The 110000-nt window shown below is 38.2% G+C and overlaps 3 protein-coding genes across 3 annotated transcripts; 2 read left to right on the top strand and 1 right to left on the bottom strand.

Moving 5' to 3' along the window:
* Positions 1–25515: 25515 nt before the first annotated feature.
* On the top strand, positions 25516–27623 carry LOC139729139 (actin CyI, cytoplasmic-like). Its single transcript, XM_071640069.1, has 3 exons — positions 25516–25881; positions 26209–26455; positions 27106–27623. The coding sequence occupies exons 1-3, from the start codon at positions 25516–25518 to the stop codon at positions 27621–27623; spliced, it is 1131 nt and encodes a 376-aa protein (XP_071496170.1).
* A 3654-nt stretch (positions 27624–31277) lies between these two features.
* Positions 31278–89217, top strand: LOC139729146 (endophilin-B1-like). The gene is made up of 9 exons (XM_071640075.1): positions 31278–31534; positions 40816–40957; positions 42140–42268; positions 43021–43154; positions 43919–44011; positions 69959–70048; positions 71093–71193; positions 76927–77140; positions 89113–89217. The coding sequence occupies exons 1-9, from the start codon at positions 31475–31477 to the stop codon at positions 89215–89217; spliced, it is 1068 nt and encodes a 355-aa protein (XP_071496176.1). The 5' UTR covers positions 31278–31474.
* Positions 89218–101961: 12744 nt separating this feature from the next.
* Positions 101962–108202, bottom strand: LOC139729140 (ubiquitin-like protein 5). The gene is made up of 4 exons (XM_071640071.1): positions 108111–108202; positions 104046–104128; positions 103139–103260; positions 101962–102276 (listed from the first exon to the last, which is right to left on the bottom strand). The coding sequence occupies exons 2-4, from the start codon at positions 104102–104104 to the stop codon at positions 102233–102235; spliced, it is 225 nt and encodes a 74-aa protein (XP_071496172.1). The 5' UTR covers positions 104105–104128; positions 108111–108202; the 3' UTR covers positions 101962–102232.
* Between the last annotated feature and the right edge of the window lie 1798 nt (positions 108203–110000).

Raw genomic sequence — 110000 nt, forward strand, 5'->3', positions numbered from 1 at the left:
GCAATTCGTCTGATGTTACTGCCAGTAATTGTCAGCAGTTGCGCCCGGTGCGCCCCCCCCCCCCCCTTAATTTCCAAAGCGAAAAAATATAGCTACAAACGGCACTTTTTTTTTTACTGTAAATGTCAAAATTTTCAAGCTCGCTCGCTCCGCTCGCTTGCATCTAATTGTTATGCAATTCTCCTGATGTTGCTGCCAGAAATTGCCGGCAGTTGCGTCATTTGCGCCCCCCCCCCCCCTTTATTTCCAAAGCGAAAAAATATGGCTCCAAATGGCAGTTTTTGGACTTAAAAATGTCACAATTTCAAGCTCGCTCTCTTCGCTCGCTCGCATTTAATTGTTATGCCATTCACCTGATGTTGCTGCGAGTAATTGCCAGCAGTTGCGCCCGGTGCGCCCCCCCCCCCCCCCCGAATTTCAAAGCAAAAAATATGGCTACAAACGGCAGTTTTTGGACTGTAAAATGTTAACATTGTCAAGCTCGCTCGCATGTAGTCGTTATGCCATTCTCCTGATATTGCTGCAGGAATTTGTCGTTCACAATTTGTTCTTTCACATCGTCATTCCATAATCCATTATAGGGGGACAACCCCCTCCCACAACCTCCCCCCCCCCCCCTTGCTCGTTCCGCTTGCTCGGGCTCAGTCGCGTTCATGACATCAGTGTAAGAATTATTACTAGAAGTTTATTTAAATTATACCATTTATAGGCAAATTGTTCAATAACAATTTACTTCAAAATGTACTGATACCTTAAACAAGTGGGACTGTTTCAAGTCGATAAAACACGCAAAAACTTGCATCAAATTGCACTATTTACGACATCAAATGCAAAAAGTGCTCACCGTGGAGGAGGACACTCCCTCCCACATCCTCCCCCTCGCTCACTCCTCTCGCTCTTGCTTGGCCACGTTCATGATATTCAGTGTAAATATTAAAATAGGAAGTTTATTTGGATGATACTATTTTATAGGCAAATTGTTCAATAATAATCTACATCAAAATATACTGCTAGCAAGTGGGACTGTTTCAAGTCGATAAAACAAGCAAAACATGCATCAAATTGCACCATTTACAACATCAAAATGCAATTTCAATTCTAATCGTGGGAGGGGGTTGGCCCCCTCCCACACCCTCCCCCCTCGCTCGCTCCGCTTGCTCGGGCTCGGTCGCGTTCATGACATCAGTGTAAGAATCAATACAAGAAGTTTATTGAAATGATATAGTTTATAGGCACATTGTTCAACAACAATTTCCATCAAAATGTACTGCTACCTTAAACAAGTGGGACTGTTTCAAGTCGATAAAAACACGCAAAAAGCATGCATCGAACTGCACCATTTACAACTGATCAAAATGCAAAAAGTTCTCACCGTGGGAGGAGGGGGGGGGGGGACAACATGCACTTCCACACCTTCCCCCCCCCCACCCCCCTTGCTCGCTCCCTCGCATACTAACACATCCCCCCCCCCCCCCCCTCTCAAGATGAAATCCTAGCTACGCCGGTGCCCTTTCCCCGCTTGGTTTCCCTCAAGAAAAAAAAACAGTAAAAGTCTAGGGATTGAGAGCTTCCTATATTCCAAAATAATGTCTGTCCAAAAAATCTCGTTACATTTAGTGTCAAAACGCACCCCCCTTGAAAAAAAGCTGGTGACGCCCCTGTAATCCTATCCTATAATAATCCTATTTATCCGTACTATACTATGTGTGTGGGTGTGAGATTGAGTGTAATGTGCGCGTGCTATACAGGCCTACCTATTTCATACATTTGCGGCAGTTTTCTGTTGCTCGCACTGAGTCCAACATGCACATCGTGGTTGGCGCTGACTTCGAAGTCCAGTGTCGTCATATTATCCGTTACATTCCATCCAGGAAAAGTGTACTGTCGTGTTCTGCCAACATTTGGCGTATGGAGGACACCACAGGCTAAAAAAAGCAGCAGCAATAACAACAACAACATCAAGTTTAATAGGCTGTTTTGATAATAAATTACAGATCTCAGAAAACTTACTAGACATGGGCGATTATCTGAGAGATCACCTATACTGCTCCAATTCATCATTTTGTTCGCTATGAAAGTGTGGCCAGTCCCGCATAATACTGTTTGTTTGTTTTTCAATATTAAAAAGGCCATCTGTTTATTTTTACGTCTGTTGAGAATGAGAAGGGCGTTAAGTTGTCTTGAAGACTTTTCAATTTTCGAAAGACGTCATCAAACATTACAGGGGCGTCACCAGCTTTTTTTCAAGGGGGGTGCGTTTTGACACTAAATGTAACGAGATTTTTTGGACAGACATTATTTTGGAATATAGGAAGCTCTCAATCCCTAGACTTTTACTGTTTTTTTTTTCTTGAGGGAAACCAAGCGGGGAAAGGGCACCGGCGTAGCTAGGATTTCATCTTGAGAGGGGGGGGGGGATGTGTTAGTATGCGAGGGAGCGAGCAAGGGGGGTGGGGGGGGGGAAGGTGTGGAAGTGCATGTTGTCCCCCCCCCCCTCCTCCACGGTGAGAACTTTTGCATTTTGATCAGTTGTAAATGGTGCAGTTCGATGCATGCTTTTTGCGTGTTTTTATCGACTTGAAACAGTCCCACTTGTTTAAGGTAGCAGTACATTTTGATGGAAATTGTTGTTGAACAATGTGCCTATAAACTATATCATTTCAATAAACTTCTTGTATTGATTCTTACACTGATGTCATGAACGCGACCGAGCCCGAGCAAGCGGAGCGAGCGAGGGGGGAGGGTGTGGGAGGGGGCCAACCCCCTCCCACGATTAGAATTGAAATTGCATTTTGATGTTGTAAATGGTGCAATTTGATGCATGTTTTGCTTGTTTTATCGACTTGAAACAGTCCCACTTGCTAGCAGTATATTTTGATGTAGATTATTATTGAACAATTTGCCTATAAAATAGTATCATCCAAATAAACTTCCTATTTTAATATTTACACTGAATATCATGAACGTGGCCAAGCAAGAGCGAGAGGAGTGAGCGAGGGGGAGGATGTGGGAGGGAGTGTCCTCCTCCCACGGTGAGCACTTTTTGCATTTTGATGTCGTAAATAGTGCAATTTGATGCAAGTTTTTTGCGTGTTTTATCGACTTGAAACAGTCCCACTTGTTTAAGGTATCAGTACATTTTGAAGTAAATTGTTATTGAACAATTTGCCTATAAATGGTATAATTTAAATAAACTTCTAGTAATAATTCTTACACTGATGTCATGAACGCGACTGAGCCCGAGCAAGCGGAACGAGCAAGGGGGGGGGGGGAGGTTGTGGGAGGGGGTTGTCCCCCTATAAATGGATTATGGAATGACGATGTGAAAGAACAAATTGTGAACGACAAATTCCTGGCAGCAATATCAGGAGATGGCATAACGACTACATGCGAGCGAGCTTGACAATGTTAACATTTTACAGTCCAAAAACTGCCGTTTGTAGCCATATTTTTTGCTTTGGAAATTCGGGGGGGGGGCGCACCGGGCGCAACTGCTGGCAATTACTCGCAGCAACATCAGGTGAATGGCATAACAATTAAATGCGAGCGAGCGAAGAGAGCGAGCTTGAAAATTGTGACATTTTTAAGTCCAAAACTGCCATTTGGAGCCATATTTTTTCGCTTTGGAAATAAAGGGGGGGCGCAAATGACGCAACTGCCGGCAATTTCTGGCAGCAACATCAGGAGAATTGCATAACAATTAGATGCAAGCGAGCGGAGCGAGCGAGCTTGAAAATTTTGACATTTTACAGTAAAAAAAAAAGTGCCGTTTGTAGCTATATTTTTTCGCTTTGGAAATTAAGGGGGGGGGGGGGGCGCACCGGGCGCAACTGCTGACAATTACTGGCAGTAACATCAGACGAATTGCATAATGATTAAATGCGAGAGCGCTTGACAATTTTGACATTACAGTCCAAAAACTGCCGTTTGAAGCTATATCTTTTTACTTTCGAAATTAAGGGGGAATTCAAGGGGGGGGGGGCGCATCGGGCGCAACTGCTGGCAATTACTGGCAGCAATATCAGGAGAGCATAACGATTATTTTTAGATTTTACAGTCCAAAAACTGCCGTTATTAGCCATATTTTTTCGCTTTGGAAATAAGGGGGAGGGGGGCGCACCGGCGCATCTGCTGACAATTACTGGCAGTAACATCAGAAGAATTGCATAAAGATTAAATGCGAACGAGCTTGAAAATTTTGACATTTTACAGTCCCAAAACTGCCGTTTGAAGCTATATCTTTTTGCTTTCGAAATTAAGGGGGGCGCACTGGGCGCAACTGCTGGCAATTACTGGCAGCAATATCAGGGGAATTTAAATGCGAGCGAGTGGAGCGAGCGAGCTTGAAAATTGTGACATTTTACAGTCCCCAAACTTCCGTTTGTAGCTATATTTTTTCGCTTTGGAAATTAAGGGGGGGGGGGAAGCACCGGGTGCAACTGCCAAAAATTACTAGCAGCAACTTCTGGAGAATGGCATTACGACTAAATGCGAGCGAGCGGAGCGAGCGAGCTTGATAATTTCGACATTTTACAGTCGAAAAAATGCCGTTCGAAGCTATATTTTTTCGCTTTGGAAATTAAGAGGGCGGTGGGGGGGGGGGGGGGGGACGCCCGGTGCGCCCCCCCCCTGGATCCGCCACTGGTAGTCATGGGTGTCGGTTTATGTTCATGACTGGGGAAGGTATGACCAGCGAGGTGGCGTCGAAGTGACCAAGCGGGGGAAAGGATGTCCAAAATCTGCACTTTAGAGCATCCCCTTATTGTGCGTGTTTGTTTGTGTGTGGTGTATTATATACATGGAAAAGTTAGGAATTAGCCCAGGTTAAGTCTTTTTATTGGCAATGCAAGACATTTTTATATAGACTAGTATGTAAAGCAGCACTGCAAAATCAATGATCTAGCTTTGATATAACGAAGCGTAAGGTACAAAGGTGTACATTCTGCATCACATTGCGCAACATTGTAGCGACTCTTTTTGCCGTTCGGATGTTCTGAGTACACTGCGCACATCCTGCTTATACTTAATGCAGAATGCCATCCAGGAATCACGCTGAATCACAATCTTTTGTCGGGTCCGCGCTTTTTGAACAATGTTTCACACTATATACCTATTTGATTATGGTTAAAGGAAATCATAGAAAAATATCTTATTTTATATTTCATTTAGCAGTTTACTAACCCTTGAATTACTATTTTGGTAAGTCTTTTTTTTTTACCAATGGATGCGTTTGGGTGAAATAATTGGACAGATTTCTAACAAAAAAGCAAGAAAATCTTTTCATCGCGGGAATTATGATTATGTGCGGTGGTGCAAATGGTGCACTTACCTTACAATATTCTTATGGGGGCAACATTTTTGTTTTCTTTCAAAAGCAAGAAAATCTTCTCATGTCGGGAATTATTAATTATGTATGGGGGGGGGCAAACCAAAATATGCTTGCCCCTCCAATATTTATATGGGGGTAACTTTTTGTTTTTCTGTCAAAAAAAAATGGTAAGAAAATCTTCTCGTCTCTGGAATTATGGAGGGGGTGGGGTGGGCAAAATGATATGCTTGCCCCTCCATTTTTTTTTTTTAATGAGGCTAAGGCTCGCTCTTGGGCTGGCAATATGGATTGGTCAGAAGTAACGTACGTAGACCCTACATACTTGTAAGTAGCACACGTACATGCAAACGTGTACGTGCTCCGTATCGTACGGATGTACCGTACGGTCGATAAATAGTAAACACTGTATAGAATACTAGTAGATATGTATAAAATTAGTGCTGCCAGAACCAGGGGTGCGGATTTGTTTTTTGCCCACGATTCTTTGTTTTTTTTTCTGTCCCTGGTGCAAAAATATTAAAAAAAAAATAGAAAAGAATAATTATCTAGCGTCCGGCGTTGAGGTCGCTCGCAGACCGTTTTTTTTACTTTTTTTATTTTTTTTTAAAGGATCTGAAGGGGGGTGCGTTCGCACCCAACGCACCCCCCCTGGTGACGCCCATGCATTATAGTTTTAGCAATATAATAACAAATATTCAAGACAAAAACACAAGGTCAAAATACATGTGAAAGATCATGAAGGATATGTTAAGACATATGAATAGTATAACTTTGAGGGATTTCGCTTTAATGTCATAGACATATGCGACAACTGGGGCGTTTAACCCCCCCCCCCCATACACACACACACACACACACACACACACACACACACTCATATCTACATTCACAAATGATTTTTCTTTGAGGGGGACGTCAGCCTCTTTTTTTTTTGATAGTCTTATTTTCTATTTTGTAAACAATTCTGATTGTTTTGAAACAATTTTGAAACTGCTAACCTGTGCAAAAGATATTTGAACTGTGGGATTTACACACAAGAACGTGAACACCAGATTGTTGAATTTTCAGCTTTAAAAATAAAACAACTCCCTTGACTAGGAGCCAAACAGCCCCTCCCACACGTCTCCCTTTGGTCCACTTCAATAAAAGGGAACCAAAACCTTCATGTGAAAGTTATTCTTAATCAAATGCTTGAAATGTTCGAATTAATCACTGCCAGTTTGAGCCAAATCGCGCAAGGAATAAGGTAGTGCCAGCCTTGCAGAAGTTCAACAGTCGTTAGAGGGCAGCAGACAGCAGCTTGTGACAGTGACATGTATCCACAGGTTCAATTCATAAAATTTCCCATTTATCAACTTTTCTCAACAATGAGCGCAACTCCTTGTCTGAAATCCATATATGAGACGAAGAGATGCATTTGCGAGCGCATATTCTGAAGTTTAACCATGTTTACATGTGAATCAAAGGAAACTTTAAAATAGTGAAATTTTGTGAGAAAATGAATAGAAAAATTGTCCACAAATTCCATCCTGAGCTAATTTGTCACCCTCTACGGTTAATTTATTCAAACAGCTCAGCTTCCTTATTCCTTACCTAATTTAGCTCAAATTTTCAATGAATAAACCAAATATGTCAAACATTTGAATAAGATAAATTTCATAAAGAAATATAGGTTCCCTTTACTTCAAAACACAATGAAGGCACACACGCGGGTCTAGAGGTGACAAACACCACGATTTAAGTACTCACATTGTCACTGACTATTCATTTTTGTTACTTTTTTTGGATTTAACATTTTGCAAATATTCCGTCACAGGATGCACAAGTTCGTTGAATTTCGATTCTAATAGTGACAAAGGTCCCTCTTGTGATCATTGAGGAAGGGTGATGCATGCCACTCCAATATAGCCCCCCCCCCCCCCCCCCCCCCCCCTCCCTTCGGTCCACCTCCATAAACTCAGCAAACAGTTCACGAAAGACTCACACGCGGATCAGGACCTGACTGATACCATGATTTAAGCATTCACATTTGTCCCTGAATATCCAACTTTCTATAATCTCTAGACTGCAAATGTGCAAATATTCCTTTCAACATGCACTAGATAATATTTGATTATACATAGTACTGTACGGTCGCTATCTATTTATTTATTTATTTATTTATTTATTTATTTATTTATTTATTTATTCATTCATTCATTTATTTATTCTTTTTTATTCAAAGAGACCACAGAGTAGTCACGTTCAGGGCCCAATGGCCTGCTTTTCAAGGAGCTCTGTTACAAATGGCACAATACTGCGAGTAAAAATCACATAATGCAACAGTAACAAAAGAGAGAGTAAATGAACATGTAGAAACAATAAGATGTGATATCTACATAAGTAAAGATGATATAAAATTAAAAGATAAAAGCGGTAAGAAATTATCATATGCAAGGTCGAATAAATTACGTAACCAGTGTGCAAAACAATGAGCAAGAAGTGATATGGTACCGATTAGAAAGTACGGTGCACTTATACACTTTGTTAAGAATATTGAAATATTGCAAGTAGGTTTACACATGCATCACCATCAAAGAGAAAAAAACAAAGAAGACGAAACAAGCATATTATAGGCCTGAAAGGTAAAAGAAAAAAATACACTCTATACATCAGAGGCCGCAGAACGTTTTCCATTCCCCTCCCCCCATTCTCGTGAAGCATCCAACGAATAAGGACAAAACTGCAAATATTGAAATTACAAGGAACAAAATCAGAACACGAAAATGCAATACTCACTACATGTGGGTCCAAAATAATCCCTGCTGCAGTTACATCTGAATCCCTTGGACGTATCCCTGCATACACCTCCGTTTTTGCACGTTGAGGGAGTACAGACTTCAAGGGGTAACAATGGGATGCGATAATTGATTGAATTTGATTTTGATTTAATTTGATTTTTATTTATTTCTGCAATTTCATGACACACGTAATATAAAAAACAATTAATTTTTCTTTTGTCCAAATCATAGGATTTTGAAGAAGAATTGATAAACTTGATGAATACAAAATACTGACAATAGTTCAATACAAATTACACGGTACATCTTAATCATGTTAATGATAAAGAAAAATAATTCAAAAGTACAATGTAAGGGAAGTAATTGCCCCCCCCCCCCAAAAAAAAAAAAAAAAGAAGCTATATCCTATAAGCTTACGCTTGAGAGCTGAAACAGGCCAGTTGACAAATATAGCTAATGTTTATCCAGGGTGAGTACTAGGATAGCACATTGCAAAATTTCCCCATACAACAAAGATGCAGATCTTGGTGATAGTAAAAAAAAGAGACTTCCCAAAGACTATTAGACTTTAGCATCTGCACATCTGGTTTATCGGGTGCAGAGTTTCAGAATCTATCGTGGTTGGGATGGGAAATAAAAATGTTTACAAATCAAAATGACAAATCAAAATGAATGTGGACGGTGACATGGCAGCTTGATTAGGTGTTCATGGAAGTAGGAGGGAAGAAGAAAGCGTGTAAAAAATTTACACAGGTGAACTTGTTGAGCAAGTGGTATCGTCATGGTTGATATTGCTACACTGCACTGGGGTATATGTGACCCTAATATGACATCATCCTTGTTCAGTGTATCATTTTGGAGCGGTTATTCAGGTAATTGGTTTTCTACTCAAGAACCTCAATGATTCCGCAAACAATAGCATGCATGGCACTATCGCTTCATGTACTGTGCCTACATGATTTGAAACTGTATTAAAAAAAATAGTCTTGAAAATTAAACTCACGCACCATTCGCATTTGACGTTGGGCATGGACTTGACTCAAAAGTGACCTCTTTCTGTGACGAGCCATTGTCTATACAAAATATTGATGTGGTTGTCATATAAGGGGGAAAAAACGACATGAGTATTAGAAAGACAAGACATAAAATATTCGAAACCCATTTTGCATAGGAATTTTGAAAGTTAATGCAGACGACTCTTTAAGTGCTCCTGACATTTCTCTGAGGATTGCCTGACGTATATAGCCAAAAGTACTGTCTGCGAAATGGATTCCAAGTGTTCGAATGCGTAGATTATAATATTATGTGCTCAGTAGGAGGATGGTTTAGCCAAAGCTAGAGTGTAAACCTACAAAGAAAAAAAAAAGAATCAACAAAACCCAAATAGCAATGATATGGAACCAGCCTGTTAGTTCAGTAAAATACAATTATTGTTTGGATACTTCCATGTCGGTTGTTTTTATTGTTATTTATTTTTCAATTTTCTATTTACTCCCGGTTTACTTCAGGCTTACTCCTCCTTGTTATATCCGTGACATTCTGCCAAAAGATTCTAATCAGAGAAACAACACATAAAATATTCGAAATCCATGCTGAATAGGGATCTTGAAATTCACAAACGACTGTATACAGTTGCCATAAGTGAATCATGAACGTGCTACAAGTATTTGGTCAAAAACCTTAAATATGCAGGTATTATACACGTAAAATCCAACTTCAAATGGTAATGATATAGGCAATTTTGTCTCCATCGAAAAAGAACAAAATTAATTATGTATATAGTATTACGACATACATTTACATGAGTTCTTGAATAAATCGTGAAATTTGTGTGTTTCCGCGAGGGAGTAATGACATCAGTAATAATTTTAGAAAAAAAGAGCTAGCCCACTGATTTGCTCATAATTGCAATTTACCTTCTCTCTCTCTCTCTCTCTCTCGCAGTCTCTCTCTCTCTTTTATTTTCTTTTGGCCAATAATTTAAAAAAAAATGTAACTACCCTCTTGTGTGCACCGTCTTCCTATACTAAATCACACAATATTATGCTCATAAACAGGATGACTTCCCTCCTTTTTTTCTTTTTTATTTGCAAAGATGTTCATTCTTCTTCGAAATTTCTTTAGACTAATTACCACTTAAGATGTGTGGTAGATGCGTTTTACTTTACCTGTCACTCCTGTTACGAGAGGGCGGTGGCAGCGGTAGCCGGTCATGGTCTCCTCACACCAGCCTCCATCGCAAGGGTTGCTATGGCAATCTGTAAGTTACCAGCATTCATTGGTATCACAGTTTTGTGCATCTGCAGTTATGCTGGAAATTAGCAATATCCTTTGTTTTTGCGGTCTCGTGGTTTTTAGATGGTGTTTTTGTTTTTATGCCTCCGCCAACGAAGTGGCCGGAGGCATTATGTTTTCGGGTCGTCCGTCCGTCCGTCCGTCCGTACGTCCGTCCCGTTTTGTTTTTGTCGATATCTCAAGAACCGTGTGGTGGTTTTACATCAAACTTGGTATGAGGGTATATCCTGGGGGGATAATACTTTGTTTGGATTTTAGGGTCACGGGGTCAAAGGTCAAAGGTCACAGATTATTTTGTGAAAAAAAAGGTTGAAAATTCATGTTTTTCTCCATATCTCGCAAATGGTTCAAGGTGTCTTCATGGAACTGAGTATATATGCTTGTTTCAATGGACAGTGATTATCTAGGGAAGTTGGGGTCATGGTTCAAAGGTCAGGGGGTCAAAGTTCAAGGTCAACTCCTCAAAATATCACTACTTTCCTTATATTTATGCAATGCCTGAAGGTTTTTGGTTGTTTTTTTTTAACTTGATGTATGCATGTATTACCCAATATATATTCTGTGGGAAGTTTCTTGCCAAAAGGTCAAAGGTCAAAAGGTCAAAGGTCAAGTGAAAGTGCGGAATTGCACTTTTTCCTCCATATCTCAAAAGTAACTCAAGGTATCATCATGAAACTTACATATTTATGCATGTTCAACCTAACAGTGATTCTCTTTGGAACTGTGAGGTCAAAGGTCAAAGGCAAGGTTTAGATAATGCTATTTTCCCATTTGATACTGAAATCATACTTTTTCTCAATACCTTGAAAATTACTCAATGCATAAACTTATAAAAGGGTCAAAAGTCAAGTAAAAATCATCAATTCCCCAAATACCTGCACTCTGACATTTTAATTATTCATCCAATTGAACCTAGTTCTAGGAAAGTGAACATTCAGCACATTTGTGGCAAACCTGTCATTTTAATATTTTGCCAATTGTGTGAAACTGTCATCACACATTGTCAAGACATTGTACTATAGACCTATTAGGAGAACCATGCATTATGGCGGAGGCATATCAGTCGCCGTAGCGATATATCTAGTTGATTTTGTATTTGTTTTCGTTTTTGTTATTATTTTCGTTTTGCTTTGTTTTGCTTTTTGAGGGGATGAGAGGAGTAGTTTAGCATGTGTCCTTGATGGATACGCCATTGGATACGCTTACTAGTGTTACTCCAATGCAAAATTAAAAGGTCGTTCACGCACTTATATCCGGCGAGCGGGATGGATATCATTTTTTAATGCGACCACTCTCACTGATCTTTGTATTCATGCTTTATTAGACAATCTCTTTAGAGTTCCTACATACATTATCTAAGGAGTATTAAGGTCGATGTGGCAGTCAAAAATGGGACATTGAACAAAAAAAAATACTGTAGCGTGCTTGCTGATATAATTGTTTAGGCAAACATAAAGGATACATTTGTACGTTCATGTGAAATCAGTAGATCACTTTTTTCCATCGCTATGTTTACTTTCTATCACCTTTGCAAATTATGCTTTGTCTCTGTTATCACGTACTAATTTTTTCATAAATATATTTAGCTACATATATAGAACAAACAAAACATTCGTATCTCTATTTCTAGAAGAATAAATACGCCGTTCTGCAAAGAGGAGACATAACTGGTATAATAGAAATACATACTATACGAAAGTACAAGGGAAAAAATAAATGTTTTTCCGTGTATCATATTCTGTTGGCTTAAAAAGAAAATAAAAAGAAAACTTCGCTGAAGCAGATTACCCTCGTCTATATATACATTTACCGTGTATTCTCTAATCCAACTGCTCTTCGAATACGTAACAGTGCCTCAATCTAATCACCAAGTAAAGGATTTATATGATTATGTAAGCATCATTTTATACGAAAACGAATGAACGAACAAACAATCATGAGAACAATCATGATGTATTCATGTACCTGGAATTCGACAGAGTCTCCAACTTGGTGATATTTTGCCGATCCTACTGCGCCTTTTGCATTGGCGAGAAATTTGAGCGTTCTCAGACGGCGACCATGGAATCAACTTTGGGATGGTATTACCCTTGCAATGCCGACTCATCGGTAGGGTGTAGTTAAGACCGTAGCCGTCACGGCACGAGGAACTGAACACGTCTCTTGTGAGGCTACATTCTGAATTTTTGTCTGATAGGAACCGAAATGAATTGGGATGTCCGTCACGAGTTCGACATCCACGAGTCATACAGCCCACGAGCTATACAGACATTAGGTTTACACTGTTAAAGTAAATTTAATAGGCCCACGAGCTATACGGTCCATGAGCTATAGACACGGTGACCCAAATAGAAAATGACAAAACGCCAAAACATATCGATCAAACCTGACAGAGTTTTGTTATCTATTTGATTTGATTTGATTTGATTTGATTTGATTTGATTTGATTTGATTTGATTTATTGGTTTATCAGGAATTACAGGAAAATTACGATCATTACAGTGCCAGTTTCAGCAAGAGGTTTGAAATGTGAAAGATATCCTATCACTGAGGCTGATTTGAAAAATGATTTTGACAATATCTTCTTGCGGTAGCATTATTTGGAGAGAAAGAAAAAGAGCGTTTGTGCTAGCTTTGCATTCATCCTGAAATCGGCGAATATTGATACCAAAAAGTTCACACTCAAAGTTAGACTCAAATATGACAATGTGATGTTTATCATTACAACTACATTTGCTTTCATTAAACACAAAAAACAAATGAGTTGTGGACAAACAAACAAGCATATGCAATGAAAAGAATGTAATAACATAATGCAATAACGAAATTAGTATTACTCACATCACACACTTAATATTGACCAATTCAAAGATAAGATCTCACTCAGTTGTCATAATCCGCCATCTTACCAAGTAAAATAATCAAGAAACCTGTAATCACTGCACTCAAGTTCTTCCGGACAAAAGTCTTCTCGGGAAACTGTCGCAGCAAGGGAAACAACCAGGAAAATGTAAAGGAGAAAGATAGTCACACAAAACAAAAATTTTGTTTACTACGTGTTGATAGGGAAAAGTAGTGTAAAACGAACCCCTGGATATTCTAGACGGACCAGTCCATTTTTTTCATTTAATAACCTCATGCACTGTACTCAATAACATTCATAATTGCGATCCTCTACACTCTAAAAAAAAAGAAAAAAATCGGGTCAGAACTGACCCGCAACTGGGTCCGTTGGCGTCACACACCGTTCCGGGTTAAAAATGATTGGAATTTGGTCATGAAGACCCGGAATGGGGTCACCCTGACCCAATTCATGACTCTGTATGGGGTCATATCTGACCCCATTCCTTGTCATTTCTGACCTGGAACGATGTGTGACCCCAACGGACCCAGTTCCGGGGCAGTTCTGACCCGGATTATTTTAGAGTGTATTATATCCCCACCCCCATCTGATTTTCAGAGGAAGTGTTATGGAGAAAACGCCATACATGACTAAAATCTAAACGTAGCTTGTGTTGAAGATTATATTTAGTTTCCAGGTTTTCAACAACTTATCGGAGAAATTAACGACAGTAAAGTTTGTATACCACACAACGAAATTCAGAGCAAGAAGTTATCACATATCAGAGCATTTGTGTTAACAAAATGCTGAACCACACAGCTTGTTGTGCTGCTGCTGTTTTAGTTCATCATCTTATAGGCCTTAATCACTGTCAATACAGCATCGCTTGAAATAAACGTCGTCTTACATAATACTGATGTTCTTGTACTTGGGTTCTTGGACATACTATATCACGTAAGATGAAATAAATCACAGATAGTGCTGGATGACATTGCTTATAGCCAGCGTCCACTGGTACTCCAGACTTACCATAACTTTAATCAATTGCATCAAGAAACAGCTGCAGAGTTCCCGGATGATGGAGCTGCAATTAGGCCTCTGTTCCAAAGTCAATATCGTGTCTTAAAACCCTTCACTTTGAATAGCATTCGTTCTTTTCAGAGACGTACGACACACGATTAACAGTCAACTAATCACCACTATGGACATGATTGATTCTAGCTACTTGCTCACAGGCAGGTGTGAAGTTCAGTAATGCAATTTTATTCCAACAACTCAGCAGATTTTATCGGTTTGGCAGAACTGACACGCTTTTCACTTCGGCCTTGTTGCTTGGGAACAATACCTCATACAATATCATTTATTCAACTTAACCATGCATAATATGCATCAACTTAGTCCTTGATGCCCTCACAGACAGAATGTGTTTGCAGTGAACATAAAAGAGAAAAAGTATGGTGCCCCCGCATCACAGAAATTCATAATTTTGTCATGACGCCCTTCACAACTACCTTGCTCGGGAACAAGTCCTCGATTGTCAATGTTACTTAATCGTGCGAATGCATCACCTTAGTCCACGATGTCCTCATAAAAAAGTTAGAGTTAAGTGCACGTAAAAGGAAATTTGATCATATAACTCCCATTCTTCGTAGTCTTCATTGGTTGCCCATAAGAGCTCGTATCAGGTTTAAGATTTTGACCCTTGTATTCGAATGTTTTCATGGAAATGCCCCTGCATATCTCAGTGAACTCATCAAGCCATATCATCCTGGTCGTAATCTGCGCTCAAAATCAAAAAATCTCCTCTCTGAAATAAGTGTGAAATCTAAGACATATGGTGATAGGGCTTCTGGAAAAATGGCACCCTCATTATAGAATAATCTCCCTCTCAGTGTTAGATGCATTACAGATTTTGATAAATTCAAATCTGTGTTAAAAACTCATCTTTTTGACAATTATTGATTACATGTTTGAATAGAGAAATATGTGATAGAATTTGTTTCATTATTTTGTACACGCATAGAGATCTATGCGTTTCTAAGAACTGACTATTATTATTATTATTATTAAGTGTTTTCAGTGAAAATGAGATAAAAGACAAACTGTCTGATGCGCCCGCACGGCAGAAATTTACGATTATATTCTGTCATGTAGCTAAATACCGGTTAGTGATTGGCTAAACATAATCACGTGATGGAGGCACATTGGTTATGTTCGCTCATGGGCAGAACATTTTTGTAATGCTCTCCCATTGGAAAACATTTTCATGTAACAAATGATAAACGATACCAAACGATTGAACGATCACATTTTCCACGCAATCGATAGGATAAATTTGCCTTTTTCCATACAATGTGAAAAAGCAAATGACCGATTATTGTAATGCGTACGAAAGCGTGATACTAGTAATTTGACTAACCCATATAACATAACAGATGATGACTTTTGTTGTCGGGAACATGTACCAAACGTTCCACCCTCAGGGTTTGAAATGCTATTTCGGGAGGCTATAAGTCCCTCGACTTCGTCTCGGGACTTATAACCTTCCTCAATAGCATTTCAAACCCTTCGGGTGGAACATTCGGCATGTTCCCTCCCACGCCAGTCATCATCTATATAATGTAGCATGACTAAACACACATGTTCGAATACTGGTCTCCATGAATAATCATGAATACTCATATTCATATATCTTATATGTACACATTTGTGGAAGAAATCAAGCTTGAGGCGGACGTTATTCTCTATTTTTCTCTTCAATCAAACTTATCGGCCTGTTTCGTTTTCGTTTTTTTTTTTATTGATTTATTTAAGCACGGCGACAAGATTCAGCGAAAGGCTGTTTTTTATCATGTCTGTCGTCTGCGCATGGATGAAACATACTGAAATATACAGCTGTACATTACTCGTACTACACTACAATATGATACAATGCCTGGCATGGCCTTCGTAAGGCTCTGGAGCGTAAAGTGGTCAGGTGGTGGGACACCTTGCATCACATGACTATGTGATTATTATACAACGCATAGACTCAGGATCTGCATTCCGCGATCTCCTGTTCATAGTCAAGGGTTTGCGTGTGTGTTTCTCTAGTCTTTGGCAGATCATGAGTCTGTATGTTGTACCATGGACCTAGTACAGTAGTTGGTCCACGGATGTATGTATAGGAAATGATACTGCACATAAATCAAATTGTACATTAAATCAATTATGTGTAGTGGACAACTAAAAAGTTTCATTTTCTGCACTATTATGCAAATCTATTCCACTTTTGCTTTGTCTTGCAACGCAAAGAGACGCTTCGAGATAATCTTTGCCAAGAATTGCTTTAAACACACGCACACATACACACACACACTGATAATCAGAATTGCGACAGTGGTGATCGATACAGGTGATTAGTGACTATAGTTAGCATCATTGTAGTACTGCTGAATTATTGCTTGTACGTTGTATAGATTGTAACGTTTTTAAACGGCACAAGCGATATTGGTATGTCGTTTATTTTCGACGAAGATTCCTTGCTCTAGCAGTTCTGTAGGAAGGAAATTAAAAGGGGATTTTCCTTGTTTACAACATAGAATAAATGTCAAAATATTGTCTTACTTCTTGGATTAAAAATTCCCAATGATCCACCAAAAGTGTGCAACAGATCGCTGAATTTCAATTCTAAAAATATAAAAGCTCCCTCGTGCGAAAGGGGGTATTTTCAGTGAACGTTCGACAATCTTCAAGGTCCCTCTGAGATTTCTGAAAAAATTGCTGGAAAATTACTTTTTTGTTAATCTTTTAACGATTTTCAAGGTCTTTTTTCACATAGACACTATTTTTGTTTGTGGTCTTGAAGACTGCTGAGAGATCTTTCAAATTTGGGGTCTCTCAGTGGTCTCTCGCGGGTCTCGGTTATGTGGAACGAGGGTCTATGTATACCGTGACACGTGGCCCAGTGTTTCGTCTCCGGAGAATGCCCCGGGTAGACTGTAGGTATCTCATTGGGTAGAGCCTCGCTGGTCGCGGAGTGGTCACGGAGACATCACCACGACATCTCCGCGACGTCTTCTGGAGACTAATCCGGTCTACGGAGAGTCGTGAGAGACTCAAACATGTTCGCTTTTTTCGGATACTTTTTCCAGTCTCCAACTGGTCTCGGAGACGTCTTCGCGACGTGTTTGTGGTTGCGGCCCGGTCACATAGAACAGTTTTGTCCCCGGGATCTCTGAGACGTCTCTGCGGTCTTGAGGACAAACGTTTGCGACTGAGAAGAGGTCTCGACATGTCTCCACTATACTTCCAGACTAACAAGTTGTCACCTTGTTTGGCGACGTCTCGGAAGTTACCCTGGAGTGGCCTTCGTAGTTCGCGGCATTCGCGGCGAAGTATCCTCCCGGCAACTACCCGGTGATAGCTAGGTCCTACTAAAAGGGTATTAGTTTTCTCCCGGATGAGCACTGACATTTCATTTCATTTCATTTCAATTTATTTTCATATTTCTCACATATATCACAATATAAAGTAAATTGATACGAAATCTATACAGAACATAATTCAAAATAGAACTTCACCGGAATGTTCAAAAGTTTGTCTTGATATACACAAGGTCTGTATACATGCGGGTTAAACTGAGATCATAATGCGAAAAATATGATGGGGCCTGCGTAAAAGCAAGCTTGTATAGAGCCGCAGGTCCCGTGGTAAAATCAGATTAGGGGAAGCATAAGTACAGATATTTTTAGACCATACTATAATTGGGGGATCCGATTAAAACGAACAAGATCAAATCAAATGTTGCTATATAAAATACAGAATAAAACACTGAAAGGTCACATGTTGCAACTATAACCTACTACAAGTAAGGACATTGAGAGAACAACGACATATGACGGATCAAGTCACCTCCCTGGACGGATAGGTCTGGATCTGGATCTGGATGAATACGCTGAAAAACTCTGGATAGAGTATCACTCAGCACTGTGGTGTGATGTGCAGCTAATCACAACGGAGGTGACGCTGGAGCGCTTCTTTGAATGTGTCAAATCTATGAATCTGCTTTATATTACTCGGCAGATTATTCCAATCCTTCGCTGTTCTATGGAAGAAGGAGTTGGCGAGAGCAGTTGAAGAACCGTATGAAGTAGAATAATTATCAGGATGATAACTTCGGGTTGTCATACCTCACGGTGCTTGAGCGGGGCTGATATAATCCTCGAGCTTTAAATCAATGTTACCGTGCTTTATTTTATGAAATGTTGATAACCTTAAAAGCTTGCGTCATTCTGGGAGTGGATGAAGTTTGAGATCCTTTATCATTCCGGAGACAGAATATTGCCACTTATAATCATTACAGATGAATCTGGCTGCTCTATTTTGTACTGCTTGAATCTTAGAGATGTTACGTTGAGTGAAGGGGTCCCATACTGTACAGCAATACTCCAAGTGGGGACGCACTAGGCTCTTATATGCTTGTAATTTAACATTTCTCGGTGCATTATGTAGATTACGACGAAGAAAGCCAATCATGCTGCTTGCTCTGGCTGTAGTTATATCAATATGTCTATTCCATTTTAAGTTGTCTGATAAGACAACTCCTTGGTATTTGTGACTGGACACTGTTTCTAACTGGTGACCGAATAAGGTGTACGTGTGATGAATGGGTCGAGACTTCCTTGTGAAGCGCATAACGTTGCATTTGTCCAGCTTGTATTTCATTTGCCATCTTTTTCCCCAAATCTCTAAGGTACGTAGATCTTGCTGAAGTATGACGCAATCTTTATGTGTCTTAATGGGACGGTAAACTACACAATCGTCTGCGAATAAGCAGACATTGGATGAAACTTGATCAGGGAGATTATTAATATATGATAAGAAAAGCAATGGGCCCAGAACAGTGCCTTGGGGGACTCCTGAAGAAACATGAACGGATCTTGAGGATGACCCTTGGACTACAACTGTTTGTTCCCTTTCTGTGAGAAAGTGTGAAATCCATGAAAGTAGTGAGCCCTGGATTCCAAGATACTTGAGGCGATGAAGGAGCCTTTGAGTGGTACAGTATCAAACGCTTTCGCAAAGTCTAACACAACAGCGTCAACTTGCTTAATGGTTTCGACAGAGGAGAAAATATGATGAATTGTTGTGATCAGTTGGGACTCACACGACCGTCTGGATCTGAATCCATGTTGTGTGTTACTGAGGATATTGTTATCCTCCAGATGGCTCATAATGTGGCGATGAATAATATGTTCTAAGACTTTGCAGCAGATGGATGTGAGGGATACCGGCCTGTAGTTGGCTGGGTCGGATCTGCTACTCTTCTTGTACAAAGCATTTATGTTAGCTTGTCTCCAATCTCGGGTAGCGTGCCAGTCCGAAGACTTTGCGTAAATATGACTTGCAATAATTTAGGAGAAATGCCGTCTGGGCCTGGGGCTTTATTCACATCTAAGTTCTTAAGAAGTTTCATAATACCTTCTGCAGAAATAATCAAATCTGATATTGTTGGAATTTGTCTCTGTCCCATATGAGGAATATTGGTCAAATCTTCTTTAGTGAAAACTGATTGATATTGATCACTAAGGCTTCAGCTTTTTCACGAGCTGTGTCGTCTAATTTTCCCTTGGAATATAGAGCAGATATACCATTTGTGTAACGCCTCTTTTGCTTCATAAAAGACCAAAATTTCTTGGGGATGGAAGTGAGTGAGTCAAAAACTGTTGTTCCTAAATAGTTTTGTTCAGCTTTTCGAAGTTCTTTTTGGACTTGCTTACGAAGCTGCCTATAACGGCACCAGTTCCGATGAGATCCATCTGTTTTGGCACTGTAAAATGCCCTGTTTTTCTTTCTAATTAATCGCTTGAGGGTTCTGTTTATCCAAGGAAGATTAAATCGAGTACTCTTACACCTTGAAGGAACATTTGAATCAACACTGCTATGAATAGCTTCCTTAAATACGTTCCAATTCTCCCCTACTGTCTTATGTGCATAATTGGCCTGGAAGACTTGAAAAAAAAATTCCCATAATTATCCTTTCGGAGGTTAAATGTATCTGCTTTATCCCATAAATAAATCTTTCTACGTTTTGCTTTATGGAGAACTGGGCGTAAAAAAAAAGAATCTGCTATCATATTAAAATGATCAGATATTCCTGCTTTTGTTACAATTGGTGCAAAACAGCCAGGGTTTGTTGCGAGAAGTAGGTCCAGGATATTTCTGACATTGCCTGATCTCGTCTTCTGGTTGTGATTGGGTTCGAAAGCCAATTGAGTGAATGAAAAATCGTGGATTAAATCGAGAAGCTCTGCGGTGAGTTCCTGGGAGTACACGCAGTGGTGTTCAGGCTTTCTACACAGATTGGACCAATCAATGTCTGGGACATTAAAGTCACCTCCTACCCATACTATAGGGTCTCTACTGAAATCAATCCTAGACAAGGATTCCGTGAGTTTCTTGATAGGATCTGAACACTTACTCGGTGGGCGATAAAAACACCCAATGTGGATTTGTTTGGAGTTCACCATCTGCAGTGAAATCCATATCAGTTCACAATCTACATCCAAAGAAATTAAATAAGTGGAGATGAGAACAACAGCTTTTGAGTGGGTAACTCCACTTTTTTTTTTCACAGAGTGTATAAATAGAGTGTATGTTTCTTTTTGTACTAAACATAAAGACATGAACATGTTGTTATCCCTGTCTGACTATGTATATTATCAAAGACTCGCATGCCAAATGTATCATATTGTTTTTTGTACATTCTGTTGGAAAAAGAGTGAAAATAAAGTTTGAATTAAATTCCTTACTTCTATAAATACTCCTCCTGCTTTTCCCCTCTCTCTGTCTTTCCTATACACTGTGTAATTCACCGGAAAACACTCACTATTCTTTATGCTTGGGTTTAACCAAGACTCGGGTCTATTGATCCCTTGTACTTTGATTATACTTGTACACTTAATTCATCAATGTTTTAACGGTCGGCGGATCAAAACAGTTTCAAAAGGTACGTGTCAGAATGTTAAAAACCTAACAAAAAAGTGATGGGTTTAGTGTGTTCTCCTGTTTTCATGAAAAGATACCAACAAAGTTGGCAGTTCAGAACACAGTCACTGACAGTTAGAACACAGTTAGAACAGCGAAACGGGCTACATCAATAACTGAGCTCACCCCATCCCCCCCCCCCCCCCCATGTCTCTCAGCAGCTCTCTGCTCAGGGCAGGGCTCGTCTCCAGACGAATGGAGACTCTTCAAATAAAGGATACGTTACTTTTTCCCCTTCGCTCAATGCTCTATTGTTCACCTCCCTGGTAAGACTGGATCCCAGAGTGCAGCTGAATAATGTTGGCTATCCAGCCATCTTGTACGGATAGAAGATGAAAACAAACAAGCAAGCCCTGTAGACTTTGATGCTTGTAGAACGCTCTTAAACTGATTTTCAATTGTATTTTAAGCAACAACGGGAAATACAAAGACCAAAAAAGGATGGCTACAATATGATTAATTTTGCAGCAAGTTTAGTTTCTTTCTTTCTTTCTTTCTTTTTCGCTTTGAAAGATTTGTAAAAATACTGTGTATGGACCAAGATCGTCTGCAGTATGTGACTCTATGAAACGAGATGCACTTTGGTATTCATGGGGAATTCTGTAAGATCTACCAGCGCTAGGATCAGCCTTATAATTATAATTACCCTATAGAAATCGTTACAACCTTCAAGAACTCCTTTCAAGAATCTAGGGAGGGAATTTTATTGAGCTGAACAAAAATATTACACAATAGAAAGCTCTGCTCAATAGTATGCATAGCTGAAGTTTTTCGAGGCGTATCATACCGAAAACAACTCCTTATATGGTCATAAGAGATGGTCATTTCATCGGATTACCATACAGGATTAAAAATGCTACGTCTCTAACCAGAGTTGACCACTCTACTTTTACAGCCACTGACCGAAAGACGGACTCTCTCTAGACGTTCCTGTCCTGTGCAATACCAAGGTACGTACCTCGATCGGCAGTGGGAAGGGTGACCACACCCAAGTGTGCATTCAGCCACCGTCTAGGACCACGCTTTAAACTACGTAGTAAGAATTACAGCTGTGCGTAAACCAGTCGGGCGGGGTTCTGTGACTAACTTGAGATTTTAATGTGGTCATAATTCAGCATTTAAGGCAGGACTACATGCTTATTCATCCAATACATGTGTGATCATACTCTCACCATTCCGATGTTGTACAGTCAGCAATAATGTACAACTGCTAAACCTAATAATTGGGGGATAGGCCTAAGTTCGAATGTGACCATATTCTTCCTTCCTCTCCTGCATGTTTCGTAAGAAAATAGAATTTAAGGTCCTTCAATATCCCCACCTGCCATATTCTTTCGGGAAAAGAAGGCATTAACCAAGAAAACCATGAATTGTTCATTATGCTCCCCATGTGATAAACAATAATTGCGACCTCTCTTTGAGAAGAGAAGCCTAAAACACACTTACTGGTAATGCACGTTGTTGGGTATTTCTTTGAGAAAAACAGGACATTGGAACGACGTTTCAATCCAACAGACTCACTTAGACTCATTGACCATAATTACGAAGTTTAGTTCATAGTGATTACAAATGTGTTGATGTGTAGGCCTATAGAGCTTGCAATGCTTGGCCATAAATGGGTTGTAGATCCTTTGCGCCTGTGGTCCCATATCATATCCAAAAATGCAGAACCTAATTCTTGCCTCTTATCTATTCTGTGGCGTGTGTTTTTAAAGTTGAGAGCATAAATTTACAGGGAAATAAAGCCAGAGTAATGCATTATGCCCCCCCCCCCAGTGAGGGATAAAGGTGAAAGAAAAAACGTTGCTAGAAAACGAAAATCTTGTCAAGGTAACATATCGATGTTGTAAACATTCAAAAGATATCTTTCTGCAAAGCAGGTTTACATTATACACTTTTGATTGTCCATCTGAGATAATATGAAAGAAATTCTGTCTTGTTTGTACTTGGAATGTTGTTTTTCACCACCCATAACTCGTCTCAAATTGTCTGGAACATGCGTTACGCATGTTTTGAGGTAGTACAATGTGAGCACGAATGGTCAGATATTTTGATTGATTAAACATTTTCTATTTTGCAGTGGCTATTATATAAGATTACAACCGATTACATCAATACTGACAAAACTAACATTATATAGAACAGTATTCACAACGTACTAACATTACCTGGTTATAAAATCGTATTCTAAGCTGTGTTACATACGTTGCCGGTAATTGTTCGTGGTTCATCAAGAAAGCATCTGCAATGGACCTTACGTTATTTTTAGGTGCTGAATTATAGAAGGAAACCAATAGCAAAGCAAGAAAAATACCAGCTCTATACTTAGATATATGATATTGAATAGATATTTTGTAACAAATTGGTACCAACTGGTAACATACGTTACCGATTGTACATCCTTTCCAAGGGTTAATGCCGTGCATGTAGAGTTATGATCTTAAACTGCTCAGGCTGCAACTACACGCGTATGGCTGTAACCTGTGTTTTTGCAGTTTTTAGTTATCTTGAACGTTCATATTAAATTGACAATAAGTTTTTCTTCTTTTTTTTGTAGCGACAGCGGGTTTTCACTTATACCCCTCACTGAGAGGACATAATGCATTATTTTCCTGTAGATCTATTTCAACTTTGATATCACATGCCACTGACCAGATGAGAAATGCAAGTATCATGTTCTGCAAATTTCTAAAAATGTTGACAGAATTTTCAGAATTGCAGAAATGTCAGAATTGTGCAGAGATAGTGGGTTTGACTCCACTTCGGCTGCGAAGTGTTGATAATCAAGACGTGATTGGGCGAGTAGTCTTCCAGTAAGGTAGAAAGGTTCAGGCCTGGAACTGAGACTATGTCTATAGTAAATCTCGGGGTCCCAAGCGCATCTCATTGGACGTGATGAATGGAACAATCGAGAGAATGCAGTCAAGTACAATGTGAACTGTTACATAATAAAAAATCAAACGGTTGAAAGGAAATTGTGGATCGGAATGGGTGGGGCAACTTGCAGAATCCTTCAGCCCTTATGGAGAGAGAGAGAGAGAGAGAGAGAGAGAGAGAGAGAGAGAGAGAGTTGAGAGAGAGAACAAAAGAAAAAATATGGTGATTGATTATATACTTTTGTTTATTTTTTACAAAGGGATGCCTTTACTACAGTTATCACTATATTCTTCATGGAAACTATGCCATAATCATTACTCAGGCATTACCATTAAATATCTTTACTTTGGGTTAACTATAGCAGGGAGGTGAGACTGATCGTCTCACCTCCTTGACTATAGGTGCCTAGGAATATACCTCATTATGCACGTCGCGAGTCACGCCCCAACAGGCGACTTTCGAATAGCAACAATCGCCCTTCTTGCCAATAAAATGACAACAATGGACGGATTTTAAGAAGCGCCTCACTGACTCGAAATTATAGTTTTTACCCTGTTATCTCTCAAAGAATGATGGTCAATTCACCAATTCAGTGATATTTTTTGGTAAGGTTACGCGTGAATGGCGACTCAAGGGGAGCACATTCTTAAAGTTTGAAAGGCTTGAAGAGAGAACTGCACTATGTTGAGTGGTTCCACTGTCACCCGCATTGACTATAATCAGTACAGGCGCCTATGTAATCCGTTAGAGAGAAACTTTCTCTATCTTTCTCCCTAGCTGTCTTGCTCTCCTTCCTCCCCCACCCACTCCATCTCTCCCCCCCCCCCCCCCACCCCGGTACAAATTTCATTTTCTCTTTTTTTTTTCTTGTCGTTTCATGTTGACAGTGCGTTGCGCATGTTGATTTCGTCTCTTACATAGGCAGATTCCATTGCATATCGACAAATAATTGCTAAAAACAGAGCAGAATATATATATTCCAGTCTGAGATAAAAAAAAAAAAAAAAAAAACTATACAGCAATCCGCTGTATTGAAAGGATGTATGAATACAGCGTAAGGGATCTGATACGCCATTTGGTTTCCGGTGTGGCAAGGTATATGCCAGCGTGAGAATCATAGCTTTTACGTTAGAACTATATGATGCGGCTGTTGTATTTCCTTTTTAAAGTCACGATAGTGGGTACAGCCGTATCATCGGTTTTCTCCTCTGTAACTTTATGTTTGTTTTGATTTGTTTCGTTTTAGTTTGTTTGTTTGTTTGTTTGTTTGTTTTGTTTGGGTGGGTTTTTGAGAAGTAAGAAAGAGAGATTTAATTTGTCTCCCCCCCCCCCCTCCCCTATAACCAGAAGACTCGTACAGCATCATGTGTGACGACGACGTTGCCGCCCTTGTTTGTGACAATGGATCCGGTATGGTGAAGGCCGGATTCGCCGGAGACGATGCCCCAAGGGCTGTCTTCCCATCCATCGTCGGCAGGCCCCGCCATCAGGGTGTCATGGTCGGCATGGGACAGAAGGACAGCTACGTCGGAGACGAGGCCCAGAGCAAGAGGGGTATCCTCACCCTCAAGTACCCCATCGAGCACGGTATCGTCACCAACTGGGACGACATGGAGAAGATCTGGCATCACACCTTCTACAACGAGCTCCGAGTCGCCCCCGAGGAGCACCCGGTCCTTCTCACTGAGGCTCCCCTCAACCCCAAGGCCAACAGGGAAAAGATGACCCAGGTGAATAATGATGATGATAATGATGATAATGATGATGATGATGATGATGATAGTAATAATAATAATGATAATGGTAATAATAATAACAATAATAATGATAATGATAACCATAATAATATTAATAATTAATAATGGTAATAATAATGATAAGAATAATAATAATAATGATAATAACAATAGTAATAATAATGATAATAGTCTTCTTCATCCAGGGTAGTCTCTTTAGTGTTGCCACTTCTCTATCGGAGAACCCTGCCATTACTATTACATGTTGTCCTTTGTTAATTGTATAGTTCGCCAATTTCAAAATCTGTTTCTCGATCTCAGATCATGTTCGAGACCTTCAACTCACCCGCCATGTACGTAGCCATCCAGGCCGTGCTGTCCCTGTACGCCTCCGGACGTACCACTGGTATCGTGTTCGACTCTGGCGATGGTGTTTCCCACACCGTGCCCATCTACGAGGGTTACGCCCTTCCCCACGCCATCATCCGTCTGGACTTGGCTGGTCGTGATCTCACCGACTACCTGATGAAGATCCTCACCGAGCGTGGCTACTCCTTCACCACCACCGGTAGGATTTCTCTTGGGAAACCCCCGCCCCTTTCCACACACAGACACACATCACATTGTAGTAGGTTAAAACATGGTTGATGCAACATTATATCGCAGCTTTTTGCAAGACACAAAGACAAACATCCTTTGAATATTCTTCACAAGTTGATCCGTCATACACTACAATACATTGACAAATGAAATGCAAGACATGTGCAACTTACAAGTTTTAATTTCAATCTCCATGTTTCCCGGTTTTCAATCATTATTTACCAATGAAGCTTACCACAGCGGAGCATCGCGTTGTATCAATCCAAAGAGTGTAAGTAAGAGCAACTCTATACCCTGAATAAAGAAGAATAATGTTTAGCTCCTGAGTAGTTCTCATGTTAGCAAATGCATCAGTACTTTGTTCGTAATAGCACATGATTATTTAAAAGATTAATGGAACATACGTTGCTGAGTTTAGCAACGGTATGTTGGATTTTTTTATTGAACTTAACCAGATTATTGCCGGATTATTGATTACCAAAGTCAAGAAACTACTGACTGAGATCTAACAGCTATAATCATCTATATCGGAAATAATTCAATGATTAAGTCTTCACTGAATGAAATTGTCTTCAAATCCATAATAAAATATATCTTCTTTCTTATCGTACTTATCAGCCGAACGTGAAATCGTTCGCGACATCAAGGAGAAGCTCTGCTATGTCGCTCTCGACTTCGAGCAGGAGATGCAGACGGCTTCTTCCTCTTCCTCCTTGGAGAAGAGCTACGAGCTTCCCGACGGTCAGGTCATCACCATCGGCAACGAGCGATTCCGATGCCCGGAAACTCTCTGTCAGCCATCCTTTATTGGAATGGAGACTGCTGGTATCCACGAGACCACCTACAACAGCATCATGAAGTGCGACGTCGACATCCGTAAGGATCTGTACGCCAACACCGTCTTGTCCGGAGGTTCCACCATGTTCCCAGGCATCGCCGACCGCATGCAAAAGGAGATCTCCGCGCTGGCGCCACCAACGATGAAGATCAAGATCATCGCTCCTCCCGAGAGGAAATACTCTGTATGGATCGGAGGCTCCATCCTGGCTTCCCTCTCCACCTTCCAGCAGATGTGGATCAGCAAGATGGAGTACGACGAGTCTGGCCCATCCATCGTCCACAGGAAGTGCTTCTAAGGAGCGACCATCAAACTCTCAAAAAATAAATACATACCTCTCTCGCTCTTTGTTTTCTTCACAGATTTTTCTCCCTCTTTTCACCTCTTTTTGTCATCTCTCTCTTTTTCTCTCTATTATATCTTTTCTTCTTTTGCTATTACATCTCCTTCTTTCTTGTCTTTCCTTCTCTTCCATCAACTAACATGTATACGGTTTGCTCTTGACTTGTGAAAGAATTGTTCATATATATACCTATTCTTCACCAGCATGGGGTGGGATGTAAGAACTCTAAAATATTTACGTCAGAAGGCGTGCATCACAGCCGGGTCTATCCCAATAACATCGTCACTTCACGACTTGGTATACGGTGGCACATAGAAAGCTGCACCGCGTTTATTATACACGGCGCCAACACACTACTATGAAAAACGGCCCGATGTATATTTTCTTTAATTTTCTGTTCTGTTAATGGCTTTTGATAGCAAAATTATATCATCAACTTTTGTGCACAGCTGTGTATTTATGAAACATTTGATATGATTAACTTACACAACACTATATCGTTGTCTTTCGTTTACTGAGCTGCATGCTTGACGCTAGCTCAAGACAGTCGATTCTTCATGTTTATGGTTTGCTATGCTATTTCGGATTTTTGTTCATGTATTAATGAGACTGTTTTTTTTTCTGCAATAAACACGTCAAAGCCATGAATCATTGAATGGAGTGTCGCTTCCTGTCAAACATTCGTCATTATTGTCAAAAATAACTATTTACCAAAGAGTATATCGCACGCAGTGCATAGCGTGCGCTACTATACATAACATAACATAACACAACATAACATAACATAACATAACATAACATAACATAACATAACATAACATAACATAACATAACATAACATAATGTCTGAATGCTTTGATTGTCTCAAAAGCTTAAACAAAACAACAGCGACTTAAAAATCTGATTTCGGTAGTGACTCAAGCGTGATTACGTGAATATGGTAATCACCTCTGGCCTGCATAAAATCATCGTCTCAACAATGTGGCAAGTTTGCGAAGTATGCTAGTATGCATGTTATATGATTTAAACTTTTACACAATTCTATTGTTATGTATCAGACCTATTCACGCATTGCATATTATATGGAATAAACAATAAACTTCATAAATGGCACCACTAAGTTACAAAGAGCAAGTCTGGAAAGATGAATGCATTGCTTGGAAAATGTGTTGTCATTAGTCCACAGGGATTCTTCTTTTTTACTATACCATAATATAATATGTCCCAAAAAAATTACAACGGTGCCCTCCGCAACGGTAGCTTTAAAGATTGTGAATCAATCCAAATGCAATTCATTGCCAACATCTTACAGAAAACCCCATTCGATTTGCTTCAGTGATCAAAGAGAAATGAGGAATTTTGTAGAGCATGTCAGAAGTCTCTTCCCTCCAAGTTCTGTCTATTGTGTTCACACATTAATTTGCATTTCCAAGAGCATCCAAGTGCTAAACTTAGAAGAATCAGACTCATGACATGCTATACAACAATCTCTGTGATCGCTTAACCAAATTGAATGGGGTTTTCTGCCAAATAGAGCTAAAAGATGTTATATTTTAAGACTCTAAAGTAGCATTTAGACGGTTTAGTCATATTAGGTGTTGTCAGTGGGTTGTATTTTTTTTTTGCGGGGGGGGGGGACATACTGTACATCTCGCATCTTCTCTTTTATGGCCCATATAAATTCAGTTTAATTCAATTCAAATGAGATTTATTTCCAGTAGCGCACTTTTCTTGGTACAAATAAAAGAAGAAAAAAAATAGTGCGATATGTTGCAACAATATTGTCAGGACTATCGCAAAACTGGAAGAGATAAAGTTATTTTACACACAGTTATGTGAATATGTATGTTATGATTTTGTCAAGTCAAAGGTAGCAAGTTCAATAACACGAAACTGTCAACTTTATGGGATTATAGCAAATGCCCATATAGATGCTTCAGTGTGGCCCGCCCTCACCGACTCAGTGTCCATTGCCCACATGCATTTTGATGAGAGGTCGCGGAAGGATCATGAAGGCTTAAAGAAGAAATCCACCCCAAGAATAAATAAACTTCAAAAGAAAGAGAAAAATATTTCTAACAGAATGATACAAAACTGACTAAAATCAGATAAGAAATAAGGAAGATATGACATTTTTGAGAAGCATTTCTTGACCATACCCTCACAAATTTTTATGTATGTTGTATATGAAATTCAGATTTTTTTTTTAGCTAATACACGTAAAAGCATGTTCCCATACCAAGATATATCAGAGTTGACATTTTGTTCCTTTTTTATTTTGGATGGTTGTAAGACAAGTTTTATATTTATAGAGCTGGAATATGAGACTCTTGTCATTTAATGTATATGAAATGAATAAAAAATTGTGAGGGTATGATATCGTCAACTAGCTGATTTGAATATTCATAAGGTCTGGTCAAGAAATGTTTTCCGAAAAAAAATGTGAAATTTCAAAATGTCATATCTTCCTTATTTCTTATCCAATTTAAGTCATTTACGTATCATTCTGTATAGGGAATATTTTTCTCTCTTTAAGTTTATTTATTTTTTGGGTGGATTTCCTCTTTAATGGTGTTAACCATTTGCGTTTTTAATACAACTGAATGATTCCTATTAATGTTATTGTATAATGATGTGTGCCAACTTTGATTATGACCATTATTTCAATGCAATCCTGTTTTCACCATTGAAAGGTCCAGCATGCCCCCCCCCCCAAAAAAAAAAAAACAACAACAACAACAACAACAACAACAACAAAACTCGATTATCGCGTGGTCATACAGTAAGTTGTTTAAAGAGCAGAATTTTAGTTCCGGACAGTATTTCCAGGGTAGCAAAAAACACTAACTCAGCCAGTGACCGGTTTGAGCTACAGTCTTTGATTACACAATGATATGTCTTATGTATAGTTTGAACAGATACTGCGGCTGCAGATCAATAATCAAGAATTGATATGTTTGCCAGGTTGTCGGAATTTATCTTACCTTCTATTAATTGTATTGTCGGCAGCTGGATGTTATGCATCACAATACAACAACGTTTTTAACAAAGGTGCACGAAGCCACATGCGCGTTCAAACACACACGTCGATGAAGACTGAAATATCATTGATTTTTATTATCAAACAGGCGAAAAAATCAAACAAACCAATCACCATATACCACAAGAGCGAACCGATTCCCTAAAAGCATTGTTTCAACGTATAGGCGCAAGTGGACATGAAAGGAATGCACGATATAACAGATATATACCGAGAGAGGGCGAGTATACTTTTCATGTAGTCAGCCTGCAATATCCAGCTAATTCCAGCCTGTCCCATGCGGCTAAAATAACTGGTCGACGGAAACGATGATATGGTGCTATAGTTCGACGGAATGTAAGCCCCAAACAAACAGGATCTCACATAATGGGTGAAAAAAATAATTTTCATACTGCGATCTACGATACGTCAATACGAGCGTTCAGTCTGTGTAACAGATGTTGAACAACTCGCAAATAAAAACGCACAAAATCGATTCGCACGGTGTTCAGTACACGGCGAGACAAACATCACACTGTACGAACGTGCAGGAAATGGGGCTCGTATACGTGTATGCGGTGATTATTATGCACAAGCGGAACTAAAATGTTCCTTCACCTCCTACACATTATATACCAGTGGTGAAAATTTCCTTTACTTGTCGTTACGCAGACTGGAAGAGCACGTCGCTGATTCAATTAGCGTTTCAGCTCACGGGACAAACCGCTTGTTTCGCTTGTTTTGTATATTAAAGTATGTGAGAGCTCTTTTCATCCTCTTGATCATCATGGATAAGTTGAAGTCGATGGCAACTGACGCGGGAACTTTCCTCACTAGAACTGTCCAGGTAAGAGATGGTGTAGCCACTTATTTAAGTTTGAAAAATAATGTGAATTCGCGAATTATGCGAATTTTAGAGCCCTCATATTATAGCGCCCTACGTAATATGCTATTAATAAGTAATGATCGAGGTACGTCATGATATCGGGATATGTATTACTTTATATGCATGTTTCCATAATATGCTATATGCACACGTACACACGTACACACACACACACACACACACACACACATACACACACACACACACATTGTGTGTGTATATATATATATATATATATTATATAGACATATATATATACGTGTACATATATATACATATATTATATAGACAGAGAGAGATATTCTTATACTAGTATGCGCGTGTGTGTAAGTGTAATAGAGAAGTAAATTACAGGCTAACTTGGATAACGGAGAAAGGATTACTAGGCACATGTTTTCTTTGCATAGCACTGGAAGATAATTATACAGGGTGCAGATAATGGTAACTGCATGGGGGAGAAGGAGAGAGAGAGAGATCAAGAGACAAAAATATAAAGAGCCATCTGTTATACCTTTCCCGTTAATTATATTTGGTTTATTCCAATATTGTCAACATGTCGCGATTATTTCTTACTTATTCCTTCACCTGCTACAAATCTAAATATAGCGCATTTTCCACTGAAGTAGAAGTTGTTTTTTCCTAACGTGTCTGCTGCGGGCATTTCAAAAATAACCTCTGCAGTCACAGGACGATGACGTCACCTGTTCGGCATTCCTCTCATGTTTTGTATACAATATCTGGTGAGTTTTCTTAAGAGGATGTATTTCGATCGAACTCTCTCTTTTCTCTCTCTCCCTCTCACCCCCCCCCCCCCCCTCCCTCTCTTTCTTTCTTTTGGGGGCGATTCTATTATAAAGAAGCAAGATTCCTCCATGCACGTTCACGTGATGTTGTAAAATCAAAGAAATTATTTACTATTTGCAGGTGAAATAAACCCCAGCTTTTGTGCTTCAAAATAGTTCTAAAATGTAGGTTATAGGGATAGAAACAACTAATGTAAAAACTTTAATCAGTATAATCAATATTGTATTGTTAAATATGCAAAATGTGAACAATAGTTATAATTAAAAAAAAAATTTCTAGAATAAACCGTCTACAGTTATGATTTATTGAGAAAAATAGTGATATCGCCTTATATTCTAGGCTTTATTGTTATTTCTTTATATGGTAGGATGTTGTGTGATACAACTATAACCTACACATACGCATCAAATGTGATAACTTGAATTTTTACGGCACTGCTCCTATAACAGTAAACAGTAGCTTTAATTTAAAAGACACTGACTTAATAGGTCGAGTTCAAGTTCAAGTCTATTCTATTTCTTCCATCTCAATATAACCAATAACATATAAATACGCACAATGAAATGAAAGTAACGAAATATCAACGTAAGTAACCAATAAAAAAAAGGGTTACATTATATTTTTGATGGGGATTGCAGAAATAGGCATTTTTTTAATGAAAAATAAATTGGAGAATGGGGATAGGGGGACCTACTAAATATGATCAATAGTAGTCGAGACAGTATTCATATTCTTTAAAGTCCATATCATACACTCAGCAAAAAAAAATTAAACACATTTTCAATTTCATCTTTCTCACAGATTGTTTGGCAAATGTTTATGTTTTATATACCATGTTAAAGGTAATTTAATTTGCTATCAACCTTGTAGATCACTCGAAAGGCAAACTTTACACATGAGTAAACATATTCGTTTTTCTCTTCCAAGGCACAAAAGTAAAAATTGCATAAATGGACAAGTTGTTATTCATGCGTATGTGCTCTTCCGTATAACAACACTGAACAATGAGAGCAAAAGACAAATTCAGCACGATATGAAATGCAAATTAATTTGCAAAAATCAACCTGTGATCTCTATAATGTCTCTGTAACCCTCCAAAGAAAGGCAAAAAAAAATGATGGCGAAAAATGAAGAATCTTCTGTCAAATCCATATTCAAAAGACCATAAGAGAAGAAGCAATAGTAACAAAGATGGTAGAAATTTGACGTAATATTTGGTTCTTGGTTAAAAAATGAAATAAAGAAATGTCAATTTTACTACCTTTGCAGTTCACACCCTATTATTAAAGTTTGAGTTGACAGAAAATTCTGATGTTCCCCTTCAGTTTCCTCGTTGTGTTTTTGTTTGAGAATATAAAGAGAAACAGCCGAGGGAACGAAGATTCATTTCTCTTATTTAATTCATGTCTCTTATTGCGTTGAATTAGTCGTTAGTTATCATTGCTATCTTAAAAGGCATTTGCAAGTGAACGTCAAAACGCCAAATTCTGCAATTTTTACTTTTGTGCCTGGAGGACAAAGACGAATGTGTTCATCATGCGTTAAGTTTACCTTTGTAGACCAGGTTGATAGCCATTTAAATAACCTTTAAAGGCATAATTTACCATTTGCATAGGAAACAAAAACCCAGCATTAGTGCTTCAAAATAGTTCTAAAATATGGGTTAGGGGTAGAAACAACCAATACAAAAAATTGAATCAGTATAATCGATGTTAAGCATTGTCAAATGTACAAAATGTGAACAATAGTTGTAATAAAAGTGTTTCCAGACTATACCGTCTACAGTTATGGTTTAATGAGAAAAATAGTGATATATCCTTACATCTTGGGATTTATTGCACAAATTTTATATGGTAGGATGTTTTGTGATACAACTGACCTACACATATGCATCAAAAGTGACATCTTGAACATTTTTTTAATCACTGCTCCCAAAGGTAAACAGGACCTTTGATATGGTATATGATACAATGATTTTTATCAAAATCTTGTATGAAAAATATGAACTGGAAAAAGTGTTTACTTTCTCTTCTTTTTCTTTTTTTTGAAGAGTGTATATGAATATACATGCATATCATATTCAATATAGCGAAATGATAATGCATGTGTTTGTGTGTCTGTGTTTGCACAATATGTATTGTTATGTTACAGTGCCAGAAGTTGTACGTTTGTTAAGTCAACCGTGATTATTAGAAATCAGTAGAATTATTAAATATAAAAGTGATTTGCAACATACCATGCTGTTACGATCATTAGTGCAGATGTACATAATTATGCACCAGGGAAGTGTAAGACAAGAAGTGGAATCTCTATCCAATTTTGCAAATTTATACGTAGGTTCTAGATGTTCCATGCATGCTCCAAGCCCCTCTTCCATAGAGTTTTTGATTTTTTTTTTAATTTTATTGTTCCACATTTCAAAACATCAAACATGATACGATCGATTGAACATAAGATTGAACATAGCGTCGTAAATTACAAAAAATACAAGAGAAGACAATTTAACAAACATGAAATGTGGGGACCTACTAAAAAGCAAAGCTTGTAATGTATAGGTCCCTGTATATATGAAAGTGTTGGTCTTCTTAAACAACCTAGAAACGAAAACTATGAAAGGAAGGAAAGGGACGTAAAAGAAAAGAGAGCAAAAAGAGCAAAAGCAAGGAATAAACTATACGAAAGCATAGCGAAATACAAAGTAGCCACCTGTAACGCGTTTACAAGACTCCTTGTCACCCGAGCAACACAGTTACGTAACTGTAAGAATGCGCAAAAACGCACATGATACATAATGATTCGTTAATTCAGGAATAGCCTTGACATAAATGACTCAGTAAAAAAAAACAAAAGGCAAACATGGAATACATATGATAAACAACGAATCTGATAAAGAAGAGGGAGTTCAAATAAAATTGCATGTTGTATTATTAAATAATAAGCCTGATTTTTTTAGTTTACGTTTAAAACAATTCAATGACAACGATTCAGTAATGTCAGAGTCAAGGCTATTCCAGAATGTCGGACCTGTATGTACTATTGTTTTAAGAGCAAATGCAGTTCTCACGGGAGAAAAGTGAAATGAATTTTCCTGTCTTGTAGGGTAGGAATGTATAACTTTATTTTTTACAAACATGGGAGTGAAAGCATAAGGTAATTCGTCTTTAGTTAACTGGTACATAAATATCCCAAGGGAGTAAGAATATATATCAAAAATCTTTAAGAGGTTATTACTTTTGAACTGAGGGCTTGTCGGTGCTAAATAATTGGTACAATTGATAATCCTTACAGCTCGCTTTTGTATTCTAAAGATAGACTCCAGGCGTATTTTGGAACAATTCCCCCAGGCCAGTATGCTATAATGAAGATACGGCAATAACAAAGTCGAATATAAGGTACGTAATATATATGTGGGGAAAACATGCTTAAGCTTCTGTATAACACCCAAATTTCTTGATAATAACTTACATAAATGATTTGTTTGTTCCTGCCAAGATAATTTACAATCAATTAAAAGACCAAGAAATTTAACTGAATTTGTCTGTTGTAAGTTTACTTCTGTGATTAAAATTGAGCCAGGTAAACAAGTGATTGTATTACTAAACACCATAAAATTAGTTTTGTTTAGATTTAGGGATAATTTGTTACTTTGAATCCAATCATTGACGTGATTCAACTCAGAGTTAAGCATATCAAGTAACTCAGTAGGATTTTTGTGCGTCAAAAAAGACTTGAATCGTCCGCAAACAAGAGGAAAGAAAGGAGTGCTGACGACCTGGGCAAATCATTTATGTACACAATAAAAAGAAGTGGTCCCAAAAGGGAGCCTTGTGGAACACCACACGTTATATTTGCTGTGCTTGAATCGGAATCATTAATGTGTACAAATTATGATCGATTTGTGAGGTAATCTCTGAACCACTCCAAGGCGCTGCCACGAATCCCGTAATGAGACAGTTTGTACAGTAATATTTCATGATCAATTGTGTCGAACGCCTTGGAGTGGTCCAGAAAAACTCCAACAGTGTGAGATTTAGCTTCGATAGCTTGAACAACTTTATCTATTAACAACAAAACAGCGTGAGTAGTCGAATGTTTTTTGCGAAAACCAAATTGAGTGTCTACTAAGATATCATGGTCATTTAAAAACTTGATAGTTCGGGAGTAGACAACTTTTTCAAGTACTTTGGAGAATGATGATAAAAGAGATATAGGTCTATAATTGCCCAGGTCGTCCTGTCTGCCTTTCTTAAAAACAGGAATAATCTTGGCAACTTTCATTTTACTAGGAAAAACACCAGTCATTAAAGACAGATTGAATACATGGGTCAAAGGTGCGGCTACTTCATAAATGATTTGTTTAAGAAGAAACATTGAAATACCATCATAGCCTGAGCTTTGTTTAGCTTTAAAATTATTTACAATATCAATGACATCCAATGCATCTACGGGCGTGAAAAATATAGAACTAGGATTGGGATTCACAAGAAATGAATGAAATGTTTTTTCCGTTAAAGGAATATTTCTGGCCAAATTTGACCCAATGTGGAGAACAAATAAAAATGTTAATGATTGTAACAATTTTAAGCTGTATTTCAGAGATAATGTTGAAATCCTATGTGGAGCTTTTTGATTATATGCTTGGGAACAAATCCTTTCAGTTTTTCTTCAAATAATTTTTGTTATGAATACCCCAGGATCGAGTGGCCTGGACTGAAAAAAAGAAAGAAAGAATATAGGCCTAAGAGTTAGCATTCAACCATTTTGCGCACATTTTGGTTGCCAGGTTTAGTACCTGCATGGGTGTGAAATGTTCTAGGAATTTTTTAATATTATGTACAGTTTATGAAGTTCACTCTTTTTTTAATAATTTCTGTTCACGTGTCCTGTTCTCCACATACTACTAATTGCTGCCGAAAATATTGAAAGGGAGGCGAACCGTTGCTCTTGTTGTGAATAAAGAATGGTGCATACTTAAATAGAAATACTGTCTTTTGTCGAGGCAATTCATTAACATCTGTGGTAGAGCGCATAACTTCGTATGGGTACAGATCGAGGAGAGAATCTTGTTTCTTCTCGCTGTCTATAAAAACATCTCCCTGCAAACACATTTTAGATAGGGAATATAGATCTGTAATGTGTTTTATTTCTTCGCTCGTTCGTTTGAGTGTTATTCGCTTGATGTTGTCCTGGCAAAACAAATATATCGCGCATCTAGTAGGCCTAATGATTGCATTGATGATAATGATGATCATAATAATAGTGAAAGATATGTAATTTTAAAGTAAGGGAGAGTGGGAAAGACATGTAGGCCCAGTAGTTATATTCGCCTTGTAAACGTTGTCTGTGCGTCATGTGGTATTCCCCAACTTGTAATACGATAGTGTGCGAATCATGGGATACAGAGGCGGGGTCAGACGAGGTCATATTTCACGTAAACCAAATGTATAAAATGGCGATGGACAACGTAAAGAAATTTGCGGGCCAGGCTGGCACGTTTTTATCAAGAGCCAAGCAGGTAAAATACTTCACTAAGATATTATTATGTCGGAGAATAGATGGGGGATCACATCGAAAGTCTTTTTTACTTCATCCTATCAGAGATTTGCTATGCAATTAACGCAGCTGGTTTGATTCATCAGAGGTACAGTCGTGTAGTCCCACTAGTTATATATTATGTATGTGATCTCTGCATCGAATGAAGCTTTGTATATGCGTAGACTAGACGTGTATCCATTTAAGAACAAGTCTCGCCTTTGTTTTTGATACCCCAGGAATGCAAAGTGTAGTGATGCTTAGCTTTTATGTCAACGTTGTGAGCAATGCCAATTTAATCAACTCTAGTGTTGATCTATGTGCAAATTGATTATTTCAAATTTGTAAATTTATCTAACTTTACTGTCAATACTTTTTGATTACTGAATTGTGGTGTTACTATTCGCTGTTACTGTTAAATTTACTGAATAAATTTACTGTTTTTGTTTTTGTTTTTGTTTTGTTTTGTTTTTTCACCGTGCTTGAGTTCTTTACTCCTTTGGAGTATTTGACCTTGCACTTGGCTTAGCTGAACTAGGACTAGAATCTAGTAGGAGCACAAAATCAAATTGCTCTGCAATTCTGTTATTACTTAATACTGAGACAATAGTTTTAGTAATAATGCAATCTTTTCCCCTGTAATTGATACAATGTTGTGCCCATGTCAAACTCGCCATTAGGCATTACTTGTGCTCTTGTAGATCTACAGTGTATGTGACAAAATCAGGACTTTATTAGTAGAAAAATGAGCAAAGAAAATGGGATACCAATGGGATTCGAACCTGAGAGAGACCTCCGGATTGACTTGGTAAAATTGTGAACTTTGTAGTTGTACAGGTGTACATTGTAAAAATGATAATGAGGATTTTTTTTGTTGTTGTTGTTGTAAAGAGCCTCTTTATGTGAATGAACTAGCTTTAATCATGAAAATCTCCATGGCTGCAAAATTGCTGAATAAAATTATCATGTTGTGGCATGCTCATACCTAACTATACACAGCCCAGTCGCTGTATAAATAGCGACAGGGCGCGGGCTGTACCGGCACGACCCACAACACAAAGAGAGCTCAGCGATCGCTTTGTGATCGTTTTGAGTTTTGATGCTTGAGATCATTTTTTGTCACCTCAAACTCATCTAATGTAAATCTTCATTACTAGGTAATGAGATTTCATATCTATGCTATCAATATTGTCATACACATTTCACAACTTACTGAAAATGAAGATTATATGCAGCATATGCGAACGGTACATCTGATAATCGGGAGTTCACGCGATCTGAATGCACTTTTAAAGTTCACGCTGTCGACTATGCTGCTACCAAAGAGCGCACGCACACAGTAGATCGCTGCACTTCCAGCCATGCACGCGCACGCATAATTTGCATTTGCTTAGTGGTCAACGTGCCATTTTGAATTCTGCAACGATGAACCCCGATGGTCGGGAATTGCGCTAGAAAGTGCCATTTTTTTGTTCAATGGACTTATCGTGAGGGCTCTCTATGGACTTATGTACCTTCAATAATATAAGCATGCACTTTACAAGAGTAACGTACAAATGTCTGTAAGTATAATGTACAAATTGTTAAGTTTTGAAGTTGTGTTGTGGTTCCCTGCTTTGATGGCGAGGCCCGGTCTGTCTGACGCTGTGCTTTGCATAGCGTCTGGTTTTGCTAGCTCATACCAGCCCTCAAATTAACCGACGGCCACCGACGGCCATGGCCGTCGGTGCCCCTCTCGTTGGCCGCAATGCCTTTTTTTCCTTGATCAAAGTTACGGCCAAAAAAAAATGTGCCCTTTTTCTTGTGGCTGTGGTGCCCTTTTAGAATGAAAGTTATTATTTATGACGTATAATATGCCCTTTCTCAAAGTCTACACTTTAATAAGCTTGAACAACTTTCCTGATCTCAAATATCATACCTTCAGTTCACTCGCGTCCCAATATATCCGATTCAAACTCAAAGTATCTTTCCGAGATACGAGACGACGTGTACGTACATGTACGCCCGACCGGCTTTTACCGTCCCAACTGCCTCCGCAGCGCAGCGGCCATAGAGTTACTAGCTAGGCAGCGGCGGGCCGGAGCAAGTGGTCGCAAGCCATGCTAAAAAGTGCCAGGCCTGTCGGACGGCTGCGAGCATTGCCATCTCTCTCGCTCTGCATTCGATCATGCCCGCATGCTCAAAGCAAAATGGCGCCGGAAGTGCTCCAAAGCGAGCGCGGCGTATGCGTTGAGAACGTACTATATTACAGAACCTACATCGTATTGCGTATGGCCTACTGCCTAACGTCGTCTGCTACGGAGAGATCTTATGCATGCGTGCGCTGCTGGAGTGTAGCAGCACGGTCGATAGCATACAGCTCTATGGGGCATTCACATCACGTATAAACACCCAACATGCCCTTTCCAATGTGGCCTTGGTGCCCCTCTGACTGATCTAAGTGCCCTTTAATGGCTGGCCTCTTGGAAAAAGTGCCCTTTTCTAAATGGCCTTGCCCCTCCAAAATCCTATTTCAAGGCCTGTCATACCATAAAAATCTATTCTTTCTTTTGTGATCCTTTGGAGATTTATATGCTTTCTACCACGTGACCATATGAGAACATTTTTGTTTTGGTTATTTGTTTTGATTAGAACAGTGTTGGTATATTCATGACCTTTGTTCAGTTGAAAAAGCCAGTGGTCTGTCCCCTGACAAAAGTCCTTTTACACTCATCTTTTAGTCAGTATACCAAAAAGAAAAAAAAAAACACAAAAAAGAAAAAACTTGGTAATGCTGACGAATGGGGCTGTAGGCTTACTATTCACGTGTCTTTAGCAGCTGCAGAATGTGCAGTATGAATGTTTCTAGCCATGCGTGTGCCCTCCTACTAAAAAAAAATCCCATTTGTCCTCATCCATTGGGTTAGTACACTGAGGAAAAGCTCGGCAATGCAGAGAAGACAGAACTGGACGCTCGCTATGATAACCTCCAGCAGAGAGCTGATAGGACCAGGCAGTGGACTGAGTCGATCCTGGCAAAAACCACATCAGTCTTGGAACCCAACCCTAGTAAGCCACCCAATATCTTTGCCTCTCGTATCCTCTCTTTCTCTTGAGAGCTCTACCTGTCTTTAAAACCAGTGGCCAAATTTACTAAATTTTTGCATTTTGAAACTATTTTATGAGATAGATTAAGTATGAAGACTTTTGCATCTCTCAGCAGTTTAATTTTTGCAACATCTTTCGTGTGATATTTCAAGTTATGTGTAATCATTTGCATGTAATACTCACATAATTGTGAGCATTCAAGTCTATTTTAGATTAGATTCTTACCCAGTCCTGTATGAGGGGTTTCACATTCCTCTTCAAATTCTTGTATGCTAGCAGACATTAAAGTATACTGTGCAAAGTGTTGTCATTTCTGCAGGAGTTTTATGCTTACAGCTGTATGTTGCCATATCCTCACTGTCAGTAGGTCCATGCTTTAAAGTGTGTTTCTCAACATTTTTCAACCTGAGGCTCACTTTGACTCCAACAAAAATTCTTGAGGCATAATTAGATCACATATTCATATTTTTTGATTTCATATGGTTAACATCATGGCTTATAACAACACTGTGCAACTTGCCAGAGTGCTTTGCAAGTGAGGGGTAACTTGTAACACCTATCACAATTGCTTCTGCATGACTAGGACCGAATAGTCTGTGTAGGATGTGTGAACCCAAATTACTCACAAAGCGTTTTCACATCAGCCCAATAAAAATTCAAGCTCGAGATATTTTTTTGCGATTGCGAATTAGCGCGCTATTTCATTTCTTATTCACATCAGCCTGAAGAGAATCAGCCCGAATTTTTGTCAAGCTAATTCGACAGCTGAGTATGTGCAAACAGCATAAGTAATGTGTGTGCCCTTTCGAAAATTCCTCATGATTTGTGTGCAGTTTGCCTCGATCAATCGGGTCACACACGCTATAGGCATGGTGGGATGCATCGCACTAATTTCTCGAGTCGTTTTCACATTATCAAATAGCGCGCTACTATCCCGCTATTTCAGAAAATTCCCGAGTTGGAGTCGAGAAATTTTCTCGATCACAGCTATACAACTGGCGCGCTAATTTGTGTTCACATTATCAAATAGCGCACTATTTCGCTATCGGGAAAATTTCCCAAGTCAGAAAATAGCGCGCTATTTCGAAACATCGGGCTGATGTGAAAACGCCTAATGAGTCATGTAATTACCCATCTCCCTAGACTCCAGACTGGAAGATTACGTGAACACCAAGCTGGATCGGCGGACCAGAGACCGAGAGAGCAACCTGGAGCAGCAGGGAAGTGCAATGATTGATGCAGGCAATGAGCTTGGACCCGGCACACAATATGGTGAGAATTTACTTTGCACACAGTATGGTGAGAATTTACTTTGCACATATTTTTGTCATTGTGCCGCTGAGAGAGAGGGAGACCAAATCATACTGCTTTTACCTGGTACTGCAATGTATAACATTGTCAATACCAGGCTTTGATTTCTCTTGACCACATAGTCTGGTAGGATTACGAAAATAATTATTGGACACTTATCAAGCAGACCGATATTCCAGTTAGGTAATAATCCTACCAGCAACACACATTTATTCACCCACATTCATATCTGTTGTTTCACATGACAATTCACATAATGCATAAATGTAGTAACATTCTGGGGGAGAAGAACTTCAACAGAAGTATAGATTTGGTGATATACAGTATTTTATACTTCGGTCTTAAAGTCCAATGGCGTATTCTCTGTGATTAATCTGAATAAACTTGGTGAAAACGGTGATTTAACAGATGCCAGCAGTTGTATGGGACTGCCAAAGTAGCAAACATGTATAATGAAGTAATGAATTTGTTGATATCCTTCCAGTTGTCAGTTATGCTCACTGGGTCAAAACAAAGAAACAGTACGTGCACAGAAGATGCATATAAGTCATGGTTATTGGTATTTCTCCATCCATATAGATCATAGCATGTTTCTTCATTAGTTCTGTTTTATCTATCACAATGTGTCATGTGTAGATGTGTTATGAGTAGAGAGAAATGAAGCCTGATGTGTTTTTTTTTTGTGTGTGTGTGTCTTTGATTCATGGCACCAGGAGCAACTCTTATCCAGGTGGGTCAGACACAGCGCAAGCTGGGTCAACTACAGAGGGAGTTTGTCCACCTCTCGCTCTCCAATTACATCGTTCCACTTCGCAGCTTTCTAGACGGTGACATGAAGACCATCACAGTAAGGGACTCTGAAATTCTTCTATTCTCATGAACTATGTGTTTACTATTCTCCTTCAATTTGCCTTTGCCTTCTTTTTCATATTCCACATTTCTTCATGATTTACTTTCCTCTCTAGATCAGTTTTATTTCCTTCTCCTCCTCATAACTTGCCTCCTTCCTCATTTCCTTGATTGCTTGTCGAAAAAACTTCAAGCTTAGAACATGAACATGTACCTCAGAGATTCAGTAACTACCTAAGATGATAATAATGATAGTGATAATAAATATCATTTATAAAACTTGTATAGCCTTTAATGGACAATTCTGAGCACATTAATGCCAAATTGACAAGTTTACTGACAAGTTGGATTTACATAAAAAGTATGACTGAAAAGTTTGATTACAATACAGAATGTAATTACTAACATTGTGAGCAAAGGAAAGAAAAATTGCAATTGATTGAATAAGTGAGTACTGATCACTGATTTAAAAATGTCAACGCATTGAGCATTTTGAAACTTCTTTTCAGTGTGATGAGATATCAAATAAAGTAAATCAAGGGCAGAGCAACTATTGTTGTTTGTTTTCTCAGGGTAAGAGAGTGAAAACTTAAAAGTCAGATCGTGTTAATACTTTTTTGGCCTGTTTAATCAGCTAAAGTTGAAGTTATTTTCAACCCCTTGAAACCATGCTGGTAGTCACAATAGTTCAGTATTTTTCTTTTTTCATAATTTTTTTGTTCTTCTTATTTACATTTGGCCCACGTCTTCTCACCCATGTAGAAAGAGCGCAAGATACTTGAGAATGTGCGGCTGGATCTGGACGCAGCCAAGGGAAAGCTGCGGCGTGCACGGTCAGCTGAGGCCACCAGGGCTGTGAGTATTTCCATTCTGGCATGTGGTATTTTGTGTTTAACCCTCTGCCTACCAGGATCTGTACAGAAAAATTCACTCAACCACCCAAAGAAACCCAAAGAAGGACAGTGCTACTCAGAGTTGATGCAAGTCTGCGTAAGAATATTTTGCCACGTATGCCTAAACATCGCCAAAACGTGTTGACATAAAAATGCCAGCCTCACAAAACATGTAGAATGACATGAAAAAAAAAAAAAACAACAACATGTGTGTGCATTAGTGACTTACAAATTATGCTAAAGATGTGACACCTAAGAGATGAAACAGTGTGAATGTTTTTACTCTAATTTCACACACTTTAAGGTCCAAAAGAGAAGGAAGTTTAAGTGCGAAATTTTCCGTGCCATGTTTCCCTTTTGAGTGCCTGGGTTATGGAAAAGTCTCAGAATTAGCTTGAGCTATTGCTTGAAATTTTCTGACGTATTTATTGGAAGTAACAGGGATGTCTGACATGTAAATGGAATGGTTACTTATTTCCCCATCTCCTTTTATATTTTCAACAATTCGTTTCCAGTGCATTTGATTGGTGGACAGGCTATAAATTGGAGTTATACCATGTATATACATTTTGTAGGCGAGTTGATTTTCAATTCTGTACTTTACTAAAGATATTGAGACATATTCTGTATAATGGTATAAGCAGACATTTGTCCATCCAGTCCATTGTCCTGTGATGCCATTTCCGGCCATCAAAATTGATGAAGCATGAAGCATCATTAAGATAGTGTGTGAACAGTGACTGTTTGGAATAAACTTTGACCCCTGACCCCTGACCACTGACCACTGTTATGCTCTGAATAAATCTAGCCTTTCCAGGGGCTGATTATGTAATGTGTTTTAGGGTTCTAGCAACAAGCTCGTCAACTCTCTATTGCTATTGAATGCACTCCATTATATTGCTTTGGCCTTTTAGTTTCAAGTCATCAGTCATTGTATGTGTCATGTGTCTCAGGGAAGATCTCTGAATGTCTAGACCAGCATTTCTTGGAATTTAGGACTATAAAGGAATGGAGGAATGTGTAGTGTTTACATAAACTAAATGACCGCTCTGTTGACATGTCCCTGTGTATGAGATGAATGCATAGGAATAGGAATAGCTAGAGAGGAGTAGGAGAGTCACTGATTATTTCTTGTGTGACTCGAGTATCGGGCCACAACATGGGTGTCTCTTACAACATTTAGACACCCTTGAGATATTTGGTTTAACGTCTGCACTGCAAGCACTGTGTTTTTGATGCCGTCTGTAGATTACTTTGAGAGAGGTAATAGTGTGAGTGGTTTCATGTCTGAATTAGTGAGAGAGAAGTGGTTAATGATGAAAGCATTGTCGAAGGAGCAGGATGAGCAATATGCATTTTGTATGTAGTTGTATGAGGATGTGTGACTGGTAGAGTCTAGGCAAAAGTGGTGGCAATCACATAAAATCACTGGTTACCATTGGGAGCAGTGATTTTTTTTTTTAAGTTTGAATTATCACATTTTATGCATATAGATCAGATATACATCACAAAACATCCTCCCATATAAACTTTGGCGGTAAAGCTGCAAATATAAGAAGATATCACTATTTTTTTTAATCAATAAATCATTGATAACTGTAGATGGTTTATCCTAGAAATGATGTCAATAAAAACTATTGTTCCCATGTTGTATATTTAACAATACTTAATGCTTGTACTGATTAACATTTTTACGTTAGTTGTTTCTATCTCTAATTCACATTTTAGAGCTGTTCCGGAGCACTAAAGCTGGGTTGGGGTTTTTTTTTATATGCAAATGACAAATAGTGGCATTAATATGCCATTCTATGCATAAACACAGAACTGAGAAGTGAAATTTGGACATAGAATACAGTGCACTCCCGTTATAACGAAATGCTCGGGACCGGCAGTTTTCTTTCGTTAAAACGAAATTTCGTTATAACCGAACAAATACAATGTACAACGAAAACAAGGAAACCACGTATATTTGTATATCATATTCTGTTTACTGAATACTCATCATACACTGGAAAGCTATGTGAAATGTGATGGGATCACTGTATCACAATAATAAACGCAAGTTCCCCTCAGACACTGTGCGTGACACAAAGAGCGAACACACAGTGTTGTGAAGCTTTCACCCATGCTGAGACGCTATAAATGCTTGTTCCGCTAGGTATTTTCGAAAGCAATTCGCATTTTGTTATAACGGAGCACATTTCTTTTGTTTTTCTTTGTCTGTGGCGCTCGGAAAAGACTTCATTATAACGGAAATTTCGCTATAACCGTGTTCATTATAAGCAAATTTTTTACCACAGACTTTAATGCTGATAATTTTGAGACCAGAAGATTTACTTCGTTATAACGAAAATTCGTTATAACCATGTTCGTTATAACGGGAGTGCACTGTATAATTACATTTACAAACATTCTGATATGTATGTATACAGCAAAGGGGAAAAGGGGGGGGGGAACAATGCTCAAGTGATTCACAAAAGGTAATGGGAAGATTAAAATGATGTATTGCTGAGGGAAATATTCTTGATTTAGCATCGACAAAGATGCTCACTGTGGAAAATGGTGAATCAGACACAGTATGGCAACAGACTCTCAAGGAGTACAGACATCTGTCGGGCAATTAGACAAACAGAGAAAACCAATACATCCAGAATCCTGGATGTACTGGCATGAAGGAAAGATTAGACAATCTTATCACTGACACAAATACTTGCCTGGTGTCAGAAGGTGTGTGCTTCCAGTTTGTCTGCTTACCACCTTACTCAAATGTGACCCGCTACAACAAAAGGATCCAAAAGTCGAGCGAGGTCGATTTTCTGAAAATGACATGACGTTATTCCTGTACTCTTCCGCTTTGATTTCATATATAACACGACTCATAAAAGTACTCTGTTGTGGAGATATTGATGATTTTATGAGACCATGTCGAGTGGTCTAGGAAATCAGCGTTTTGAGAAAACCGCCTTCAAAGTTTTCTTTCGTTCCGTTGAAAAATCGGAAAATCATGGCATAAAAATAGGCTAATTTTGTGCCTTTCCTTTGATCATTAAGCTTCAAAATTTTGACAGATGATAGATGAAACATTAGAATACAACATTATGCCAAAAACAGAAATTTGGTGGTTTTAATGGATTTTGATGATCTGACTTCAAACTCGATTTTCCTGGCTCAGCTGTCAGTTACTTTCAGATCCTTTTGTCGTGGTGGGTCACAAATGATTGTTGTTGTTGTTGTTGTTGTTGGTCCTTCCTTGAAGGTGCAGGTTGGAGTCTATTCAATTCACTTGACTGTGTTTCATATATGCTTTAACAGTGGAAATCTAGTTTGTATGCATCATAAGTAGTTGGGATCCAGTTTGCATGCATCATGTAAAGTAGTTGCCATATTGAGCAAAGTTTGAGCAATTGCTTTGGTCATTAATAATAAACATATCTTGATATGTTTGTGTAATATTTTAATACATGATCAATGTGGACTATTCCTTTTTTATTTTCTTTCTGAAGGAGGGAACTCTTTGAATCCAATTGGCCTGTGTGCTAAGATATATCTGAATTTATGACTCTTTTTCCCACGACACATAGAGTGGCAGAAAATTGATGTATGTTGAGTTGTGATACAGTTACTGCAATTTTCTGTTGTCTATTAATAGTGAATCAAGCTTCGAGTGGTTTACTTATAGCTTGTGTTCAAATTTCAAATTTTTCCTTTGTTCCAGGTCATACAATCAGTAAGTAACCATATCTAATAATTTTATTCTTTATCTTATCACTGGATATGCCCACTAAATTACACACAATGGGGCACAGACTCTGCCACAAGTTCATGTTCACTCTTTTGATGCAATGCAAAACTCACAGATATTACGATTCAGCTAACTCATTGTTCATCTTTTTTTGTGCCTGAAGTCTCGCAGTAATGAGCATTCATTGTTTTTGTTTTTTCTTTATATCTCCATTTCATTTACCTTTTTTTGTTTGTGGTCATATTTGCCGCATTAGCCAAACCATGAAGAAGTATTGAAAGTTGTAAGTTTGCTTGTGCAATACAATGTCCCTGTATGTCATCAAGTGTATCATATATGTACTGCCCTTACCCTCTCCCATACCAGCATGCCTTCAATGTTGATACCCCCCCCTCCCCCCCCCCCCCCCCCCCCAATGTAAAAGACGGTTCAAAATGGTAACCGGTCAGCAGTATTATGGACTGGTCAGGGAGGAGGTAGAACAGTGAGAATAGGGATCATGGTTCTTAAATTAGGACAAAGGGTGGTAGGAGTGTTAGGTTTCCAAGCGACGTACGCTGCCAGAGTCATGATTCTCAAAAGCCCACAGTCGATGATAAATATGTACCTGTTAAACTTGAACCTAACATTCATGAAACCTACTGCTCTGTATTTAGACCCTGATTCATGTGTGCTTTAATTATGACTGTAGTATGCCTGCCTTCTTGTGCCTAGTGTCCTATGCCTGATAGCATTCATTTTGATATTCAAGTCGAAGTGTGGCAATTGTTGATAATGGTATTTTGTGAATATGGCTTCTTCCTTCCCATTGATCTGTGCTATATATCTCAACCTGAATACCCCCCCCCCCCCCCCCCCCCCCCCGTGTTGCTTAGAGAAATTATCCTTTTTCCATTGGAAAAAGAAAATCTTGTTGGTCATCTGTGTTGTGATATTATAAAAGTATATCTCTCCTATCAATACTACTTTGTTGTTTTATGATACATTAACTCTGTTGTATATTCCTGATTGGTGATTTAATGACTATCTAGTGCAGGATGTGTTTTAAGGTGTTTTTTTTTTCATTATTCAAGATTATTAATATGATTTATGGGTCTATACATGTGTTCCAACAAAACAAACAAACAAAATCTTCATACTTTGTTCTGTATTTATGTATGTATCTATGCATCATGCCAGCTGCATGAACATGATAGCCATCCTTTATTTTTCTTGTCACATGTCATATGCTCTGTAATTGAAGCTGTACCTTTTCTTCTAGAAGGAGCTGGTACTCTGGGGATACCAGGTTGTTCATCAAATCTTTGTTTACACTAGTGAAAGTACCATGATTTAAAGCTGTATTGAACCCATAGGCAGGAAAGAGAAAATGAAATACATATGTAAATGAGACAGTGTTTGCACAGGTGAGGTTTTGAAAGCAACTGCCCCCAGACTCAAATTCAGACGCCATTCACTGGCATTCATACAACACGTACATCAGGGCTCGACATTACCTTTTTTTTTTTCTCTAGTATCCTGTTTGGGCCACTAAAATCTTAGAATCTGAGATTTCGGTGGCCCGAAATGACGTGAGGTGGCTGGAAATGAAAACAAACGTAAAAATTAACTATAAATCTTAGTTGCCCAATCGTACCACCAAAAGATAAGCCCAGCCCATCCCTAATGTCAAACCCTTCATACATACACACTTGACTTGTGCACACATTCTTATTCCTGCTGTTGGTCCAAGAAACCAGTTTAAAAATTGAGAGTATCGATTCTACAAAATGTAAATGTGCTGCACTGCCAAGTAAATGCATTATATCCATTGAATACACACAAAGAAAGAATCATGAGTGCATACATTCATATTTTGCACATGTGGAGATATGTGTACATGTACATGTATTTAACACACTCACAAACATACAAACAACATGCATGCAATATATATCTGTAAAATTGTATACGATATGAACATGCATATAAATACTTGTAGGTACATTGCAGTTGTGTAGACATACAATGTAACTGTACTGTTTAAAGCAACTGCCTACTTCCAAATATGATACCAGTATTCAAAGCATGTAATTATCATTGCAGCCACTGCACCTGTTTCAATATATTCCCTTACTGGAAAAGATTTACATTGGACTTATCACATTGTGGGGGAAAGTTATGTACAATCACGCAAGTGTCTACATGCTGTTATACAAACTGCAGCAGTGCTAGTTGAATGGATAGAGTATCATTTATAACAACAACAGAAAAAAAGAAAATGGAAAGTTGCTGGTAGAATCTCTATTACGATAACTTTGAAACTTGATATGAAATCGCCTGGTGCTGAGTGGTGCACTGTGTTTGCGCATGAACTACCAGTTCATATTACAGTGCAAAAATTATAAATGCAAAAGATAAGAGTCTTTTAAGATCTTCATTGTTTTCCTCTCCACATTTTTATAATCAATCTTCCAGTTTTATTTGACAGACCTGGTTGAACATGATATGCAAGAGTTGGAGCATCCATATAATGTAAAACCAGAAATATTTGCAGCATGACACTTTTGTGAATTGGAACCAATGGCCCTATTGGTAGCATGTAACTTGGGAAATGCAAATTGCCACTGGCTTTCAATGCATTGTGTAGACAAGAATGTTCACTTATCTTGGCATCGGGTTTTATGGTACATTTTCATTTTGATGCTCAAAATCATGATGATGTTTCCTTCAACTCAGACCTCAAAGGGTGCCACAAAGTTTTCCATTCTGATGCTCTAGAGAGTATGAAAGGGTGTTCATAGTCGCGTACCAAAATGTTAACACTTAAGTTCAGCACCTTTCATACATATACATGTGTATCGCTTTCAATTCAATTCAATTCAATTCAATTCAATTCAGTTCAATTCAATTCAATTCAATTCAACTCAATTCAATTCAATAGAACATTTATTTCCAGATCAAGTCGTGTAACAGCAGTAACAATTCAGTAATGACAAACTGGAGGTGACAACTCAGTAAGCACAGCTTGAAGTGAGTGCACCTTTAACATTTGAAAATGTAGTTGAATCTGATTGAAACATAGCTAAAAAGACATTTTTTTTTTTAAATATACATATTTACAAGACGAAGTACAGATACACAAGAGACTAAAGCTAGGGATGCAGGAGGGAAAACAGATAGGAAGAAGGAAAAAAAACAAAAACAAGGAAAAAAAAGAAAGAAAAGAAAAGAGAAGAAAGGAAAAAAAATACATTAAGGAGAGGTAAAGAGAACCTAAAACACACACTTGTAATACTAAAACAAACAGTAGGTAGGGTAGAGACCTACACTATAATACGCAAGTGCTAATAATAATGATGATAATAGCAATAGTGATGATAGTAATGGTAATAATGATAATAATAATAATAGTAATAATAATAATAATAATAATAATAATAATAATAATAATAATAATAATAATAATAATGGTGATGATGATGATGATAATGATGATGATGATAATAATGATAGTAATAATAATGATAATAATAATAATGATGATAACTAGAGAAGCACTCTGAGATCGCAGACCTCCGCCAAGCATGCAGCTCATTTCCATCACTGATCTTGTTCTTCCATAGAGATATCAGTGATTTCCACCCATACGTACTTATACTATAGCATGCTGAAAGTGTTTATGATAGTGTGCTGAAAGTCTCCCGATTTCTCGATATACATGTAGAAGCCTTTGTTACGTCATAAACCCTCAGCTGCACAGCCCGCCTCACCCTAGCAGAAACTAGAGCACGCACTTTAGTGCGCACATGCAAACCTCAAATACGCGCAGCCTGAACTCCCAAGTTCATTGACCCTCCCTGCCAAAATATCAAAAATCCTTCATAAATTCCCCAAAAATTCTCGCATCACTACCAAAAGTTAATCGTTTGTTACTTGTGTCATTCTCAACCTTTCCTGCAAGTTTCATCCCAATCCGTTATCTACTTTTTGAGTTATTTCGCGCACAGACAAACGAACGAACGAACAAACCAACGGTAACGAAAACATAACCTCCTCCCTTGGCGGAGGTAATAGTAATGATAACAATAATGATAATAAAGATGATAATAATAATAATGATAATAAAGATGATAATGATAATGAAAGTAATAAAAATAATAGCTCATATTGAGCTGAAAGACTCAAACTAACCATACACACACTCATACAAAATGGAAAATTAAAAGTCTCCTACAGAGTGTGTTTTTATCACTATATTTTATTGCCAGGTTGTGTCACATGTTTTAGTGATCTTTCGGTGTGGTCTATTCCACAGGAATCTTACATGCTTTCTCTACTCTCAAGCACATGACTCAGAAACATTATGTTAATGGCAGCATGAATTATTATCCTTTGAATCCAGTTGCCATACTTCTGATAGGGTTTCAGAACCACAGATTGCAAGTTACTGATGGAAGTCATAAAACTGTTAAGGCGCATTTGCCTATGGCAGAGTTTTAATGTCTTTCGTATTCAGTGGTTTTTCTGCCAAACTTGAGTTCCCAATCCAATTATATCTTCTGGATAAAATATCTTTATGGATCAGTTAGAAGAGTTATTGTCATTGAAGCTTGCGTAATATTATACCAGCCTAAACCAAGACTTCAATGCCCCTGTACATCTCCAGTCCATCCCAGCAGTGATTGTGTCCCTTTAGAATTTATCTAATGTCTACTGGTTTTAAAGGTCCTCTTTAGCTATGGGAGCAGTGATATAAAAAAATGTTCAAGATATCACATTTGATGAATATGTGTAGGTCTGTTGTATCAAAACATCCTACCATATACAATCTTCACAATAAAGCCTAAAATATAAGGAGATATCAGTATTCCTCTCAATAAACCTTCTAGTCCAGAAACATTTTTATTATAACTATTGTTCACATTTTGTGTATAACAAACATCAATTATACGGATTCAAATTTTTGCAGTAGCTGTTTCTATCCCTAACTCACATTTCAGAACTATTTTAAAGCACTTTTGCTGGGTTTTTGTTTCATCTGCAAATGGTAAATTATGCCTTTAATGATGATACATTCATTTGAGCAAAGATAGCATGAGTGTCCATTACCTGCCAAGCAAAAGGAATTGATGGCACAAAAGTTTCCACAAGCATTTTCAGAAAGTGGAGTTGGCTAGAGGGGTTTCTTTAACCATTTGGTGGAAAAGTGTGTTTATGTAGTATGTGTTTACAATATGGCCCATGATGAGAACCATCTACTAGTACAGCAGAAAATGTGTAGGGAGGTATGCTTAGTGCAGATTACGTTGAATGTGTGCCATTTTTTTTCCTAGCCACAGGTGTTTGAATTCCCATGACTATGAGAGTGTGTTGTAGGCCTGAACACTTGAATATTGAAAGGGAATCGCGTGCCGTCTGTCGATACTGGGTCGGCTCATCTCGCCTTTTTATCAATCACTGCTCAAAACAGCTCATTGTTCAATTGATTTTTAGTGAAAAGCAGAGCAAGTAAGGACAGCAGTAGATGCATTTTCCAACATTTTTTATTGCATGCATTGTATTACATTGTATGTTATCATGAGTAGCAGCAAGTTAAAAACTCTAGGAGATAAGTTTGTTATAGAAAGGTTTATTACTCCCTCCATTAAAGTCACCTGACACAAGTGCTTACAAATCAAAAGGAAAATTTCCAAATTTTGTTTCCAAAGACCCTGGTATTCAAAAAAAGGGTTCATATTTCCTGTGGGATTCTGACAGAGATACGAACTGGCAGCATAGTTTGGAAGAGGTGAATATAATATCCGTTTTTGCTGTTGTTGCTGTCTATGATTGTCTCTCTTAGAATGATCCAGCTGGGTAGGGATTGCAGAGGGGGGTGGAGATGGAAGTGGGCCCAATGGGGTGGGAATGGGAGTAGGTCCAATAGGGTGGGGATGAGAGTGGGCTCAGTGGGGTGCAGATGGGAATGGGTAAATGTGAGCCCAATTAGGTTGGGATGGGTGTGGCCTCAGTTGGATAGGGATGGGAGTGAGCCCAATGGAGTAAGGATGGGAGTGGGCCCAATGGGGTTGGAATGGGAGTGGGCCCAATGGGGTTGGGATGGGAGTGGGCCCAATGGGGTTGGGATGGGAGTGGGCCCAAAAGGGTTGGGATGGGAACAAGGATACATGTCTCAAGTTTTGGTGAGAGTCAGCATCAGTTTAAAAAAATAGGGAAAAATGGTGCTTTGTCATTCCTTGCAGACTGTATGCAGGGGCTACCTTGCAGTTGAAAAACTACAAAAGCAGAGTATAACATTGCCAAGGTAATGGAAACTATGCACATACTGCTTTATATCTACAGTATTTACTAAAATTTTATAAGTGATTATCCCAATTTACCCATAGGACAATACATGTGGAGAAAAAAGAAAGTCACCACACAATCTACACAAAACTGATCAAAATACAGTTCATCATTCTAGGTAGTGTCTGGAGAGGTTTCGCCATCACTTTAGAGGCAATCATTCGTCACGAATAAATGCATATCAAAAGTAGTATTATGTCTGTAGCAGCATTCATTAGAAGTCAAGAGCTCAGTGATGAAAATGATTCATCCAAGCATGCGAGTTTATTACAAGTATGTCCCCTAATAAGAGCACCGTTAGTAGACACACAAATAATAACAGGTTTGCAAATGTTAAAGGTGACGAGGAGCCGACACTACAAGAAAGAGACCTAAAAGAATCGTTTCGAGTTGGAATGTGAAGAACGACCGGCGGTTTTGTGAGACATATTTATTCACCTGTTCACCAAACTCCACTTGTTTACCCAGTACTCCAGGCAGACTGGTAAAAGACCCCTTACTGAGACAAACATTTACTCTCTTCACTTGCCGGTGACTTCAGAGGGGAGATGGGGGGGGGGGCGGGAGAGAATTGGGACTTTAATATTCAGTGCTTCAGCACAAAGATGTTTTGAAATAGATCATGGAATCCCCCCGTTATCTGGCATACAGAGAAGGTACACATAAAGGTGGCTATTCTCACCGCCCACTCACCTGAGAGCTGTGCATTTTATTCTTTTCAAAATGAAGAATTGGAGAAAATAAATGCTCAAAATGAGCTAATCTTTTTGAGGAAGAACGGTTATCTACACTGTTGAGTTTGGGCTTGAGGGATTGGTTCAGAAAGACTTTAGTGACAATTTTCAGTACAAAGGTGACAATGGTCATTTTAAATGAGAATCTTTGGTCCCAGAAAACCTAAAAACTTCTAATACAAATGTGATAATGTACATTCCTTTTACCCCGTTCAGAGTCTCCCCAAACACGGCACACCTCCGGAGGTCATGCCAAGTTTACCTCGGACAATGGGGACCCTGTTAAAAGAACATGGTACAAAGCACAAAATATTGCATGAGTCTTGAGGTTAAAATAGTGCTGGGCCTAGCATGAGTCTGAGGTAACCTCCAGAGATTGTGCTGTGTTTACCGCAGACTAGGGAACTCTAAACAGTCTCAGCATGAACATGGCACACACTTCCGGTGAGATAAGAGCTATTCGTGGCTGAATGTGCATATGTGCGCCCAAGAAACTGCCCGCCTTTCTCGAGGAGAAACGCACGCCGACTAGTTTCCATAGAAACATATGCCGACCTCATGTTAGACGACCCAGGAACTCTAAACAGGGGTCTCTCTCACCCCCTGCTGAGTTAGGATTAAAAATGTTTTTTTGCCTGGCATGTCATTCTGAGGTTCTTCTAGTCAGGGGACTCTAAATGGGCTATTTGACATTAGATGTAAGACCAGTCTAAATTTGTGAGGGGAAGCAGTCGTTCTAGATGAGTCTGATATATCCAGCACTTTTCAGATATAACATACAGGTCCCCTTATGTTATTAGTCCATCATTATGTTTCCATGCTCTCATGTAGGAAGGTACAAACTAAATATTTCTGGATAGTTATGAGTATCCTCCCTGGGAATGACATTCATAGTTACATGAGACTACAATGTATCTTAATTGCAAGAAGGTTCTTTTGATCCACCATATTGTGCCTTCAAGGAATTATTGTCAATATACAAGTCAATCTCTGACATTTGTTCCTAGCTTTAGTGCCTGAAAACTGTGGTCTGTATCATCTTGAAGAGTTGTTGTTATGTGTGACCATAGTATGACATACCAGTTAGAGAAAGAAGGAATTTAGAGATGTCTGTGACAAACTTTGAAATGTTGTGTGAAGACATGGTTCTGGCTTTATTTATTTTCAGCAGTATGATCTCCGCAATGCATGTTTATTACACATCACTTTGATATTATGATTTCAATGAGTTGACATTATATCAATATGTGATACATCTTATCATTATTTCTTTCTTATAACTTTTATTACTGTTGATTCTGCTATCATTATAATCATCTTTGCTATTATGGTAATATCAGATCTAACTATCTATCATTACTTTTGGGTTCTTATAGGTATTTACCATTGATTGTAAGTGTTGAATTAGTCAGTATCACTGTTCTTGTCATCAGTATATCCAGAGGAACATTTATTACAGAGGACATGGATGATTATAAATGAACAGTGATGGTCCTTGTAGGGGATTGATGGTATAAAGAGGGAAAAACCTGTGGACATTAAAGACCCAGTATTGTCAGTGGGTATTCAAGAGTGGCCCGATTCATTCGCTGCCCACAGGGGTTTGTTTAATCATGGCGTTACTCAAGTTCAAGGCAGTGTTAAAATGACACATGTGTTTAAAAAAAACAGGTCCACTGTTTCATTCAAAACGAATGGCAGGTTAAAGCACATATACACTGTATTGGATACAAAAAAACTATGGAAGTTTACATTACTGCGACACAATTTACTAACTATCACACACAAACTGTCAAATATTCATCAATCGATCAAATATCGATAGTATTACTGCATAACAGTAATATTATTGATATTAAAAATCAATCAAACATTAAGAAAAGTACGAATAGCACTAATCAGCGAATATGTGCATCAAATCATTTGGTAATCGGTCACGGTCCATTCCAGTCAAGATTCTTCAGCTCTGTGTGTACTTACATAGAGATCAGTGATAAAGTAAATGTAATTACAGGGATTCTCAAATATATCCGAGCCAGGCCAGCCTTCCAACTCCATGGTATCCCACACTGCCAGGTCTTTAAAGGACAAGTTCACCTTCATAGACATTAGTCCAGTCAAAATACGACAAAAAGTGGGTTAACCCACAACTAATTGCAACAGAAACGATTCCACTTGCATTTGACCCAGAAGAGCTATTAAAATAACATATTAAAAGTTCCCTAAAATTCGAGTGGTGGATCAGTGTCTAATTTGCATAAATTCAAAATGGCCGCCATACAACCTATGTATGCCTATATCTCGGGATATATAACCCACAGAAAGTAGATTTCGGTGTCTAAACCTATGTTTTCTAGGTCAAGCAATACAATTATGTTATCTCTAGCACCTTTCAAGCATCCCTTTATATAGTTTTTGCATATATTTGCATATAATTACATGCAAACTGGCCGTCGTATTGCCTGTGCAAGCCATATTATACATATATACCGTATATATATATCGTATATCATTAATGTAGTACACTCAGGAATAAGTCGCTATATATCTGGACATAAGACCCACAGAAAATAGATTCTGGTTTCTAAACCTATGTTTTTTAGGTCAGGGAATACAATTCTGATATAAGCAATAACTTTCAAGCTTGCCCTTATACATTTTGTTTGCATATATTTGCATTTAATAAATGCGAAATAGCCGCCATAATGCCTCTACAGGCTTATATCTCTATCTGTAAAAGGTACCCAGTGATGATGACTATGGTCTTAATTTTACTGCTGGAAATCACTGTTGTAGAATACGTTCCAATCAGGAATAATTACCTATATTTCACTAAAAATTTGCATACATATTCATGCATAAATCTATTCAAATTAAGAGTAGCTTATATCCATAAGCTACTCTACAAAAGTTTCATGAGTTTGGACAGTTGGCCCTCACTCGAGTATATGAAGTTCACCTTCCATGCAATCTTACAGACTATTACTTGGGAGAGAGGAAATTTGCCGACTTTGGCTCTAGGACCATATCTGTAAGCCATTAGGGACCTCCAGGGCCCAGGGAGGCATGATGTTCATATATACACTCATGACACTAGCGATAAATGCACCTACAGTACTAAGTTTGTTGAAAATTTGACCAAGTGTTTTCAAACAGAGGATCAAAAATCAAAAGTGGCCCCCAATAATTTGGTGGCAGCCCCGAGGCGGCCGCACCTATAGATAAGATTTTAGGTGCCTTTGGGCATCCTGTGGCCTGGGGGGGGGGGGGGGGGGGGGGGGGGTAGATGGTACCCATTTTACCAATATTCTACCAGCCAGAGAGGCTGGTACCCATTACCAATATTCTACCAGCTAAGTTTCATAACAAATTGAACACACTTTTTGTGTGAAAATTGGTTTCTATTTGGCACTAGCCCCAAGTATGAGTACATTGAAAATATGCTTATACACTCACTGATGCACTTACTCAATGCTCTTCTGGTTTTATTAAAGCAGCAGCTCTAAATGCAGAGGAGGACATAGAGCCGACACGTAATATATATACATATAAAATATATATAAGATGACGAAGTAGGGTGGTAATGCATTTCATTTCAACAGTGCTATTTATTCAGACCAAATTTTCGACGGATACATTCGTCTTCCTCAGGATCGACAATGACAATTGTGAAGAAATACGAATGTTATCGTCGAAAATTTGGTCCGACTAAATAGCACTGTTGGACTGAAATGCATTACCACCCTAATTCGTCATCTTTTCTGTACTGGTACCAACACGCGGATTACAAGTATCATACAAATATATAATGTGTAATATTTCGAAAAGAAGTTAAACTGCGAAAGTAAACTTAAATCTATATGGCCATTTTTACAATCAGTGGTGTAAAACACGGTTTTGGCACTAATTGGTGTATAACTTTCTTATACACTGACAGATATGCATTATTTTTTCTCATAAACTTACCACCCACAGTGTCTACCTTGGGTACCTTAATGAACTTTCCTCTCTTTTTCTTTCAGATGTGGCATGCACTTACATGCTTGAAATCCAACACTTTTGGTGTATGCACTCTGACATGGTTTTTTTGTCAGACCTAGCATATTAAATTGTTCATTCCTTTTCATTATTTTTGTCGTTGTGGTGATAGACAGGTATCCAACATTAAGAACTATTATGTTTACCAGGTTCTGCTTTGTCTTCTTTAAAGACTGAAATTGTCCAAACTTTATGTTTCGGAGGTGACATTTTCCGTTAACAATTAACCCCTCTTTTAAGTTAGCTCTTGCTCACAATTATAAAATTCAACTTTGCTAATTTCCATCAAAACAGAATAGTAATCAATCTGACTTAACTTCGATCCAAAGATTATTTGATTCAAATAGCTTATCATTTTTTGGTGAGTGTTTATAAATTTATGCAACTTTTCCGTTAACTTTTCTGTCACCTCCGAGACAACAGATTTATGTATTTGATTTTTTCATTCTTGACATCAGTTATACATTACATTTACAAAAATGTAACATATCCCCTCACATTATCTCTGAAGGAAGGTAGTAGAAATATAGCCTGTTGTTTTCATTTCGGAGCAATTTACAATTTTCCGTTAACACTTGTCACCTCCGAAACAGTCGTCACCTCCGAAACAACAAGCGTATTATATTTGATAATTTCTCGAAGACAAAGCAATTTTGTTTGATTCTGTCCAATTGACAGGAATCTCTTTTGGATGAAAATAGTAATATAGCAACAGGAAGTGAGAATTTTCTAGAGATTAATAAAAGATCTAATAAAAACTAAGAATTACTGTTTCGGAGGTGACAAAACACTGTTAACAAGAGTTTTTGCTCATTTCTATTGAAGAGAAATCATATCATGTACACCAATGGTTTCATTTATTTTAGTAACATAAGTCTGAAAGTGGAGAAATCAACTAACACACTCTCATTCTTATTTTTATTACTATACTGTACGTTTTAGGGCAAATTTACATTTCCCCCCTTTTTTAACAAAGAGAATGCACAAAAGACACCCATCTGTTGTATATATAATATTGTAATCAAGATCAATTCTCCTGCTTTAGTTAAGTAAACATATAGATGCTTTCATCTTAGAAGCTTGATTTCCAATTTAAGCAATTTAGTTGTGAAGATTTACCAATCACAGCTTTCCATGTAGGTTGCTTTTTCTTGTGTTTCGGAGGTGACATTGTTTGTTAACACCATACTGTTATGTGATAGTGAAAGGCAAGACTTCAGTTCCTTTTCACTATCTATTAACATTTTCAAATACATTCAATATCTACAAATCATCACAATAGAAGTGACTTTTGTATACCTAGCTCACCAGAATTCCCTCGATGCCAAAGTGATACATGTGGCAGTTCATGCATGCCCTAGTCCACAATCTTAAAAAAAAAATCATAAAATAATCAAACTCCACAAAAAGGCCACATGCCTATAGCTGGTGCACAACTTGTTCTTGAATTCTTAGTTGTTGTTTTTCCATGTAAAACGTGGTAATCATTTATAAACAAAATTATGTGATTTTTTTTTTTAAATATGACAAAAATTATTACATTTTTCAAGTTGAACCAACTGTTTATGACATTGTATTTTTAAAGATTATTGAAGTTATCTGACAACTAAAATGAACAGAGGAACAAGTCCCCAGGACTGGAAAGGGAAAGATCCAAAAACAAGATTTGTAATTCTATCTCAATATAATTTTGATGACGTGTTTACCTTGTTTTGTTATTATGTTTTATTTTAGAATTTGGCTTTAAGTACTGGAATTTCAAGGAAAAGAAAATGGTTTCTTAAAGGACAAGTCCACCTTCATATACAAACATGTGGATTGAGTGAATGCAACAACATTAGTAGAACACATCATTGAAAGTTTGGGAAATTGGACAATCCATTCAAAAGTTATGGGTTTTTTTTAAGTATCTATGCAATAACTGCTGGATGAGACGACTACGACAGTGTATGATGTCACATGCATGCAACGATATAAAGAAAATATAAGTGAATTTCACAAAATTTTACTTTTTGAAAAAAGTGCACATTTCTTCAACTTGCTACTGATGTATGTTAGGGCAATATTATTCACCCTGCCTTCCAAAAGAGAGAAGTCAAGTGTTCTTTTGTTATGCAAGAAAAGTGAAAATATCTTGAATTTTCTTGATACTTTCTCTATATCCTTGTACACGTGTGACATCACAAGCTATAGAAGTCTTCTCATTCAGCTTTGACTGAGCAGAAACTTCAAAAATTCATAACTCTGGAACGGATTGCCTTTTTTTCCTCAAACTCTCACTGATGTGTTTTACTAATATTGCTGTATTTACTCAACCCTCGTGTCTATTGAGGTGAACTTGTCCTTTTTCGGTCCCTTATAGGGTTATTTGAGACCAGTTTGTGTCCGGGACCTTCTGTGAAGTTGATGGGTAAAATTACTGAACAAAAAAAAAATTTCCCCATAAGTTCACACAAAAGCATTATGCTGCTCTCTTCAGCTGGGAAACACAAACTGTTGTCTTAATAACCAAATTGTAAAAACTTGCTAAAGATTAGTATGAATTACAATCTAAAACAAAATATGAGCTGGTATCCACTATCATGAAAGAGAATAACTAAACAAAATAACAAGTAAGAACTGAAAGAAAGAGCTTATATTTGAAAATTAAAGCCATGAGGAAAGACATGAATGTTCACAATATATTAGTTAACACCTGAGAAGTTGGGTTGTCTCTGTGTTGTGTCACCTCCAAAACAATAAAATGATTTTTTCTTATCTTATACTTTTTACTCTCAAAAGTGACTAATATATATGATTTGCTGGTAATTTTCAAGCAATTCAGAAAGATACATAAAATTTATTTTAGTAATGTCAACAGTTTAAATGAATCTGGTATATAGAAAATTTATCCCAGATGAACCAAACACCTTTCACCAGTATTATAACATTTGTATGGTGGCTATCAAGAATGATGAAGAATTCATGAACATCCTTGAATTAACCTATTTATAATACTATGTGCAAACAAAAACATAATACAAGTCAAATAAGAATTTTTGCTTTTGGCATTCATGTCCCCACCAAAAAATTACAATGGTACCCTCCGCAACGATAACTTTAAAGATAGTGAATCAATCTAAAATACAATTTGAGGGATTGAAACTATAACTCATTGCCCACACCTTACAGAAAACCCCGTTCAATTTGCTTCAGAGGTCAAAGAGAAATGAGGATTTTTGTAGAGCATGTCAGGAATCCCTTCCCTCCAAGTTCTGTATACTAGTATTGTGTTTACACATTAATATGCAGTTCCAAGAGCATCCAAGTGCTAAACTTGGAAGAATCAGACTCCTGACATCCTTTATGACAATCCACATTTCTTTGAGACCACTTAACCAAATTGACTGGGGCTTTCTGCAAAATAGAGCTAAGATGTTATAATTTAAGACCCCAAAGTAGATTTTAGCTGATTTAATCATATTGGGTGCTATCAATGCAAAAGTCTAATTGTAATTTTTTTTTTTTTTTTTTTTTTTTTTGGTGGGGGGGCATACTATATGAATACTTGAACACAATGTTAACATTGAATGTCACCTCCGAAACAAAGTTATTCTTTTCTGGTGTTGTGGAATAAAATGTTCTGAGAGCAAAGAAACATTACTAAAATGATCTTACACCCTCATTTCAATTTAAGGTAGAAAATGGAATGCCAATTTTCTTCAGGTTACAATATCTAGCTTATGTCTGTCATATTCTTACTGTAAATGAATATTTCAACACAATGTTAACATTGAATGTCACCTCCGAAACGAAGTGATTCTTCCCTGGTGTTGTGGAATAAAATGTTCTGAGAGCAAAGAAACATTACTAAAATGATCTCACACCCTCATCTCAATTTAAGGTAGAAAATGGAATGCCATGTTTCTTCAGATTACAATATTTAGCTTACAACCTTCGTCCAAATGGAAGGCAAATTACTGGTGCCCGTGCTAATTAATCTAGTGTAAAAACACACTCGTTCTGTGTGATTTATCTGCTTGAAACAGGAGTTAATTTCTTGTTCTCGAGTTATGATTATTAAAAACATTGATAAAAAGAAGAAGTTTTGTGTTATTGTCACTTATTCTCAAAAAAACTGAGTGTTGATATTAATGTCACCTCCGAAACATTCTATTGTGTTAACTGTCACCTCCGAAACATCCATGTGTGAAAAATCCAAGATTTAAAGAAATGATTGGAATTTCATTTAACCTACATAGGAAGGTAGCCCTTCTTAAAGACTTGTTATAGTATAGAGTTTTACCTGGCTTGCCCTCCAATAAATAGTTAAAATCTTAAAAATTGCATGTCAATTGGTATTTTTACCAAAAATTTATAAATCTCATGTATTTTTTTTTAAATTCACTTTATATTCAACCCCCAAATTGTTTTGATTCACAAACTATATATTGTTGTTAACCATATAAACTTTGCATGGTGAAGTTTGACTACAGAGTTTTGTCATTATGGTGCAATTCATGAAAACAAAATTTTGCTTAAATTTACTTCAGGTGCCAGGGTTTTCCTTAAATTACACCAATAACTCTTCAGCTTTAAGGTCTGAAATATTATTTTTTCAAAAATTTGAATACTTTCCAACAGGAATCAAACAGAATAATGAAAAAAATATTTTGTTTGAAATTTTGACCCTCTGAGTACAAAAGTTACACCACTGATCGTAAAAAAGGCCATATGCAGTCTCCAAGATATTCAACTTTGTACATCATACCTAGCTCTGTTACACCTGGTTCTACTTGTGTGTGTGTGTGTGTGTGTGTGAAGGGAGATTTTTTTTTTTTTTTTAATGAGAGATTCCTTGATTTCGGGGTTCTGGGACCTTTTGGACATGGTGTCTATTTGAACACCTTGAAAGTCTATCATCCTTGGGATGCTACTTGCCTAGTTTGTTGAAAATCTGTTATTACATGGTATTTTTAAAGAGAACCTGGAAATGGTTTTTGAAAATGTATGCATGATTGACGACCGGACGGCAGAAGATAAATGATGGTTATTTGCAATATAGCTTGAACCTTTTTTGCTGTCTTGAACCTTTGGCTAAGATGAGTTTAAAATCTAGTGGATCAAAGTCACTTGATTTCAAGAAAACTTTCTTTCGTTTCCAGTACATCATTTTCATTTTCTAGCTTGTGATAATACAGATACTTAAGGTATGTAATGTGATCTCTGAAAATATAGATCAATGATAAAAGTGTAAAACAAGTATGCAAAACTATAGCTAACACTCACAGTGTTTTATGCGTTTACCACAAATTCTGGACTAGGATAGTGTGAAATTGCAGTTGATTGATTTAAAGCAAACAGGATCTCGGCTCCATTTCATACTGAAGCGTGGTAAGTCTCACGTTTGTTGTAAACTGTGTCGATGTCTTTCAAGAATGCTCCTTATTCCTAATCGCCAATTAGAACAGCATTATCTCACTCCTGACATATTTTATAAATACAACATTACAAGTGTCTGATATATAATGGCCCGCATATGACACTGGTATGGGTTGTGTGCGGTCAAATCTGTTTGCCCTGCAACTATACACTGCCAGTTGCAGTTGCATCAGACTTCCTTCAGGAGTTCCTTAATAGCTGCAGCTTTGTCTGTAGTGCTCAGAACATATTTTTGATTAACATCTTCCTCAAATCGTCCCAATTCCAATGATTGTATGTCATTTCCCTTCCACTGTTTAACTTGAAGAAAAGCTGCTACTGAGGTGGAGGGAAGGGACCTTTTTGGAAGGGTTAGGAACAGAAAATGATGTTATGTATTTTGTGTTTTATCTGACTTAAGACTGCTTTTTCGCCAGCAAAATTGAATTCAGCCTTCATGCTGCTCGCATTTCCGAAAAAAACAAATTGTGTGTTGATGAAAATGTTATTGGTGCGAAGCCTCCATGCAATAGGAAACATTTCTTCTAATAAAGCTGCAGATAAAACACGAAAATGGTAAAAGTAAGACTTATAAGAATTTATACGTGTTATATGAGCTTGAAGCCGATGAGAAGGATGCTGTTTGTATTGATCGACTGATGAATCCAGAGTACTAGTAATAGAAATGTTAAGGCATTACCTTTTTTTTCTTCTTTTTCTTCGTATCTGGCTGTAAATCATAATATTTTACATTTTCAGTAAGTCACTGGGTGAAACCGCGCAAAAATATGACAAAATCCACTTCCATACAAATTATCACGGTCAGCTCATTGATAAACATGCCTTTGCAAAAAGTTTTGCAACAAAGGACACAAGTATCAACTATTAAAACATGGATGCAAATCATAGCAGGTAAGAAAAAAAGATGTTTGAAAAAAAAAATCCGCTGAATGATTTAAGACCAATTTTTGTGTACCGTAAGCACACTTTGAAAGCTATATGAGATATGTCCAAACTCATGAAACTTTTGTAGAGTAGCTTATGGATAATCATGAACTTGATGACATCCCCCCCCCCCCCCCTTGGCGAAAAAAAAGAAAAAGAATTGCAACATAGACACAAGTATAGCAGTAAACATGAGGGTAAATTAGAAAATATAATACATTAAATATCGTGCAATCATGAAATATTTTAACGATTCCTACTAAATAATTTGAGACTTTAATATTTGTGTACCTATTGAGCACACTTTGAAAGATAAGTGTAGATTACAGTTAAATAAAGATATGTTCTATTCGATACTACTTACAGTTGTTTTCTGTTTTGAGGCTTTATCTCAAGAAAATGTGAGTACAATGTAATACAATACTTTTAATCAATACAAGAATATACACACTATAGGTGTAAGATAATCATCAAGGTTGTGAATGGTATTATAACAATTTTCCCTTGAAATCTTGGATGTAGGCATTACAGTACAATTAACGTTCTGCAGCTCGTACAAAGTGTATTCGTATACTATCTGAAATTATATTCACGGTAGTAATTTGAATAAATTTATGCATTTTTAATGCAAAGCTTTAGTGAAATAAAGGTAATTATTCCTGAGTGCAACGTATTCTACATCAGTGATTCTCAGCAGTAAAATTAAGACCACAGACACCTTCACTAGGTACCTCTTACAGATAAAAATAGAAGCCTGTAGTGGCATTATGGCGGCCATTTTGCATTTAACTGAATGCAAATATATGCAAAAAATGTATAAAGGAAAGTTTGAAGGTAACTTATATCATAATTGTATTCCCTGACCTAAAAAGTGACCAGAATCTATTTTCTGCGGGTTTTATGTCCAGATATATATCGACTTATTCCTGAGTGTACTACATTAATAATATACGAAGATACGGTCTTGCGCAGGCAATATGGCGGCCATTTTGCATGTAATTATATGCAAATGTATGCAAAAACTATATAAAGGAATGCTTGAAAGGTGCTACAGATAACATAATTGTATTCCTTGACCTAAAAAACATAGGTTTAGACACCGGAATTTACTTTCTGTGGGTTATATATCCCCAGATATAGGCATAAATAGCTTGTATGGCGGCCATTTTGAATTTATGCAAATTAGACACTGATCCACCACCCGAATTTTAGGGAACTTTTAATATGTTATTTTAGTTGCCCTTCCAGGTCAAATGCAAGTGGAATCGTTTCTGTTGCAATTAGTTGGGGGTCATTTCATATTTTGACTGGACTACATGTGGATTGAGTGAATGCAGCAATATTAGTAGAACACATCAGTGGAAGTTTGGGGAAAATAGGACAATCCATTCAAAAGTTATGAATTTTTAAAGTATCTGCGTAGTCACTGCTGAATGAGAAGACTACTATAGTGTATGATGTCATATGCGTACAACCATATAAAGAAAATAAAAAGGGAATTTCATAAAACTTTACTTTTTGAATTAAGTGCACATTTCTTCGACTTGTTACTGACATATGCTAAGGATAATATTATTCCCCCTGCCTTCTGAAAGAGAGAAGTCAAGTGTTCTTTTCTTTTACGAGAAAAGTGAGAATATGTTGAATTTTCTTTATTCTTTCTTTATATCGTTGTACTCATGTGACATCACAAGCTATAGTAGTCTTCTCATCCAGCCTTGAGTGAGCAGAAACTTCAAAAATTCATAACTTTTGAACAGATTGTCCGATTTTCCTGAAACTCTCAATGATGTGCTCTACTAATATTGCTGCATTCACTCAACCCACATGTCTATGAAGGTGAACTTGTCCTTTAAATCTTTGAAGAGGGAAGATTTTTGCAGGAACACCTACATGTGACACCCATCCAAAAAAAAAAAAAAAAAAAAGTTAATTGACATATAATGTCTCAATCCAGTGTATGCTAACAGTTTTTATAGTGGGATGGTATACAATGTAGTTTTGGTTGAGATGGGGATTCAGGTTTTAACTTTTTGCGAGATCCCTTTAATCTGGATATATAAGCAGTTGCAGTGTGCCCCTTTACAATTTGGAAATCTTTGAAACAGCGGGATGCAAGTAAATGTCATTCAGTCAGTTTAAACCTTCGCATGCTGGAATAGGGTGTGAGATGTGTTAAAGCTGTGGAAAATGATAGTATCTGGATATGAACTATAAAACATAAAGCTTGATGACCCGCATAATGTTATGCCAGTCATATGATGTTCGTCTTTGATTGATGTGATGGTTCGGTCTAATGGTGCGATCTTGTTGCACTGGCAGCATAGCAACGTTCAATAGATGGGGACAGATTTAGATAACTGTGCACTGTAGGTGTATGGGATATACAATGTATGTGGAGCTGAGGGCAGTTTTCTTTTTTGTTTTTTTGTTTTTGTTTTGTTTTTGTTTTTTTTTTGGGGGGGGGGGTAAGGGAATTGAGTGAGGGCTGTGGGGGGAGGGTTGTGTCTTCCAACAAAAATGATAAGTATGCGAAGTCACGGTTTATGATGTGTACATTTTGAGGATCCGTCACACTCTCTTCACATTTCGATGTGCAGAAGGAGCAAAGAAGCATTTATAGAGGAGATTAGAATATTTTGTTGTATTTTGTACTTCTTAGAATAAAACCATACCAAGAAAAAGAAATCAGGATCATAATCATGTATAAACACTATCCTGCTATGATGCCTGTTAACTTTCTTAATGCACAAACTTCGTAGAATTTTGATGAGGAAATACTTGCAAAATATCACTCTTTTCATGCTTTGTAATGTCCACAGTATCTAAGAATTGTTGAATGCATTGGAAGGGGGCATTTGTAGCATTAACAAACGTTGCATGCAGCTTGTACCTTGCCAGCTCAATGCATGATTAACTGGTATATTATATATCATACGGTCATTGCATACGTGATGTCAGCCTATTTTGCCTGCTGTACATTTTTCTTCCACTCTTTATAGTGTTAATGTTCTCTGATCCATTTTATATCTAACAGAGCAAACTTAGCTCAGACATGAAAAAAGGTGCATGTCTTGGTCAGCAAGTACCTTTCATGTCAAGTGTATATTCTTATATTCTTGTTCCTTTTTCAGTCTATGAATGCAGTCTACATCATTTGATTACTTTTACAAGTGTATGTTTATTATGTCTGCAGAGTACTTCTTGATATGTATTATTATATAATATTCTCAGAATCTTGCAGATATATTCAAGTTGCTTGTACCCATTACTCTGTGACCAGTTTAGAGGCAATGCTCAGTGTGGATTTTGTTTTCAGTCCATAGCCTTCAAACTTCCCTTTCTTTGCAAATTTTGTCATTATCAACATCTGCCCTTGTGATTGGTTTCTACCTTTGAATTACATTTAAGTTGTGAATACACCTTTATTTTGATATTAACTTCCCCATTATACAACATGCAGAATCTTGTGATGGAATGTGCAATTTTCTCTTGTGCCAAATGTGTGTGCCATGTGTGCTTTTGCATACCATGCAAACTTGTGTTCTCTGAGTTACTATATTTCTTGGACTGTATGATATGCTGTATAATTTCCTGGTGAAATCTTGCAAAATGTCAAGAGCTCTTTCCTCCCGTTTCTAGGGGGCATGAGGAGGGTTTGTTTATTTGTTTGTGTAGTGCCCTTTTCAGAGACCACAACTGGCAACTTTCCACATAGTATTGTAGAACTCAGTGCCAATGGTTTAAAAAGATGATGTAGCCAAAAAAAAAAAAAAAAAAGCCGCTGAAAATTGCTTATTGTGGCAAGCCAATGGAGTAAATAAAGAAATGATGTGAAACATGAACACTGATTCAGGCATACAGTGTAAAGAGTCACAAATTAGATAGAATTTGGTCAATAATGTAAATTTATCAATGACTTATCAGTAACACCAGCAGGAGTAAAATTGCCTGCATATGAACTCAAGAATCGAGTCAGAAAAAGCACCAACAAACATTTGTTTAAGAGCACTTGAATGCTTCATTGTAAAACAGCTGATGCAGTTTAGAAGTCCAACAAAGACTTGCCTGTATTATGTGTCAATGAGGGGGTAGATCTACTTTGATAGGCCTGCAGCAAATCATGAGATTTGACTTTAAACAAATGATGCACATGATATGAATTCTTTTCCACCTTGCTAAATATATCATTAATATGTAAATTTCTAAAGCTATTTTTTTTTTTCAACAGTGTTATAGCAGAATGTATATTTCAGGGAAATCATGCACAAAAAAAAAAAATCAGGAAACGTGACACAAAATACAAGCATCCATCAGTGTCTTTGGCATATATTCAAAACCTCAGTTTGGGAGTGCATTCTGTAGTATGCATACTCTATTGGCCTGTCCTATGTATAGAATTGCGTAATGTACATGGAGTTATAGCTGAAAAGCAGAAGGTCATTAATTCTTCCGGTGCCATTAAAACCCTCCTTTCTCTCAATTGGTGGTAAGTAGATTTGAATCAGCAGTGCATGGTCTTTGGAAACATTTCTAGCCAAGGTGCAGCTTTCCTCACTCCTTCATGCCCATGATGATTGATAGTCTCGCATTTTCCAGGCAGGGCATACTCTGCTCTTGGGGTATAGCCTTTGTACAAGACTTCAGCACTTAAATGAACATGATGCCAATGATATGAGTTTAACCTTTTCTTCCACTACCCCACACCACCTGTCGACTGAAGGCTGAGGCAGAGCTGCGCAAGGCACAAGCAGAGTTTGACAGGCAGTATGAGATTACAACACTTCTACTGGAGGGAATCACAAGCGCACACGTGAGTAGGGCAATAATACAGATATACTGACTGGCAGATCCAGGGAACATAAAGAATGTTCCCTCCAAAGGGTTTAGAATGCTATTTTAGGGATCTCAGTCTCCCAGAAATAGCACTGCAAGAGCCTTGAGGGTAAAATATGCTGCAGAGACTCCAACCCCAAGCACCTTCTGTTCTGGAGATTCTCCCGCCTGAAACCCCGAGCAAACGGGAGACTCCAACTTGATGTGCACAAGGCGCATATCACGAGCGCAAAGCGCAAAGTCCCTTAAGGCGGCCGGGCCCTGGAAGCTCTGGGGTTATGGATGCTCTCGTGCTATTTCAGGCGTATTTTTCAACATACAATGTTACTAAAAATCATATATTTTGGCTTGATAAAACTTCATTTCATTCTAAAAAAGTGTTTTGGCGGGAAAAAATACATCCTAGGGCGGAGACACGGAGCCAGGGCGGGAGAAATTAAATCTCAAGCGGGAGAACGGGAGATTTTGCGAAAATTGGCTTTCGGCGGGAGAGTTGGAGTCTCTGATGCTGTATCCTCCTAACAGCAAGAACCATCATCTGTTTTACTGTATGATTCAGTCAGCTAAATTACTTTGAAAATACATAATGTACATATGACTTGAATTTTTCATGATACAGAGCTTCTTTGCCGCATGACTGCCCAGCCCACATAGTTCACAGCAGTACCACTGTGGTGCCTTGTGCATGAATTGCATTCACAATTTATTACACGACACGTTCTTGTAAAATATCACAGCTGTGTACATTTGGCAAGTGTAAAACGTAATAATGTTGCTCTCCATACAAGCATCCTTTACCAATACATTGTTCAGCATAAAACCAGTAAATACTGTATTACCCAAATAAATGGGAGCATCAGTGATACTATCAACTATTGATTCATTTTCAAGAGATGTATCCCAATACCATGCAGACAAAGACAATGAAAACTGGAATGGGTGTGGTCCAAAGTGAGGGGTGTGTACTTGCACCTCTTTCGTCGCAGTCCATGAACTTTTTTTCCTCTTTCTGTCGCTGCAGTCGACGCACCTGGAGCGTCTGAAGGACTTTGTCGAGGCTCAGCAGACGTACTTTGCACAGAGCAACCAGGCTATGACAGAGCTGCAGCAGCAGCTGGGAAAGTGAGTATGGGGGTGGGGTGAGAATGATGGTGCTGACGGGTTCAAAGGTCATAGCAGGAAATGCATCCTCTATCCCAAATCATCTCAAATCAAAGTGAAAAACATCCAAATGAGAGATGTCTGAAATTATAAGGTTTTGTTTCTTTCTTGTTTTTTTTATTTTTGCATGTAGTCAGCTGTATGTTATGCAAATGCAATTTGTGTAATTCAGGGGGGGGGGGGGGGGGGGGGGGGAGTGTTCACACAAGATGCTTATGCTGGGCTGCACACTAACCCATATTTTTCCATTGGTCTGACCTGTCTGCCTGACCAGTAGGTACCCAGTTGTTCCATTTTTACTGGTCCATTCCTGAAAGAGTTACTGGTCCGACAATGATTTTTACTTGTCAGAGACCGTCGGACCAGTGCCAGTGTGCAGCATTGGCTTAAATGATTGTCCACCATCCTTACTAACTACTAGATGTCTAAAGAGTGATGTCTACAAACCATGAGGATAAATTCACCTCCTTCTCTTTCAGTGTACTTACTACTTAGAAAGTTATCTATTGGCTTCTTTTCGGGTAGCAAAAGCTTCACTTTATCATAAGTCTCATTCAAAATTCTACCCCCTGTCTCAATTTTTTCTACCAGGAACTCATAAGAAGGCAACAGAAGAAATGTTTTTGGAAATTTTTTTAGCACCCCGTATGTCTACAATGTGAATTCATGAAGCTAGTAATTCAAGATGACATGTCATGGCTATCGAGACGAAGGACTCTGTAACTAGCGAGGGGATGCATTTTGCTTGTCTTGTATCTGGTGATACTGGACCTCCAAAACACACCCATACCCAGTGTTTGGTATATGACGGTCTCTCTTGAGTAAGGTGTCCAGTACAAGTCTATGGTCAGATATGACACAGGAAAGACTTGTCTGTCCTGCGAGGATAATACATGCAATCAGTAATGAGGATCGGTGGCAGATAGAGGGAGCCAGACAGCCCAAACCTCACCTGCATGTCACAGTTTTTACATGTTGTTTTCCTGTTGAATATGTGGTTATATTTTGGTCTATCACCATGCTTAAACCTGACCGTCTCCTGCATGAGGCACAAATGTTGCAGTGCACTGTCAGTTCTTGCCCATCTTTTGTCGTATTAAACGACTCTTTCTTTTGATTACTTTGACAATTATGTGAAGCATGATTTCAGACTGAGAAATGAGACAGCATGTTTTTGAACATTGCAAGTCCAGGCCACAGCTTCTCTTGGTTATATGTGAAAAGTTTCAAACACCAGTTAATTGTCAGTGGAGGGAAAAAAAGCATTTTTGTCAAGTTATTGAAGCCTCTTGTGAGTTTGAGTATGTCTGTCTTATTGAAAAAAAAAATGGTATGCTTGATTTATTGGGTTTTTTAGTGGCAGTATTATTTTTATTTTTCTTCATGTACGACCATGATGTATGAGTCACAAGTGCCAGACCAATGAGTATCAAGATTTTGCTGAAAGAAAAACAAATACACACCATTTTTGGAGTGTATTTACAGATTGATGCTATCACAGTATAGACTAGTAGTAAAGCACTCTTGAGAGCGCAGACCTCCGCCAAGCAACTTGTTTCCACCACTGATCTTGTTCTTCCATAGAGATCAGTGATTTCCATTCATACATGCATACTGAAAATTGCCCAATTTTCTAATAAAGAAGCTTTCTGTGTATGTCATCAGCTTCCAGCTGTGCGGCGCCTGGCCTGAGCAGAGCATGCGCTCTAGTGCGCGTAGTGCAAATCTCAAATACGCGCAACCTTGAACTCCCAAGTTCATTGACCCTACCTGCCAAAATATAAAAAATCGTTCATAAAATCCATGAAAATTCCCGCATCCGCTTATGAAATGGTACCCCCTTTATCTGCACATCACAAGAATCTCTGCCATCCTTTCACAGTTATGGCTGTAATTCGATCGCTTGTATTGACATTAAGATCTTTTCTCGGCTCAATGCAATATTGCTTCGAAAGAGCTACTAGACAATGAAATGTATCGATCATTTTGTTTTTTCATTTGTTTCATAACTCGCTTAAACACTAAGAGTTGCTTTTAGGTACAAAGTGGAAACTTTTCAATCATTCTGCGATGAGCTGGGGTAAGTGTGACATGTTTCTACCACCGTGCATGGGTCACAGACGATTATAGAGGATCAGAATGATGATGGGTAGGAATCTAGTGGCCCTAGGTTTTCATTCTTCATTGGTATTCCGATTGAAAAGGTTCCTGGCTTCTCATTGGCTGTAATGTGTAGGTGTCGATCCAGTTGCCATCCAGTGATGTCATGCTGTGGGTAATATATAGTCTGATGCAGCTAGCACAGAGAGGATTATGCACAGTGGTTCTTACATCCTACACTGCATGTGAAGCAAAGGTGTAGGTGTATGAGTGGAACATGGTGGAATATCACAGACAATTGACATAGGAGATCTAAAATGCATGGACGTTGTTGACTGGGAGAGATATATGCAAACTGAATCATAAATCAGTGAAGATATGCATCGGCGGTTCACATTTGATCTTGATAGTTTACAATTTGAGCTCTTCGTAGAGAGAGATACATGTACGTACATTGCAAACAAGGCATGCATCATATCAAATATATAGCTAATTTTTCTTCAAAAGAGGGCGAGAGCTTTCGACCGTATTCCTCCAAGAATTCCATATTTGTGAAGTAATGATCAATAATTGCAATTTGTCTCAAGGCTTAACAGAATATGGACGGTGCAAAATTCATTCTTCATAGTAACAGAGTTGCCAACTGTTCCTCCTCCTTTTTTTTTTTTTTTTGCTGTGTTTAGTGCTGTTTTTACCCTAAATACCGGTACTGCAGGTTTCATGGAGAATACTGTGTGGTTTGTTTTTTTCCCCCAAATATTATTACTACACATGCTTAATGCAGGAAAGGTAAAAATAGTGTTTAAAAGAATTAAAACAATAATGTGCTTTTCCAGTCATCAGAATATTGCAATGCATTTACAAGGTTGGCAGCCCTGATGTATACATGTATGTTCATGCTGGTACAACACAGTGAAATCCTAACTTAAATAGCTCAGGAATGGTTTCTGTTGATGATCTCCAAATGGCTCCTCATCTCATTATGCATGTAGGAAATTGCTGGCACACTATTATAATGTTGTTCATCATCATCATTAGCCGCTCTTGAATATTGCCTGTCTGGTCATGGGCAAACATTGGTATAGTCATGTGACCAAGAATATTGAATGCTCACCTTGAATCCATCTTAATGGGACCCACCAACATTCAGATTACTGTAAAAGTAGAAATATTCGTGCATTTCGTGGCAACCTGAAACTAGCACGAAAATAAAAGCATGTAAATATTTTTACTTTGCCATATGTTCTAGTAGTTGAAGTCTTGATTCCGCAAAATTAAAAACATGCAAAACTCTTTTTGCCCATCTGAGCGCAAAAAATTAGTTGAGTGAAAATATCCACTTTTACAGTATTTTGATTAGTTTAGGACTGATTTATCCCCAATTTTCACGGACACGTCGCTTTGGTATTACAACAGTGTTCATGCATATGAAGTTCTCGTGATGGGAGTACAATATTGCTGTAAAGCTATTCAGGTTCATGAAAAGGAACAATTACTCTCGACCATCATCTTAATGGGCAGTTTTAAAGTCAAAATATCTCGGTTAATTCCCACAGGTAGCAAAATTATAACCAGAGTTGCACATATCTTATCTCAGTTTGGTATAGCATCTGTGAGAGCGGATTTAGGTGGTTTGAATGTTTCATGCGTAATTTAACCTTCCTACTGGTGATCAAAGTTTACAGAGATTACCCCATTGAAGACTAGTCCCAAGTATACTCAGGCAGGTGTCTATAGGAAATGTGTAATAGCAAAATCAGCTTGTTATCAATGGGTTAATTAAAACCTTTTTCATTGAAGTGTCAATCCCCGCAACTGCAAGTCAACTAACCCTTTCTTTTCCGAGGACTATGGACATTTGATTCAATGCTATGGGATTTTTGTGTGTGTGCCAATTTGCACTGACAGTGCACAAAGGTTGGCATCCTGACATCGGAGTGCACATTATGTAACCAAACACCTCTTCATTATCATATCAAAATATCCTCTTCTCAGTTTTCTTGAAAGTGAGTGTGTGCTAGTCGTAGCAACCCCTAAAGGGGGTTGAGCCGAGATACTGACCCACATATGGCAGGTTTTGTTTTAGGCAGCAAGATGGCTTTTTTTTCCTTTCTTTCATCTTCAGATGAAAGCGGACATGCGATGAGTTGATTCAGTCATTCAAGGGGTTGAGCGAGTTCAATGAATTGTGCATCTTGGCATACAACGTAGGACTGAATGGTTCCTGGTTCAGATATCCAGAGAGATATTTGAGCCACTTGCTTTTAATAGTTTGATGTGCCCTTCCTTTTCGTAGAGATGAAAAACCCTTTGTCCATCCAGTATCCTTGTTAGTCAGAAAGTGAAAATTGGATCACTAAGGAAAGACTCATGTTGGTTCTTATGGAGATAAGACCCCTATTGCCTTAGGGACTTGCAGTATCAATTATAGTATGTTACTGCGAATATCATGGCATTAGCCAATCGTGCTTGCAGGGTTTTGGCTGATTGCCTGTGTACCATGGTAGTTGCTATTTAGGAAGGCTGTTAATTAGAATAAGTGGTTCATGCTGTACATGAATGCTCAGAGTGAAAACCAAATGAAACATTCAGTAGGCCTACTGTAATACATTGTACACACACACAGAGAGACACACACTCACATATTGGAAATACATATATGCTTTTGTCCCAGTCTCTTATGACAAAACCAGATGAAACATTGAGTGGGCACATGTACACATATTGAAAACACATGGGCTTTTTTGTCCATGTCTCGCTTACTGTATAAGTGGAAAATTTCGTGGTGTTGAAATTTGTGCACATTTCGTGCAACCAGAAGCTAGCGTGAAAATAAAAGCATGCACAGATGTTTGCATGCCATATGTTTCTATGGTCTCGATCATCGAGTGATCATTCTGGGCTGATGGTTATGTTGAATATTAGTTTGAGTTTATATGGAGACTTAAAGATACCTGATTTACTTGTTTTTTCCTCATGTTTTAGCAGTTGCATTAAGAATTTTAAGATAATCATATAGAGTGTTAAGTCTAGGGCAGACTCAATAGTGTGATTTTCTGCACTCATGCAGTTCAATTTGATTCACAATTTGAACATTCTTATCTGTCGAACTCAGTTACCAGTTTACCAGTTTTTCCTTTTACACAGGTTTTTCCCCACATAACACTTGTAAAAACAAAGTTAAAATGTACATCTGTTTGTCAGCCTGTACGCTGCAACCCATCATTAAACTCACATCACCATGTGAAAAACAAAATCATATCATGTGTGTATGTCTCTACAGATGAATACACTGAAAGCGTTGTACCTTCTCCATGCTGCCTTGTGTGCATATCACTTTATATTTGGAATGCAAAATGAATGAAATGTCATGCAGTAGCCCATATGCTCCTCCAATCCAACAGCCACCCCCCCCCCCCCTAAAAAAAAAGAGCATGCCTGCAAAGGGGAAATTTGGCCATGCCTTCTTCCAATATCTCTGGTGTTGGGTCTTTTGGGGACACTTGTGAGTATTTATGCGCTGAGCATTTGTAAGCATGTCCATCTCTCTCTCTATTATCTGTGGCCCCGCCCACCCTTTCTCACCTCCCTCAGTATTCCAGGCTCCATGGGTAGCATCAGGCCACCCCGGCCCGCCTCCGGCCCCCTGCAGGGTGGAGGCGGGGCCATCCCGGTCCCCACGGCCCCGCCCCTCGACACAGTGCTTCCGGAGGACAAGTCGCGGCCGCAGAACGGCGTGCGCAAGGCCAAGGTCCTGTACGATTACGATGCCGGGGACGATTCCGAGTTGTCTGTTCTTGCCGACGAGGTATGAGAGCATTGAACCAAGACTAACCATGATTGCTAACACCCCTTGCATTTGAATGCATCGCTTACATTTTCCCTTGACCATGCATTGTACCATATAACACAACAGTCATGCTAACCTTTTACCAGAGTTAAGACTTCAGTGTCTCTTTTTACCATAGTGGATTATCTCTAGAAGAGTAACCTGTACCCTAAAATAAAGTTTTTTAACATGAAAAATAGCAGTGAGACAAATTCAAAAGACTGGTGGCAATTTTGGTTATTCGGCAGAAATTGAAGGACAACCCTTTTGATGTCACCCTATCATGGCATTCTTCTAGCACCTCAGATGCAAAAATATACAATATGACCATGAAAGTGCTAGTGATATATTTCATATTTACTATTGGCATGATGAGAAAAAAAAAAGTGTCTTCTTCACCTTTTGTTAAGAATAACATATTTTCACGTAATGGAGCTCACAGTATTTTACGGCTTTTTCAATTTTTTAAATTTCTCCCAAGAATTAACTTTCATGACATCTTTTCATTCTTTTCATATGTGCAATTTTTCTTTGATCAGCCCAGACTTCATGCATTCCACAAAAAGGATGTCTATAAATCTTAATTGTGCTTGGGAGTCCATGTGATTTAAATCCAGACAGAAATTATCAAATAGAATCCATCTTTTTTTAAATTTCTTTTGAAATTCCCTGGCCATGTAATTCTGTAGAGTAGACATGTTCTCTTGTCAACAGCAATACCTCTTTTTTATATTGGGATATAAATTCCCTTAATACCAATCAAACAAGGTGTTATTCTTCAGTACCTTCCCCACCGCCAAATAATAGTGATGTCCTCAGCCAGTAGTCTCTTGACAAAAAAGTAATGAGTTCCCTTGTGGAAACTTCATGCTCTGTATTGTTCATGAATTTAATTTAAAGGGAAATAATCTGCTCTTGACTGTTGGGCAGAGTTGTAGACACTATACCAAAGTAAAGGCTGTCACAGTTGAATGGTGGTGATACATAGCTAGTTGATGATGAAAAAGCCCTTTTGTAATCAGCACACCATCTGTCCCCTTGACTACACATAATGAAAGGCTTGCCTAACCTAGCAGTGGCTATAGTAGGCAAATAGGCCCTTAGCAATGTATGCAACAGGTGCCAAAGTAGCTTACTGCAAGGGGTTTTTAAAGGGGATATCTCAAGAGAAGTAGATTCGATTTATTTTAGAGGATGTCACTTTCATTAGATTATTTATGCACACACACACAATTGCAGACTAAAACACACATACTCTCTCTCTCTCTCTCACACACACACACACACACACACACACACACGCACACATCTGTATGAGAAAGCTTTCATTGCTCATTGCTCATGAAGATAGCCCCTTCTACAACATTCCCTCTTCCCCTCCTTTTTCCCCCATCCCCTCTTCCCCTCCTTTCTCCCCCACCCCTTCTTCCTGACCCCTTCTTCACGACCCTTCCTCCCCCACCCATTCTCCCCACCCCTTCTTCCCCACCCCTTCTCCCCCACCCCTTCTTCCCCATCCCTTCTTCCCTATCCCATCTCCCCCACCCCTTCTCCCCCACCCCTTCTACCCTACCACTTCTTCTCCACCCCATCTGCCCCATCCCTTCTACCTCACTCCTTCTTCCATCAATCCTTCTTCCCTATCCCTTTTCCCCCACCCTCCTTTCTCACCCCTTCTCCCCTACCCCTTCTACCCTGCCCCTTTTCCCTCCCCCTTCTCTCACATCCCTTCCAACAGCATTTCACAAAGCCTGGATGTGCCAGTGCACAAACTCTTACAGTATAGATATATGTAGCCAACATCCCCTACCAAGCAAAGGCGTGGCACGTAACTTGATAATGTAGCATGCCCAAATCTGATGGTAGTTTGTGCTTTTGTGACACCTTCTAGCATTTTTGTTAGGCTCCGTTCTTAGTGTTGATTTCAGTCATGCACTTGTGTTTCTCTACACAATCTCTGCTATCCCTTATCCCAACGTTGTTTTTGTTGTTTTGTGTTTGTTTGTTTTTTGTATGTGTTTTTTTTTTTGGGGGGGGAGGGTATGTTTGGGTTGTTGTTGTCGTTTTTTTTTTTCAACTAAGTGTTAGAACTTTTAACTCATATATCATCATTTCCCATGCCCATTTACTCAGACCTTAAACTTAAATTTTTGTAGGTGGAATAGCCAAATTCTTAATTTGATTTCATTGTGTTACTGTTTGAGAGTTTACTCTTTGCATTAGTTTCCATGTGGTCGATGGGGTACTGTGGTATATACTGTAAGACTTTAAAACAAGTCCAGAGTTCAAATCCCACCAAGTGCCAATGGAATAGTAATGATAGGGCACTTGGGTAGGGGGGGGGGGGTGGGAACCAGTGTTATCACTGAAAAGATTAGCTACCCTGGATAGATGAGGCCATGTTAGTTTTAAAATTTGCCCAATTGTAATTCCATCAAGAGTTACAGAGTGCTTTCTTCTTCTTTTTTTCTTCCAAAGTCAATTGAAATTCTTGACCAATACAAAGATTAAACCTTCTTAAGATACAGTTGCAGAATGAATGTTCATTTCTCGCCTCAGAATTCTATGGTTTGATATCTCCAAACTAGAGGAATTCAGTCAGTAGGACTATATGATGAGATTCTACATATCATTTTTAGCCTTTTCCCATGTCATCATTGGGGTATTTTGTTTCATACTAATTATACTTGACTAGAAAATTATCATTTCCATGTTATAATCGATATTAATTCATTTAGATAGTTGCGTAGTCTCGTAACAACTAATTTGAATCTTTTTCAAGTTAGAATGTAAAGTTTGTGTCTTTTTAAAAATTAGTTTGAATTTGCAATTGTTGATTTGTCAGTAGAGTCATGTGAATATTTCAGCCATCTGCAAAGTGCATTTTTAGGTTGACCAAATATCTAAACAGTAGAGCAAATTGGTCACAAAACCATTTTCTTCTTCCGTTGCAGGCTATAAGTATTCCTAAAGCTGGTATCTCACTGAGCGGCGAACGTTTGCGAACGTAGCGAATTTGAGATTCGCCAACTTTTCTGACGAATGTTTGCGAAAAATCAAAGTTCGCTTCTGCCATTAGCGACAGTTAGCGACTTTTAGCGATGTTTAGCGACAATTAGCAACACTTTAGCGAATGTTTGCGAAAGTGTTTGCGAACACAGGTGGCGACTATTAGCGAATGTTAGCAAATGTTAGCGACAATTTTGCAAACGTTAGCGACAATTTTGCAAATGTTAGCGACAGTTTTGCAAATATTAGCAACTGTTTGCAAATCCTTTGCGACAATTTTGCGAATGTTCTTGGACCTAGAAAAGAACCAGGCGATTGTGTATAGTAAGACCCATAAAACGACATAAAACCTTCCACTGAATTCAGATCTCTTGTGACAACCGTTCAAGATGGATTTCCAGGATATGGAAAGAAATTTCTGCCAAGAAGAGGCTCAAGGTGTTGCTATCCTTGAAGAGCTGCTTTGTCAGGCTGCTGCTACAGCTATTCTCTCTAAAAAAGAAAGAGTGAAAATGTTCACTCTTGAAGAAGTGAATAACAGAAAAGAGTGAGTTTCAAGTGAAATTAGAGTGATTTTGGACTGAAAATGCTCATTTTCACTCATTTTGGAGTAACTTCAGGGATCGCTCCAAAGATTTTCGAGTGATCCCTGAGGTCACTCCAAAATGAGTGAAAATAGATATTTTCACTCAAAATTCACTCCAATTTTACTCAAAACTCACTCTTTTCTGTAATTCACTCCTTCAAGAGTGAACATTTTCACTCTTTCTTTTTTAGAGAGTTGTGCAGCATAAGAGAAATAAAATAAAGAAAAACAAGAAATGAAGAAGAAAAGAAAGAGAGTCAGAGAGTGCTTATGTTGCAGAGGACAGACTTTAGTCAATATGGAAAGCTTTTGAAGCAATTACAATCATGATGGAGATGTCAAGAGCTTCAAGAACTTTCTTAGAGAGGAACCTAGTTTGTCTGTTTCAGAAGCTTTTATATAGGAACCATGTGGTTACTTGTTCGCTAGCAGTGGCGAATCCTATAAAAACGTTAGCGACACCGTATTACGACCGTTTGCGAATTCTTACGAGAGTTTTGCGAATGTTTGCGAATGTTTGCAACTGTTTGCGAAAATACAAATTCGCAAAGGTTCGCAAAGAAATTTTGAACATGTTCAAAATTTCTTTGCGACAAGAAAAACTGTTTGCGACAATAAAAACCGTTTGCGAACTTTCTTGCGAATGTTAACGAACCTTTTTGCAACCGTTTACGAACCCTGGCGAATTCCCAAATTCGCTACGTTCGCAAACGTTCGCCGCTCAGTGAGATACCCCCTTAACAAGGCCCAGAAAGTTGAAATTGCACAATGGACAAAATTTGTTCCTCATTCGTAAAACATACCGCCGTGTGAATGGCAGAATATTGTTAACACACTTAGCCCTGCACGTCGCAGAATGTTGTTAACCCTATGGGCACTCCCACAGCCTAGCAACAATCTGCTATGCACAGAGAAACATGTTAACAAGAATCTGTCATGTGCACCGACAATACTTTTTCAATTCCCGATAGGATGTGGAAATAGTTGTAAAGCTGGGGTGAGGGAGTTTCAGATAGAAATGGGCTCACCTTAGCTGAGATGGTAAAAAAAAAATGGATTAATTGGAGTAGAGAAATACTACCTTTTTTTAAGATTCTGGCATCAGGTGAAGACTATGTTGGCCCAATTAAATTGATTTTCATTAGTTGTCCACATTCATACATATGCAAACATACAAACATATGTTTGAACATGTGGTATATGTACATTTCTATCTGTATACATACATGGACATACTTTCATTTACCAATATTTGTTCATACTGTACACACATATCTTGTACATACATAGAACATTGCACATGACTACATGTACATACATGCTGTACATACATACATAACTGCATCCATTCATTCATTCATTCATTCATTCATTCATTCATTCATTCATTCACTCATTCATTCATTCACTCACTCACTCATTGCGTACATTCACACGTACATGTATACATACATACATTGTACAATGTCCATACATACATAAATGCATGCATACATCACTCGTCAAATGTTGCCCGACCGAGTAAGAAAAAAAAAAGAAATGCTACATGGATCTATATTGCACTTGGTATGACAATTTCCACATTTGACTTAAATTCAAACTAAACTGCAAGTTATTTTGTTCACTCTTTCTCCATGAGCAAACCAAGAAAACTTGTCTGTTTTGCATGCATTTGTCATCTTCCCAGTCAGAAGAATATACAGTCTTTCAAGCGGAGAAACCTTCCTAGGCCCAATTTGAGAACTCTTCCAGCCAAGAAATGTAAATTATTCCTCTTTGTAACTCTGTTGCTTTTTGCAGTTTATCAAATATAAAATTTATAGTAACTAAACACATGTACAGGAAAGAGAAAATGCTGAGTTTAAGCACTTGCCTATAATAGCAAATTACACTAATTTAGCAAAGCATTAATGTGGTGGTTTCTGATGGATGCACTTTACTAACAATCCCATAATGTGAAGGACAAACTCTATGCTTGAATGTGCTCTGCTGCTATTTCTCATTCCAGAGGCCATTAAACTTTAACTATAACCTTTTCCAGTTAAAGTGTAATTCCACACCAAATTCGAGGCGACATTGTCGAATGAAGTAACGTCAACTGAACAGAATTGTAAAAGTTTCATCATAGTCAAACATAAACTCAAAATTTTAAATTAATGATTCTTGATATATGATACATGTCTGATTTCAATGAAACTCTTAAAATTGTGTTCATGTGATTTTACCATCTTCGTTACACTGGACTCCAATGCTGTACAGTGTTGAATTGTACTAAAAGGGGAAATGTATACATGTGTCACATTATACAGAAATTCAGAATACATTTTTTCCCTTGTTACATCAAAGCACTCCGGTTCAATGATGTTTGCTCCTGCAACAATTGCTCCCACAAAATATCTGCACACTAAGCCAAATGTAAAGTCTACCCACAATCATAAGCTGAACCGTCATTCTATTAAATCCTCACATCAAACTAAACCTAAAACCCTATCACAACCCTCACTCTAACCCAAAGACCTTGGAGAAAATAAGACTGGATTGATTGTCGCAGGAGCAAATGTTGTATCACCCTGCCATTTAACTGGAGAAATGTGTTCTAAGATTTTATGCTTCCAGTGTAAACCCCTTGATTTTCATCCAGTTTTGGTTAAAATAGAAATGGAAATATCAATTTCATTTCAATCAATATTTCTTCATGGAAGACTCTCTAAAAGAAAAATGAATAAATGAATAAAAAAACTTTAATTTAGATGAAAGAAAGCTACTCAACATTTCCTAAATGATCTTTTGAAGTTATTTTTCTCAAAATTTGCTGTCATCATGGATTTGCCCATGGAATGTATGTGGTTCTGAAAGGTTCCTATGTTGCCATAACTTCTTTGGATGGGGAGGGGAGGGTTATGTTCAGATGTATAATGTGACTTGGGCAATAATGCCTGCATTTCCTTCAGTAATATTTCATTAAAATCTGAATGAATATTCAAAAATTACTTGAGAGTTGTTACTTGCTCCCAAAACCAATTATCCCTCATTCACCCTCCCCCCCCCCCCCCACCCGTCCCCCTCCTCTGCCCTTCCCCCTCCTGGATGCACTTCACCCTCCTCCACCCTCATCCTCCTCTGCCCTTCCCTTTCAACCCTACCCCCTCCTCTGCTCTCCCCTTCTCCACCCTTCTCCTCTCCCACTCTTCCCTCTTCCCGCCATCTTGTTTTTGTTTTTGTTTTTGTTTAAGCATTAGATTGTTAGTCATTGGGATAGATGCAGGAAATACTACTATTGTGTATATAGTTCTATCAATGGAATTGCACCCAATAACCTTTGCTTTATTCAGCTTACGGAAAAAAAAAATAAGCATGAAAAGTTAACTTTAATAGTTTGCAAACCAACCCTAACTGCTGCCTTTGCTACATGTACCTATCAAGCTTATCAGCTATCACAATTTTTCTTCTCTTTTTCTTCTAAAACTGTACTCATCAGCAGCACTTTGATGGTGACTTCGTCCGTGTCAATGAAGTTTTACTAGTTTTAACATTGTTGATGCTGCTTCATACCAGTCTAGGCTTTTAGTGTCTTCATCATTCACTCACCCTAAATTCTACTAACATGGGATTAGTCTGATGAAAAACTGAGCTTTTTGAAGTAAGCCATGTATGATTACTTCCTATGTCTTCTTCTTTGTGTGATGGAGTATAATTCTGTTGTAAATACAATAGATTAATATTCTTATTATTGAAGTTTAATTACTGTATATGCAGGTTTTTTTTTAAAATTCCCTTGACTATTCATAGCAATATTCCTTCTCAGCAATCAAAGTGTGAGGTTGTTTTAATCCATTCATACACCATGTAATATGATTTTTATCCTCAGATATTATTATGCGACATACTTCAATAGTTCTTGTCGATGCCTCTATGTGTAATGTTTTGTCCCATATACTCTAGGTCAAGTATGTGAAAAATGCATTAGGGATGAATTAACTTGTGAGATAAGCTTACCAGCTGACAAGTAATACCACACCCTACAGCATGGGCAGCGGGGAATGTCCCAATCAAAAAGAAGTACCAATTAATACTCTCATATGTTAGACTTAAAAGCAACATGACCCAGGCTCCATGAAATCATGAAATCAAACATGAGTCTCTGAATACTCAATCCTGATTGACCGATACCTGATTTACGTTTAATTTCCTGTCAATATGATCGCCCTTGACTTCAGTGATGTTCATCGTGAACTGTATGACATGTTCAAATACACAGACAGAGAATATTTCAAGGAAAAGAGTTGTGATTGTGTGTGTGTTTCATCCTTCCCTTTTGTTGCTGCACAAACACTAAAAGAATGCACGTACCTGTGTAATAACGAATTAGCATTGTTTTGTGCTTGGAATTTCTTGACTAGCATGTGATGAAAGAAATTAGGTACATAACGATAACAGATGGGTCCACAGTATCCTACCTTATTTTGGCCATGAACTGTGTGTGCATGTGTTTAAGTCTGTCTGTCTGTCTGTGAATTTATGTCTGTATGTCTGAGTATCTCTGCATATAGAATGGCTACCATCTTGTATGTGAATGCTGCCAGACCACCTTGACACAGTTTACAGATTGTATCATAAGGCGCATTCACACACAGGAATTATCAGTTTTTGCATTGTGGTGCAAAGATCAATTCTGTTTGTCACCATTTACATGTGGCAGAAGAAAAAAAAAATCATTCCACTGCCAGTGAAGGGCTTTGAATTTACGGACTATGCATTCCTAGGCAAGTTGCACGATGGGATTGAAATAAATCAATGTTTTTTTTTTGTCTCGCCCACCGGAGGTGAAGGCGAGACTAAGGGATCCAAATGGCGTCCGTCCGTCGTCCGTCCGTCGTCCGTCCGTCGTCTGTCCGTCGTCCGTCGTCCGTCACAAATGTTAAAGTTTACCTGCAAGACTCTCTTATGATGCATAACTTGGCAACTGTTACAGCAATGGCAGCCATACTTGGGTGATAGAAGCACTAGGGGTATCTTCATTTATGGTGTTGTCGGAGGTCATGTGATGATGTCAAAGGTCATTTGAGGTCATATATTAAAGAGTATGTGCAAGACTCTCTTTTCTATGTTAAAGTTTACCTGCAAGACTCTCTTTTGACAAATAACTTCACATAAGTTGCTTGGATTACAACCTAACTTGGGTCATAGATGCACTGGGGGTACCTTCATGTTATGGTGCCGTTGGAGGTCACAGGATAAGGTCAAAGGTCATTTGAGGTCATACGTTAAAGTTTACTTGCAAGACTCTCTTATCACACGTAACTCGACACATGTTGCTACAATGGCAATCAAACTTGGGTGATGGTAGATTTCTCTTGGGAAGTTGAAGGTGACCACAAGGTCAAAGGTTACAGACAGGGGTCAACGAACTTTTAGGGCCCAATGTTGAGTTTTTAGTCCGCATTTCGTTTATGGCTCATAACTTTTGCTCCCTTTGTCCTTTTGTGACCAAACTTGGATGGAAGATGTCCCTTGGGGAGTTGAAGGTCGTCACAAGGTCAAAGGTCACAGACAGGGGTCAACAAACTTTTAGGGCCCAATGTTATGTATTTAGGGCGCGTTTTGATTGTGGCTCATAACTTTTGATCCCTATGTCAGTTTGTAACCAAACTTGGACAGTAGATGTCCCTTGGGGAGTTGAAGGTCATCACAAGGTCAAAGGTCACAGAAAGGGGTCAACAAATTTTTAGGGCCCAATGTTAAGTTTTTATGGCGTGTTTCGATTATGGCTCATTACTTTTGATCCCTTTGTCCGTTTGTGACCAAACTTGGATGGTAAATGTCCCCTAGGGCATTGAAGGTCACCACAAGGTCAAAGGACATAGGCAGGTCAATTAACTTCTGGGAGTTATAAAAAATATTAATTCCTTGTACGCGAATGGGCGAGACACAACTTGGCGATTGCCTTGTTTCACACATGCAGGGAAATTATTGCAAGGGTTTAGAAAAAAATTGACTAATTTTCATATTACAATCCATATCATAAGAGGTAAATTTTTTTGTGTCCACACACAAGAATTAATGGTTGTCACATTGTGTTTCATAGATTGATTTACAAAAAACAAACAAACAAACAAACAAATAAATAAACATTAATTCTGTGTGTGTGTGTGTGTGTGTATGTGTGTGTGTGAATACAGAGAGAATGGCAAAGTGTTCTCCTGTCATTATGAATCAGTGTACAATTTGAGGCACCAGAAAATGCCTTGTCATAAATCTAATTAATTTTCACACTGTTTATACACTGACCCTATACTACATCACACCATAGACCTACTATTAATGAATGGACTTCCAACAAATCCATCCACTTTGAAGTACGCGATCTGCCACTGCCTGATTATGCGCATCTTAATGAGTACATAGACATGTCTCGAAAATGATGAGTGCATAATCATTCATCATCACTGACTAAAGAACTTTTTCCCTAATTTTTATTTTGCTGATGCACCTTTTCAGACGGAAACGTCTGTGAATAAATGGCGATTATGAGAAGAAGCAAAACTCAGAATGTGACTAATTTAGTGTCATTTGATTGGAAAATACTGATTCGCTCACTATCGCTCACACATGCAGAGAATGTCATATTTAATGGGGGGAAATGAAAGCTATGGTTTCAGTTACCATTGGGGAAGTGTAGGTTTGTGGTACCATTAATGTACTGTGTACTGTGATGAAGTGGCATCCATGCAATTCTAGCTATCTTGATGTCAGTTTCAATGATTCTCCCGGACATCGTCACTGATCTGTTAACAAGTAACCCACTCTTTTGTGAGCACTGTGACAGCAAAATTGCTGCAAAGGTAGCATATTGGTATCACAAATGGCAAAAATGTTTGAAAGTACACTGTGCTGCTAGACATAGGAACTCATTAAGAAGTGAAAGATTCCCAGTATTCTCCATTTTGTTCCCATATTATGTCTCTGGTTGTATGGCATTTCCTTATCCCTGCGTGATCTGAAAGCGTTCGTTGTCAATAAAGTTAATGAGGTGTACCGGTACGCCAACAAATGTTGTGTGCTGTGGTGTGCGTACTATTCTTGCTGTCATTTCAGAAAGTGGGTAGCCTCTTATTTCTGTCTGGGGTCTCAAGCGTCCTTACGCAAGAAAAAGCTTCTGTCTTTGCTTTCATTGCTGTTGAAATAAGATATAACTTGCTGAATAGCGTTCCTAGACGATTGTGGAGCAGTTGATCGCTCACAACCATACAGCACTTGACAGTGCAAATGGCGGTTTAACAGAAATTTCCCTACATCTGAATTGCGGGTAAATATGGCATCACTGGGTTGCTGCTTGAAACGTGCTAAGGTGGTACTCTGTTTATTTTTCCATGAGAAGGGTACATACAGCTGTGTTTATTGTCTGTGTTCCGTTGACAATCATGTGATGGTGCAGCTGTAGTCTGCAGCACCGCCTGTAGGTGATTACAGTGACCGGCCACCTAAATGCGCCAAAATATACACTAGACATCAGATAATGGGGGGATTTTGCTTCAGCGGCCTCTGTTTGTGCCAGCTTTGGTTTGTCATACATGTATTCAAATATAATTCATGTATCATTGTGCTGCCTCCAAAAGTAATAACATCTGCTTGTTGTGTTTAAAGTTGTGATATTACCTGCAACAGTGATGCCTATATTGAATTTGTAGTAACTGTAGTTAATCATCATAATATATTCATTATAACAATGAAAAAAAAGTCATTTTACTCTCACTATCATCACTAGTATCATTACTCATAGCAGTTACTTCTATTTGAAATTACAGCATTGTTTAATCCCCCTTTGTTGTTAATCATATCATTGTCTGTAATTTACAATGCATTATCTTCATCACTAATGTCATAATCATCACCATCATTAATAACATTATCATCATCATCATCATCATCCCTCCTTCTCCTCCTCCTCCTCATCATCATCATCATTGTCATCACTGATGTCATCATCACCATCATCAATAACATTATCATCATCATCCCCTCTTTCTCTTCCTCCTCCTCCTCCTCCTCATCAATGTCATCACTGATGTCATCATCATCAATATAATCATCATTTTTATCATCATCATTATCATCATCATTATTGTCATCATCATCATCATCTCCTCCCCCTCCTCCTCCTCCTCCTCCTCATCATCATCATCATCATCATCATCATCATCATCATCATTATCATCATCATCATCCTCGTCATCATCCTCGTCATCATTGTCTTCATCCTCCTCATTGTCATCATCTATCATCTAGTGATCATACCTAATGATAATCATCATCTCTGTCTATTCATCTGTATTTACTTTTTTGTTTTATTTTCCAGGTCATAACTGTGTACAGCCTGCCAGGTATGGATCCCGACTGGATGATGGGGGAGAGAGGGTCACAGCGTGGGCGGGTCCCTCTCACCTACATTGAGCTCCTGTGAGATGATAACAACAGTGTAATATAACCAGTGCATATAAATAGATAATTATGAATATATATAATGATAACATAGTTACACATTCACTCCCCTCTTCTTTGTCGTTGAGCAACTTCAACTCTTGGACAGACTTAGACATTCATCTGTAGTGATGAATATATCTGTTGATTGCTTCTGTGTAGATGTCAAATATACAAATTTACCTTTTCAAAAAATTTGTGTCTGTCAGTGCCATGGCCTTTTTCGCTGGTAGGACGCGATTATGACCTTGACAGTGTTTTGAGTAACAATCTGGTCATGGTCGTTTGTACATTTCTATCAACTCTTGCCGCCATTGCTGGTAGCGATTTCAAAAAGCCACGATGTAAATCGCTTCCCAGACATCTCTTTCAAACTGTTGAGATTCCTGCTCGATACCAGCTCCCCCAGCTCAGGTTTAATGACCCGTGGACTTATTCAAGATGGGTATTTTTGGGACATGTCCAAGGGGTAAGTGAAGCTGGGGTGTGTTGGTCCGAATTGGTCAAAGCGGGTCGTACTGCCTGAGGCAGCTGTAGGCGTGATGGCTGGTGATTTAGAAGGTAATACGCTGAACCGAGATGAGATCCTGAGGAAACAAATAATCCACCTCTATATTCTTAACATCGTAGCAGCCTCTCAACACTCTCTGTGTGCTTCATACTTTCCAGACAGATTATGATACTCAAAATTTGCCAAATTTTGATACATGATATGATGCACTTTATACCTGTCAGGGTTCAGTGGCTTCTTCATCTGGGTTAGTGATTATGAAGGAAGAGAAAGAGTTATGAGAATAAAATGAAAATATGAAAGAGGAAATGATGTGATCAAAGCAAAAAGTGTATGTTTTGTAACATAAGTTGGTAGTTTTGTTATTCCTATTGCAGAGTTCATCATTTCAAGCAAAATGCTTGCCATATTTAAATAGTTAAACGGAGAAAAAGAGATGAAATGTTCTTCTATTACAAATATTAGATGAAACATGAGGGAAACGCTATGTGAACACAATCGTAGAATGAGCGATTTGGTGTTTCGTCAAATGACTTGAACAATAGCTACTGCTTGTAAAGTCTCAATTTTTTCTACTATCATCCAGCCACACAACTCACTTGCTGCATTGATGATTTCTCTGTTCTCTGCATTTCCCCATCAAATGTAGATCTTTAAATCCTGTGTTTTGATCCACCAACAGGGTCAAAAGTTATGTTTGTCATTGAAACAGTAGATAGATTTCTTTTTTTTTTCACAGGTTCAAGAGCAATTATCCACAATTTGAATACAATAATAGTTGACCATAGAAAACAAAAAGTGAGTGAGTGCTTGATCCCACAACTCATTTTGTAAACTCATCCGAGAATGTATTTTTGGGGCAATGGAATAATTGATCCAAAACATACTTGTATATACATTGTAATTTTGAAGCTAAAAAGAAGTATCAAAGGGATTTGTTGGAAGCATTTACTATTTTTTTATTGCCAAACCAGAATTGGTATTCATAAAGAATTTGACACATTTGTTTTTCCTTTTTTTCTAAGTGTTTTTTTTTTCAAATGTGTATTGTGGTCAAAGAGAGCTAATGATTTAATCTGGATTGTGGTATCAAAATATCATCAGTCAATTCTTAGGTTGCCAATGATATGCACTGGTCAAGCAGTCCGATATCGAAACGTCCCTCAAAAATTCCTATTCTCTCCTTATTTGTCAAGATGTGTAACCAGCGTACAGATATGTCATTTTCCTAGACAGAAGGTGTCACAGTGACGGAAAATTTTCCTGATAACGCTATTTTCGCAGCCAGATTGTCACTCCTAGCCTTTGCTGGACTACTACCACATGACACCTGACTGCAGAGATCTGCTGCAATTGAGCAGTGACAAACAAAACAAAACAAAACAAAACAAAACAAAAAGCAAACAAACCCATAACTGATGTCCTCTGAATTTTGCTAGTTGTAAATCCAGTCTCACTTAACTGTACTGTACAAGTGGTTTCTTTCGCGGTGGTTTTATTTTCGCGCTTTTCGCGCTTTGAGGTTGAACCGCGAATTTAACACCACGCGAAAATGTTTTGAACTCGTAGGTTGTACAACGCTATCATTACCGACCGCGAATTTAAACACACGCGAAAAAGTCCGCACCGATGGAAACCGCGAAAGTTTCTGTACGCGAAAGAAACCACTCATACAGTAGATTATGGAAGTGTGATGTTATAGCCATTCATCGCAATGGAAACTGGTTCTAAACATCCTCACATAATCCAAATATTTGTGAACACAGGGGTTGCTATAAACCATGTGCATTCTCAGTTCCAGCCCATCGCCTAAAGCTGTGTGCAAGGATATTTTGCGTAGAACTAGCTCTAAGCTATAACATCACTTTCGTACTCTCTGAACCTACTGAAATTCCCGCACTTGTATATCAAGTGGTTGCACTGTAATTTGCACTCAACAGTGAATAGTGTAGAAAGGACGCCAGTGTTCTTTGGAACTTTCCTGGGGTAGGCCCTTTCTTCATCACTGTGTCTCTCCTGTGTGTATTATGATATTATCCACTTCACTGGCACAAAGGCTGCTGGTTCTCAAGAAAACTGAAATATAAAATACCCCCGCAAGCAAATTTGCACAGCTTTGAACATTGAACATACACTGTACATTTCCCTTGTCTTTATGTGTCTCTCCTCTGGTTCAAGTTTCATGCACTTGTCTTTGTTACTGCGATTAGACCTGAAAATAGGCTACCAGCAGCTGCAGCAGACCCTGCACCAGAGTTCATGGTGTGAGCTTCAACCTATGTTTTTTCTGAGGTGTGTAGTCTTCATTCAAGGCTGAATTTTCCCACTGTTGGGGGTCTAGCATGAATCTTTGCAGCATTTCTCCAGGAAGTCCAGCCTTAGTAAGGTTGTTGAAACTGTCAGTTTTTTTTTTTTTTACCTCACAAGTTACATGTAGTCCTGTAAACTGACATGAGTAACTTACTCATCCATAATTGCACGCATTTGGAGTTCTTGAAGTTTTTTTTGTTTCAGTAAAGTTTGAGGCGAAAAGCAGTCACGTTACCTACCATATCACTCATTATAAGCCTGTTACATAATATACTCATCAGCATCTTTGGACATGGGACCAAGCCAGCACCTACACTTTATGTCATGTTGTGCGATATCTAGCCTCATTATAAAGAGATGTTCTCTTGCATATACATCTAGATAATTTCATCATCAGATTTATTCGATGTTCATCTAATTTTGCAGTTTGTGAGACATCAATATATTATATCAGTATTGTTTCTTTAAGAATTGTACAACCTATCATACTAATGTTGATTGCAGAGATGTCAAAATTATATTACTAGTGTGTTTATCAGCAAACAAAATAAAAATAGTATCCTTGTATCTCATTTATTATGTACAGCCGTATTGATTATATGTGAGTTAAGTCTCATCATGGGTATCAATAAGCTGAGATAAGGTGAAGCATTTGATTTGATTTGATTTGATTTGATTTGATTTGATTGATTTGATTTGATTTGATTTGATTTGATTTGATTTGGATAAATGAGTTCTACACAAAAGCACTTATGATCGTATTAAAATACTGAGTAAGTGTTTAACTTAGATCAAACACACTGTCACAGCCTCCTATAAATGCATCTTATCCAACAGACACTCATAGCTGCTGTATCTAAAATGTAAAGAAGGTGTATTATTAAGGCTGTAAATGAGGACATTTTCAGAGTCCTTCATCTTAAAAGTGGACAGACATGTATATTTTTGCATGGTCAGTGCACCTATGAAATTATACTTACCATACTGCACGACACTGCATGTTATAACACAGGCTACGTGGCAATGAATATTACTATATTGTGGTTGTAGTTTAGTCCTTAGAGCTGTTAGATCAAGCCACACCCTAACATATAGCTTTACTAGTAGAACAACCTGCCATTTATTAGTTACTCTAAAGTTACAAATGAAGATGCGCTTGTGGATTATTGTTACATATTTGTGATGGGGCCTGGTGATAACTGTGAGGTTTGCCATTCCAAGAAACAGTAATGGATATATTCTATTTTGAAGAAGAGATTTGAGAGTAGAAGCTGAGCTGTATTTTAATACAATGTATCTGTCGTAAGGCTGTGTATAGAATTGTACAATGCTGCCCAGTACAAATTAAGTGTACAAGTGGTACTGTTTGTTGAAATATAGGGATATATGGTGGTTATGAAGTAGATGGTTCTCATTTGACAAATTGTAGTATGTCCCAATAGTTGCAGTAAACATTGATACTTTTCTGTTATCTTAGAATTATTTGGCATAATATAATCTGCCATCTTCTGTGTACATCTTCTGTGTTATTTTGATAAGAGTCACCACCCTATGACTCTGTATTTTTAATTGCAGGGTATATATATTTATAATTTATGTAGATAGATAGATGTTCTCATTTAATCCGTTCTGTACAGGAACCTGGTAGCCTGTACATTATGTCTATGGGCATTTCAGAATTCAGTATGGAACGGGGTAAGTTGTGACCCCATTTCATCAGTCAGGATTACTAGCTGCGTCTCTTCTCCACCTCATTCTTTCCACCTTTTCTAATCTCGTCTTTCGAGAAATCAAGTCCCCTACAAGTGCCGTGTACTTGTAAGTCCCACTTTTGCACCTTTTTTTTGCACCCCTACTCGTGATGTCTGACTCCGGTTTTCCAGAATTCAGCCCTCTTCAGAGCATATTGTCTGTCTTGTCCATTGCCAGTCTCACCTGTACTCCAACTTTCTACTCTGCCTCACCTACCTTCGCCATTTAATTTTCAATTCTCTTTTTCTTTTTCTTTCCACTTCTACTTCTTCTTCTACTTCTATACTTCTACTTCTACTTGTACTTGTACTTGTACTTGTACTTCTGCTTCTACTTCCACTTCTACTTCTACTTCTTCTTCTACTTCTGCTTCTACTTCTACTTCTTCTTCTACTTCTATACTTCTACTTCTATACTTCTACTTCTGCTTCTACTTCTACTTCTACTTCTGCTTCTACTTCTACTTCTACTTCTACTTCTGCTTCTACTTCTGCTTCTACTTCTATTTCTACTTCTGCTTCTACTTCTACTTCTACTTCTGCTTCTACTTCTACTTCTGCTTCTACTTCTACTTCTGCTTCTACTTCTATCTCTATTTCCATTTCTATTCCTGTTTCTGTGCATTTTCTCACATCCTAGTATAGCTGCCATTTTCACATACACACACACACACTCACTTCCTTGCCCCCCTCCCCTTTCACTTTCTCCTTCTCTGTGTCATATGTATCTCTTCCTATCACGTATCACTTGAGTCATACGTACAGAGGAAATTCCTGTGAATTTGTACAGTATAAAGGAATTTACAGTCATATCTAATTGATGATATATGGATATTTGCTATAGCATGCACATGTCACCAAGTTTACAGAGTGTAGCAGTATTTTAGTATTTTTGGTCATTTGTTGAACAACTGGCAAAAAGTTATGATTACATTTATGGCATGGTTGGTTTAGTGGGTTTGTGTGTATCATAAGCAGAGATTTAAATCATTTGCTTGGAATCATTCCAGAATACAATTCTGTGAGTTTTAGTACCGTGCTAGCATTTACTGCAAGTGTGTAGACAGTGTGATTAGTGTTCATATTTATCAAAGTGCAATTATGAATAAATATATAGGCAGCAACTTCTGTGATATACTTTAGTGTTAAAGGTAAGCATGCTTACATCTACATGTATTTGAAAAGATACAAGGGGCAACTCCACTGTAAACTGTTTTGTCTCTTTAATGGTAGATTTATTTTGTTTTTTAATGTGTGGGTATTTCATTTTTTATGGGGATGGGAGAATGTGGAAGAGATGACCCAAAATAAGGAGTTTAGTGAAATCAATTTGCATTCAATATATTGTTAATACTGTTGGTCCTTTTCAACTAAGATATGAAGTACATGTATTAAACAAAAACAGAAAAAGAGTTGTACCCTTGCAAAACTTTACACTCGATTTACTGGAAATGAGGTTGCATGTAGATCGAGACATTCTTTTGCCATGTCACGGCCATGCGGTTCTGTGGATAAGACCATGGACTCTCTACATTAAGGTCTCTGGTTCAGGTCCATCAGCAGTAGAGTAGTGCCCCAAGGCCATGTGATGTATCCTCATTGTACTTCAGTGGGAACTTTAAAAAGCCACTAGTCCTGTGGTTGCTAGCATATAAGCACTCAATTGCTTTCCAAGTGGCCAGTTGAACTAAATCAAAACTCAAAGTCAAAATAGGTTTTCACGAGATGTTCCAATAGGGACGAATACCCAGCACACCCCTAACTTTTTAATAGAATGTAGAATTAGTTCTAGTTAAGTTGGGTTATTTTTGTATTTTGTACCAATTAGTTCTGCAGCTTTGTTAGTTCTTGTTTGTAGTTTTATAATTTCTAGAAGTTATATAGTATTTAGATTAATCAGCATAGTAACCTTTTTTGTTTGCATGTTCAACAAATAACAGTGTCCTATTTCTGTGAGAAATAGCCATCTAAAACCAAACTTTGAGATTTGGAGTAAAGGATCGCTTAAGTTTCCCATCATATAACTGACTTGTGTGTATGTAAGCTCATTTTTGGCATGCTGCATCACCCCCAGCTGAAATTTGAAAGTGAAATCCTATATCAATGTATAGACAATATCATTTTTTTTTTGTAGAGATCATAGAATAATGTCACACTTCAGGAAATGTTCTGTCAAGAGAGTAAGTGTTTCCTCAATATTTTCAAGGGTTCAGTTCTTTCTTTTTTTCATTACCATTTAATTGATGTTTTCATTCCTAAAAGCAAGATTAAGATCAAGGATCTGAACTGAAAGTCGGGTTTATTTGCTTGCCCTATTTATTGCAAAGTGGCTTGGCTTTGATGCCACTTGCAAGCAAAGTTAAAGATCGGTTTCAGCTGGCATGGGCTAAAAAGCAGTCCCATAGTGTTCCCCATTCATGAGAACCTTGTTTGCAAATGTGATATTAGGTTCAATGCAGTGAATTCAAACTCAATGAGTTTGATATGATTGGTTTCTTTGCTCTTCTTTCTGTAGCTTTGGAGTAATGCCAGCTGCCGAAAAGAGAAAAAGGAATAATGTGGTGTTAAAGGATCTAATATGACATCAAGATTAGATCTACAGTACATGTATTCTCTGTTTTATATGAGAAAGTGAGAGTATGAACAAACTTATAAATTACAGATTAGAAACGGGGGGTATACATTAATAAATTTGTCAACTATGAGAGGGTTTGTGTGTCATGTCAGAAGATACATTGTCAACCTGTTCACACCAACACTACAAGTTCATGAAGCTTGGTACATACCCAGCTTGGGGCCGCACAACAAAGTCTCTTCAGATTAATGGTGTAACCACTATATCTTCAAAGTTTTTGCATGGATTCACTAACCTTATAGCTGGAATAGCATAATACATGTATACATGTGCCCAGAAAAGAATATGATTGCAATTTTAGAGTTTTTTCTTGGTGTATAATGTAAACATTACTGTTAAACAATCAGAAAGGCAATGCCTGGTACACTGATAATTTGCTTGGTCCATCTTGTAGCACCAGACCACCAAATTGAATGCATGTATCAACTGTACAGCTGTGTTTGTATGTCGTGCACCATTAGGGGTGTTTCTTATTCACTTAATTCTTCCAGACTTTTGAAAGTGTATATCTTTTGACTGATCATCGAATATCTTCTGCTGAGGAAATAAAATGTACTGGATACATGTACATGTGTATGCATAATGTATGTATGAATTAATGTGTACGTACGGGATAGTGATCCACATTCACGTAATAGCATGTGGAAAGGCATACTGTAGGACAATAAAAGCATCTTAACCAGTAAGTTACCAATATCTGTGATGCGTTTTTGTTCCTCTTGTTTGCTTTTCTTTCAATAGAAATGCAGACATTCTTCTTAGTATTCAGTGATAGTTGTGTTTGGGTCAGGTATTTTGTGTGTGTGTGTGTGTTGTGTCCTTTTCTTTTCATCCTTAATTCAAGTTTTTGAATTATGAAAAATGCCTTTCATTAGATTATTTTCTGCATACAATGCACAATAATATTCCCCAAAAATTGTGGAATCAGTTACATGTACCTATTCAGTTAAAGCAACTGTCATCTACAGAAACAATCATATCCAAACTTAGAACCTGTCTGTTCCTGTCACACCGAGGACTATAACACCTGTCTATAATGTTCGGAACAATTGTATTCTTTATCTGTATATGTTTGTTTGTTGTTTGCCATTTTCTTCTCCGTTGTCATGTTTGAACATGGCTATACATGTATATATCTATCTTTTAATTTTTGAAGTGCCATGAGCACTGAAAGACGGACCTGTGGGCTATACAAGTAGCCACTATTATTATTATTAATATACAAGTACATGAATATCACGGGCCTGTATACACATACACATACACATGCACGCATACAACAGATATATAAATATATACATGTGTGAGTGTGTGTGTGTGTGTGTGTGTGTGTGTGTGTGTGTACGTATGTCTGTATGGATTGGTCTATGCAAAGTGCAAACTGCAATGATACATACATGTACATCTTTAGAAATACATTTGGGATTTATTCATACAATTTACAAACTTCCCTCTTCACACTAAACTTTAGGTCTTACAAGATTCTGAAGCAGCAAAATATTTGTTTTAAAAAATACATTGTAGTAATAAATCAAAGGGCATTTGTTGAACTCGCACAAAAATATTCAAGGAGACCTGCACAATTCGCCATGACTATATGGTGTAACAAAATGCTTCATCATATTTTTTCCTGATAATGATGGTGCACTTGGGTGGTCCAAAATTCATCTTGACTTAAAAAACAGATACAGTCAACCTCGAAGACAAATACAGTACAAAGGTACCAGAGAAAAATCCTCTGACTTATACAATAGAAGTAAGACATATTTATTATTGTCCTGGGTAGAATTTTTCTTCCACTTGTTCAATTTTTTTTGATGTGAGCAAGACCAACTTAGGCAAGGTTGCCTATCTCCTAGTATTGAAGTCTAAATCCAGGCCTTGAAAAGAGCCAAAATGTTGGTACAGTCCTTGCAAGATGTACACAAAGTTCAAACAGATGAAAAGAAAGGTACAATAAAATTTCCCACAAAATGTTGCACTGTATCAACTTGTAGAGTAAATTCAAATCTGACTTCTTTTTTTTTTTTTTTTTTTTTTTTTTGATCATACAAGGCATAAATAGCGTGAAGTTAACCAATACAATGTAATGTGCTTTGACTCATACAAAACTTCCATCAAAACACAATGTACTCCTGCTGTCATGAACCAGGTCACAACAAAGCACAAATTCAGGTCCCACAATAACTATTCATACACCTTCATATACTTTATTTGTTCTGCTATACTGCAATTTCAATAAAATGAAAGAAAATGCCTGTTACGACAGACTTCATTATAAGAAGAAGAAGAAGAAGAAGAAGAAGAAGAAGCAGAAGTACAAGAACAATATATCAATTTACAATTGTGCAAAACGGAAATTCTCTGTAACTTATTGTAGCATGATCGACAATGTTGAACTAAGGTACCATGCAAAGACCATATCTCATAATTCTTGTAGTGATTCTAAAATCACCATGGTAAAAATAATAACACAGAGTAATAATAAAAATGAACCATGCACAGACAGACTCAGGACAACATAAAGACATAATCCTCTCGTGACACCAAATGTGACCGTGCATCACAAAACGAACAAAAAGTCGCACACAGTGATTTTGTGTGAGGACTGAAAATAGGTGAAATGGGTAAACCTAACCAATCTTGAGTTTTTCATATTTTCTGAAAGAGCAAGTCTTTTTCTATATTATATTAAAGTTTGGGATCATAAAACAAACAGGAACTTGTGTTTTCAGCAGTTTTTCTCGAACACTTTTTGGTGGAATAGTGTGATTAGTTGTTTCTCATAGAACCCTCTTCCCATTTCTCAAAAACCCTGTCCATACACTTCACTTTCAACTCCAATAACTTTGGAAAGAATGATGCTACTGCATTGTAAGTTGGCATTAATCATGCACAGAATGTCCTAATGAAGCATGCTCAATCCCTTCATTGTTGTTGCTCTGGTGGTCAACATCCTGTTTTTTGTTCCATTCATCCCACAGCTAGCATAGCTTGGTAAAGATTAAGCGCTTGAATACATCCTGTACTTCAGAGCCTGTTTTCTCAGTTCACACATTCCAGAGTGTGTCCTTTCTTTCCAATATTTAGACAGGTTAGGAGAGTCCATTTGAATTGAGTTATACATCATTTTAAAGCTTAGAGTCTGCTCTCTCAGAATCTACTCTTAACTAAAAATCATGTCTGGCGACATTTTGTTCGCTTTGTGATGCAGGGTCACAAATGGTGAAATGCAGACATTAGAGAAAACAAAAGCAACAACAGGGGATACACCCCTTTAAAGACACACAGTAGAGGAGAACACCCCATGTTTGTGTGTCATGCATGGGAATGACTTCCATTTAGCCAGGGGAGGAAAGGAGGAAAGTTTTAATCTGAATTGGACATCATCAAACACATCATACACTATAGCTAAACAGAGTTGTACGGCTGTTACGCTGCCTGATAGTTGCTGTGGATAGAGGCAACTGAATCCCTCTGTCAGAAAACAGCTACTCGGTACTTCCATAAACACTGTGCAATGGTCACGGCTGTTTGGTGGCAAACAAAGGATATCCAGTTGCTATTTCACAGAAAACAGTAAGCCTACATCCAAAACATGACCCCCTCCTCACAAAAAAGGGGGACCTACTCTTATTATATAAAAGTCCTAGAAGCTCTTAATAGGAAACACTAGACATTGATGAAAGGAAACTACAGATACTCTCAGCGGTAAGGATAATACAGGGGAATCCCGTTATAACGAGATCGATTACAACGAGAATCCGCTTATAACGAGATAAATCGTCTGGTCCCAAATAAATTTGCGTGAGCAACTGTGAGCAACTAATGTTTGCGACCATAGCGAATTGTAGGTTTCAGGAGAAATTTTGAACATGTTCAAAATTTCTTTGTGATAAGAAAAACTGATTGTAACAATGTAAATTGCTTTTGAGTTTGATTGCAACTGTTACCGAACCCTGAAGAAATTTAAAATCTGCTATTATTCGCTACTTTCACAAACTTAGCTGCTCAGTTAGATACCCCATTTACGTAACTTTGATTATGAGAGAAATTGAATTACATGTCAAAATTAAAATATGATGAGGTCGTAAGCTAAAATTTGACTTAACTCAACTCTAACTAATCGAAATACTATTTCAGGTCAACAGTTACCGGGGCCTGGTTTTTGTTTATGTAAATGGCATTCACCCATCAATCTCGTCGGGTAAAATATTCACACAAAGCACGCATTCAACCTGGTGCATCGCAACAAACTGGAAGCACAAGGCGCTCTGGCAGTAATAAAGTCATCACGCATTTCGCGCATCGCACTTTACAGTAATAGCGATAGAAAAATAGGATGTTGGGCACAGTGTCCTTGAAGGAAATAAGAAATGAGAGTATAAATTGTGATGTAAACTTTCACCACAATACACATGATTTATTTCAATAATTTGTCATAGAATGAAAGAAAATTCGGACTTTTAGTCACAGTTTTCATCCACGCGAGTAATACGCTTGACGCAACATTGATAGCGCGATGACTTTACTTACAGTTGCATAAATTTTTCTTCATCTCTCTCTTCTCAGATGTGCAGATTGATTAATATGTGGATAACAAAAGGCAGGCCCCATCTACGACATGATTATATGATTCGTCAAATCTGAAACATTCCATAACAAGCGTCGAGAACAAAAAAATAATAATAATAATAATTGTAATTATCGTGAGAATGCTCTCACATTTTCCAGTCACATTTCTTGTTTTTCTGTTCATCAACATGACGTCGTCATATTACTCAATGCATGTAACCCAATTTTTAACAGAGAACATTGATATAATGTGTACTTTTCACACATGTTCAGATACAACTAGAATCCGGATATAACGAGAAAAATCACCCGGAACCAACGATCATGTTATAACAGGATTCCCCTGTACTGTCACACGATTAGGAAGTTTTGACAACAAGAGAAACTACATTTCTATCTCATCCCATTAACAAGTAGCTCAGAAAAGTACATTCACAGGAAGTTTAGTTAGCAGGTTAGTCCACTTCCAATTCAAAAGTTTACCTATTTTTATAAGGAAGTAAGAACTCATTTGTAAGCCCACACAAAGTTTAACCACAGGCCATCTGTATGTTACAGCTGACATAATAGATGCAAGTGCCCACTTGTTTGATAGTGTATCTTACTCTGTACTTTACATTGTTGGGAAAAACTGTTTCTTACATTTCTTCTTGATTTCTGTGCTTGAGACATGCACAATGCACCAAGTCTAATAAAACATCTCTTTCAATCGTTCAACTGTTCACAGCTGCCAACGAGATATTTGGGCACTGTTGAGATGTACTTTTCACAACATTCACAATTATTCTACCTGCAGTAAAGTAAATGATGAAACACCCCTCCCTCCCATCCCCCCCCCCCCCCCCCCCAACCAAGTCTCTTGTTCACTGACAGTTTTTCTCTAGGATAATGACCAAATTCCATATTACATCCAGAATTGCATGTCCACTACACTTCTTTTGTTTGTTTGCTCAGCAATCAAGATGCACCCATTTTATGGAAATGCACCACAAGCTGAGGATACACTCCAATGCCATTCAGAGTCTGACTTTTTCCCATTTTCCCCAGCGATTGTCTTCAGCAACAGATCAAGAGAGGATGCGATGCTGGTGTAATAGAAAATGCAGTTCAATCATGCCAAGAGTCCATAGATATACATTGTATGGTTGCAGGAATGCACCCCTGACATTGAAGAATTCTGGTTCCGCACACCCCTCAGTGTCGATGTTGATGCCTCTCACTGGTAGTACAGTTCCAGATTGTCGCCATCAGATATTTCGTCTGGATTACAAATTTGTCAAGGAAAAATTTTTCCATCTCTCTACTTATGTGATTTCTATTCATCAAACGGGAATGTAAGTAACCACCTAAGAAGGAAACAGAATGAATGAAAATGCTTCATCATTTTCTCTGGTATATCCTGAAGGGCTTGCTTTCATGGGTGAATTTCCAGCTTCTGGGACCTCTTCTTTTCAATATCAGATACTGTAAAAGTGAATATTTTTGCGCGACTAATTTTTCGCACTTGGCTTGGTAAGAAGAGTTTCGCGTGTTTTTAATTCTGCGGAATCAAGACTTCAAATACTGGAACTTATGGCAAGCAAAAATATTCCCGTGCTCTCATTTTCGCGCTTATTTCTGGTTGCGCGAAATGCATGAAAATTTCAACATCGCGAAAATTTCCACTTTTACAGTAACAAAAATGCATCACTGAGAAATGTTTGGAAAATCATGCATTGCTTGATCCTCAAACTACAGTCCACACAAAAAAATGAACAAGTACATTCACTGACACTACAACCTTGCCACATGAATTCTTGTTAGGATCTTAGTTGTACACTCTCCAACATGCAGCCCTCTCTCTCTCTCTCCCATCTTCCATTGACAATTTGTCATTTTCCTTCTATCCCTTCGCATCATAGTAACTACAATTTCAATTCTAACTAGATACTGAACAAAACACTCAATACACTGCACAAAGAAACCATATCATCTTTGGTTGATGTAAAAGTATGTGAGTCACTGTTAAAAAGAAAAAAAAAAGTATGAAAATTATAAATTTACCTCTGCATCCCCCCCCCCCACCTCCCCCTTTCCATATCATGAGCTTATTAACCACATACACCCAGTCTGGAAAGGATACAATCTCGTATCGTGATGTGATTTTTGTAGATGGTGTACCACTTCTTGATGACAATCCGATCCGACTTTGTTCCCGTCTGCGCTGCAACCAACTTCTTCAGGTCTCCAACAGTGTCATCCTGGCTGAGTTGGCGGAAAGATGCTGTTAAGGAAAGCTGAATTTCATGCCTGCAAGTTTCAAAACAGCATAAGAGATCTCCATACATAGAAAAAAAAGACACTTGTAATAGTGAGAACCATATATATTCCATTTCTGATGAATCTGTACGTCTGAGGCTTCTGATTTTTACAGCTGTACGTTCTTCTCTGACTTATCCAATACATTAATATAATTACCATCAAAGGAGTCATTCATACTTGTGTCAATTTAAGAGCTTTTCATCTCTCAGAGGTGGAGTTTGGCCAAATATGGTGGCCAACTAAGTGAATGCAGCCATATTAGTAGAACACATTAGTGAAGTTTGAGGAAAATCAGGCAATCTGTTCCCGAGTATACTCGGGACTCGTTCTCAACGGGTTAAAATGTGTCAGGAACAAGTCGAGGAAATAAACACTTCTCATTAAAATTGAATTTTTAAGGACTCAAAGATGGACACGTAACACATCTATGCAATAAGTGTGCTACATACACTGTACATTTTACTTTATGACTGTATCAATGGAATAGTCACCAGAGAAAATAAGAAAAAAAAAATACATTCTATGACTATGCCTAAACCACAAGCACAATTCAGATAGGAGTTTCTCCGCTCTGTGAGAGGTGATAATAGACATTTCCATCACCTTGTGTATTAGCAAACCATATTTGACAATTACAAACACTTATCAACATTCTTCATCCCATTGTGATTGTAGAGTGAAATGACGATGATCACGATGATCATCTCTTCCATGAACGCAAAGGATACTTGCACTTGACTCTCACTTTCTTCCCCAGTCTGTCATTCAGGGTGATTTCAATCATCATGATGGATAATTACTGCTTTGGCTTCTGTTGTCAAGAGAAAAATAATGATAACAAGGAAAAGTAGAAATTACGCGGTGCGTAATATATGTCCCCGCCGGAAGTAGCATTTAGTAGCAAAATGTACAATATAGGTAAAAAAATCAAGGTCAAAGGTCAAAGAAGTCAAAGGTCAAAATTCTATGTAGAAGTTTTGAAGCCCTCACCTAGTGCCATCACTTAAAGCAAACGGAATTGAAATCGGGTTACAAATGGCAAAGGAGTAGCATTTTGTAGCCAATGTACAATATAGGTAAAAAAATCAAGGTCAAAGGTCAAAGAAGTCAAAGGTCAAAATTCTGTGTAGAAGTTTTGAAGCCCTCACCTAGTGCCATCACATAAAGCAAACGGAATCAAAATCGGGTTAGAAATGGCGAAGGAGTAGCATTTTGTAGGCAATGTACAATATAGGTCAAAAATCAAGGTCAAAGGTCAAAGAAGTCAAAGGTCAAAATTCTGTGTAGAAGTTTTGAAGCCCTCACCTAGTGCCATCACTTAAAGCAAACGGAATTGAAATCGGGTTACAAATGGCAAAGGAGTAGCATTTTGTAGCCAATGTACAATATAGGTAAAAAAATCAAGGTCAAAGGTCAAAACTCTGTGTAGAAGTTTTGAAGCCCTCACCTAGTGCCATCACATAAAGCAAACGGAATCAAAATCGGGTTAGAAACGGCGAAGGAGTAGCATTTTGTAGGCAATGTACAATATAGGTCAAAAATCAAGGTCAAAGGTCAAAGAAGTCAAAGGTCAAAATTCTGTGTAGAAGTTTTGAAGCCCTCACCTAGTGCCATCACTTAAAGCAAACGGAATTGAAATCGGGTTACAAATGGCGAAGGAGTAGCATTTTGTAGCAAAATGTACAATATAGGTCAAAAATCAAGGTCAAAGGTCAAAGAAGTCAAAGGTCAAAATTCTGTGTAGAAGTTTTGAAGGCCTCACCTAGTGCCATCATATAAAGCAAACGGAATCAAAATCGGGTTAGAAATGGCGAAGGAGTAGCATTTTGAAACAAAATGTACAATATAGGTCAAAGGTCAAGGTCAAAGGTCACAATTGAAATTCTGTATAGAAGTTTCAAAGCTCCCATGTAGCGCTATCATATAAAGCAAACAGAATCAAAATCGGGTTAGAAATGGCGAAGGAGTAGCATTTTGAACATTTTGATCACACACGGACGCACACACGGACGGACACACGGATGGACGCACGGACGCACGGACGGACACACACACGTACGGAGCCCGTTTCATAGTCCCCTGCTCGAACTCGTTCGGCGGGGACAAATATGGATATGGAATGGAATGATTACAACAACTGTGTAAATTCACCTCATATAGACATCTACCCAAGCAGAGGTCTACCTGTTAAATAATACTCGATCATACTAATAATATCAATATGGTGCTATGTCAATGTCGTTCACAGCAGATTATCCAGAAGGCTAACCAAATGTTAGGCCTTATTAACCCTATAAAGCCCAAGGGGAGGGGGGGCACATTGTGCCCCCCCCCCCCCCACCAGATTTTCGTTTGCCACTCCTTCGCCCTTAATCCGATTTCAACCAAATTTGGTGACTTTTCCTAAAATCTTATTGCAAACATTTTGATATATAATTTAGCTATATTTGATGTTGCTGGTTGCCATGGCAACCATAAACTGACAACCATGTCAGTCAGATTTTGCATCTTTTTTCTGTTCCCATTTCATTTAACAGCATTACAGTGTATGAAATGGGTGTTTCTTGGCTGAAATTTGTTGAAGGAGCAAAATTCAAAGTCCTGGAAAGTTTTTCTTATTATTTTCTTTGTTTTTATGTGACAAAGGCATAAAACAATAGATATAATAGAGATAATTGAAAAAAATAATATTTTCTAAAGATTGCCCTTATATTTTGAGTCATTTTGATTCCTTCACCCAAGTTATGCCTCTAATATCATTAGTTTATCATATTATCAATTTGCAATCTTAAAATTCCAGTATCATGCAAATATGAAATGTCATAAGTTCGGCTCATAACTATGCATGTACCCATCCCAAACATTTCATCTCAGGTCTCATAATGTATCACTATGTTGATATGAATAGCGCCCCCATGTGGTGACCTTGAGAAATTTCAACCATAACAAATAATAAAAATTCACTTGCTTATCATTTGTGGCAAATATGAAAATGATTGGTCTATAATAAGACATATTTAAAGGGGATAAAGAAATTATACAGAAAAATCATGTTTTTAGCATATATATCCTATGTATTTCTCTATATTTTGGTAAATAGCGCCCTCCATGGGCGACCTTGTGAAAATTCAAATGTACGGTCATGTAGAGTATGAGTTACTCTACCCACGTGCCAAATATGACGATGATACATCAAATAATAAAAAAGTTATATAGGGAGGGCACAATGTGCCCCCCCCCCCCCCCTTGGGCCTGCGAGGGGTCAAAATAGCTTGGGCTTAATAGGGTTAAACGTGCTTTCATTAAAACATCAAACCAGATTTTCCTGCCACTGTACAAGGCTTTGGTTCGACCGCATTTGGAGCATTGCAGTGTCGTATGGAAACCCAGGTTTATTACAGATGACAGAACTCAGAAGGATCGAAGCTGTTCAGCGCAGAACAACCAAACTGTTTCCTAGACTCAGCACCCTTTCTTACAGTGAGAGACTAGGTCACTTGTAAAGCTTTATCCCCATCCCCATCCATTGCATTACAGGTGGGAAAGAGGGGGCATAATCCAAACTAGGTCTTCAAAATACTACAGTACATAACACACATGGTATAGACAGAATCAACCCACAGTCCTTCTTTGTACAATCACAGTATCGTGGAACGAGAGGCCATCCCTTCATTAATGATTAAGTTCAAATCATTTGCCACCCATTGTCGCAGCAACTGTTTTAGCAAAAGAGTCATCCAATCATGGAACAGTTTGCCCTCATCACTTGTGACATCCAATAGCATAGATTCTTTCAAACATGGTTTAGACACGTTCTGCTCAGACAAACGTTTTGAAATTGCCCGACATCCACGCCCACGCTAGTCTAGTAGTATACTTGGGTGACCCGCACCTCGTCATAGTTAATGTTTGCCAATAATTGAATCAGATTTCGCCACTGAAATTCTTTGAAATCTAACTCACATACAGGAAAAATGCTTAAAATTTCAATGGAATCACAAGTTCACTGGTTGATATTGAAAATTTGCAGCTATCGTCGTCAAGGCGAACGATGCGAAAAAGTTGCGCGCTAAGGAAGGGGCCCGCAACTCGTCACCCGCTCTCCCATAGACTTAGCACGTAAAAGACGTGTGCGGCTGACCGTGATGTTCCCATAGACATACACGTAAAAGATGCGTGCTGGTGACATAACACGTATTCCTAATAGCCCTATTAAAAATTTCAGATTTTCGCGAAAAACTGTTCGGTTTTCACCACAGTTTGCTTGGTTTTGGTAGCCCTGCCAAGTTTCAAGCGTAAAGAACACAGTCCCGACCATACATTTTTGTTCAGTGCGCTCAAAACGATTTTAAGCGGGGTGACGGTATTCGGGCCCCTGACGAGGTGCGGGCACCTGGCTATACGCTTGATAAGTTGATATAAATTAGACGCTAGGCTGTTTATACTCGTGCTACCAAGCGCTGACGACCGGGAGACTCGACAGGATCTACCTACACTCCCGCACAGATGATGATGATGATGATGATGATGATGATGGTAGATCTAAGCCTACATCTGTAGATAGCATATTTTACTATGACAATGTCTAGATCTAGTTATGAGGGAGGTGGATCGTGGAAAGAATCAGATGCGTTCAAGCCTATACAGACTTGATTGTCAATGAATGGGACTATTATCAGCGCATGTATTCACAACGAACGCGGGAAGACGCACCGCGCGAGTGTTTGGGACAAAATTAAGTTAGTTGTCATCCATTCAAACCAAGGAAAGTAACGTATATAGTATGTACATACCAGTTACGTTGAAAATAGGATACGGACTCGTGAATCCCAATAGGATTATCTAGACACCAGAGTTCACACTTTCGAATCACGGACAAAGATCATGAGATCAAAGTCGTTCGTGCAAAGAGGCTACGCAATGATCTTTGACATGATCATAATATGCGCATCTTGCATGCATAGAATCCATAAAGACAACGTTTCAATTTTCAGAGCGCCATCTACTGGTCGAAAACATTTACGGCTTACAGGAGGTTCGAGAGATGATCGGGCCCGTTGCATAAAACTCCAACCGGATTTTTTTCCGGTTGAAATCACAAAATTGCGGTTGGAAGCTCCCAACCAAAGTTTTTATGCAACGGATTTTACATTCTTAGGTTAGCAACCTTAAAAAATTCAGGTTGGGCAATATAAAGGTTGCTAAAAAAGTTTTATGCAACGGGACCATGGAGTTACAACTGACTATTATTCAATCAGCTGTCAGTTTTCTATGGATGGACAAAAGAATTCCACAGGTGCATTTGTGCCTTTGATGTTCGATGCTTGAAGCGGTAGCCGCCATCTTTCTGAGCAATCTGAAGATTCATTTTTAACGCTAACATAATATCGGGTATATGCTGCTCGTTTATATATCAAATGCAATGAAATTTCACCTAATGATATAGCATATAAAACAAAAGTCAATTCCGTTAAAAAATATGTGCAAAAGCGTAAATCTGAGCAGTATTTTGTGAAAGTGTTTGAAATTTCACCCTCACGGAAAGCCGGTTTTATCACTTTTCTCCTTATTCCCGCAAAATGAAACTAATATGGTATCATCGTCAAGTATAGTTCTTTATGAATTGATATGTCAGATTAGCGTACAGACACGTACAGTCGAGTAATTTTGATATCTATTTCAGCAATATTTGAGCAATTTCTATTCGCGCACCCCGTGCCTTTACCATTGTCTACCGCCCATCGTTTGTAAGTAGGGATAGCGAAAAGTAATTACCATAACAAAGACATTTCTTTCTTGGAAAGTGGCTGGTGATTATGCAATGAGACACGAGTCAATTGTCTTCGCATCTGAGCGGCAGATCCAGTTTGACACATACTTCAAATAGTTTTGAGTGGCGGCTTCGAGCATGGGATCAAAGCGAATAAGACTGTTGTGAGTCCATCTCTCGAACCTCCTTGGTTAAACCACAGAACAGTTTCTAGTTCGGCGGGTTGAATTCATCATGGACTGTATAGTGCGCTATAGGGCCATACCAATCCCCCTGTAGAATCTCCAAACCGTGTGGAAATCAGAAATTTGTTTTTGTTTTGTTTGTTTTTTTATATGGAATCAACAATACCCTGCAAGTACCATACCAGCCGCCTGGAGAATCAGCAGACCGTGACGGGCGTGCAAATCAGAATATTCCCTATGACTTGTTATGATACTCTGCGTCGTTATCGATCATGTGATGAGGTTGAAGTGAAATACAGTGTAGTCTTTTTGACGTGCACTGATTCAGTTATGTTGATATAGGAGCTTATGTCTGAGGATTGAGAAAGCCATAATTATTTTCTTAGAGCATCTGAAACAGTCATACCAAGAGCATTATATTCAAGCATGATTTGAATCTACTTATCACTAATGCACATTTACTGAACTGCCGGGAAATGAGCAGTTTGAGATCGGTAAGGAGGTGGGTCAGAGGGATGGGAATAGGTGGTAGGGACGGGGAAAGGTGGATCAGGAGAATTTGTGGGGCAGCAGAGACAGGATCTGCATGGATAGTAGGGAAGGCCTGGGGGGTGGTGGGAATAGGGGGGTGTAGAGAGAGTGTGTCTGGAGTGAGGAGAGGTGATTGATGCCAAGCATTTTCCTTTTTTTTGTCTTGTTTTGTGATGTTTTGTTTTGTTTTGTTTTGT

The sequence above is a fragment of the Diadema antillarum genome, unplaced genomic scaffold (assembly GCF_040938485.1).
Source record: "Diadema antillarum isolate AM-2024a unplaced genomic scaffold, OU_Dant_1.0 seq00000220_RagTag, whole genome shotgun sequence".
NCBI lineage: Eukaryota > Metazoa > Echinodermata > Echinoidea > Diadematoida > Diadematidae > Diadema > Diadema antillarum.

What these genes read in the sequence shown, in the direction of transcription:
- LOC139729139 (XM_071640069.1), top strand. Translation starts at nt 25,516, where the DNA reads ATGTGTGACGACGACGTTGCCGCCCTTGTTTGTGACAATGGATCCGGT. An exon ending in ACAGGGAAAAGATGACCCAG is followed by an intron (nt 25,882 to 26,208) that starts GTGAATAATGAT and finishes TCTCGATCTCAG; the next exon opens with ATCATGTTCGAGACCTTCAA. An exon ending in CTACTCCTTCACCACCACCG is followed by an intron (nt 26,456 to 27,105) that starts GTAGGATTTCTC and finishes CGTACTTATCAG; the next exon opens with CCGAACGTGAAATCGTTCGC.
- LOC139729146 (XM_071640075.1), top strand. Translation starts at nt 31,475, where the DNA reads ATGGATAAGTTGAAGTCGATGGCAACTGACGCGGGAACTTTCCTCACT. An exon ending in AGTCTTGGAACCCAACCCTA is followed by an intron (nt 40,958 to 42,139) that starts GTAAGCCACCCA and finishes CCATCTCCCTAG; the next exon opens with ACTCCAGACTGGAAGATTAC. An exon ending in TGTCTGTTCTTGCCGACGAG is followed by an intron (nt 77,141 to 89,112) that starts GTATGAGAGCAT and finishes TTTATTTTCCAG; the next exon opens with GTCATAACTGTGTACAGCCT.
- LOC139729140 (XM_071640071.1), bottom strand. Translation starts at nt 104,104, where the DNA reads ATGATGATTGAAATCACCCTGAATGACAGACTGGGGAAGAAAGTGAGA. An exon ending in AAAGTGAGAGTCAAGTGCAA is followed by an intron (nt 103,261 to 104,045) that starts GTATCCTTTGCG and finishes CCGCCAACTCAG; the next exon opens with CCAGGATGACACTGTTGGAG. An exon ending in TCACATCACGATACGAGATT is followed by an intron (nt 102,277 to 103,138) that starts GTATCCTTTCCA and finishes TTTGTAATCCAG; the next exon opens with ACGAAATATCTGATGGCGAC.